This window comes from Staurois parvus, unplaced genomic scaffold (genome assembly GCF_062004578.1).
Source record: "Staurois parvus isolate SC_StPar_1 unplaced genomic scaffold, SC_StPar_1.0 ptg001717l, whole genome shotgun sequence".
Taxonomy (NCBI): Eukaryota; Metazoa; Chordata; class Amphibia; order Anura; family Ranidae; genus Staurois; species Staurois parvus.
Genome location: NW_028319513.1, coordinates 11,230 through 128,023, shown reverse-complemented (window position 1 = coordinate 128,023; position 116,794 = coordinate 11,230). Strand labels below are relative to the sequence as shown.

Genomic DNA, 116,794 nt, shown 5'->3' with positions numbered 1-116,794 from the left:
CCTGGAGTCACATCCACCATCGCCCTACCCCGGGGTCACCATCCCCATCCACCCCCCGGGGTCACCATCCCTCATCCACCCCCCGGCATCACCATATACCCCCCATGGTCACCATCCCCCTCCCCCGGGGTCACCATCCCCCCTCCCCTGGAGTCACATCCACCATCGCCCTACCCCGGGGTCACCATCCCCATCCACCCCCCGGCATCACCATATACCCCCCATGGTCACCATCCCTCTCCCCCAGGGTCACCATCACCCTTCCACCCCCCTGGGGTTACCATCCACCCCTCGGGATCACCATCCAGCCCCTGTGGTCACCATCCCCCTCCCACGGGGTCCCCATCCCCCCTCCCCTGGGGTCACATCCACCATCGCCCTCCCTCGGGGTCACCATCCCCCATCCACCCCCCCAGGTCACAATCACCCCTGCCTTGGGGTCACATCCACCATCGCCCTCCCTCGGGGTCACAATCATCCCTCCCCTGGGGTCACATCCACCATCGCCCTCCCCCAGGGTTACCATCCTCCATCCACCCCCCTGGAGTCACCATCCCCCTCCCCCGGGGTCACCATCCCCCCTCCCTTGGAGTCACATCCACCATCGCCCTCCCCCCGGGGTCACCATCCACCCCTCCCCCGGGGTCACCATTCCCCTCCCCCTGTGTCACAATCCTCCCCCCCTCCACTGGGGTCACCATTCCCCTCCCCTGGGGTCACTAACCCCCATCTCCTCCCCTGGGGTCACCATCCCTAATCCCCCTCCCCTAGGGTCACCATTTCCGCCCAGGGTCACCATCCCCCCCAGAGTCACCATCCCCCTTGGGGTCACTGTCCCCCCATCCCCCCTCCTCAAAGTCACTATCCCCCTCCCCCAGGGTCCCCATCCCCCCCCCAAGTCATTGTCCACCTCACCTGGGGTCACCATCCCCCATCTCCTCCCCTGGGGTCACCATCCCCCCCTGGGGTCACCATCCCTTATCCTCCTCACCTGGGGTCACCATCCCCCCCAGAGTCACCATCCCCCCCTGGGGTCACCATCCCTTATCCTCCTCACCTGAGGTCACCATTTCTGCCCAGGGTCACCATCCCCCCCAGAGTCACCATCCCCCCCTGGGGTCACCATCCCCCTTGGGGTCACTGTCCCCCCATCCCCCCTCCTCAAAGTCACCATCCCCCTCCCCCAGGGTCCCCATCCCCCCCCAAGTCATTGTCCACCTCACCCTGGGTCACCATTCCTCATATCCTCCCCCGAGGTCACAATCCCCCCCCTCCCCTGGGGTCACCATCCCCCATCTCCTCCCCTGGGGTCACCATCCCCCATCTCCTCCCCTGGGGTCATCATCCCTCCCTCCCCCCCCCAGGGTCACCATCCCTCTCCCCCGGGGTCACCATCCCTTATCCCCCTTCCCTGAGGTCACCCTCCCGGGGTCACCATTTCCCCCCCAGAGTCACTGTACCCCATCCCCCTGGGTCACCATCCCCCTCCCCTGGGGTCTCCGTTGCCCCCCACCCCCGGAGTCACCATCCCCCTCCTTCTGGGGTCAACAACCCCCATGCTACCCCCCTGGACCCCTACTCCACCAGGTTACTAAACCCTTCATCCTCCCTCCCAGGTCACCAGACCCCTTCTTGTGGGTCAAAGGACCCCTACTCCACCAGGTTACTAAACCCTTCATCCTCCCTCCCGGGTCACCAGACCCCCTTCTCTTGGGTCACAGGACCCCTACTCCACCAAGTTACTAAACCCTTCATCCTCCCTCCCGGGTCACCAGACCCCCTTCTCGTGGGTCACAGGACCCCTACTCCACCAGGTTACTAAACCCTTCATCCTCCCTCCCAGGTCACCAGACCCCTTCTTGTGGGTCACAGGACCCCTACTCCACCAGGTTACTAAACCCTTCATCCTCCCTCCCGGGTCACCAGACCCCCTTCTTTTGGGTCACAGGACCCCTACTCCACCAGGTTACTAAACCCTTCATCTTCCCTCCCGGGTCACCAGACCCCCTTCTCTTGGGTCACAGGACCCCTACTCCACCAAGTTACTAAACCCTTCATCCTCCCTCCCGGGTCACCAGACCCCCTTCTCGTGGGTCACAGGACCCCTACTCCACCAGGTTACTAAACCCTTCATCCTCCCTCCCAGGTCACCAGACCCCTTCTTGTGGGTCACAGGACCCCTACTCCACCAGGTTACTAAACCCTTCATCCTCCCTCCCGGGTCACCAGACCCCCTTCTCTTGGGTCACAGGACCCCTACTCCACCAAGTTACTAAACCCTTCATCCTCCCTCTCGGGTCACCAGACCCCCTTCTCGTGGGTCACAGGACCCCTACTCCACCAGGTTACTAAACCCTTCATCCTCCCTCCCAGGTCACCAGACCCCCTTCTCTTGGGTCACAGGACCCCTACTCCACCAGGTTACTAAACCCTTCATCCTCCCTCCCGGGTCACCAGACCCCCTTCTCTTGGGTCACAGGACCCCTACTCCACCAAGTTACTAAACCCTTCATCCTCCCTCCCGGGTCACCAGACCCCCTTCTCTTGGGTCACAGGACCCCTACTCCACCAGGTTACTAAACCCTTCATCCTCCCTCCCGGGTCACCAGACCCCCTTCTTGTGGGTCACAGGACCCCTACTCCACCAGGTTACTAAACCCTTTATCCTCCCTCCCAGGTCACCAGACCCCCTTCTCTTGGGTCACAGGACCCCTACTCCACCAGGTTACTAAACCCTTCATCTTCCCTCCCGGGTCACCAGACCCCCTTCTCTTTGGTCACAGGACCCCTACTCCACCAGGTTACTAAACCCTTCATCCTCCCTCCTGGGTCACCAGACCCCTTCTCGTGGGTCACAGGACCCCTACTCCACCAGGTTACTAATCCCTTCATCCTCCCTCCTGGGTCACCAGACCCCTTCTCGTGGGTCACAGGACCCCTACTCCACCAGGTTACTAAACCCTTCATCCTCCCTCCCGGGTCACCAGACCCCCTTCTCTTGGGTCACAGGACCCCTACTCCACCAAGTTACTAAACCCTTCATCCTCCCTTCCGGGTCACCAGACCCCCTTCTCTTGGGTCACAGGACCCCTACTCCACCAAGTTACTAAACCCTTCATCCTCCCTTCCGGGTCACCAGACCCCCTTCTCTTGGGTCACAGGACCCCTACTCCACCAAGTTACTAAACCCTTCATCCTCCCTTCCGGGTCACCAGACCCCCTTCTCTTGGGTCACAGGACCCCTACTCCACCAGGTTACTAAACCCTTCATCTTCCCTCCCGGGTCACCAGACCCCCTTTTCTTTGGTCACAGGACCCCTACTCCACCAGGTTACTAAACCCTTCATCCTCCCTCCCGGGTCACCAGACCCCCTTCTCTTGGGTCACAGGACCCCTACTCCACCAGGTTACTAAACCCTTCATCCTCCCTCCTGGGTCACCAGACCCCCTTCTCTTTGGTCACAGGACCCCTACTCCACCAGGTTACTAAACCCTTCATCCTCCCTCCCGGGTCACAGGACCCCCTTCTCTTGGGTCACAGGACCCCTACTCCACCAGGTTACTAAACCCTTCATCTTCCCTCCCGGGTCACCAGACCCCCTTCTCTTTGGTCACAGGACCCCTACTCCACCAGGTTACTAAACCCTTCATCCTCCCTCCCGGGTCACAGGACCCCTACTCCACCAGGATACTAAACCCTTCATCCTCCCTCCTGGGTCACCAGACCCCCTTCTCTTTGGTCACAGGACCCCTACTCCACCAGGTTACTAAACCCTTCATCCTCCCTCCAGGGTCACAGGACCCCCTTCTCTTGGGTCACAGGACCCCTACTCCACCAGGTTACTAAACCCTTCATCTTCCCTCCCGGGTCACCAGACCCCCTTCTCTTTGGTCACAGGACCCCTACTCCACCAGGTTACTAAACCCTTCATCCTCCCTCCCGGGTCACCAGACCCCCTTCTCTTGGGTCACAGGACCCCTACTCCACCAGGTTACTAAACCCTTCATCCTCCCTCCTGGGTCACCAGACCCCCTTCTCTTTGGTCACAGGACCCCTACTCCACCAGGTTACTAAACCCTTCATCCTCCCTCCTGGGTCACAGGACCCCCTTCTCTTGGGTCACAGGACCCCTACTCCACCAGGTTACTAAACCCTTCATCTTCCCTCCCGGGTCACCAGACCCCCTTCTCTTTGGTCACAGGACCCCTACTCCACCAGGTTACTAAACCCTTCATCTTCCCTCCCGGGTCACCAGACCCCCTTCTCTTGGGTCACAGGACCCCTACTCCACCAGGTTACTAAACCCTTCATCCTCCCTCCTGGGTCACCAGACCCCCTTCTCTTTGGTCACAGGACCCCTACTCCACCAGGTTACTAAACCCTTCATCCTCTCTCCCGGGTCACAGGACCCCTACTCCACCAGGATACTAAACCCTTCATCCTCCCTCCCGGGTCACCAGACCCCCTTCTCATTGGTAACAGGACCCCTACTTCCCATAATCCCAATAGGCCTATCATGGAGAGATTACAGGAAGGTATATAATATGATGTGTGATTCCTCTTCTCTCTTGTAGTGATCACAGGATGGATCCCGACCTAGGAACTAGGAATCCTCATCATCCCCAACTGAGAGCAGATCCTGATCCCCAACTGAGAACAGGTCATCCTCATCCCAAACTGAGAAAAGATGATCCTCATCCCCACCTGAGAACAGGTAATCCTCATCCCCAACTGAAAACAGATCCTCATCCTCATCCCCACCTGAGAACAGGTAATCCTCATCCCCAACTGAGAACAGGTCATCCTCATCCCTACCTGAGAACAGGTAATGCTCATCCCCAACTGAGAACAGTTACTCATCCCCACCTGAGAACAGGTCATCCTCATCCTCATCCCCACCTGAGAACAGGTCATCCTCACCCCTATCAGACAAAGCTGATATAGAGAGTCCATGTGTATTGCAGTCACCAGCGCTCACCCCCGGGGATTGGGAATGTTTGGTATGAAATGCCCAAATGGCGGCCATAGAAGGATATGGGAATTGGGAAATGATGGATAATTGTGGGAAACCCAAAACTTTCTCGGCTTTTCATGAGCCGCACAGAATGGGCTTCCCACCGTCTATATACTGTGTATTGGGCTTCCCGCCATCTATATACTGTATATTGGGCTTCCCACCATCTATATACCGTATATTGGGCTTCCCCCCATCTATATACCGTATATTGGGCTTCCCACCGTCTATATACTGTGTATTGGGCTTCCCGCCATCTATATACTGTATATTGGGCTTCCCACCGTCTATATACTGTGTATTGGGCTTCCCGCCATCTATATACTGTATATTGGGCTTCCCACCATCTATATACCGTATATTGGGCTTCCCCCCATCTATATACCGTATATTGGGCTTCCCACCGTCTATATACTGTGTATTGGGCTTCCCGCCATCTATATACTGTATATTGGGCTTCCCACCATCTATATACTGTATATTGGGCTTCCCACCATCTATATACTGTATATTGGGCTTCCCACCATCTATATACTGTATATTGGGCTTCCCACCATCTATATACTGTATATTGGGCTTCCCACCGTCTATATACTGTATATTGGGCTTCCCACCATCTATATACTGTATATTGGGCTTCCCACCATCTATATACTGTATATTGGGCTTCCCACCATCTATATACCGTATATTGGGCTTCCCACCATCTATATACTGTATATTGGGCTTCCCACCATCTATATACTGTGTATTGGGCTTCCCACCATCTATATACTGTATATTGGGCTTCCCACCGTCTATATACTGTATATTGGGCTTCCCACCATCTATATACTGTATATTGGGCTTCCCGCCATCTATATACTGTATATTGGGCTTCCCACCATCTATATACTGTGTATTGGGCTTCCCACCATCTATATACTGTATATTGGGCTTCCCACCGTCTATATACTGTATATTGGGCTTCCCACCATCTATATACTGTATATTGGGCTTCCCGCCATCTATATACTGTATATTGGGCTTCCCGCCATCTATATACTGTGTATTGGGCTTCCCACCATCTATATACCGTATATTGGGCTTCCCACCATCTATATACCGTATATTGGGCTTCCCACCATCTATATACTGTGTATTGGGCTTCCCACCGTCTATATACTGTATATTGGGCTTCCCACCATCTATATACTGTATATTGGGCTTCCCACCATCTATATACTGTATATTGGGCTTCCCGCCGTCTATATACTGTATATTGGGCTTCCCACCATCTATATACTGTGTATTGGGCTTCCCACCATCTATATACTGTATATTGGGCTTCCCACCATCTATATACTGTGTATTGGGCTTCCCACCATCTATATACTGTATATTGGGCTTCCCACCATCTATATACTGTATATTGGGCTTCCCACCATCTATATACTGTATATTGGGCTTCCCACCATCTATATACTGTATATTGGGCTTCCCACCATCTATATACTGTATATTGGGCTTCCCCCCGTCTATATACTGTATATTGGGCTTCCCACCATCTATATACTGTATATTGGGCTTCCCACCGTCTATATACCGTATATTGGGCTTCCCACCGTCTATATACTGTATATTGGGCTTCCCACCGTCTATATACCGTATATTGGGCTTCCCGCCATCTATATACTGTATATTGGGCTTCCCACCATCTATATACCGTATATTGCCATATATTGGGAACATGGAAGTGGTGGGGGGGAGGAAATGGCTGACAAAGGAAATGACATGAATGAGAAGCTTATCTGCACTCCAGACAAACAAGCAACCCTTACTGGGGTATAACCCCCTAACCCTAACATATTGGGGTACAACCCCCTAACCCTAACATATTGGAGTATAACCCCCACCCCTAACATATTGGAGTATAACCCCTAACCCTAACATATTGGGGTACAACCCCCTAACCCTAACATATTGGAGTATAACCCCCTAACCCTAACATATTGGAGTATAACCCCCTAACCCTAACATATTGGAGTATAACCCCCTAACCCTAACATATTGGGGTATAACCCCCTAACCCTAACATATTGGAGTATAACCCCCTAACCCTAACATATTGGAGTATAACCCCCAACCCTAACATATTGGGGTATAACCCCCTAACCCTAACATATTGGAGTATAACCCCCCAACCCTAACATATTGGAGTATAACCCCCTAACCCTAACATATTGGAGTATAACCCCCTAACCCTAACATATTGGAGTATAACCCCCTAACCCTAACATATTGGGGTATAACCCCCTAACCCTAACATATTGGAGTATAACCCCCTAACCCTAACATATTGGAGTATAACCCCCTAACCCTAACATATTGGAGTATAACCCCCAACCCTAACATATTGGAGTATAACCCCCTAACCCTAACATATTGGAGTATAACCCCCTAACCCTAACATATTGGAGTATAACCCCTAACCCTAACATATTGGAGTATAACCCCCCAACCCTAACATATTGGAGTATAACCCCCACCCCTAACATATTGGAGTATAACCCCCTAACCCTAACATATTGGGGTATAACCCCTAACCCTAACATATTGGGGTATAACCCCCTAACCCTAACATATTGGAGTATAACCCCCTAACCCTAACATATTGGGGTATAACCCCTAACCCTAACATATTGGAGTATAACCCCTAACCCTAACATATTGGAGTATAACCCCCTAACATATTGGAGTATAACCCCCTAACATATTGGAGTATAACCCCCTAACATATTGGGGTATAACCCCTAACCCTAACATATTGGAGTATAACCCCTAACCCTAACATATTGGGGTATAACCCCCTAACCCTAACATATTGGGGTATAACCCCCTAACCCTAACATATTGGAGTATAACCCCTAACCCTAACATATTGGGGTATAACCCCCTAACCCTAACATATTGGGGTATAACCCCCTAACCCTAACATATTGGAGTATAACCCCCACCCCTAACATATTGGAGTATAACCTCCTAACCCTAACATATTGGAGTATAACCCCCTAACATATTGGAGTATAACCCCCTAACATATTGGAGTATAACCCCCTAACATATTGGAGTATAACCCCCTAACATATTGGGGTATAACCCCTAACCCTAACATATTGGAGTATAACCCCCTAACCCTAACATATTGGAGTATAACCCCCTAACCCTAACATATTGGAGTATAACCCCCTAACATATTGGAGTATAACCCCCCAACCCTAACATATTGGAGTATAACCCCTAACCCTAACATATTGGGGTATAACCCCCTAACCCTAACATATTGGAGTATAACCCCCTAACATATTGGAGTATAACCCCCCAACCCTAACATATTGGAGTATAACCCCTAACCCTAACATATTGGGGTATAACCCCCTAACCCTAACATATTGGAGTATAACCCCCCAACCCTAACATATTGGAGTATAACCCCCTAACCCTAACATATTGGAGTATAACCCCTAACCCTAACATATTGGAGTATAACCCCCCAACCCTAACATATTGGAGTATAACCCCCTAACCCTAACATATTGGAGTATAACCCCCTAACATATTGGAGTATAACCCCTAACCCTAACATATTGGAGTATAACCCCTAACCCTAACATATTGGGGTATAACCCCTAACCCTAACATATTGGAGTATAACCCCTAACCCTAACATATTGGGGTATAACCCCCTAACCCTAACATATTGGAGTATAACCCCCTAACCCTAACATATTGGAGTATAACCCCCAACCCTAACATATTGGAGTATAACCCCCCAACCCTAACATATTGGAGTATAACCCCCTAACCCTAACATATTGGAGTATAACCCCCTAACCCTAACATATTGGGGTATAACCACTAACCCTAACATATTGGGGTATAACCCCCTAACCCTAACATATTGGAGTATAACCCCCTAACCCTAACATATTGGGGTATAACCCCCTAACCCTAACATATTGGAGTATAACCCCTAACCCTAACATATTGGGGTATAACCCCCTAACCCTAACATATTGGGGTATAACCCCCTAACCCTAACATATTGGAGTATAACCCCCTAACCCTAACATATTTGAGTATAACCCCTAACCCTAACATATTGGAGTATAACCCCCTAACATATTGGAGTATAACCCCCTAACATATTGGAGTATAACCCCCTAACATATTGGGGTATAACCCCTAACCCTAACATATTGGAGTATAACCCCTAACCCTAACATATTGGAGTATAACCCCTAACCCTAACATATTGGGGTATAACCCCCTAACCCTAACATATTGGAGTATAACCCCCTAACATATTGGAGTATAACCCCCACCCCTAACATATTGGAGTATAACCTCCTAACCCTAACATATTGGAGTATAACCCCCTAACATATTGGAGTATAACCCCCTAACCCTAACATATTGGAGTATAACCCCCTAACATATTGGAGTATAACCCCCTAACCCTAACATATTGGAGTATAACCCCCTAACCCTAACATATTGGAGTATAACCCCCTAACATATTGGAGTATAACCCCCTAACCCTAACATATTGGAGTATAACCCCCTAACATATTGGAGTATAACCCCCTAACCCTAACATATTGGAGTATAACCCCCTAACCCTAACATATTGGAGTATAACCCCCTAACATATTGGAGTATAACCTCCTAACCCTAACATATTGGAGTATAACCCCCTAACCCTAACATATTGGAGTATAACCCCCTAACCCTAACATATTGGAGTATAACCCCTAACCCTAACATATTGGAGTATAACCCCCTAACCCTAACATATTGGAGTATAACCCCCTAACCCTAACATATTGGAGTATAACCCCCTAACCCTAACATATTGGAGTATAACCCCCTAACCCTAACATATTGGAGTATAACCCCTAACCCTAACATATTGGAGTATAACCCCCTAACCCTAACATATTGGAGTATAACCCCCACCCCTAACATATTGGAGTATAACCCCCACCCCTAACATATTGGAGTATAACCCCCTAACCCTAACATATTGGAGTATAACCCCCACCCCTAACATATTGGAGTATAACCCCCACCCCTAACATATTGGAGTATAACCCCCTAACATATTGGAGTATAACCCCCAACCCTAACATATTGGAGTATAACCCCCTAACATATTGGAGTATAACCCCCAACCCTAACAGATTGGAGTATAACCCCCTAACCCTAACATATTGGAGTATAACCCCTAACCCTAACATATTGGAGTATAACCCCCTAACCCTAACATATTGGAGTATAACCCCCTAACCCTAACATATTGGAGTATAACCCCCTAACCCTAACATATTGGAGTATAACCCCCTAACCCTAACATATTGGAGTATAACCCCCAACCCTAACATATTGGAGTATAACCCCCTAACATATTGGAGTATAACCCCCTAACATATTGGAGTATAACCCCCTAACATATTGGAGTATAACCCCCTAACATATTGGAGTATAACCCCTAACCCTAACATATTGGAGTATAACCCCCTAACCCTAACATATTGGAGTATAACCCCCTAACCCTAACATATTGGAGTATAACCCCCTAACCCTAACATATTGGAGTATAACCCCCTAACCCTAACATATTGGAGTATAACCCCCTAACCCTAACATATTGGGGTATAACCCCCTAACCCTAACATATTGGAGTATAACCCCCTAACCCTAACATATTGGAGTATAACCCCCAACCCTAACATATTGGAGTATAACCCCCTAACCCTAACATATTGGAGTATAACCCCCAACCCTAACATATTGGAGTATAACCCCCTAACCCTAACATATTGGAGTATAACCCCCTAACCCTAACATATTGGAGTATAACCCCCTAACCCTAACATATTGGAGTATAACCCCTAACCCTAACATATTGGAGTATAACCCCCCAACCCTAACATATTGGAGTATAACCCCCTAACCCTAACATATTGGGGTATAACCCCTAACCCTAACATATTGGGGTATAACCCCCTAACCCTAACATATTGGAGTATAACCCCCTAACCCTAACATATTGGGGTATAACCCCTAACCCTAACATATTGGAGTATAACCCCTAACCCTAACATATTGGAGTATAACCCCCTAACATATTGGAGTATAACCCCCTAACATATTGGGGTATAACCCCTAACCCTAACATATTGGAGTATAACCCCTAACCCTAACATATTGGGGTATAACCCCCTAACCCTAACATATTGGGGTATAACCCCCTAACCCTAACATATTGGAGTATAACCCCTAACCCTAACATATTGGGGTATAACCCCCTAACCCTAACATATTGGGGTATAACCCCCTAACCCTAACATATTGGAGTATAACCCCCACCCCTAACATATTGGAGTATAACCTCCTAACCCTAACATATTGGAGTATAACCCCCTAACATATTGGAGTATAACCCCCTAACATATTGGAGTATAACCCCCTAACATATTGGAGTATAACCCCCTAACATATTGGGGTATAACCCCTAACCCTAACATATTGGAGTATAACCCCCTAACCCTAACATATTGGAGTATAACCCCCTAACCCTAACATATTGGAGTATAACCCCCTAACATATTGGAGTATAACCCCCCAACCCTAACATATTGGAGTATAACCCCTAACCCTAACATATTGGGGTATAACCCCCTAACCCTAACATATTGGAGTATAACCCCCTAACATATTGGAGTATAACCCCCCAACCCTAACATATTGGAGTATAACCCCTAACCCTAACATATTGGGGTATAACCCCCTAACCCTAACATATTGGAGTATAACCCCCCAACCCTAACATATTGGAGTATAACCCCCTAACCCTAACATATTGGAGTATAACCCCTAACCCTAACATATTGGAGTATAACCCCCCAACCCTAACATATTGGAGTATAACCCCCTAACCCTAACATATTGGAGTATAACCCCCTAACATATTGGAGTATAACCCCTAACCCTAACATATTGGAGTATAACCCCTAACCCTAACATATTGGGGTATAACCCCTAACCCTAACATATTGGAGTATAACCCCTAACCCTAACATATTGGGGTATAACCCCCTAACCCTAACATATTGGAGTATAACCCCCTAACCCTAACATATTGGAGTATAACCCCCAACCCTAACATATTGGAGTATAACCCCCCAACCCTAACATATTGGAGTATAACCCCCTAACCCTAACATATTGGAGTATAACCCCCTAACCCTAACATATTGGGGTATAACCACTAACCCTAACATATTGGGGTATAACCCCCTAACCCTAACATATTGGAGTATAACCCCCTAACCCTAACATATTGGGGTATAACCCCCTAACCCTAACATATTGGAGTATAACCCCTAACCCTAACATATTGGGGTATAACCCCCTAACCCTAACATATTGGAGTATAACCCCCTAACCCTAACATATTTGAGTATAACCCCTAACCCTAACATATTGGTGTATAACCCCTAACCCTAACATATTGGAGTATAACCCCCTAACATATTGGAGTATAACCCCCTAACATATTGGAGTATAACCCCCTAACATATTGGGGTATAACCCCTAACCCTAACATATTGGAGTATAACCCCTAACCCTAACATATTGGAGTATAACCCCTAACCCTAACATATTGGGGTATAACCCCCTAACCCTAACATATTGGAGTATAACCCCCTAACATATTGGAGTATAACCCCCACCCCTAACATATTGGAGTATAACCTCCTAACCCTAACATATTGGAGTATAACCCCCTAACATATTGGAGTATAACCCCCTAACCCTAACATATTGGAGTATAACCCCCTAACATATTGGAGTATAACCCCCTAACCCTAACATATTGGAGTATAACCCCCTAACCCTAACATATTGGAGTATAACCCCCTAACATATTGGAGTATAACCCCCTAACCCTAACATATTGGAGTATAACCCCCTAACATATTGGAGTATAACCCCCTAACCCTAACATATTGGAGTATAACCCCCTAACCCTAACATATTGGAGTATAACCCCCTAACATATTGGAGTATAACCTCCTAACCCTAACATATTGGAGTATAACCCCCTAACCCTAACATATTGGAGTATAACCCCCTAACCCTAACATATTGGAGTATAACCCCTAACCCTAACATATTGGAGTATAACCCCCTAACCCTAACATATTGGAGTATAACCCCCTAACCCTAACATATTGGAGTATAACCCCCTAACCCTAACATATTGGAGTATAACCCCCTAACCCTAACATATTGGAGTATAACCCCTAACCCTAACATATTGGAGTATAACCCCCTAACCCTAACATATTGGAGTATAACCCCCACCCCTAACATATTGGAGTATAACCCCCACCCCTAACATATTGGAGTATAACCCCCTAACCCTAACATATTGGAGTATAACCCCCACCCCTAACATATTGGAGTATAACCCCCACCCCTAACATATTGGAGTATAACCCCCTAACATATTGGAGTATAACCCCCAACCCTAACATATTGGAGTATAACCCCCTAACATATTGGAGTATAACCCCCAACCCTAACAGATTGGAGTATAACCCCCTAACCCTAACATATTGGAGTATAACCCCTAACCCTAACATATTGGAGTATAACCCCCTAACCCTAACATATTGGAGTATAACCCCCTAACCCTAACATATTGGAGTATAACCCCCTAACCCTAACATATTGGAGTATAACCCCCTAACCCTAACATATTGGAGTATAACCCCCAACCCTAACATATTGGAGTATAACCCCCTAACATATTGGAGTATAACCCCCTAACATATTGGAGTATAACCCCCTAACATATTGGAGTATAACCCCTAACCCTAACATATTGGGGTATAACCCTAACCCTAACATATTGGAGTATAACCCCCTAACATATTGGAGTATAACCCCCTAACATATTGGAGTATAACCCCCTAACATATTGGGGTATAACCCCTAACCCTAACATATTGGAGTATAACCCCTAACCCTAACATATTGGAGTATAACCCCCTAACCCTAACATATTGGAGTATAACCCCCTAACCCTAACATATTGGAGTATAACCCCCTAACATATTGGAGTATAACCCCCTAACCCTAACATATTGGAGTATAACCCCCTAACATATTGGAGTATAACCCCCTAACCCTAACATATTGGAGTATAACCCCCAACCCTAACATATTGGAGTATAACCCCCTAACATATTGGAGTATAACCCCCTAACATATTGGAGTATAACCCCCTAACATATTGGAGTATAACCCCCTAACATATTGGAGTATAACCCCTAACCCTAACATATTGGGGTATAACCCTAACCCTAACATATTGGAGTATAACCCCCTAACATATTGGAGTATAACCCCCTAACATATTGGAGTATAACCCCCTAACATATTGGGGTATAACCCCTAACCCTAACATATTGGAGTATAACCCCTAACCCTAACATATTGGAGTATAACCCCCTAACCCTAACATATTGGAGTATAACCCCCTAACCCTAACATATTGGAGTATAACCCCCTAACATATTGGAGTATAACCCCCTAACCCTAACATATTGGAGTATAACCCCCTAACATATTGGAGTATAACCCCCTAACCCTAACATATTGGAGTATAACCCCCTAACCCTAACATATTGGGGTATAACCCCCTAACCCTAACATATTGGAGTATAACCCCCTAACCCTAACATATTGGAGTATAACCCCCTAACCCTAACATATTGGAGTATAACCCCCAACCCTAACATATTGGAGTATAACCCCCTAACATATTGGAGTATAACCCCCTAACCCTAACATATTGGAGTATAACCCCCTAACCCTAACATATTGGAGTATAACCCCCAACCCTAACATATTGGGGTATAACCCCCTAACATATTGGAGTATAACCCCCTAACCCTAACATATTGGAGTATAACCCCCTAACCCTAACATATTGGGGTATAACCCCTAACCCTAACATATTGGAGTATAACCCCTAACCCTAACATATTGGAGTATAACCCCCTAACCCTAACATATTGGAGTATAACCCCTAACCCTAACATATTGGGGTATAACCCCTAACCCTAACATATTGGAGTATAACCCCCTAACCCTAACATATTGGAGTATAACCCCTAACCCTAACATATTGGAGTATAACCCCTAACCCTAACATATTGGAGTATAACCCCCTAACCCTAACATATTGGAGTATAACCCCCTAACCCTAACATATTGGGGTATAACCCCTAACCCTAACATATTGGAGTATAACCCCTAACCCTAACATATTGGAGTATAACCCCCTAACCCTAACATATTGGAGTATAACCCCCTAACCCTAACATATTGGAGTATAACCCCTAACCCTAACATATTGGAGTATAACCCCCTAACATATTGGAGTATAACCCCTAACCCTAACATATTGGAGTATAACCCCCTAACATATTGGAGTATAACCCCCTAACCCTAACATATTGGAGTATAACCCCCTAACATATTGGAGTATAACCCCCTAACATATTGGAGTATAACCCCCTAACATATTGGAGTATAACCCCCTAACATATTGGAGTATAACCCCCAACCCTAACATTGTTCAGGGAGAGATAATTACAAACCTTTTGGCCGGCATTAGCAGACACACCAACAAGTTTAATAACTCGGGAACCCCAAATTCTATGCATCTCCATATCTCTGCCCATCAAGAAACAAAACGTTTTTTATGCTCTTAATAATTTCAGCTGCTCTTCCATTGTCTTAGTCTGTAGAACAAACTGAGTTTATGTCCCACTAATTATTACACTTCTCTGTAACTTCTTTGCAAATGGAAATATTCAGAGAGGTCCAATTAGGGTGAACAGATTGTATGCCATCAATCTGATTGAACGATTTCAGAAAAAAACAGCAGAGACCTCCGGGACCCCACTGGAATCGTGAAAAATTGTGTTCAAACACTTCCTTACTGACTCATCTAGTGAATCATTCCGTATAAAGGACTGAATGGTGATGAGACTCATTCCATATAAAGGACTGAATGGTGATGAGACTCATTCCGTATAAAGGACTGAATGGTGATGAGACTCATTCCATATAAAGGACTGAATGGTGATGAGACTCATTCCATATAAAGGACTGAATGGTGATGAGACTCATTCCATATAAAGGACTGAATGGTGATGAGAATCATTCCATATAAAGGACTGAATGGTGATGAGACTCATTCCATATAAAGGACTGAATGGTGATGGGACTCATTCCATATAAAGGACTGAATGGTGATGAGACTCATTCCATATAAAGGACTGTAATTGTGATGAGACTCATTCCATATAAAGGACTGAATGGTGATGAGACTCATTCCATATAAAGGACTGTAATTGTGATGAGACTCATTCCATATAAATATGTATTCCTGTAACACCAGAACTGGGAAGCTATTATGACTTCATGAAATGACCGATTCAGGGATGAGAGGGAAAATGATGATATAATACGTATCCAGATGTCCTTTGAGGGTCAGTAATTATTACCTCAAAATTGATATGTTGATCAGTTACGAATCATTTGTAAATATTCCATGATTAATATGAGAGAACATTAGAGATATAAGACCACAAGTAATAATATTTACACCAGGGACCTCATCCATACTATAATGAGGGGATTATATCCGGAATTAACTCCTGGAGAAGAATATTCTGTTCCAGAGAAGGTTCAATGACCCTCAGGAGTAAATCCAAATGTATTTCCAGAGACCCAAAATAAGAATTTCTGGTCCTGGAGTGCCATCTGGTGGCCAGGCATGATCACCACCTAAATAAATATTAGGGTAAGCAATAGAAATGTCTTCTAATCAGATGTGGGTAAATATTCCAAATGACTCCTTGGGGACATAAGAGGGGGAAGTGTAGAGAGAAGAGGGGGTCAGACTCTTGACATGGACTATCACACAGACACTTATGTGATCATCATCTTTGTTCTCCGTCACAGACCCAGGTTCTCTATACCAGATCACATTCTGTTGTTGGAGCGGCCATTGTGAATCCTTGGGGGGGGGGGGGGGGTCCTATAATCCACCACAGCTATCTGTGTGCTAAATCATAAATGAATCTCTTCACTGTGAAATTTCATCTCACTTATGGATAAATAGTACTCTATGCTATACAAATGTACTTTGATATATCAAATTTCTCTTTTGCAGATGAGAGATTCCGGAGTAAAGCCCATCGTTTGTGGAGAGTTCTGCGGGAGGATTACAGAAGAGTTGTTATCAGGGTAACCCCCAATAACTGATCCTGTAAAGCATATGAATCCTCTGTAATTCTGGCATGATGATAACAAGTTAGAGTTTAATATTTCCACTGTTCAGCATTTCATACTTTGGTAACAATTTTACCTGTAGTACTTCATGAGGTGTTCAGTCACCTGTCCTCTAGGAGTAAGGTATGAGGTGTTCGGTCACCTGTCCTCTAGGAGTAAGGTATGAGGTGTTCGGTCTCCTGTCCTCTAGGAGTAAGGTATGGGGTGTTCAGTGTCCTGTCCTCTAGGAGTAAGGTATGAGGTGTACGGTCACCTGTCCTCTAGGAGTAAGGTATGAGGTGTACAGTCTCCTGTCCTCTAGGAGTAAGGTATGGGGTGTTCAGTCTCCTGTCCTCTAGGAGTAAGGTATGAGGTGTACAGTCTCCTGTCCTCTAGGAGTAAGGTATGAGGTGTACAGTCACCTGTCCTCTAGGAGTAAGGTATGAGGTGTACAGTCTCCTGTCCTCTAGGAGTAAGGTATGAGGTGTACAGTCTCCTGTCCTCTAGGAGTAAGGTATGAGGTGTACAGTCTCCTGTCCTCTAGGAGTAAGGTATGAGGTGTACGGTCACCTTTCCTCTAGGAGTAAGGTATGAGGTGTACGGTCACCTGTCCTCTAGGAGTAAGGTATGGGGTGTTCGGTCTCCTGTCCTCTAGGAGTAAGGTATGAGGTGTACAGTCACCTGTCCTCTAGGAGTAAGGTATGAGGTGTACAGTCACCTGTCCTCTAGGAGTAAGGTATGAGGTGTACAGTCACCTGTCCTCTAGGAGTAAGGTATGGGGTGTTTGGTCACCTGTCCTCTAGGAGTAAGGTATGAGGTGTTCGGTCACCTGTCCTCTAGGAGTAAGGTATGAGGTGTACAGTCACCTGTCCTCTAGGAGTAAGGTATGAGGTGTTCGGTCTCCTGTCCTCTAGGAGTAAGGTATGAGGTGTACAGTCACCTGTCCTCTAGGAGTAAGGTATGAGGTGTTCGGTCACCTGTCCTCTAGGAGTAAGGTATGAGGTGTACAGTCACCTGTCCTCTAGGAGTAAGGTATGAGGTGTACAGTCACCTGTCCTCTAGGAGTAAGGTATGAGGTGTACAGTCACCTGTCCTCTAGGAGTAAGGTATGAGGTGTACAGTCACCTGTCCTCTAGGAGTAAGGTATGAGGTGTTCGGTCACCTGTCCTCTAGGAGTAAGGTATGAGGTGTTCGGTCACCTGTCCTCTAGGAGTAAGGTATGAGGTGTTCGGTCACCTGTCCTCTAGGAGTAAGGTATGAGGTGTACAGTCACCTGTCCTCTAGGAGTAAGGTATGAGGTGTTCGGTCTCCTGTCCTCTAGGAGTAAGGTATGAGGTGTACAGTCACCTGTCCTCTAGGAGTAAGGTATGAGGTGTTCGGTCACCTGTCCTCTAGGAGTAAGGTATGAGGTGTACAGTCACCTGTCCTCTAGGAGTAAGGTATGAGGTGTACAGTCACCTGTCCTCTAGGAGTAAGGTATGAGGTGTACAGTCACCTGTCCTCTAGGAGTAAGGTATGAGGTGTACAGTCACCTGTCCTCTAGGAGTAAGGTATGAGGTGTTCGGTCACCTGTCCTCTAGGAGTAAGGTATGAGGTGTACAGTCACCTGTCCTCTAGGAGTAAGGTATGAGGTGTACAGTCACCTGTCCTCTAGGAGTAAGGTATGAGGTGTACAGTCACCTGTCCTCTAGGAATAAGGTATGAGGTGTACGGTCACCTGTCCTCTAGGAGTAAGGTATGAGGTGTTCGGTCACCTGTCCTCTAGGAGTAAGGTATGAGGTGTACAGTCACCTGTCCTCTAGGAGTAAGGTATGAGGTGTACAGTCTCCTGTCCTCTAGGAGTAAGGTATGGGGTGTTCAGTCTCCTGTCCTCTAGGAGTAAGGTATGAGGTGTACAGTCTCCTGTCCTCTAGGAGTAAGGTATGAGGTGTACAGTCACCTGTCCTCTAGGAGTAAGGTATGAGGTGTACAGTCTCCTGTCCTCTAGGAGTAAGGTATGAGGTGTACAGTCTCCTGTCCTCTAGGAGTAAGGTATGAGGTGTACAGTCTCCTGTCCTCTAGGAGTAAGGTATGAGGTGTACGGTCACCTTTCCTCTAGGAGTAAGGTATGAGGTGTACGGTCACCTGTCCTCTAGGAGTAAGGTATGGGGTGTTCGGTCTCCTGTCCTCTAGGAGTAAGGTATGAGGTGTACAGTCACCTGTCCTCTAGGAGTAAGGTATGAGGTGTACAGTCACCTGTCCTCTAGGAGTAAGGTATGAGGTGTTCGGTCTCCTGTCCTCTAGGAGTAAGGTATGAGGTGTACAGTCACCTGTCCTCTAGGAGTAAGGTATGAGGTGTTCGGTCACCTGTCCTCTAGGAGTAAGGTATGAGGTGTACAGTCACCTGTCCTCTAGGAGTAAGGTATGAGGTGTACAGTCACCTGTCCTCTAGGAGTAAGGTATGAGGTGTACAGTCACCTGTCCTCTAGGAGTAAGGTATGAGGTGTACAGTCACCTGTCCTCTAGGAGTAAGGTATGAGGTGTTCGGTCACCTGTCCTCTAGGAGTAAGGTATGAGGTGTACAGTCACCTGTCCTCTAGGAGTAAGGTATGAGGTGTACAGTCACCTGTCCTCTAGGAGTAAGGTATGAGGTGTACAGTCACCTGTCCTCTAGGAATAAGGTATGAGGTGTACAGTCACCTGTCCTCTAGGAGTAAGGTATGAGGTGTTCGGTCACCTGTCCTCTAGGAGTAAGGTATGAGGTGTACAGTCACCTGTCCTCTAGGAGTAAGGTATGAGGTGTACAGTCACCTGTCCTCTAGGAGTAAGGTATGAGGTGTACAGTCTCCTGTCCTCTAGGAGTAAGGTATGGGGTGTACAGTCACCTGTCCTCTAGGAGTAAGGTATGAGGTGTTCGGTCTCCTGTCCTCTAGGAGTAAGGTATGAGGTGTTCGGTCTCCTGTCCTCTAGGAGTAAGGTATGGGGTGTTCAGTCACCTGTCCTCTAGGAGTAAGGTATGGGGTGTTCAGTGTCCTGTCCTCTAGGAGTAAGGTATGGGGTGTACAGTCACCTGTCCTCTAGGAGTAAGGTATGAGGTGTACAGTCACCTGTCCTCTAGGAGTAAGGTGTGAGGTGTTCAGTCACCTGTCCTCTAGGAGTAAGGTATGAGGTGTTCAGTCACCTGTCCTCTAGGAGTAAGGTATGAGGTGTTCAGTCACCTGTCCTCTAGGAGTAAGGTATGGGGTGTTCAGTGTCCTGTCCTCTAGGAGTAAGGTATGAGGTGTACAGTCACCTGTCCTCTAGGAGTAAGGTATGGGGTGTACGGTCACCTGTCCTCTAGGAGTAAGGTATGAGGTGTTCGGTCACCTGTCCTCTAGGAGTAAGGTATGAGGTGTTCAGTCACCTGTCCTCTAGGAGTAAGGTATGGGGTGTACAGTCACCTGTCCTCTAGGAGTAAGGTATGAGGTGTTCGGTCTCCTGTCCTCTAGGAGTAAGGTATGAGGTGTTCGGTCTCCTGTCCTCTAGGAGTAAGGTATGGGGTGTTCAGTCACCTGTCCTCTAGGAGTAAGGTATGGGGTGTTCAGTGTCCTGTCCTCTAGGAGTAAGGTATGGGGTGTACGGTCACCTGTCCTCTAGGAGTAAGGTATGAGGTGTACGGTCACCTGTCCTCTAGGAGTAAGGTATGAGGTGTACGGTCACCTGTCCTCTAGGAGTAAGGTATGAGGTGTACAGTCACCTGTCCTCTAGGAGTAAGGTATGAGGTGTTCGGTCTCCTGTCCTCTAGGAGTAAGGTATGGGGTGTTCGGTCACCTGTCCTCTAGGAGTAAGGTATGAGGTGTACGGTCACCTGTCCTCTAGGAGTAAGGTATGAGGTGTTCGGTCACCTGTCCTCTAGGAGTAAGGTATGAGGTGTTCGGTCACCTGTCCTCTAGGAGTAAGGTATGAGGTGTTCGGTCACCTGTCCTCTAGGAGTAAGGTATGAGGTGTTCGGTCTCCTGTCCTCTAGGAGTAAGGTATGAGGTGTACAGTCTCCTGTCCTCTAGGAGTAAGGTATGGGGTGTTCAGTCACCTGTCCTCTAGGAGTAAGGTATGAGGTGTTCAGTCACCTGTCCTCTAGGAGTAAGGTATGGGGTGTTCAGTGTCCTGTCCTCTAGGAGTAAGGTATGAGGTGTACAGTCACCTGTCCTCTAGGAGTAAGGTATGAGGTGTTCAGTGTCCTGTCCTCTAGGAGTAAGGTATGAGGTGTTCAGTCACCTGTCCTCTAGGAGTAAGGTATGAGGTGTTCAGTCACCTGTCCTCTAGGAGTAAGGTATGGGGTGTTCAGTGTCCTGTCCTCTAGGAGTAAGGTATGAGGTGTACAGTCACCTGTCCTCTAGGAGTAAGGTATGGGGTGTTCAGTGTCCTGTCCTCTAGGAGTAAGGTATGAGGTGTTCAGTCACCTGTCCTCTAGGAGTAAGGTATGGGGTGTTCAGTGTCCTGTCCTCTAGGAGTAAGGTATGAGGTGTACAGTCACCTGTCCTCTAGGAGTAAGGTATGGGGTGTTCAGTGTCCTGTCCTCTAGGAGTAAGGTATGAGGTGTACAGTCACCTGTCCTCTAGGAGTAAGGTATGAGGTGTACAGTCTCCTGTCCTCTAGGAGTAAGGTATGGGGTGTTCAGTCACCTGTCCTCTAGGAGTAAGGTATGAGGTGTACAGTCACCTGTCCTCTAGGAGTAAGGTATGGGGTGTTCAGTCACCTGTCCTCTAGGAGTAAGGTATGAGGTGTACGGTCTCCTGTCCTCTAGGAGTAAGGTATGAGGTGTTCGGTCACCTGTCCTCTAGGAGTAAGGTATGTGGTGTTCGGTCACCTGTCCTCTAGGAGTAAGGTATGGGGTGTTCGGTCACCTGTCCTCTAGGAGTAAGGTATGTGGTGTTCGGTCACCTGTCCTCTAGGAGTAAGGTATGAGGTGTTCGGTCACCTGTCCTCTAGGAGTAAGGTATGAGGTGTTCGGTCACCTGTCCTCTAGGAGTAAGGTATGAGGTGTACAGTCACCTGTCCTCTAGGAGTAAGGTATGAGGTGTTCAGTGTCCTGTCCTCTGGGAGTAAGGTATGAGGTGTTCAGTGTCCTGTCCTCTAGGAGTAAGGTATGAGGTGTTCAGTCACCTGTCCTCTAGGAGTAAGGTATGGGGTGTTCAGTGTCCTGTCCTCTAGGAGTAAGGTATGAGGTGTTCGGTCACCTGTCCTCTAGGAGTAAGGTATGAGGTGTTCAGTGTCCTGTCCTCTAGGAGTCAGGTATGAGGTGTTCAGTGTCCTGTCCTCTAGGAGTCAGGTATGAGGTGTACAGTCACCTGTCCTCTAGGAGTAAGGTATGAGGTGTACGGTCACCTGTCCTCTAGGAGTAAGGTATGAGGTGTACGGTCACCTGTCCTCTAGGAGTAAGGTATGAGGTGTTCAGTCACCTGTCCTCTAGGAGTCAGGTATGAGGTGTACAGTCACCTGTCCTCTAGGAGTCAGGTATGAGGTGTTCAGTGTCCTGTCCTCTAGGAGTAAGGTATGAGGTGTTCGGTCACCTGTCCTCTAGGAGTCAGGTATGAGGTGTTCAGTCACCTGTCCTCTAGGAGTAAGGTATGAGGTGTTCAGTCACCTGTCCTCTAGGAGTCAGGTATGAGGTGTACTGTCACCTGTCCTCTAGGAGTAAGGTATGAGGTGTTCAGTGTCCTGTCCTCTAGGAGTAAGGTATGAGGTGTTCGGTCACCTGTCCTCTAGGAGTAAGGTATGAGGTGTTCGGTCACCTGTCCTCTAGGAGTAAGGTATGAGGTGTACGGTCACCTGTCCTCTAGGAGTAAGGTATGAGGTGTTCGGTCACCTGTCCTCTAGGAGTAAGGTATGAGGTGTTCGGTCACCTGTCCTCTAGGAGTCAGGTATGAGGTGTTCAGTGTCCTGTCCTCTAGGAGTAAGGTATGAGGTGTACGGTCACCTGTCCTCTAGGAGTAAGGTATGAGGTGTTCGGTCACCTGTCCTCTAGGAGTAAGGTATGAGGTGTTCAGTCACCTGTCCTCTAGGAGTAAGGTATGAGGTGTTCGGTCACCTGTCCTCTAGGAGTAAGGTATGAGGTGTTCAGTCACCTGTCCTCTAGGAGTAAGGTATGAGGTGTACAGTCACCTGTCCCCTAGGAGTAAGGTATGAGGTGTACAGTCACCTGTCCCCTAGGAGTAAGGTATGAGGTGTACAGTCACCTGTCCTCTAGGAGTAAGGTATGAGGTGTACGGTCACCTGTCCTCTAGGAGTAAGGTATGAGGTGTTCAGTCACCTGTCCTCTAGGAGTAAGGTATGGGGTGTTCGGTCACCTGTCCTCTAGGAGTAAGGTATGGGGTGTTCGGTCACCTGTCCTCTAGGAGTAAGGTATGAGGTGTTCGGTCACCTTTCCTCTAGGAGTAAGGTATGAGGTGTTCGGTCACCTGTCCTCTAGGAGTCAGGTATGAGGTGTACAGTCACCTGTCCTCTAGGAGTAAGGTATGGGGTGTTCAGTGTCCTGTCCTCTAGGAGTAAGGTATGGGGTGTTCGGTCACCTGTCCTCTAGGAGTAAGGTATGAGGTGTTCAGTGTCCTGTCCTCTAGGAGTAAGGTATGGGGTGTTCGGTCACCTGTCCTCTAGGAGTAAGGTATGAGGTGTACGGTCACCTTTCCTCTAGGAGTAAGGTATGAGGTGTTCGGTCACCTGTCCTCTAGGAGTCAGGTATGAGGTGTACTGTCACCTGTCCTCTAGGAGTAAGGTATGAGGTGTTCAGTGTCCTGTCCTCTAGGAGTAAGGTATGGGGTGTTCGGTCACCTGTCCTCTAGGAGTCAGGTATGAGGTGTACAGTCACCTGTCCTCTAGGAGTCAGGTATGAGGTGTACGGTCACCTGTCCTCTAGGAGTAAGGTATGAGGTGTACGGTCACCTGTCCTCTAGGAGTAAGGTATGAGGTGTACGGTCACCTGTCCTCTAGGAGTAAGGTATGAGGTGTACGGTCACCTGTCCTATAGGAGTAAGGTATGAGGTGTACGGTCACCTGTCCTCTAGGAGTAAGGTATGGGGTGTTCGGTCACCTGTCCTCTATTAGTAAGGTATGAGATGTACAGTCACCTGTCCTCTAGGAGTAAGGTATGAGGTGTACAGTCACCTGTCCTCTAGGAGTAAGGTATGGGGTGTTCAGTGTCCTGTCCTCTAGGAGTAAGGTATGAGGTGTTCAGTCACCTGTCCTCTAGGAGTAAGGTATGGGGTGTTCAGTGTCCTGTCCTCTAGGAGTAAGGTATGAGGTGTTCAGTGTCCTGTCCTCTAGGAGTAAGGTATGAGGTGTTCAGTGTCCTGTCCTCTAGGAGTAAGGTATGAGGTGTTCAGTGTCCTGTCCTCTAGGAGTAAGGTATGAGGTGTTCAGTGTCCTGTCCTCTAGGAGTAAGGTATGAGGTGTTCAGTCACCTGTCCTCTAGGAGTAAGGTATGAGGTGTTCAGTGTCCTGTCCTCTAGGAAAGGGGAAGGGGTGTACAGTCACCTGTCCTCTAGGAGTAAGGTATGAGGTGTTCAGTCACCTTTCCTCTAGGAGTAAGGTATGAAGTGTACAGTCACCTGTCCTCTAGGAGTAAGGTATGAGGTGTACAGTCACCTGTCCTCTAGGAGTAAGGTATGAGGTGTTCAGTCACCTGTCCTCTAGGAGTAAGGTATGGGGTGTTCGGTCTCCTGTCCTCTAGGAGTAAGGTATGGGGTGTTCGGTCACCTGTCCTCTAGGAGTAAGGTATGGGGTGTTCGGTCACCTGTCCTCTAGGAGTAAGGTATGGGGTGTTCGGTCACCTGTCCTCTAGGAGTAAGGTATGAGGTGTACAGTCACCTGTCCTCTAGGAGTAAGGTATGAGGTGTTCGGTCACCTGTCCTCTAGGAGTAAGGTATGAGGTGTTCGGTCACCTGTCCTCTAGGAGTAAGGTATGAGGCGTTCGGTCTCCTGTCCTCTAGGAGTAAGGTATGAGGCGTTCGGTCACCTGTCCTCTAGGAGTAAGGTATGAGGTGTAGAGTCACCTGTCCTCTAGGAGTAAGGTATGAGGTGTACAGTCACCTGTCCTCTAGGAGTAAGGTATGAGGTGTTCGGTCACCTGTCCTCTAGGAGTAAGGTATGAGATGTACAGTCACCTGTCCTCTAGGAGTAAGGTATGAGGTGTTCGGTCTCCTGTCCTCTAGGAGTAAGGTATGAGGTGTTCAGTGTCCTGTCCTCTAGGAGTAAGGTATGAGGTGTTCAGTCACCTGTCCTCTAGGAGTAAGGTATGAGGTGTTCGGTCACCTGTCCTCTAGGAGTAAGGTATGAGGTGTTCGGTCACCTGTCCTCTAGGAGTCAGGTATGAGGTGTACGGTCACCTGTCCTCTAGGAGTCAGGTATGAGGTGTACGGTCACCTGTCCTCTAGGAGTAAGGTATGAGGTGTACGGTCACCTGTCCTCTAGGAGTAAGGTATGAGGTGTACGGTCACCTGTCCTCTAGGAGTAAGGTATGAGGTGTACGGTCACCTGTCCTATAGGAGTAAGGTATGAGGTGTACGGTCACCTGTCCTCTAGGAGTAAGGTATGGGGTGTTCGGTCACCTGTCCTCTATTAGTAAGGTATGAGATGTACAGTCACCTGTCCTCTAGGAGTAAGGTATGAGGTGTACAGTCACCTGTCCTCTAGGAGTAAGGTATGGGGTGTTCAGTGTCCTGTCCTCTAGGAGTAAGGTATGAGGTGTTCAGTCACCTGTCCTCTAGGAGTAAGGTATGGGGTGTTCAGTGTCCTGTCCTCTAGGAGTAAGGTATGAGGTGTTCAGTGTCCTGTCCTCTAGGAGTAAGGTATGAGGTGTTCAGTGTCCTGTCCTCTAGGAGTAAGGTATGAGGTGTTCAGTGTCCTGTCCTCTAGGAGTAAGGTATGAGGTGTTCAGTGTCCTGTCCTCTAGGAGTAAGGTATGAGGTGTTCAGTCACCTGTCCTCTAGGAGTAAGGTATGAGGTGTTCAGTGTCCTGTCCTCTAGGAAAGGGGAAGGGGTGTACAGTCACCTGTCCTCTAGGAGTAAGGTATGAGGTGTTCAGTCACCTTTCCTCTAGGAGTAAGGTATGAAGTGTACAGTCACCTGTCCTCTAGGAGTAAGGTATGAGGTGTACAGTCACCTGTCCTCTAGGAGTCAGGTATGAGGTGTTCAGTGTCCTGTCCTCTAGGAGTAAGGTATGAGGTGCACGGTCACCTGTCCTCTAGGAGTAAGGTATGAGGTGCACGGTCACCTGTCCTCTAGGAGTAAGGTATGAGGTGTACGGTCACCTGTCCTCTAGGAGTAAGGTATGAGGTGTACAGTCTCCTGTCCTCTAGGAGTAAGGTATGAGGTGTACAGTCACCTGTCCTCTAGGAGTCAGGTATGAGGTGTTCAGTGTCCTGTCCTCTAGGAGTAAGGTATGAGGTGTTCGGTCACCTGTCCTCTAGGAGTAAGGTATGAGGTGTACGGTCACCTGTCCTCTAGGAGTAAGGTATGAGGTGTTCGGTCACCTGTCCTCTAGGAGTAAGGTATGAGGTGTACAGTCACCTGTCCCCTAGGAGTAAGGTATGAGGGGTACAGTCACCTGTCCCCTAGGAGTAAGGTATGAGGTGTACAGTCACCTGTCCCCTAGGAGTAAGGTATGAGGTGTACAGTCACCTGTCCTCTAGGAGTAAGGTATGTGGTGTTCGGTCACCTGTCCTCTAGGAGTAAGGTATGAGGTGTTCGGTCTCCTGTCCTCTAGGAGTAAGGTATGAGGTGTAGAGTCACCTGTCCTCTAGGAGTAAGGTATGGGGTGTTCTGTCACCTGTCCTCTAGGAGTAAGGTATGAGGTGTTCGGTCTCCTGTCCTCTGGGAGTAAGGTATGGGGCGTTCGGTCACCTGTCCTCTGGGAGTAAGGTATGGGGCGTTCGGTCACCTGTCCTCTGGGAGTAAGGTATGAGGCGTACGGTCACCTGTCCTCTAGGAGTAAGGTATGAGGCGTTCGGTCTCCTGTCCTCTAGGAGTAAGGTATGAGGTGTACGGTCACCTGTCCTCTAGGAGTAAGGTATGAGGTGTACGGTCACCTGTCCTCTAGGAGTAAGGTATGAGGTGTACGGTCACCTGTCCTCTAGGAGTAAGGTATGAGGTGTTCAGTGTCCTGTCCTCTAGGAGTAAGGTATGGGGTGTTCGGTCTCCTGTCCTCTAGGAGTAAGGTATGAGGTGTACGGTCTCCTGTCCTCTAGGAGTAAGGTATGAGGTGTACGGTCACCTGTCCTCTAGGAGTAAGGTATGAGGTGTTCAGTGTCCTGTCCTCTAGGAGTAAGGTATGGGGTGTTCGGTCTCCTGTCCTCTAGGAGTAAGGTATGGGGTGTACGGTCACCTGTCCTCTAGGAGTAAGGTATGAGGTGTTCGGTCTCCTGTCCTCTAGGAGTAAGGTATGGGGTGTACGGTCACCTGTCCTCTGGGAGTAAGGTATGAGGTGTTCGGTCACCTGTCCTCTGGGAGTAAGGTATGAGGTGTACAGTCACCTGTCCTCTAGGAGTAAGGTATGGGGTGTTCGGTCTCCTGTCCTCTAGGAGTAAGGTATGGGGTGTACGGTCACCTGTCCTCTAGGAGTAAGGTATGGGGTTTACGGTCACCTGTCCTCTAGGAGTAAGGTATGGGGTGTTCGGTCACCTGTCCTCTAGGAGTAAGGTATGGGGTGTTCGGTCACCTGTCCTCTAGGAGTAAGGTATGGGGTGTTCGGTCACCTGTCCTCTAGGAGTAAGGTATGGGGTGTTCGGTCACCTGTCCTCTAGGAGTAAGGTATGGGGTGTTCGGTCACCTGTCCTCTAGGAGTAAGGTATGGGGTGTTCGGTCACCTGTCCTCTAGGAGTAAGGTATGGGGTGTTCGGTCACCTGTCCTCTAGGAGTAAGGTATGAGGTGTTCGGTCACCTGTCCTCTAGGAGTAAGGTATGAGGTGTTCGGTCACCTGTCCTCTAGGAGTAAGGTATGAGGTGTTCGGTCACCTGTCCTCTAGGAGTAAGGTATGAGGTGTTCGGTCACCTGTCCTCTAGGAGTAAGGTATGAAGTGTTCAGTCACCTGTCCTGTGGGAGTCAGGTATGGGGTGTTCAGTCACCTGTCCTCTAGGGGTCATGTATGGGGTAAGTAGCCTTTCCTCTTGCAGTAAGGGTTGAGGTATTCACACTTAGCCATCCTTCAGCAGTGTTGTATAAAGCAACCATTCTCAACTAGAGTTCCTCCACAGGTTTCTGGGGGTTTGTCTGAGCTGTGGCTGATTGACCTCCCATGTGATGGTATCTGCATAGGGATCAAAGCCATTTGAATGCACCAGTGGCAGCAACAATGATATTTTTAGCTCCAGAATCCTGATGGGTTCTTAAGAATGATTTTGTGTCTTGGAAGGACCAAGGAGCCTTGTTCAGAACTCCTCTCTAAGGCTGATTGCCCTCTCATTGGTCGGTGCCTTCATACAGTAGTTGAGATTTGGAAGGAATCTCTCCAGCAACTCTACATACCCTGGATATATTTATAGTGGATATATAAAATCCCGGGAGTCTCTCTGGTCATTCTGCATACACTGGTAGATTCATACTGGATATATAAAATCCCGGGAGTCTCTCCGGTCACTCTACATATACCGGTAGATTCATACTGGATATAAAATCCCGGGAGTCTCTCCGGTCACTCTACATACACTGGTAGATTCATACTGATATATAAAATCCCGGGAGTCTCTCCGGTCACTCTACATATACCGGTAGATTCATACAGGATATATAAAATCCCAGGAGTCTCTCCGGTCACTCTACATACACTGGTAGATTCATACTGGATATAAAATCCCGGGAGTATCTCCGGTCACTCTACATATACCGGTAGATTCATACTGGATATAAAATCCCGGGAGTCTCTCCGGTCACTCTGCATACACTGGTAGATTCATACTGGATATAAAATCCCGGGAGTCTCTCCGGTCACTCTACATACACTGGTAGATTCATACTGATATATAAAATCCCGGGAGTCTCTCCGGTCACTCTACATATACCGGTAGATTCATACAGGATATATAAAATCCCAGGAGTCTCTCCGGTCACTCTACATACACTGGTAGATTCATACTGGATATAAAATCCCGGGAGTATCTCCGGTCACTCTACATATACCGGTAGATTCATACAGGATATATAAAATCCCAGGAGTCTCTCCGGTCACTCTACATACACTGGTAGATTCATACTGATATATAAAATCCCAGGAGTCTCTCCGGTCACTCTGCATACACTGGTAGATTCATACTGGATATAAAATCCCGGGAGTCTCTCCGGTCACTCTACATACACTGGTAGATTCATACTGATACATAAAATCCCGGGAGTATCTCCGGTCACTCTACATATACCGGTAGATTCATACAGGATATATAAAATCCCGGGAGGCTCTCCGGTCACTCTACATATACCGGTAGATTCATACTGGATATATAAAATCCCGGGAGGCTCTCCGGTCACTCTACATATACCGGTAGATTCATACTGGATATATAAAATCCCGGGAGACTCTCCGGTCACTCTACATATACTGGTAGATTCATACTGGATATATAAAATCCCGGGAGTCTCTCCGGTCACTCTACATATACCGGTAGATTCATACAGGATATATAAAATCCCAGGAGTCTCTCCGGTCACTCTACATATACCGGTAGATTCCTACTGGATATATAAAATCCCGGTAGTCTCTCTGGTCATTCTACATATACCGGTAGATTCCTACTGGATATAAAAAATCCCGGGAGTCTCTCTGGTCACTCTACATATACCGGTAGATTCATACAGGATATATAAAATCCCGGGAGTCTCTCCGGTCACTCTACATATACCAGTAGATTCATACAGGATATATAAAATCCCAGGAGTCTCTCTGGTCACTCTACATATACCGGTAGATTCATACCGGATATATAAAATCCCGGGAGTCTCTCTGGTCATTCTGCATACACTGGTAGATTCATACTGGATATATAAAATCCCAGGAGTCTCTCTGGTCACTCTGCATACACTGGTAGATTCATACCGGATATATAAAATCCCGGGAGTCTCTCCGGTCACTCTACATATACCGGTAGATTCATACTGGATATAAAAAATCCCAGGAGTCTCTCTGGTCACTCTGCATACACTGGTAGATTCATACCGGATATATAAAATCCCAGGAGTCTCTCCGGTCACTCTACATATACTGGTAGATTCATACTGATATATAAAATCCCGGGAGTCTCTCCGGTCACTCTACATATACCAGTAGATTCATACAGGATATATAAAATCCCGGGAGTCTCTCCGGTCACTCTGCATACACTGGTAGATTTATACCGGATATATAAAATCCTGGGAGTCTCTCCGGTCACTCTACATATACCGGTAGATTCATACTGGATATATAAAATCCCGGGAGGCTCTCCGGTCACTCTACATATACCGGTAGATTCATACTGGATATAAATAATCCCAGGAGTCTCTCTGGTCACTCTACATATACCGGTAGATTCATACCGGATATATAAAATCCCGGGAGTCTCTCTGGTCATTCTGCATACACTGGTAGATTCATACCGGATATATAAAATCCCGGGAGTCTCTCTGGTCACTCTACATACACTGGTAGATTCATACTGGATATAAAAAATCCTGGGAGTCTCTCCGGTCACTCTACATATACTGGTAGATTCATACTGATATATAAAATCCCGGGAGTCTCTCCGGTCACTCTACATATACCGGTAGATTCATACCGGATATATAAAATCCCGGGAGTCTCTCCGGTCACTCTACATATACCGGTAGATTCATACAGGATATATAAAATCCCGGGAGGCTCTCCGGTCACTCTACATATACCAGTAGATTCATACTGGATATATAAAATCCCGGGAGTCTCTCCGGTCACTCTGCATACACTGGTAGATTTATACCGGATATATAAAATCCCGGGAGTCTCTCCGGTCACTCTACATATACCGGTAGATTCATACTGGATATATAAAATCCTGGGAGGCTCTCCGGTCACTCTACATATACCAGTAGATTCATACTGATATATAAAATCCCAGGAGTCTCTCCGGTCACTCTGCATACACTGGTAGATTCATACTGATATATAAAATCCCAGGAGTCTCTCCGGTCACTCTGCATACACTGGTAGATTCATACTGATATATAAAATCCCGGGAGTCTCTCTGGTCACTCTACATATACTGGTAGATTCATACAGGATATATAAAATCCCGGGAGTTTATCCGGTCACTCTACATACACTGATAGATTCATACTGGATATAAAATCCCGGGAGTCTCTCCGGTCACTCTACATATACCGGTAGATTCATACTGGATATAAAAAATCCCGGGAGTCTCTCCGGTCACTCTACATATACCGGTAGTTTCATACTGGATATAAAAAATCCTGGGAGTCTCTCCGGTCACTCTACATATACTGGTAGATTCATACTGATATATAAAATCCCGGGAGTCTCTCCGGTCACTCTGCATACACTGGTAGATTTATACCGGATATATAAAATCCCGGGAGTCTCTCCGGTCACTCTACATACACTGGTAGATTCATACTGGATATATAAAATCCCGGGAGTCTCTCCGGTCACTCTACATATACCGGTAGATTCATACTGGATATATAAAATCCCTGGAGGCTCTCCGGTCACTCTACATATACCGGTAGATTCATACTGGATATAAAAAATCCCAGGAGTCTCTCTGGTCATTCTGCATACACTGGTAGATTCATACTGGATATATAAAATCCCAGGAGTCTCTCTGGTCACTCTGCATACACTGGTAGATTCATACCGGATATATAAAATCCCGGGAGTCTCTCCGGTCACTCTACATATACTGGTAGATTCATACCGGATATATAAAATCCCGGGAGTCTCTCCGGTCACTCTACATATACTGGTAGATTCATACCGGATATATAAAATCCCGGGAGTCTCTCTGGTCATTCTGCATACACTGGTAGATTCATACTGGATATATAAAATCCCAGGAGTCTCTCTGGTCACTCTGCATACACTGGTAGATTCATACCGGATATATAAAATCCCGGGAGTCTCTCCGGTCACTCTACATATACCGGTAGATTCATACTGGATATAAAAAATCCTGGGAGTCTCTCCGGTCACTCTACATATACTGGTAGATTCATACTGATATATAAAATCCCGGGAGTCTCTCCGGTCACTCTACATATACCGGTAGATTCATACAGGATATATAAAATCCCGGGAGGCTCTCCGGTCACTCTACATATACCAGTAGATTCATACTGGATATATAAAATCCCGGGAGTCTCTCCGGTCACTCTACATATACCGGTAGATTCATACTGGATATATAAAATCCCGGGAGGCTCTCCGGTCACTCTACATATACCGGTAGATTCATACTGGATATAAAAAATCCCGGGAGTCTCTCCAGTCACTCTACATATACCGGTAGATTCATACAGGATATATAAAATCCCAGGAGTCTCTCTGGTCACTCTACATATACCGGTAGATTCATACCGGATATATAAAATCCCGGGTGTCTCTCTGGTCATTCTGCATACACTGGTAGATTCATACTGGATATATAAAATCCCAGGAGTCTCTCTGGTCACTCTGCATACACTGGTAGATTCATACCGGATATATAAAATCCCGGGAGTCTCTCCGGTCACTCTACATATACTGGTAGATTCATACTGATATATAAAATCCCGGGAGTCTCTCCGGTCACTCTACATATACCGGTAGATTCATACCGGATATATAAAATCCCGGGAGTCTCTCCGGTCACTCTACATATACCAGTAGATTCATACTGGATATATAAAATCCCGGGAGGCTCTCCGGTCACTCTACATATACTGGTAGATTCATACTGGATATATAAAATCCCGGGAGTCTCTCTGGTCATTCTGCATACACTGGTAGATTCATACTGGATATATAAAATCCCGGGAGGCTCTCCGGTCACTCTACATATACCGGTAGATTCATACAGGATATATAAAATCCCGGGAGTCTCTCCGGTCACTCTACATATACCGGTAGATTCATACCGGATATATAAAATCCCGGGAGTCTCTCTGGTCACTCTGCATACACTGGTAGATTCATACCGGATATATAAAATCCCGGGAGTCTCTCTGGTCACTCTACATATAGCGGTAGATTAATACCGGATATATAAAATCCTTGGAGTCTCTCCGGTCACTCTACATACACTGGAAGATTTATACCGTATATATAAAATCCCGGGAGTTTCCCAGGTCACTCTAAATATACCAGTAGATTCATACCGGATATATAAAATCCCGGGAGTCTCTCTGGTCATTCTGCATACACTGGTAGATTCATACTGGATATATAAAATCCCAGGAGTCTCTCTGGTCACTCTGCATACACTGGTAGATTCATACCAGATATATAAAATCCCGGGAGTCTCTCCGGTCACTCTAAATATACCAGTAGATTCATACCAGATATATAAAATCCCGGGAGTCTCTCCGGTCACTCTAAATATACCAGTAGATTCATACCAGATATATAAAATCCCGGGAGTCTCTCTGGTCACTCTACATACGCTGGAAGATTTATACCGGATATATAAAATCCCGGGAGTCTCTCTGGTCACTCTGCATACACTGGTAGATTCCTACTAGATATATAAAATCCCGGGAGTCTCTCTGGTCACTCTACATATACCGGTAGATTCATACCGGATATATAAAATCCTTGGAGTCTCTCCGGTCACTCTACATACACTGGAAGATTTATACCGGATATATAAAATCCTTGGAGTCTCTCCGGTCACTCTACATACACTGGAAGATTTATACCGGATATATAAAATCCCGGGAGTCTCTCTGGTCACTCTGCATACACTGGTAGATTCCTACTGGATATATAAAATCCCGGGAGTCTCTCTGGTCACTCTACATATACCGGTAGATTCATACCGGATATATAAAATCCCGGGAGTCTCTCCGGTCACTCTACATACACTGGAAGATTTATACCGTATATATAAAATCCCGGGAGTCTCTCCGGTCACTCTACATATATCGGTAGATTCATACCAGATATATAAAATCCCGGGAGTCTCTCTGGTCACTCTACATATACCGGTAGATTCATACCGGATATATAAAATCCTTGGAGTCTCTCCGGTCACTCTACATACACTGGAAGATTTATACCGTATATATAAAATCCCGGGAGTTTCCCCGGTCACTCTAAATATACCAGTAGATTCATACCAGATATATAAAATCCCGGGAGTCTCTCCGGTCACTCTACATATGCTGGAAGATTTATACCGGATATATAAAATCCCGGGAGTCTCTCTGGTCACTCTACATATGCTGGAAGATTTATACCGGATATATAAAATCCCGGGAGTCTCTCCGGTCACTCTGCATACACTGGTAGATTCCTACTGGATATATAAAATCCCGGGAGTCTCTCCGGTCACTCTACATATACCGGTAGATTCATACAGGATATATAAAATCCTTGGAGTCTCTCCGGTCACTCTACATATACCGGTAGATTCATACAGGATATATAAAATCCTTGGAGTCTCTCCGATCACTCTACATACACTGGAAGATTTATACCGGATATATAAAATCCTTGGAGTCTCTCCGGTCACTCTACATACACTGGAAGATTTATACCGGATATATAAAATCCCGGGAGTCTCTCTGGTCACTCTGCATACACTGGTAGATTCCTACTGGATATATAAAATCCCGGGAGTCTCTCTGGTCACTCTACATATACCGGTAGATTCATACCGGATATATAAAATCCCGGGAGTCTCTCCGGTCACTCTACATACACTGGAAGATTTATATCGTATATATAAAATCCCGGGAGTCTCTCCGGTCACTCTAAATATACCAGTAGATTCATACCAGATATATAAAATCCCGGGAGTCTCTCCGGTCACTCTACATACACTGGTAGATTCATACCGGATATATAAAATCCCAGGAGTCTCTCTGGTCACTCTGCATACACTGGTAGATTCCTACTGGATATATAAAATCCCGGGAGTCTCTTTGGTCACTCTACATACACTGGAAGATTTATACCGGATATATAAAATCCCGGGAGTCTCTCTGGTCACTCTGCATACACTGGTAGATTCCTACTGGATATATAAAATCCCGGGAGTCTCTCCGGTCACTCTACATACACTGGTAGATTCATACCGGATATATAAAATCCCGGGAGTCTCTCTGGTCACTCTGCATACACTGGTAGATTCCTACTGGATATATAAAATCCCGGGAGTCTCTTTGGTCACTACAAACGCTGGTAGATTCCTACTGAATATATATAATCCCGGGAGTCTCTCCGGTCACTCTACATACACTGGTAGATTCATACCGGATATATAAAATCCCGGGAGTCTATCTGGTCACTCTACATATACTGGAAGATTTATACTGGATATATAAAATCCTAGGAGTCTCTCTGGTCACTCAACGTACACAGCGTATGGTGAGATGGTGCAGGCGCAGCATGTGGTTGGATGGTGCAAGCACAGTGTATGGTTGGATGGCTCAGGAATGGCATATAGTTGCTGCTGCAGGCACAGTAGATGGTTGGATGGCGCAGTGTATGGTTGGATGGTGCAGTGTATGGTTGGATGGCGCAGGCACAGTGTATGTTTGGCTGATGCAGGCGCAGTGTATGGTTGGATGGCACAGGCGCAGTGTATGGTTGGCTGGTGCAGGTGCAGTGTATAGTTGGATGGCGCAGTGTATGGTTGGATGGCGCAGTGTATGGTTGGATGGCGCAGTGTATGGTTGGATGGCGCAGGCACAGTGTATGTTTTGCTGATGCAGGCGCAGTGTATGGTTGGATGGCGCAGGCACAGTGTATGTTTGGCTGATGCAGGCGCAGTGTATGGTTGGATGGCGCAGGCACAGTGTATGGTTGGCTAATGCAGGCACAGTGTATGTTTGGATGGCGCAGGCACAGTGTATGTTTGGCTGATGCAGGCGCAGTGTATGGTTGGATGGCGCAGGCACAGTGTATGGTTGGCTGGTGCAGGTGCAGTGCATAGTTGGATGGTGCAGTGTATGGTTGGCTGGTGCAGGTGCAGTGTATGGTTGGCTGGTGCAGGCGCAGTGTATGGTTGGATGGCTCAGGAACTGCATATAGTTGCTGCTGCAGGCACAGTAGATGGTTGGATGGCGCAGTGTATGGTTGGATGGCGCAGTGCATGGTTGGATGGTGCAGGCACAGTGTATGGTTGGCTGGTGCAGGTGCAGTGTATAGTTGGATGGCACAGTGTATGGTTGGCTGGTGCAGGCGCAGTGTATGGTTGGCTGGTGCAGTGTATGGTTGGATGATGCAGTGCATGGTTGGATGGCGCAGGCACAGTGTATGGTTGGCTGGTGCAGGTGCAGTGTATGGTTGGATGGCGCAGTGTATGGTTGGCTGGTGCAGGTGCAGTGTATGGTTGGCTGGTGCAGGCGCAGTGTATGGTTGGTTGGTGCAGGTGCAGTGTATGGTTGGATGATGCAGTGCATGGTTGGATGGCGCAGGCACAGTGTATGGTCGGCTGGTGCAGGTGCAGTGTATGGTTGGATGGCGCAGTGTATGGTTGGTTGGTGCAGGTGCAGCGTATGGTTGGATGGCGTAGGTGCAGTGTATGGTTGGATGGCGCAGTGTATGGTTGGCTGGTGCAGGCACAGTGCATGGTTTTCTGGTGCAGGCGCAGTGTATGGTTGGCTGGTGCAGGTGCAGCGTATGGTTGGATGGCGTAGGTGCAGTGTATGGTTGGATGGCGCAGTGTATGGTTGGCTGGTGCAGGTGCAGTGTATGGTTGGCTGGTGCAGGCGCAGTGTATGGTTGGCTGGTGCAGGTGCAGTGTATGGTTGGTTGGTGCAGGTGCAGCGTATGGTTGGATGGCGCAGTGTATGGTTGGCTGGTGCAGTGTATGGTTGGCTGGTGTGGGCGCAGTGTATGGTTGTCTGGTGCAGTGTATGGTTGGATGGTGCAGTGTATGGTTGGATGGTGCAGAACAGTGAAGATCCTCAATTGGCTGTTACACAAACACTGTCTGTGGGGAGGGTGGTGATAGAAATGCTCTATACAGGTGACAACTGTGCAATAAGAAGTGAGTATACAATCCAAACTCCTTTTCTTCTCTGTCTATAGATGAGGAAAGAGGATGCGAAACCCTTGGTGCTCACACATGGTCTGCAGTCTGTACATCATCTAACCTTTCCTGCCAAACTGAAATGTGTTACATATGTGGTGGAGCAGCACCGTCTAGTGTCCCTGGACGTTGATGGAAATGTCTGTCTGTACCATGAAGATGGCCGAGTCCAGAGCCAGAGACAGCTGTCATGGACAATCTCTGGGCTGTTGTATGCAGCTGGTGTCCAACTCTACGTGGCCTGGAACCTGCAGGGACTTTTACTGCTAGACAAGACTTTCACTCTGGTGTCAGAAATCCCTGTGAAGGAAGAGGTCCTCTGCTGTGTCTATGTTCTGGGGAAGAACCTGGTGCTGACCGGAGGAACTGGTGGAGTCTCCATTTGGAGGTTTGGTCACAGTGGACACAAATTGGTCTGGCAACAGTTGCTGAGTCAGTCAATGAAGAATCAGGACAAAGTTGAAGTTCTTGCTCTAGATCCAGAATCACAGAATCCACATATATGTTTTGCTGCATGTGGGACCAGCGTGTGGGAATTCAGTCTGATGGATGGAACTCTGGTGAGACGGAGGAAGAATCTACATTTCAGGTGCACAACATCGCCTGCAGTATATCATTGTATACTCTCCTGTGTCTGGGTCTGAGGTGCTTCTAGGAAATCAATGAGTAGCAGGCCCAGTGCTTTGTGTTACATCAGACAGATTTTATATCAGTTGTGACAGATCACTAGTTTTATTCCATTCCTACATTTATTCACATATCGTTTACATACACAGAAAACACAGAACTGATCTGATCGCCAGAGGAGCTTACATTCTAGTGATCAGCACAATAAAATGTAACTAATGGCCGACACTTATAAAGTCAGTCCTTGAGAAAAAACTTTATTCCAGGTCTGTGATCTGACGTTCCCCACCCCTTGCTCCATTCTTTTCACGCATTTGCCCTAATTGGGCTTAATCCTAGAGATGGGAGTGGCTAGAAAAGGGACATTTATACCACGGAATACAAATAAAAACCGCAATCAAGAACATCTGTTGGTTTTAGTCAATTGGCAGAAGCATAGTCTATATACAGATATACACTGGAAGACACACTTTTTGTAAGTCATGATAAAATGAAACCTTGAAAATACAACCAGCCCATCCAGATACAAAAGATGTCAGAATGTGTGAAAATGACAAGATGGTAAATATTTCTCTAAATATCCCGAGCCCTGTATATGTAACTATTAGGGTGCGCCCATTATTATCTGGGGGCGGTAAACATTCCTATATAATGTGGAAGATATGTTCTACCAATGAACTCAAGAATGTTCAAAAAACAATACCACCCCCAGATATCATTCTCTTCTTCCATCCATGATCACCTACGTCCTGCCTTCTCTCTTCCCAGTACATGATCCACCTGAGTTCTTTGTCCTCTCTTCTCCATCCACAATCATCTACTTCCTGCCTTCTGTAATCCCAGTACATGGTCTACTCATGTTCTTTGTCCTCTCTTCTCCATCCACAATCATCTATTTCCTGCCTTCTGTAATCCCAGTACATGGTCTACTCATGTTCTTTGTCCTCTCTTCTTCATCCACAATCATCTACTTCCTGCCTTCTGTAATCCCAGTACATGGTCTACTCATGTTCTTTGTCCTCTCTTCTCCATCCACAATCATCTACTTCCTGCCTTCTGTAATCCCAGTACATGGTCTACTCATGTTCTTTGTCCTCTCTTCTCCATCCACAATCATCTACTTCCTGCCTTCTGTAATCCCAGTACATGGTCTACTCATGTTCTTTGTCCTCTCTTCTCCATCCACAATCATCTACTTCCTGCCTTCTGTAATCCCAGTACATGGTCTACTCATGTTCTTTGTCCTCTCTTCTCCATCCACAATCATCTACTTCCTGCCTTCTGTAATCCCAGTACATGGTTTACTCGTGTTCTTTGTCCTCTCTTCTCCATCCACAGTCATCTACTTCCTGCTTTCTGTCTTCCCAACACATGGTCCACCTGAGTTCTTTGTCCTCTCTTCTCCATCCACAATCATCTACTTCCTGCCTTCTGTAATCCCAGTACATGGTCTACTCATGTTCTTTGTCCTCTCTTCTCCATCCACAATCATCTACTTCCTGCCTTCTGTAATCCCAGTACATGGTCTACTCATGTTCTTTGTCCTCTCTTCTCCATCCACAATCATCTACTTCCTGCCTTCTGTAATCCCAGTACATGGTCTACTCATGTTCTTTGTCCTCTCTTCTCCATCCACAATCATCTACTTCCTGCCTTCTGTAATCCCAGTACATGGTTTACTCGTGTTCTTTGTCCTCTCTTCTCCATCCACAGTCATCTACTTCCTGCTTTCTGTCTTCCCAACACATGGTCCACCTGAGTTCTTTGTCCTCTCTTCTCCATCCACAATCATCTACTTCCTGCCTTCTGTAATCCCAGTACATGGTCTACTCATGTTCTTTGTCCTCTCTTCTCCATCCACAATCATCTACTTCCTGCCTTCTGTAATCCCAGTACATGGTCTACTCATGTTCTTTGTCCTCTCTTCTCCATCCACAATCATCTACTTCCTGCCTTCTGTAATCCCAGTACATGGTTTACTCGTGTTCTTTGTCCTCTCTTCTCCATCCACAGTCATCTACTTCCTGCTTTCTGTCTTCCCAACACATGGTCCACCTGAGTTCTTTGTCCTCTCTTCTCCATCCACAATCATCTACTTCCTGCCTTCTTTCTTCCCAATACATGGTCCACCTAAGTTCTTTATCTTCTCTTCTCCATTGACAATCATCTACTTCCTGCCCTCTATGTTGCCAGCACATGGTCTACTCATGTTCTTTGTCCTCTCTTCTCCATCCACAATCATCTACTTCCTGCCTTCTTTCTTCCCAGTACATGATCTACTTGAGATCTTTGTCCTCTCTTCTCCATCCACAATCATCTCCTTCCTGCCCTCTGTCTTCCAGTACATAATCTACTCATGTTCTTTGTCCTCTCTTCTCTATCCACAATCATCTACTCCTTGCCTTCTGTCTTCCCAGTACATGGTCTACTCATGTTTTGTCCTCTCTTCTCCATCCACAATCATCTACTTCCTGCCTTCTTTCTTCCCAATACATGGTCCACCTAAGTTCTTTATCTTCTCTTCTCCATTGACAATCATCTACTTCCTGCCCTCTATGTTCCCAGCACATGGTCTACTCATGTTCTTTGTCCTCTCTTCTTCATCCACAATCATCTACTTCCTGCCTTCTTTCTTCCCAATACATGGTCCACCTAAGTTCTTTATCTTCTCTTCTCCATTGACAATCATCTACTTCATGCCTTCTTTCTTCCCAGTACATGATCTACTTGAGATCTTTGTCCTCTCTTCTCCATCCACAATCATCTACTTCATGCCTTCTTTCTTCCCAGTACATGATCTACTTGAGATCTTTGTCCTCTCTTCTCCATCCACAATCATCTACTTCCTGCCTTCTTTCTTCCCAGTACATGATCTACTTGAGATCTTTGTCCTCTCTTCTCCATCCACAATCATCTCCTTCCTGCCCTCTGTCTTCCAGTACATAATCTACTCATGTTCTTTGTCCTCTCTTCTCTATCCACAATCATCTACTCCTTGCCTTCTGTCTTCCCAGTACATGGTCTACTCATGTTTTGTCCTCTCTTCTCCATCCACAGTTATCTACTTCCTGCTTTCTGTCTTCCCAGTACATGGTCAACTCATGTCTTCTCCCATCCATGATCATCCATGTTCTGCCTTCCCTTTTCCTTAGTGCATGGTCTACTCATGTTCTTTTTCCTCTCTTATCCATCCACAGTCATCTACTTTCTGCCTTTTTGTCTTCCCAGCACTTGGTTTGCTCATGTCTTCCATCATTCCATGATCATCTACTTCCTGCCTTCTGCTTCTCTGAGCTGTGGCTTCTGTCGGAAAGCATAGCTGTACACACAGGCTGAGAGTCAGACGGTTTCTGTTGAACCGGCAGATATTCGGCCCATGTGTACCAGGCTTAACTTCAGCTTCTTCAATTAAGCTCTGCCAATAAAATCTGGAAGCTGATTGGTTTCTATGCAGAGTTGCTCCAGATTTTTCCTCTCCAGTTTTAGTAAATAACTCCCAATGCACCTTTGTGGGAATGGTGTGAAAGCTGCAGATGATGTTCAGTAGTCTCCATTTCTAGAACTCCCTGATTTCCTGTCCTGTATAGACACACACCGTAAATAGAGTGTTGGAAGAGAGTTCAGACAGGAACCAGACCCATCCTACATTATAGAGACTGAAGTAATGTCACTTCCCCCATTTATAGCCAATTTATACATTCTGGATCACATTCACATCACAAAATTAACATATAAAACTTTAAGAAAATTGGAGTAAAAAAAGAATTTCCTGGCCACACATTTTTGTAATCTGATTGTACAATCTTACTATGTCGCCTAAAGACCTACATAAACCATCCATGCAGATGGACTGATTGTTAAAAAATAGATCAGACCTTAACATGCTACACAAATTATTTGAAGGAAACTGCCATCTCTTTAGAAGGTGTAAGTGCTGACTTGATTTAGAGGACCCCACCTCAGGAAATGCAGAACTTTTTCATGTCACAGCCCTAAAGTCTGTTTTTTTATTTGAAGTTTGAAAGTCCAGCAACCGTTTTTTTTTTTTTTTTTTTTTTTTTTTTTAAGTTTCAGTTGGAATGGGTAAGGATTAGAACTAATTTCAGGTTTTTACTGCTATCTGTGACCCAGCTCAAGAGATTTCCCATCACTTCCTGTCACAATGAGTACGGTTTGACCAGACAGGAAGTGAGTGAACTCAGATTTGCATTTCTGTCTGTGTCCTTGTACGCAGTTCTAGTCTTCCTCTATGTAACGGAACCGGTACCCGACCGCACTTGGGTATATTCCGTTATACTGCAGCTTCCCCTGTCCGTACACCATCCACGGACCACACCCTGAAATCCCTCAGGAAGAAGACAGCACCCAGCTCTTAAAACAGAAAAGCCAACAACTCTTTATTTTACGCAAACAACATGTTTTATACAGAGGGCGGGGAAACACAACCAGGAACAGGAAATACATCATCAGCCCACCCTATCAGTGGGAAGGGCTACAGGGAACCACCCCAACCAACCCAAGACACAGAACAATGGGATGCAGCCATGTGGCAAAGGATATTGACCAACCCCCACACCAATACACAAACAGTACATCCCATAATAGTTGGCTGGACAGGAAGACACAGCACAATGGGGGGTAGCACATGGCAAACAGACAATGAACAGCCATGTGGCCTAGACAAAGGAAAACACACAAATGCACAAGACTGGGACATTCACATGTACACCCTGTACCTCTTAACAGGCACAGGGTGGTTTAAACATAATGAGGGGGACATGAGCTGACCAAGCGGTCCCCCCACCCCCAAAAGTCACTCCCGTCACACTCTACTCTACCAAATAAAAGCATTTTTCTTTCTGTCTGTGTCACGGCGAAGAGCTCCCCAAACTTCCTGTCTAGTGAAAGTGTTGATGGAGGCTGCCATCTTGGTAGAGGCAGAGCTGCCCCTCGATGACTGCAGGAGTAACGATACTGATTAAATACCAGCCTGGTATACTCTGAGAATCTCCATCTGTAGGAATGTTGGCCAACTAGTCTTTGGGTGCCGTGTGTAATATCTATTTTCCTGACACAGCTCAATTACCAGCCCTGTATGCTCTTAGAACCTCCATCTTTAGGGTTGTTGGGTTGGGTCGCTAGTCGTTAGATGCCGTGTGTAATATCTATTTTCCTGACACAGATTAATTACCAGCCTGGTATACTCTGAGAACCTCCATCTGTAGGGTTGTTGGGTTGGGTCGCTAGTCGTTAGATGCCGTGTATAATATCTATTTTCCTGACACAGATTAATTACTAGCCTGGTATATTCTGAGAACCTCCATCTGTAGGGTTGTTGGGTTGGGTCGCTAGTCGTTAGATGCCGTGTATAATATCTATTTTCATGACACAGATTAATTACCAGCCTGGTATGCTCTGAGAACCTCCATCTGTAGGGTTGTTGGGTTTCTGGTCTTTGGATGCCGTGTATTATATCTATTTTCCTGACACCGATTAATTACCAGCCTGGTATACTCTGAGAACCTCCATCTGTAGGGTTGTTGGGTTGGGTCGCTAGTCGTTAGATGCCGTGTATAATACCTATTTTCCTGACACAGCTCAATTACCAACCTGGTATGCTCTGAGAACCTCCATCTGTAGGGTTGTTGGGTTGAGTCGCTAGTCGTTAGATGCCGTGTATAATATCTATTTTCCTGACACCGATTAATTACCAGCCTGGTATACTCTGAGAACCTCCATCTGTAGGGTTGTTGGGCTGGGTCGTTAGACTTTAGATGCCGTGTATAATATCTATTTTCCTGACACAGCTCAATTACCAGCCTGGTATACTCTGAGAACCTCCATATGTAGGGTTGTTGAGTTGGGTCGCTAGTCGTTAGATGCCGTGTATAATATCTATTTTCCTGACACAGATTAATTACCAGCCTGGTATACTCTGAGAACCTCCATATGTAGGGTTGTTGGGTTGGGTCGCTAGTCTTTAGATGCCGTGTATAATATCTATTTTCCTGACACAGATTAATTACCAGCCTGGTATACTCTGAGAACCTCCATCTGTAGGGTTGTTGGGTTGGGTCGCTAGTCATTAGATGCCGTGTATAATATCTATTTTACTGACACAGATTAATTACCAACCTGTTATGCGCTTAGAACCTCCATCTGTAGGGTTTTTGGGTTTGGTCGCTAATCGTTCGATGCCGTGTATAATATCTATTTTCCTGACACAGCTCAATTACCAGCCTGGTATACTCTGAGAACCTCCATCTGTAGGGTTGTTGGGTTGGGTCGCTAATCTTTAGATGCCGTGTATAATATCTCTGTTTTCCTGACACAGATTAATTACCAGCCTGGTATACTCTGAGAACCTCCAGCTGCTGATTTCAGGATCCAGAGACTGCACTGTCAAAGTGTGGGATGGAGCAGGGCAGCTCATCGCTGTATTTCTTGGACATACAGGTAATGAGCAGATCTGACAGATCATTGTATGAAATGCTTGACCCGAGGAATAGAGAGTAGTGCACTGACCCTTTAGACCAGCTTTACTCCCCCATGAAATTTATGAAATTATTTGTCTAATGAAATTATTATTTGACTATTATGAAAATAATAGCCCCCCCAGATGATCATTGGAGAAGGACCCCCTTACATTACTGTGAAGGTGAGTAGAGGGTTGCAAGGTGGCAGCTGTATAGAAAGAAGGAAGATTGAGATCTTAATGGAACGTACAGTAGCAATGAGATATAATTATATCAGTATTTAGATGTCTTGTAGTGTGAAGGCGGCACTGGGAAGTGAAGTAGATTAGAAGTGGGGTGAGGACAGTATGGAGAGTGCAGTAAAGTGTAGTAAAGTGAGGGCAGTATGGCAAGTACAGTAGAAGTGGGGTGAGGGTAGTATAGAGTACAGTAGAAATAGTGTGAGGGCCGCACTGGGAAGTTATATACAGTAGAAGTGGAATGATGGCAGTATAGAGAGTACAGTAGAAGTAGTGTGAGGGCAGCACTGGCACGTTATGTACAGTAGAAGTAGTGTGAGGGCAGTATGGAGAGTGCAGTAGAAGTAGTGTGAGGGCAGTATGGAGAGTGCAGTAGAAGTAGTGTGAGGGCAGTATGGAGAGTACAGTAGAAGTAGAGAGAGGGCAGCACTGGGACGTTATTTACAGTAGAAGTAGAGTGAGGGCGGCACTGGGATGAGATGTAGAGGAGAAGTGTGATGAGGGCATTATGGAGAGTACAGTAGAAGTAGAGGGAGGGCAGCACGGGGATGAGATGTAGAGTAGAAGTGCGATGAGGGCATTATGGAGAGTACAGTAGAAGTAGAGTGAGGGCATTATGGAGAGTACAGTAGAAGTAGAGTAAAGGTGGCACTGAGATGAGATGTAGAAGTGTGATGAGGGCATTATGGAGAGTACAGTAGAAGCAGAGTGAGGGCAGCATGGGGATGAGATGTAGAGGAGAAGTGGGATGAGGGCATTATGGAGAGTACAGTAGAAGTAGAGTGAGGGCAGCACGGGGATGAGATGTAGAGGAGAAGTGTGATGAGGGCATTATGGAGAGTACAGTAGAAGTAGAGTGAGGGCAGCACTGGGATGAGATGTAGAGGAGAAGTGTGATGAGGGCATTATGGAGAGTACAGTAGAAGTAGAGTGAGGGCAGCACGGGGATGAGATGTGGAGGAGAAGTGTGATGAGGGCATTATGGAGAGTAGAGTAGAAGTAGAGTGAGGGCAGCACGGGGATGAGATGTAGAGGAGAAGTGTGATGAGGGCATTATGGAGAGTACAGTAGAAGTAGCGTGAGGGTAACACGGGGATGAGATGTAGAGGAGAAGTGTGATGAGGGCATTATGGAGAGTACAGTAGAAGTAGAGTGAAGGCAGCACTGGGATGAGATGTAGAGGAGAAGTGTGATGAGGGCATTATGGAGAGCACAGTAGAAGTAGAGTGAAGGCAGCACTGGGATGAGATGTAGAGGAGAAGTGGGATGAGGGCATTATGGAGAGTACAGTAGAAGCAGAGTGAGGGCAGCATGGGGATGAAATGTAGAGGAGAAGTGTGATGAGGGCATTATGGAGAGTACAGTAGAAGTAGAGTGAGGGCAGCACTGGGATGAGATGTAGAGGAGAAGTGTGATGAGGGCATTATGGAGAGTACAGTAGAAGTAGAGTGAGGGCAGCATGGGGATGAAATGTAGAGGAGAAGTGTGATGAGGGCATTATGGAGAGTACAGTAGAAGTAGAGTGAGGGCAGCACTGGGATGAGATGTAGAGGAGAAGTGTGATGAGGGCATTATGGAGAGTACAGTAGACGTAGAGTGAGGGCAGCACTGGGATGAGATGTAGAGTAGAAGTGTGATGAGGGCATTATGGAGAGTACAGTAGAAGTAGAGTGAGGGCAGCACGGGGATGAGATGTAGAGTAGAAGTGTGATGAGGGCATTATGGAGAGTACAGTAGAAGTAGAGTGAGGGCAGCACTGGGATGAGATGTAGAGGAGAAGTGTGATGAGGGCATTATGGAGAGTACAGTAGAAGTAGAGTGAGGGCAGCACGGGGATGAGATGTGGAGGAGAAGAGGGATGAGGGCATTATGGAGAGTACAGCAGAAGTGGGATGAGGGCATTATGGAGAGTACAGTAGACGTAGAGTGAGGGCAGCACTGGGATGAGATGTAGAGGAGAAGTGTGATGAGGGCATTATGGAGAGTACAGTAGAAGCAGAGTGAGGGCAGCACGGGGATGAGATGTAGAGGAGAAGTGGGATGAGGGCATTATGGAGAGTACAGTAGAAGTAGAGTGAGGGCAGCACGGGGATGAGATGTAGAGTAGAAGTGTGATGAGGGCATTATGGAGAGTACAGTAGAAGTAGAGTGAGGGCAGCACTGGGATGAGATGTAGAGGAGAAGTGTGATGAGGGCATTATGGAGAGTACAGTAGAAGTAGAGTGAGGGCAGCACGGGGATGAGATGTAGAGGAGAAGTGGGATGAGGGCATTATGGAGAGTACAGTAGAAGTAGAGTGAGGGCAGCACGGGGATGAAATGTGGAGGAGAAGTGGGATGAGGGCATTATGGAGAGTACAGTAGAAGTAGAGTGAGGGCAGCACTGGGATGAGATGAGATGTAGAAGTGTGATGAGGGCATTATGGAGAGTACAGTAGAAGTAGAGTGAGGGCAGCACTGGGATGAGATGTAGAGGAGAAGTGGGATGAGGGCATTATGGAGAGTAGAGTAGAAGTAGAGTGAGGGTGGCACTGGGATGAGATGTAGAGTAGAAGTGTGATGAGGGCATTGTGGAGAGTACAGTAGAAGTAGAGTGAGGGTGGCACTGGGATGAGATGTAGAGGAGAAGTGTGATGAGGGCATTGTGGAGAGTACAGTAGAAGTAGAGTGAGGGTGGCATTGGGATGAGATGTAGAGGAGAAGTGTGATGAGGGCATTATGAAGAGTACAGCAGAAGCAGAGTGAGGGCAGCACGGGGATGAGATGTAGAGGAGAAGTGTGATGAGGGCATTATGGAGAGTACAGTAGAAGTAGAGTGAGGGCGGCACTGGAATGAGATGTAGGGTAGAAGTGTGATGAGGGCATTATGGAGAGTACAGCAGAAGCAGAGTGAGGGCAGCACGGGGATGAGATGTAGAGGAGAAGTGGGATGAGGGCATTATGGAGAGTACAGTAGAAGTAGAGTGAGGGCGGCACTGGAATGAGATGTAGAGGAGAAGTGTGATGAGGGCATTATGGAGAGTACAGTAGAAGTAGAGTGAGGGAGGAATGAAGAGTACAGTAGAAGTAGAGTAAAGGTGGCACTGAGATGTAGAGGAGAAGTGTGATGAGGGCATTATGGAGAGTACAGTAGAAGTAGCGTGAGGGCAGCACAGGGATGAAATGTAGAGTAGAAGTGTGATGAGGGCATTATGGAGAGTACAGTAGAAGTAGAGGGAGGGCAGCACTGGGATGAGATGTAGAGGAGAAGTGTGATGAGGGCATTGTGGAGAGCACAGTAGAAGTAGAGTGAGGGCAGCACGGGGATGAAATGTAGAGTAGAAGTGTGATGAGGGCATTATGGAGAGTACAGTAGAAGTAGAGGGAGGGCAGCACTGGGATGAGATGTAGAGGAGAAGTGTGATGAGGGCATTGTGGAGAGTACAGTAGAAGTAGAGTGAGGGCAGAATGAAGAGTACAGTAGAAGTAGAGTAAAGGTGGCACTGAGATGAGATGTAGAAGTGTGATGAGGGCATTATGGAGAGTACAGTAGAAGTAGAGTGAGGGCAGAATGAAGAGTACAGTAGAAGTAGAGTAAAGGTGGCACTGAGATGAGATGTAGAAGTGTGATGAGGGCATTATGGAGAGTACAGTAGAAGTAGAGGGAGGGCAGCACGGGGAGGAGATGTAGAGGAGAAGTGTGATGAGGGCATTATGGAGAGTACAGTAGAAGTAGAGTGAGGGCAGCACGGGGATGAGATGTAGAGGAGAAGTGTGATGAGGGAATTATGGAGAGTACAGTAGAAGTAGCGTGAGGGTAACACGGGGATGAGATGTAGAGGAGAAGTGTGATGAGGGCATTATGGAGAGCACAGTAGAAGTAGAGTGAAGGCAGCACTGGGATGAGATGTAGAGGAGAAGTGGGATGAGGGCATTATGGAGAGTACAGTAGAAGCAGAGTGAGGGCAGCATGGGGATGAAATGTAGAGGAGAAGTGTGATGAGGGCATTATGGAGAGTAGAGTAGAAGTAGAGTGAGGGCAGCACTGGGATGAGATGTAGAGTAGAAGTGTGATGAGGGCATTATGGAGAGTACAGTAGACGTAGAGTGAGGGCAGCACTGGGATGAGATGTAGAGTAGAAGTGTGATGAGGGCATTATGGAGAGTAGAGTAGAAGTAGAGTGAGGGCAGCACTGGGATGGGATGTAGAGGAGAAGTGTGATGAGGGCATTATGGAGAGTACAGTAGACGTAGAGTGAGGGCAGCACTGGGATGAGATGTAGAGTAGAAGTGTGATGAGGGCATTATGGAGAGTACAGTAGAAGTAGAGTGAGGGCAGCACGGGGATGAGATGTAGAGGAGAAGTGTGATGAGGGCATTATGGAGAGTACAGTAGAAGTAGAGTGAGGGCAGCACTGGGATGAGATGTAGAGGAGAAGTGTGATGAGGGCATTATGGAGAGTACAGTAGAAGTAGAGTGAGGGCAGCACGGGGATGAGATGTGGAGGAGAAGAGGGATGAGGGCATTATGGAGAGTACAGTAGAAGTAGAGTGAGGGCAGCACTGGGATGAGATGTAGAGGAGAAGTGTGATGAGGGCATTATGTAGAGTACAGTAGAAGTAGAGTGAGGGCAGCACTGGGATGAGATGTAGAGGAGAAGTGTGATGAGGGCATTATGGAGAGTACAGTAGAAGTAGAGTGAGGGCAGCACTGGGATGAGATGTAGAGAAGTGTGATGAGGGCATTATGGAGAGTACAGTAGAAGTAGAGTGAGGGCAGCACGGGCATGAGATGTAGAGGAGAAGTGTGACGAGGGCATTATGGAGAGTACAGTAGAAGTAGAGGGAGGGCAGCACAGGGATGAGATGTAGAGGAGAAGTGTGATGAGGGCATTATGGAGAGTACAGTAGAAGTAGAGTGAGGGTGGCACTGGGATGAGATGTAGAGGAGAAGTGGGATGAGGGCATTATGGAGAGTACAGTAGAAGCAGAGTGAGGGCAGCACGGGGATGAGATGTAGAGGAGAAGTGGGATGAGCGCATTATGGAGAGTACAGTAGAAGTAGAGTGAGGGTGGCACTGGGATGAGATGTAGAGGAGAAGTGTGATGAGGGCATTATGGAGAGTACAGTAGAAGTAGAGTGAGGGCAGCACTGGGATGAGATGTAGAGAAGTGTGATGAGGGCATTATGGAGAGTACAGTAGAAGTAGAGTGAGGGCAGCACGGGCATGAGATGTAGAGGAGAAGTGTGACGAGGGCATTATGGAGAGTACAGTAGAAGTAGAGGGAGGGCAGCACAGGGATGAGATGTAGAGGAGAAGTGTGATGAGGGCATTATGGAGAGTACAGTAGAAGTAGAGTGAGGGTGGCACTGGGATGAGATGTAGAGGAGAAGTGGGATGAGGGCATTATGGAGAGTACAGTAGAAGCAGAGTGAGGGCAGCATGGGGATGAAATGTAGAGGAGAAGTGGGATGAGCGCATTATGGAGAGTACAGTAGAAGTAGAGTGAGGGTGGCACTGGGATGAGATGTAGAGGAGAAGTGTGATGAGGGCATTATGGAGAGTAGAGTAGAAGTAGAGTGAGGGTGGCACTGGGATGAGATGTAGAGTAGAAGTGTGATGAGGGCATTGTGGAGAGTACAGTAGAAGTAGAGTGAGGGCGGCACTGGAATGAGATGTAGGGTAGAAGTGTGATGAGGGCATTATGGAGAGTACAGTAGAAGTAGAGTGAGGGAGGAATGAAGAGTACAGTAGAAGTAGAGTAAAGGTGGCACTGAGATGTAGAGGAGAAGTGTGATGAGGGCATTATGGAGAGCACAGTAGAAGTAGAGTGAGGGCTGCACGAGGATGAGATGTGGAGGAGAAGTGGGATGAGGACATTATGGAGAACACAGTAGAAGTAGAGTGAGGGCAGCACGGGGATGAGATGTAGAGGAGAAGTGTGATGAGGGCATTATGGAGAGTACAGTAGAAGTAGAGTGAGGGCAGCACTGGGATGAGATGAGATGTAGAAGTGTGATGAGGGCATTATGGAGAGTACAGTAGAAGTAGAGTGAGGGCGGCACTGGAATGAGATGTAGGGTAGAAGTGTGATGAGGGCATTATGGAGAGTACAGCAGAAGCAAAGTGAGGGCAGCACGGGGATGAGATGTAGAGGAGAAGTGTGATGAGGGCATTATGGAGAGTAGAGTAGAAGTAGAGTGAGGGCAGCACTGGGATGAAATGTAGAGGAGAAGTGTGATGAGGGCATTATGGAGAGTACAGTAGACGTAGAGTGAGGGCAGCACTGGGATGAGATGTAGAGTAGAAGTGTGATGAGGGCATTATGGAGAGTACAGTAGAAGTAGAGTGAGGGCAGCACTGGGATGAGATGTAGAGGAGAAGTGTGATGAGGGCATTATGGAGAGTACAGTAGAAGTTGTCTTGGAAATTCGCTTTAACGAATTTCTCCTTACCGTGAGTACTCGCAGTTGGATGCGCAGAAATCCCCCATAAAGCTGTGCGAATCTCGCTTACCACGACTGCAGCCAAACTACACGATTCCTGCCCATCCAAATACTTTGGTTCTGTTGAATTTGTGGGTGATGGAGCTCCGTTACCCTGGAATGATCACACGACACTCTAAGGCTGGTTGCAACTCACATAAGGGCTGATTTTAGGCTCAGCTCTCTGTTTTATTAAGAATACACACATGCCCCCCACATGAATAAAGTCAATCCCTCCCACCGAACAATACAATGGGGATTGCTTATACAGAGGATGTACATTCCAATTGGAGCATAGCCTTTGCTATTATCTATCACTGGTCCTCCCCCATGAACCTTCTGAGGTCAGCAGACTTCCTCCCCTTCCCCCCTATGAGCCATCTGAGGTCATATTTCCTGTCCTACTATCTTCTATTGGTATGTACATTCTCTGTACAAGCACTCTCTAAAAATATCAGTCTGTACCTGGATGGGCCCGATACGATCTTTATTAAAACACATCCATCCCAGATACAGTTTCAAGTTGGTAATGGGTTGTAAGATATGCATAAGCCTACACGTGGAGTTCACACCGCTTGCGCATTGCGTTATGAAGCCCACGTGGTACCATGCTGCTGATATGTGGATACAGGCCCACGGTCTACTGACAGCGGCATTCGCATGGAATGCCGTGGTGGTATACACGCCGGTCTATAAGCGCAGATCTGCCATCTCATCCATTACCAAGCCGAGTACTGTAATACATACATTGTACATGCGCATGGCCCAATTGCAGCCTTCAGAGCTTTAATTAAGCCACACGAGAGACATATGAATAACACGAATACATGACACATTTAAAGTTCGACCAACAATACAAAATTTCCATGACATTCCCTCCTGTTTTATCATATTCTCCTCGTGTCCCTTCTTGATCTTCTTCAGCTTGATGGGTGTAGTCTCAAACTTCAAAGAGTTCCTGTAGTTGTCCCTGAGAATAAAGCTCCACGGGGTACCTGAAACAACAAGACCCGACGCAGACTCGACGCAAACAGGCTTGATTGAAGCGATGATCCTCAAGAGCGTTGGAACCTTCACTACAGGAAGGCTCTTGCAAAAACCACAAACAGACTTGTGGTATGAATAAAGCTTGTGATCCCACGGTGGTCTGGGGAGATCCAGCAATAGATTCTCAAATTGCCCCTGCAGACGGGGCCACACAAGGCTGGTCTCGACCCAGACAGTTTTCCAAATCGCAGACACAAACAATGATGAGGCTTGAAGCTTGCTTGAAGGTCTTGGAGAATGTGGTCTTCAGAGAGATAAATTAGAGGGAAGCCAGGACGTAATCTGTAGAGAAGGTGGATGGTTGGTGAGGTCTTCCTCCGATCAGTGGTTGGAGTGGGATCCCAGGAGCGGGCATGGAGATGTGGTCGTCTGCCCGAGCTTGGTTTACACGGTCGATGAGGCAACAGGAACATCTCACCGCGGCATATAAAAGGCAGATGAAAAAGAGAAGCATCAGGATATACACTCCCACTTCCTTCAACCAAGATCCGATGGAGAACAGGAAATCTCCCAATCCTCCCAAACCCTTGAACGGATTCCAACCCTCACTAGCTATAGCTCTAGCTTTTCCCTGTAGTTCACTAACTTTGTCCATATGGGCCTGGACCTTGTCATCGGTGTCTTCTATCCAAGTACAACAATCCTCTCCGATGAACTCACAGAACCCCCCTTTGGCGGCTAAAGATAATCAAGGGCCATCTTCTCCTGAAGCACTAAAATTCCCATCTGCCGTTGTTCTTGGGCAATTTCTCTGACAGCCTCTACGGTCTCGTTAAACATACTATCCACGATGACAGAAAAATTGTTCAGGCGCTTCATAAGTTCTATTCCCCATCCTGTCCATGAGGGGAACCAAGCCCATGCCTGGTCGCCCTCAGAGAACAGCTCCCTGCGAACTCTCCCTGCCATCCTTACCTTCTTGTGGACCATCAACTCTTCATGGTCCATCACTACATAGGATGCGGGGACTAGCTTTATGAGGGCACACGAACCTTTCGCGTTCTGGGGAAATGTTCTATAGGCTGCCGAACCACACAGAAAATAGTATGGACCTGTCAGAGCAGAACAGGAGGAGTTCCTCGTTCGGCCTCTGGTACTGAGCAACAGTTGCACAGACTGGGGGATTGCTCCCTCAGTCTGCACATCACATCCGTCCTTCCAACACACGTGGTCTGGTCGGTCAGTGTGGTTACTCAGAAAGGAAGTCTGGTTAGTCAGATTGACAGTTATACCTCCCTCGCAGGTGGTAGTCCCAACAAACTTGTTACCTGTGCCAAAGCTGATGTTAAAGCACACCTGAGGGCTGCCTAGCTGCCCAGTTACCCATAATGGACTGGTGAGGGCCCTACAGGAGCTAGAGCTAATATTGGTGCTGAAACTGATGTTACCTGCTAAAAATGTGTCATTAAGTTCTACCGACAAATGTCTACGTGGGGGCTGACCAGGGGTCCCTTGCTTTTTCATGCCGACGCGGATGTCATATAGGGCATGAACAGCGGCCATTGCGGACATGTGATGACTGGGTGGGGGCTTAGAGCATACCCAACAGTTGGTTTTGTTGGCGGTTCTGGCTAAACGCAGGTGCATTTTAAATAAAAGGTTGGGGTATCTGCCGTCTTTTCCTCCGTTCACACACATGTATGACATACAAACAAAAAGAAAAAGGAAAATGACACCCCTCATTCTCTGGTGTAGCTGAAAAGCTTCTTGCAGTGGCTTGCGTGCACCCAGTTGTCTCGTCCCTCGAGTTTGAGTGAGGTAGGTGTCGTCAGCTGGACTTGGTATGGTCCGGTGAACCGTGGCTCGAGTCCGGTTCTTTGATGTTTCTTTAGGACGACCCAATCACCTGGCTCAATAGAAAGAACACCTGTTATTGTATTTGGATCGGGGAGCGATTCGCGAACCCGATGGTGTATCTTCTGCAGCTCCCGTTGCAGAGATTGCACATAACCTGTAAGCTGTGAATGCAAAGACGACAACTGTTGAGGAAAGTACAACCCTGTTTTGGGAGGTCCCCCAAACAACACCTCGTAGGGTGACAGCCCATGTGGTTGCCGAGGGGCATTCCGGATGGAATAGAGGGCAATGGGGAGACACTCAGGCCAAGGTTTTTTGGTATCGGCCATGATTTTGGAGATCCTGTTTTTAAGGATTCCGTTGAGACGTTCAACCTTACCGCTACTCTCGGGGTGATACGGGGTGTGTAGCCCTTGGTTGATGTGAAGGGCTTTACATACCTCTGCAAAGATCTGTCCAGTGAAGTGTGACCCCCTATCGGACTCGATGGTTTCAGGTAGACCCCAGCGGCACACAACCTCAGACAGGATTTTCTTCGCCGTGGTACTAGCGTTGGCACATGTGACGGGCCACGCTTCAGGCCAGCCTGAAAACATATCTACACAGACCAAGGCGTATTCGTACGGCCCACTCTTTGGTAACGAGATGTAATCGATCTGGATGCGTTGGAAGGGGCGTTCAGGTTTTGGTGAGTGCCTTTGGGGTATTACTACCGTTCTGCCAGGGTTGTGTAGGGCACAGACTAGGCAAGAAGCTGCAAAGGTAGCTGCAGCAGTACTGAACCCAGGTGCAATCCAATGCTCGTCTACCAACGCACACATAGCCGTCTTAGATTGGTGCCCAGGGTAGTGAGCCAAGTGGGCCATCATGGGGAAAAGGGACTTTGGCAAACACCATCTTTTGTTCAGGCACCAAATGTCATTCGACCCTTGGGAGGCTCCTGCTGCTGTCCATCTAGCCTTCTCCTGCAAACCCGCCTGTGATTGCAGTTTTTTAAACTCGTCTAATGAAACCTCTGAAGGGATGGCCAGCATCAGAACCCCCGTTTCCTGAACCAGTGCACCGGCCTTTGCGGACCGATCTGCCAAAGCGTTTCCACATGCCTCCACACTAGTCTCAGTGGTATGAGCTTTCACCTTAAGAACAGCAATCTCCCGTGGCAGGCCGAAGGCAATGAACAACCTGTCAATCAGTTCTGCATGCTTCACCGGTTTACCTGAACTTGTGAGAAATCCCCTCGCTTTCCAGATGGGACCAAAGTCATGTGCAATACCAAACGCGTACCTCGAATCCGTATAAACATTAATCCTCTGACCTTCATGTAACTCACATGCCCTGGCCAGTGCCCACAGCTCAGCTTCCTGAGCTGACATATGTGCGTTCAGAGAGCCCTTTTCCACAACGTCACTTTCCGTCGTGACCGCGTAACCAGTGTGTGGCTTACCGTCTTGGGTGTAGTACCTGGACCCATCGACAAAAAGATTTTTCGCTTCCGATATTGGCGTTTCCTTCACTGGGCTGATCGCCGCTGACTCTAGTTCCATCAAAGAAATGCAGTTGTGTCCTTTGGAAGAGAGGTTAGTAGTGGACAAAGAAGACATGTTAGTAGAAGAGGTGTTAGTATTGTTAGTCGGGTTGCAAAATTCAGCACCGTCGTTGTTGTCCTCCCCCCCTTTCTCGTCTTCCAACACAGGAAGAAGAGAAGCTGGGTTAAGAATAGTGCATCGTTTGATAGAGAGGTTAGTAGGAGTTAGGAGGGCTACCTCGTATTTGGTCAATCTTGCTGCAGAGAGATGTTTAGTTTGGACCTGGTTTAGGATCTCTTGCACCGAGTGCGGAGTGTAGAGTGTGAGGGGTGAATCCAAAACGATGTCACCCACTTTTTGGACAAGGACAGCACAAGCAGCCACTGCCCTCACACAACCCGGGGACCCTTTGATGACTGGGTCCAGAGCGGTGGATAGGTACATGATGGGGCGGTATTTGGTTCCGTGAAGTTGGGTTAGTACTCCGGTTGCATGGCCCTGACTTTCATGACAGAAAAGGTAGAAAGGTAGGTCATAGTTGGGTAGACCTAGGGCTGGTGCTATTGAGAGTTCCTGAGTCAAATCTTGAAGAGTTGACCAGTCGTCATCTGACATTTGAAATGGTGTTTTGGATGTCAGCTCATACAGGGGACCAAGTTTGTCCGAGATGTTGGGGACCCAATCTCTGCAGTAGTTGATAAGGCCGAGGACGGCTCTCAGCTGACGGTGGTTTTTGGGTCTCTTTAGGTCTTGCAATGTCTGCACTCTTTGGGTTGTTAGGTGCCTGGTGCCCTGAGAAATACAATGCCCCAAGAAGATGACTTTTTCCTGGCAGAGTTGTAATTTCTCCTTGCTGGCCTTGTTGCCCGTTGACGCCAGATGGTTGAGTAATGAAACAGTATGTTGATAACAATCCTTTTTAGTGGGACAGCAGAGGAGCAAGTCATCAACATACTGTAACAACACCACCTCTGGATTCATTGGGGTCCACTGATCTAACACGATTTTCAGCTTGCAGCTGTATTCCGAGGGACTGGTTACTGCTCCCTGGGGGAGACGGGTCCAGGTAAGTTGTCGGCCCTGGAAGGAGAAGGCAAAAAGGTACTGACACTGGGGATCCAGGGGTACCGAGAAAAACGCGTTTGACAGATCAATGACGGTAAAAAATTTTGCATTGGGTGGTACGGTTGCCAGCAGGGTGTGTGGATTGGGCACCAAAGGGGCATCACTGATGATGATTTTGTTTACCGCTCTCAGGTCATGTACCAGCCGGTAGGTGGTCGGTTGACCAGGTGCTGTCTTTTTTGCTACTGGGAATAATGGTGTGTTACATGGCGACTGGGTTGGGGTGAGGACCTTTATCTGTAGATAATGGTCGATCTGGGTTTTTAGGCTGTCCATTTGAGCTACACTTAAAGGATATTGTGGTAGTTGTGGTAACACGCTTCCTGGTCTGATGTTGACTGTAGTTGGAGGTACCGGCAAGAGACCCACATCATATTTATCTGCTGCCCAAACTTTGGGGTCAACTTCAGCCAATACGTCCAACTCCAGACAATATGTAGCCTCGGTGAGATAAGGTAGGGCCAACAATGTGCACAGTCTTTCTTCCGACAGGGCACTACTCACCACAACACCCGATGGGGTGAACTCAATGACAGCTTGAATGTCTGACAAGATGTCCGCTCCCAAAAGATTGATGGGGACGTCATCTGAGACCAGCACTGACCTGACAGCCTCAGTGTGCAGACCTAACCTGAAATGGAGTGGTTTGGTGGACTGTAGAGACACTGTTTGACCTGTGAGACCTACCGTCGGTGTGTTTGCCCCTGAGAGGGGTACCTTGCCTTGGATGTCCTGTTTTCGCAAGACTGTTCTGGCTGCACCGGTGTCGATGAGGCAAGGGAGGGGATATTTTAATTCCTCGAGAAAAAGATGGATCTGGGCCGACACCGATTTGCCAACTTCCTATGAGGATTCATAGGAGTTACTTACCATGGTGGTCATAGGGGCGGGGGACTCATCAGGAATGAACTGCCACCGACCTTTAGGTAATTGGGGACAGCTCCTCCTCATGTGCCCCGTTTGGTGGCACTGGAAGCACCTGGGTGGGGGCCTATCCTTCCTGTGACCCAGATCCCTTGGTTTTTCGTGTGGGGTCTGGGACATAAGAACTTTGGCCTTGTCTTGTTTTCTTCTATCCATTTCCCTCTCTATTGCCGCAAGAGTGGAAAGGATAGCAGGGATAGACATCTCATTATATTCGGGTCGGGCCAGAACCAGCCTTTCCCGAATTTTAATATTGATGCCTTCCAAAAATTTGGCCCGCAACAGAATGTGCGTCGCGGTCACCTTTACCCCTTCAGTTGGAGCATCAGGTCCAACTTCCAGATCCGCATCCAGTGCCGCCTGCTTGAGACGGCGCCAGAAGCAGGCGCTTTCCTCATTAGGACCCTGGGTGAGCTTCATCATGTCCGTAGTAGAGGTAGCACCATACATTTCTGGAAGCTTTGCCTTTAGCTGTGTACAGAACTCTTTGCCCCCTGAAGTCATCTCCTCATGCGTGGTTATAGAGCACCCTGCAATCACTGTACTGGCCACTTCCATGCCCACCTTTGCCCGTAGGATCTGTGCACAATCTGACCCGCTCATACCATAGCTGAACTGGTTTTGTCCAAACATTCGAGCAAATCCTCTCGGATTGACTCGATAGTCCGGGAGCTCAGCCAGAATAGTGCGGATCTCTGCCGGGGTGAAGGGGACATGCCAAACTACCCGTTCCCCTAAAGTCCGTTCCCCCCGTGCATTGGGAGGACCTTCAAATTGCTGCACCCTGACTGGATAGGCCTCGGTCCGGGAAGAGTGCAAGGGCTGACCCAGCATCATCGGTGGGCTTAGATTAACCACCTCGCTTACTGCACCTTCAGGTTTGAGGTCCCTCAGATCAGGGTATAGCTGGGGGGCAGGGGTCTGATCAGTGGTTCGTAGCGCTTTGATGCAATCCGCCCTGTTTTTTAACCGGGTGTCTATTCCCCTTGATTCACAGATAGTCTGCAAATCGGTTGTTGAGTAGGCTTCATAGTTGGAAACAGAAGGAGCTGGGGTGAAGCAGGGAGAAGGGAGAAGTAGAGGCAGAGGCTGAGGCATAGAGACAGAAGACACAGAAGGTATGTCAAGAGTGACGTCACTAACAGAAGAGACAGGTGCAGTTATACTTATCTCAGCCACTGTTGGTTGTTGGGGAACCCCAGTAGACCCTGATCCTGCCTGCCTTAGTAGAGTCAGCCCTGAAAGAGCTTCCTCCACCTCTGACACTGGATCCTCCTGTTTTATTCCCTCTGGAGGCCAGGTATACATCACCTGGTTCTTCCGGACAGACACCAGTTTATGTATGCCCTGCTTCCCTAATCGGATTGACCTGTGAAGCCATAGCTGTGCGATCTCTAGTTCTGACGCCTGCATCCGTGGTTCAAATTCAGAGATGAATTTTTCCCACCTCCATGCGTCAAATGTACCTTCCCGGGGAATTTCCCATCTGGTACCCTTCGACCATTTATTCCACCTTTTGAGGGGTTCTGTAGACTTCCCCCCCAAACTCACCTTCATCAGTTGTGCAGCTGTCCTTACCCTGAAGAGGGCTGCTTCCCCCTCTCTCTTCATGGACTGACTACTGCCCATCGTGACTAGTCACTGGTATATATCCCGCGTCCGGGTACCTGTTTACCCCCTGGAGCACTCGGTGGGATCCTACCGAGAGGCCTGATTCCACCACTTTCCCAGCACAGCGTAATTTATGTGATACTTATCGATCACCCGAAGCGCATCAAGTGGCGGTCAGACTGAGAGCACACCTCCCACTCCCACAGCGCAATTTGTGTGATCCTGACCACCCGAAGTGTTTGTGGTGACCAGGACTTCCCTGGACCGCCCACTCCCACAGCGTAATTTATGTGGTTCTCATCACCCACTGTGTTTGGCAGGCCACACCGCACAATGATGAAAGTGGCTTTTCTCTCCCTGCACACAGTAGCTAACACAAGTCAAAACAAAAAGAGGGGTTCTTGGATGTTACTTAGGGGTCACTGGTTGGGCAGAAACCTGCTAACTGACCTTTAGGAAATTTGTGTAAAAAGAAAAAAAACTTTCCTAATACACACAGAAAAACCCTTTTTCAACCTGAAAAACTGTTAAAAAGGACAAAGTGGATCCTTATGAAAAACACGGGACGTTTCACAGTAAAACAATTACACCGAGGTAAACCGAAAAACTGCGCCAAAAGTAACCTTGTTGCTGACTCAAAAATCACTCCTATCAGCACCGCTAAACGATCCACGTTATACACGCAATCTTTACTGCAACCACCTAGAACCGTTTACACAAAAAGTCTGCTGGACGTGAAACACGCGACACAGCAGCTTAAAACAAACCCGCTTTACAATAAGGAACTACTTTTAACAGGAAAAACACAAGAAAAACATAATCACTATACAAGAAATCTATGTGCAAAAACCCAGACTTCACCGCGCTCATTAAATGTGGAACACGTGAAGGGAAAACTCGCTTAATACACTTTAAATTGGCTGGCAATACGCAAATTTAAAGCTAAAAGCAAACAAATGAAACTGTAAAAAATTTGGATTAAAAACACAATATGGGTCAAATGCATATAGGAAACTTCATGCACATTGCATAGAGATTACTGCACATTTGGTAGCCAACAAAATGGCCACCAAACAAAAGGAGTCCATGTGGTTTAGTCAAGAAAATGACCCCCCACAGGGAAGCACATGGTAACACTAGAATGACCCCCCACAGGGAAGCACATGGTAACACTAGAATGACCCCCCACAGGGAAACACACGGCAGACTCTAGCCTCAAAATTGCCTCTTACATAAAACAGACTTTTAGACAGAACATACACTGGACAATTACACAACAATATGAAGCACACATACAACACAATTTGGGCACAATCACAGAACGGACATAAAACACCAACATATCACACTAACATGCACATGTAACAGAAAGGACCCCCTGCTGCATGCTTGCTGGGAGCAGTAGTACACATTGTACAGATCACATACACACAGAGATCTTACAACAGTTAACAATTAACCTAAGCCTTTCAGCACTGTAATAATTACCTCACGTGGAGGGGGGTAGAGCAATCACCACAGTACCTACAGCCCACAAATACTTACCTAACACTATGCAACAACTTTTACCCACTAAAACATATACCCGTTTAATTTTTGGTTGGAAGATTTTTTAAACTTGACCAAATCCAGCCAACCAAAACCCCCCCCTCTGCTGCGTTCCGCAGAGACAAACCCTCGTCTTTCACCCACAAATCAAGAGTTTAGGACAAAAAACGAGGTCCTTGTTAAGCGGTATTTCTTGTTAGCTAACAGAGAGCGAAATCAGCCACACGAACACGCAAAAAGCGATCCTCTTAATGGCAGAGAGACCTGAAATGTGCCGGCATACTTTTTGCTAGTTCATGATGGCCATTCCCCCCTCGTTCTAGGTTAGCTACGCAAGAATACGCGTTAGTATCCACCAGGCTCGCCAAACTGTCTTGGAAATTCGCTTTAACGAATTTCTCCTTACCGTGAGTACTCGCAGTTGGATGCGCAGAAATCCCCCATAAAGCTGTGCGAATCTCGCTTACCACGACTGCAGCCAAACTACACGATTCCTGCCCATCCAAATACTTTGGTTCTGTTGAATTTGTGGGTGATGGAGCTCCGTTACCCTGGAATGATCACACGACACTCTAAGGCTGGTTGCAACTCACATAAGGGCTGATTTTAGGCTCAGCTCTCTGTTTTATTAAGAATACACACATGCCCCCCACATGAATAAAGTCAATCCCTCCCACCGAACAATACAATGGGGATTGCTTATACAGAGGATGTACATTCCAATTGGAGCATAGCCTTTGCTATTATCTATCACTGGTCCTCCCCCATGAACCTTCTGAGGTCAGCAGACTTCCTCCCCTTCCCCCCTATGAGCCATCTGAGGTCATATTTCCTGTCCTACTATCTTCTATTGGTATGTACATTCTCTGTACAAGCACTCTCTAAAAATATCAGTCTGTACCTGGATGGGCCCGATACGATCTTTATTAAAACACATCCATCCCAGATACAGTTTCAAGTTGGTAATGGGTTGTAAGATATGCATAAGCCTACACGTGGAGTTCACACCGCTTGCGCATTGCGTTATGAAGCCCACGTGGTACCATGCTGCTGATATGTGGATACAGGCCCACGGTCTACTGACAGCGGCATTCGCATGGAATGCCGTGGTGGTATACACGCCGGTCTATAAGCGCAGATCTGCCATCTCATCCATTACCAAGCCGAGTACTGTAATACATACATTGTACATGCGCATGGCCCAATTGCAGCCTTCAGAGCTTTAATTAAGCCACACGAGAGACATATGAATAACACGAATACATGACACATTTAAAGTTCGACCAACAATACAAAATTTCCATGACAAAGTAGAGTGAGGGCAGCACGGGGATGAGATGTAGAGGAGAAGTGTGATGACGGCATTATGGAGAGTACAGTAGAAGTAGAGTGAGGGCAGCACGGGGATGAGATGAGATGTAGAAGTGTGATGAGGGCATTATGGAGAGTACAGTAGAAGTAGAGGGAGGGCAGCACAGGGATGAGATGTAGAGGAGAAGTGTGATGACGGCATTATGGAGAGTACAGTAGAAGTAGAGTGAGGGCAGCACGGGGATGAGATGAGATGTAGAAGTGTGATGAAGGCATTATGGAGAGTAGAGTAGAAGTAGAGTGAGGGCAGCACTGGGATGAGATGTAGAGGAGAAGTGGGATGAGGGCATTATGGAGAGTACAGTAGAAGCAGAGTGAGGGCAGCATGGGGATGAAATGTAGAGGAGAAGTGGGATGAGCGCATTATGGAGAGTACACTAGAAGTAGAGTGAGGGCAGCACTGGGATGAGATGTAGAGGAGAGGTGTGATGAGGGCATTATGGAGAGTAGAGTAGAAGTAGAGTGAGGGTGGCACTGGGATGAGATGTAGAGTAGAAGTGTGATGAGGGCATTATGGAGAGTACAGCAGAAGCAGAGTGAGGGCAGCACGGGGATGAGATGTAGAGGAGAAGTGTGATGAGGGCATTATGGAGAGTACAGTAGAAGTAGAGTGAGGGCAGCACGGGGATGAGATGTAGAGGAGAAGTGGGATGAGGGCATTATGGAGAGTAGAGTAGAAGTAGAGTGAGGGCAGCACGGGGATGAGATGTAGAGTAGAAGTGTGATGAGGGCATTATGGAGAGTACAGTAGAAGTAGCGTGAGGGTAACACGGGGATGAGATGTAGAGGAGAAGTGTGATGAGGGCATTATGGAGAGTACAGTAGAAGTAGAGTGAAGGCAGCACTGGGATGAGATGTAGAGGAGAAGTGTGATGATGGCATTATGGAGAGCATAGTAGAAGTAGAGTGAAGGCAGCACTGGGATGAGATGTAGAGGAGAAGTGGGATGAGGGCATTATGGAGAGTACAGTAGAAGCAGAGTGAGGGCAGCATGGGGATGAAATGTAGAGGAGAAGTGTGATGAGGGCATTATGGAGAGTACAGTAGAAGTAGAGTGAGGGCAGCACGGGGATGAGATGTAGAGTAGAAGTGTGATGAGGGCATTATGGAGAGTACAGTAGAAGTAGAGTGAGGGCAGCACTGGGATGAGATGTAGAGGAGAAGTGTGATGAGGGCATTATGGAGAGTACAGTAGAAGTAGAGTGAGGGCAGCACGGGGATGAGATGTAGAGGAGAAGTGGGATGAGGGCATTATGGAGAGTACAGTAGAAGTAGAGTGAGGGCAGCACGGGGATGAAATGTGGAGGAGAAGTGGGATGAGGGCATTATGGAGAGTACAGTAGAAGTAGAGTGAGGGCAGCACTGGGATGAGATGTAGAGGAGAAGTGTGATGAGGGCATTATGGAGAGTACAGTAGAAGTAGAGTGAGGGCAGCACGGGGATGAGATGTAGAGGAGAAGTGGGATGAGGGCATTATGGAGAGTACAGTAGAAGTAGAGTGAGGGCAGCACGGGGATGAAATGTGGAGGAGAAGTGGGATGAGGGCATTATGGAGAGTACAGTAGAAGTAGAGTGAGGGCAGCACTGGGATGAGATGAGATGTAGAAGTGTGATGAGGGCATTATGGAGAGTACAGTAGAAGTAGAGTGAGGGCAGCACTGGGATGAGATGTAGAGGAGAAGTGGGATGAGGGCATTATGGAGAGTAGAGTAGAAGTAGAGTGAGGGTGGCACTGGGATGAGATGTAGAGGAGAGGTGTGATGAGGGCATTATGGAGAGTAGAGTAGAAGTAGAGTGAGGGTGGCACTGGGATGAGATGTAGAGTAGAAGTGTGATGAGGGCATTATGGAGAGTACAGCAGAAGCAGAGTGAGGGCAGCACGGGGATGAGATGTAGAGGAGAAGTGTGATGAGGGCATTATGGAGAGTACAGTAGAAGTAGAGTGAGGGCAGCACGGGGATGAGATGTAGAGGAGAAGTGGGATGAGGGCATTATGGAGAGTAGAGTAGAAGTAGAGTGAGGGCAGCACGGGGATGAGATGTAGAGTAGAAGTGTGATGAGGGCATTATGGAGAGTACAGTAGAAGTAGCGTGAGGGTAACACGGGGATGAGATGTAGAGGAGAAGTGTGATGAGGGCATTATGGAGAGTACAGTAGAAGTAGAGTGAAGGCAGCACTGGGATGAGATGTAGAGGAGAAGTGTGATGATGGCATTATGGAGAGCATAGTAGAAGTAGAGTGAAGGCAGCACTGGGATGAGATGTAGAGGAGAAGTGGGATGAGGGCATTATGGAGAGTACAGTAGAAGCAGAGTGAGGGCAGCATGGGGATGAAATGTAGAGGAGAAGTGTGATGAGGGCATTATGGAGAGTACAGTAGAAGTAGAGTGAGGGCAGCACGGGGATGAGATGTAGAGTAGAAGTGTGATGAGGGCATTATGGAGAGTACAGTAGAAGTAGAGTGAGGGCAGCACTGGGATGAGATGTAGAGGAGAAGTGTGATGAGGGCATTATGGAGAGTACAGTAGAAGTAGAGTGAGGGCAGCACGGGGATGAGATGTAGAGGAGAAGTGGGATGAGGGCATTATGGAGAGTACAGTAGAAGTAGAGTGAGGGCAGCACGGGGATGAAATGTGGAGGAGAAGTGGGATGAGGGCATTATGGAGAGTACAGTAGAAGTAGAGTGAGGGCAGCACTGGGATGAGATGTAGAGGAGAAGTGTGATGAGGGCATTATGGAGAGTACAGTAGAAGTAGAGTGAGGGCAGCACGGGGATGAGATGTAGAGGAGAAGTGGGATGAGGGCATTATGGAGAGTACAGTAGAAGTAGAGTGAGGGCAGCACGGGGATGAAATGTGGAGGAGAAGTGGGATGAGGGCATTATGGAGAGTACAGTAGAAGTAGAGTGAGGGCAGCACTGGGATGAGATGAGATGTAGAAGTGTGATGAGGGCATTATGGAGAGTACAGTAGAAGTAGAGTGAGGGCAGCACTGGGATGAGATGTAGAGGAGAAGTGGGATGAGGGCATTATGGAGAGTAGAGTAGAAGTAGAGTGAGGGTGGCACTGGGATGAGATGTAGAGTAGAAGTGTGATGAGGGCATTGTGGAGAGTACAGTAGAAGTAGAGTGAGGGTGGCACTGGGATGAGATGTAGAGGAGAAGTGTGATGAGGGCATTGTGGAGAGTACAGTAGAAGTAGAGTGAGGGTGGCACTGGGATGAGATGTAGAGGAGAAGTGTGATGAGGGCATTATGAAGAGTACAGCAGAAGCAGAGTGAGGGCAGCACGGGGATGAGATGTAGAGGAGAAGTGTGATGAGGGCATTATGGAGAGTACAGTAGAAGTAGAGTGAGGGCGGCACTGGAATGAGATGTAGAATAGAAGTGTGATGAGGGCATTATGGAGAGTACAGCAGAAGCAGAGTGAGGGCAGCACGGGGATGAGATGTAGAGGAGAAGTGGGATGAGGGCATTATGGAGAGTACAGTAGAAGTAGAGTGAGGGCGGCACTGGAATGAGATGTAGAGGAGAAGTGTGATGAGGGCATTATGGAGAGTACAGTAGAAGTAGAGTGAGGGAGGAATGAAGAGTACAGTAGAAGTAGAGTAAAGGTGGCACTGAGATGTAGAGGAGAAGTGTGATGAGAGCATTATGGAGAGTACAGTAGAAGTAGCGTGAGGGCAGCACAGGGATGAAATGTAGAGTAGAAGTGTGATGAGGGCATTATGGAGAGTACAGTAGAAGTAGAGGGAGGGCAGCACTGGGATGAGATGTAGAGGAGAAGTGTGATGAGGGCATTGTGGAGAGCACAGTAGAAGTAGAGTGAGGGCAGCACGGGGATGAAATGTAGAGTAGAAGTGTGATGAGGGCATTATGGAGAGTACAGTAGAAGTAGAGGGAGGGCAGCACTGGGATGAGATGTAGAGGAGAAGTGTTATGAGGGCATTGTGGAGAGTACAGTAGAAGTAGAGTGAGGGCAGAATGAAGAGTACAGTAGAAATAGAGTAAAGGTGGCACTGAGATGAGATGTAGAAGTGTGATGAGGGCATTATGGAGAGTACAGTAGAAGTAGAGTGAGGGCAGAATGAAGAGTACAGTAGAAGTAGAGTAAAGGTGGCACTGAGATGAGATGTAGAAGTGTGATGAGGGCATTATGGAGAGTACAGTAGAAGTAGAGGGAGGGCAGCACGGGGAGGAGATGTAGAGGAGAAGTGTGATGAGGGCATTATGGAGAGTACAGTAGAAGTAGAGTGAGGGCAGCACGGGGATGAGATGTAGAGGAGAAGTGTGATGAGGGCATTATGGAGAGTACAGTAGAAGTTGCGTGAGGGTAACACGGGGATGAGATGTAGAGTAGAAGTGGGATGAGGGCATTATGGAGAGTACAGTAGAAGTAGAGTGAAGGCAGCACTGGGATGAGATGTAGAGGAGAAGTGGGATGAGGGCATTATGGAGAGTACAGTAGAAGCAGAGTGAGGGCAGCATGGGGATGAAATGTAGAGGAGAAGTGTGATGAGGGCATTATGGAGAGTAGAGTAGAAGTAGAGTGAGGGCAGCACTGGGATGAAATGTAGAGTAGAAGTGTGATGAGGGCATTATGGAGAGTACAGTAGACGTAGAGTGAGGGCAGCACTGGGATGAGATGTAGAGTAGAAGTGTGATGAGGGCATTATGGAGAGTACAGTAGAAGTAGAGTAAAGGTGGCACTGGGATGAGATGTAGAGTAGAAGTGTGATGAGGGCATTATGGAGAGTAGAGTAGAAGTAGAGTGAGGGCAGCACTGGGATGGGATGTAGAGGAGAAGTGTGATGAGGGCATTATGGAGAGTACAGTAGACGTAGAGTGAGGGCAGCACTGGGATGAGATGTAGAGTAGAAGTGTGATGAGGGCATTATGGAGAGTACAGTAGAAGTAGAGTGAGGGCAGCACGGGGATGAGATGTAGAGGAGAAGTGTGATGAGGGCATTATGGAGAGTACAGTAGAAGTAGAGTGAGGGCAGCACTGGGATGAGATGTAGAGGAGAAGTGTGATGAGGGCATTATGGAGAGTACAGTAGAAGTAGAGTGAGGGCAGCACGGGGATGAGATGTGGAGGAGAAGAGGGATGAGGGCATTATGGAGAGTACAGCAGAAGTGTGATGAGGGCATTATGGAGAGTACAGTAGAAGGAGAGTGAGGGCAGCACTGGGATGAGATGTAGAGGAGAAGTGTGATGAGGGCATTATGGAGAGTACAGTAGAAGTAGAGTGAGGGCAGCACTGGGATGAGATGTAGAGGAGAAGTGTGATGAGGGCATTATGGAGAGTACAGTAGAAGTAGAGTGAGGGCAGCACTGGGATGAGATGTAGAGAAGTGTGATGAGGGCATTATGGAGAGTACAGTAGAAGTAGAGTGAGGGCAGCACTGGGATGAGATGTAGAGGAGAAGTGTGATGAGGGCATTATGGAGAGTACAGTAGAAGTAGAGTGAGGGCAGCACTGGGATGAGATGTAGAAGTGTGATGAGGGCATTATGGAGAGTAGAGTAGAAGTAGAGTGAGGGTGGCACTGGGATGAGATGTAGAGGAGAAGTGGGATGAGGGCATTATGGAGAGTACAGTAGAAGCAGAGTGAGGGCAGCATGGGGATGAAATGTAGAGGAGAAGTGGGATGAGCGCATTATGGAGAGTAGAGTAGAAGTAGAGTGAGGGTGGCACTGGGATGAGATGTAGAGGAGAAGTGTGATGAGGGCATTATGGAGAGTAGAGTAGAAGTAGAGTGAGGGTGGCACTGGGATGAGATGTAGAGTAGAAGTGTGATGAGGGCATTGTGGAGAGTACAGTAGAAGTAGAGTGAGGGCGGCACTGGAATGAGATGTAGGGTAGAAGTGTGATGAGGGCATTATGGAGAGTACAGTAGAAGTAGAGTGAGGGAGGAATGAAGAGTACAGTAGAAGTAGAGTAAAGGTGGCACTGAGATGTAGAGGAGAAGTGTGATGAGGGCATTATGGAGAGCACAGTAGAAGTAGAGTGAGGGCTGCACGAGGATGAGATGTGGAGGAGAAGTGGGATGAGGACATTATGGAGAACACAGTAGAAGTAGAGTGAGGGCAGCACGGGGATGAGATGTAGAGGAGAAGTGTGATGAGGGCATTATGGAGAGTACAGTAGAAGTAGAGTGAGGGCAGCACGGGGATGAGATGTAGAGGAGAAGTGTGATGAGGGCATTATGGAGAGTACAGTAGAAGTAGAGTGAGGGCAGCACGGGGATGAGATGTAGAGGAGAAGTGTGATGAGGGCATTATGGAGAGTACAGTAGAAGTAGAGTGAGGGCAGCACGGGGATGAGATGTGGAGGAGAAGAGGGATGAGGGCATTATGGAGAGTACAGCAGAAGTGGGATGAGGGCATTATGGAGAGTACAGTAGAAGTAGAGGGAGGGCAGCACAGGGATGAGATGTAGAGGAGAAGTGTGATGAGGGCATTATGGAGAGTACAGTAGAAGTAGAGTGAAGGCAGCACAGGGATGAGATGTAGAGTAGAAGTGTGATGAGGGCATTATGGAGAGTACAGTAGAAGTAGAGTGAGGGCAGCACTGGGATGAGATGTAGAGGAGAAGTGTGATGAGGGCATTATGGAGAGTACAGTAGAAGTAGAGTGAGGGCAGCACGGGGATGAGATGTGGAGGAGAAGAGGGATGAGGGCATTATGGAGAGTACAGCAGAAGTGGGATGAGGGCATTATGGAGAGTACAGTAGAAGTAGAGTGAGGGCAGCACGGGGATGAGATGTAGAGGAGAAGTGTGATGAGGGCATTATGGAGAGTACAGTAGAAGTAGAGTGAGGGCAGCACGGGGATGAGATGTAGAGGAGAAGTGTGATGAGGGCATTATGGAGAGTACAGTAGAAGTAGAGTGAGGGCAGCACGGGGATGAGATGTGGAGGAGAAGAGGGATGAGGGCATTATGGAGAGTACAGCAGAAGTGGGATGAGGGCATTATGGAGAGTACAGTAGAAGTAGAGGGAGGGCAGCACAGGGATGAGATGTAGAGGAGAAGTGTGATGAGGGCATTATGGAGAGTACAGTAGAAGTAGAGTGAAGGCAGCACAGGGATGAGATGTAGAGTAGAAGTGTGATGAGGGCATTATGGAGAGTACAGTAGAAGTAGAGTGAGGGCAGCACTGGGATGAGATGTAGAGGAGAAGTGTGATGAGGGCATTATGGAGAGTACAGTAGAAGTAGAGTGAGGGCAGCACGGGGATGAGATGTGGAGGAGAAGAGGGATGAGGGCATTATGGAGAGTACAGCAGAAGTGGGATGAGGGCATTATGGAGAGTACAGTAGAAGTAGAGGGAGGGCAGCACAGGGATGAGATGTAGAGGAGAAGTGTGATGACGGCATTATGGAGAGTACAGTAGAAGTAGAGTGAGGGCAGCACGGGGATGAGATGAGATGTAGAAGTGTGATGAAGGCATTATGGAGAGTAGAGTAGAAGTAGAGTGAGGGCAGCACTGGGATGAGATGTAGAGTAGAAGTGTGATGAGGGCATTATGGAGAGTACAGTAGAAGCAGAGTGAGGGCAGCATGGGGATGAAATGTAGAGGAGAAGTGGGATGAGCGCATTATGGAGAGTACACTAGAAGTAGAGTGAGGGCAGCACTGGGATGAGATGTAGAGGAGAAGTGTGATGAGGGCATTATGGAGAGTAGAGTAGAAGTAGAGTGAGGGTGGCACTGGGATGAGATGTAGAGTAGAAGTGTGATGAGGGCATTGTGGAGAGTACAGTAGAAGTAGAGTGAGGGTGGCACTGGGATGAGATGTAGAGGAGAAGTGTGATGAGGGCATTGTGGAGAGTACAGTAGAAGTAGAGTGAGGGTGGCACTGGGATGAGATGTAGAGGAGAAGTGTGATGAGGGCATTATGGAGAGTACAGCAGAAGCAGAGTGAGGGCAGCACGGGGATGAGATGTAGAGGAGAAGTGTGATGAGGGCATTATGGAGAGTACAGTAGAAGTAGAGTGAGGGCAGCACGGGGATGAGATGTAGAGGAGAAGTGGGATGAGGGCATTATGGAGAGTAGAGTAGAAGTAGAGTGAGGGCAGCACGGGGATGAGATGTAGAGTAGAAGTGTGATGAGGGCATTATGGAGAGTACAGTAGAAGTAGCGTGAGGGTAACACGGGGATGAGATGTAGAGGAGAAGTGTGATGAGGGCATTATGGAGAGTACAGTAGAAGTAGAGTGAAGGCAGCACTGGGATGAGATGTAGAGGAGAAGTGTGATGATGGCATTATGGAGAGCACAGTAGAAGTAGAGTGAAGGCAGCACTGGGATGAGATGTAGAGGAGAAGTGGGATGAGGGCATTATGGAGAGTACAGTAGACGTAGAGTGAGGGCAGCACTGGGATGAGATGTAGAGTAGAAGTGTGATGAGGGCATTATGGAGAGTACAGTAGAAGTAGAGTGAGGGCAGCACGGGGATGAGATGTAGAGTAGAAGTGTGATGAGGGCATTATGGAGAGTACAGTAGAAGTAGAGTGAGGGCAGCACTGGGATGAGATGTAGAGGAGAAGTGTGATGAGGGCATTATGGAGAGTACAGTAGAAGTAGAGTGAGGGCAGCACGGGGATGAGATGTGGAGGAGAAGAGGGATGAGGGCATTATGGAGAGTACAGCAGAAGTGGGATGAGGGCATTATGGAGAGTACAGTAGAAGTAGAGGGAGGGCAGCACAGGGATGAGATGTAGAGGAGAAGTGTGATGACGGCATTATGGAGAGTACAGTAGAAGTAGAGTGAGGGCAGCACGGGGATGAGATGAGATGTAGAAGTGTGATGAGGGCATTATGGAGAGTAGAGTAGAAGTAGAGTGAGGGCAGCACTGGGATGAGATGTAGAGGAGAAGTGGGATGAGGGCATTATGGAGAGTACAGTAGAAGTAGATTGAGGGTGGCACTGGGATGAGATGTAGAGGAGAAGTGGGATGAGGGCATTATGGAGAGTACAGTAGAAGCAGAGTGAGGGCAGCATGGGGATGAAATGTAGAGGAGAAGTGGGATGAGCGCATTATGGAGAGTACACTAGAAGTAGAGTGAGGGCAGCACTGGGATGAGATGTAGAGGAGAAGTGTGATGAGGGCATTATGGAGAGTAGAGTAGAAGTAGAGTGAGGGTGGCACTGGGATGAGATGTAGAGTAGAAGTGTGATGAGGGCATTGTGGAGAGTACAGTAGAAGTAGAGTGAGGGCAGCACTGGGATGAGATGTAGAGGAGAAGTGTGATGAGGGCATTATGGAGAGTACAGCAGAAGCAGAGTGAGGGCAGCACGGGGATGAGATGTAGAGGAGAAGTGTGATGAGGGCATTATGGAGAGTACAGTAGAAGTAGAGTGAGGGCAGCACTGGGATGAGATGTAGAGGAGAAGTGTGATGAGGGCATTATGGAGAGTACAGTAGAAGTAGAGTGAGGGTGGCACTGGGATGAGATGTAGAGTAGAAGTGTGATGAGGGCATTATGGAGAGTACAGTAGAAGCAGAGTGAGGGCAGCACAGGGATGAGATGTAGAGGAGAAGTGTGATGAGGGCATTATGGAGAACACAGTAGAAGTAGAGTGAGGGCAGCACGGGGATGAGATGTAGAGGAGAAGTGTGATGAGGGCATTATGGAGAGTACAGTAGAAGTAGCGTGAGGGCAGCACGGGGATGAAATGTAGAGTAGAAGTGTGATGAGGGCATTATGGAGAGTACAGTAGAAGTAGAGTGAGGGCAGCACGGGGATGAGATGTAGAGGAGAAGTGTGATGAGGGCATTATGGAGAGTACAGTAGAAGTAGAGGGAGGGCAGCACTGGGATGAGATGTAGAGGAGAAGTGTGATGAGGGCATTGTGGAGAGCACAGTAGAAGTAGAGTGAGGGCAGCACGGGGATGAGATGTAGAGTAGAAGTGTGATGAGGGCATTATGGAGAGTACAGTAGAAGTAGAGGGAGGGCAGCACTGGGATGAGATGTAGAGGAGAAGTGTGATGAGGGCATTGTGGAGAGTACAGTAGAAGTAGAGTGAGGGCATTATGAAGAGTACAGTAGAAGTAGAGTAAAGGTGGCACTGAGATGAGATGTAGAAGTGTGATGAGGGCATTATGGAGAGTACAGTAGAAGTAGAGTGAGGGCAGCACGGGGATGAGATGTAGAGGAGAAGTGTGATGAGGGCATTATGGAGAGTACAGTAGAAGTGTGATGAGGGCATTATGGAGAGTACAGTAGAAGTAGAGTGAGGGTGGCACTGGGATGAGATGTAGAGTAGAAGTGTGATGAGGGCATTATGGAGAGTACAGTAGAATCAGAGTGAGGGCAGCACGGGGATGAGATGTAGAGGAGAAGTGTGATGAGGGCATTATGGAGAGTACAGTAGAAGTAGAGTGAGGGCAGCACGGGGATGAGATGTAGAGTAGAAGTGTGATGAGGGCATTATGGAGAGTACAGTAGAAGTAGAGTGAGGGCAGCACTGGGATGAGATGTGGAGTAGAAGTGTGATGAGGGCATTATGGAGAGTACAGTAGAAGTAGAGTGAGGGCAGCACTGGGATGAGATGTAGAGTAGAAGTGTGATGAGGGCATTATGGAGAGTACAGTAGAAGTAGAGTGAGGGCAGCACTGGGATGAGATGTAGAGGAGAAGTGGGATGAGGGCATTATGGAGAGCACAGTAGAAGTAGAGTGAGGGCAGCACTGGGATGAGATGTAGAGGAGAAGTGTGATGACGGCATTATGGAGAGTACAGTAGAAGTAGAGGGAGGGCAGCACGGGGATGAGATGTAGAGTAGAAGTGTGATGAGGACATTATGGAGAGTAGAGTAGAAGTAGAGTGAGGGTGGCACTGGGATGAGATGTAGAGTAGAAGTGTGATGAGGGCATTGTGGAGAGTACAGTAGAAGTAGAGTGAGGGTGGCACTGGGATGAGATGTAGAGGAGAAGTGTGATGAGGGCATTGTGGAGAGTACAGTAGAAGTAGAGTGAGGGTGACACTGGGATGAGATGTGGAGGAGAAGTGTGATGAGGGCATTATGGAGAGTACAGCAGAAGCAGAGTGAGGGCAGCACGGGGATGAGATGTAGAGGAGAAGTGGGATGAGGGCATTATGGAGAGTACAGTAGAAGCAGAGTGAGGGCAGCACTGGGATGAGATGTAGAGTGGAAGTGTGATGAGGGTATTATGGAGAGTACAGCAGAAGCAGAGTGAGGGCAGCACGGGGATGAGATGTAGAGGAGAAGTGGGATGAGGGCAGTATGGAGAGTACAGTAGAAGTAGAGTGAGGGCGGCACTGGAATGAGATGTAGAGGAGTAGTGTGATGAGGGCATTATGGAGAGTACAGTAGAAGTAGAGTGAGGGCAGCACGGGGATGAGATGTGGAGGAGAAGAGGGATGGGGGCATTATGGAGAGTACAGCAGAAGTGGGATAAGGGCATTATGGAGAGCACAGTAAAAGTAGAGGGAGGGCAGCACTGGGATGAGATGTGGAGGAGAAGTGTGATGAGGGCATTATGGAGAGTACAGTAGAAGTGTGATGAGGGCATTATGGAGAGTACAGTAGAAGTAGAGTGAGGGTGGCACTGGGATGAGATGTAGAGTAGAAGTGTGATGAGGGCATTATGGAGAGTACAGTAGAATCAGAGTGAGGGCAGCACGGGGATGAGATGTAGAGGAGAAGTGTGATGAGGGCATTATGGAGAGTACAGTAGAAGTAGAGTGAGGGCAACACGGGGATGAGATGTAGAGTAGAAGTGTGATGAGGGCATTATGGAGAGTACAGTAGAAGTAGAGTGAGGGCAGCACTGGGATGAGATGTGGAGTAGAAGTGTGATGAGGGCATTATGGAGAGTACAGTAGAAGTAGAGTGAGGGCAGCACGGGGATGAAATGTAGAGTAGAAGTGGGATGAGGGCATTATGGAGAGTACAGTAGAAGTAGAGTGAGGGCAGCACGGGGATGAGATGTAGAGTAGAAGTGGGATGAGGGCATTATGGAGAGTACAGTAGAAGTAGAGTGAGGGCAGCACGGGGATGAGATGTAGAGTAGAAGTGGGATGAGGGCATTGTTCAGAGTACAAGAGTAGTATAGGACAGCGAAGGAAGTACGGATTTGACTTGAGAGCAGAGTAAAGGTTAAGTAGAGTCAAACCATTTTGAAGCATGGGTGAGGGAAGTGATGATTCAGTTTAGAATAAGGGAAGGAAGGAACATGCACCACTTTAGTCACTCTGTGAATGTTGGTTTATTGTTCTCCAGTCTTCTTTTTGCCAAGCATGAAAAGTTTTGTCAGATACTGTAAATACCGTCTGTCTGTGGTGCCTCTTCTCTGTGCATGTACTTTGTAAGAACGTGTAATGGTTGTGTCCACCACCCATAGGTGCCTCACTCTGTGGTGCCTCTTCTCTGTGCATGTACTTTGTAAGAACATGTAATGGTTGTGTCCACCACCCACAGGTGCCTCACTCTGTGGTGCCTCTCCTCTGTGCATGTACTTTGTAAGAACATGTAATGGTTGTGTCCACCACCCACAGGTTCCATCACTGCTCTGTCCCTGAGCCCCTCCAGAATGACCCTAATCTCAGGCTCTGAAGATAAAACTATTCGTATGTGGGACCTGAACACTCAGGAGCAATCTGAAGAACTGGAGATCTCTGGGTCTCCGATTGGAATAGAAACGTTTGGTGATAATGCAGAACAAGTTCTCTGTTACAGCAGCTTTGACATCCACATCTGGCAGATACAACAATTATACACACTTCACTGTCTTCTGGGAACAAATGTGAAGGACATTAAAGTGGTTGGAGGACACTTACCTGCCCGGGGCCTGTGTGTGTGTACAGATGGCACGGTGAGGTTAATATCGGCAGTTACTGGAGATCTTATATCAACACTCTCCCTACAGAGATACGAAAGCCTGCTGGTGGCAGATTACTGCATACACAGAGAGACTGTTTGTCTTCTGCTGGAGGATGGGCAGCTCCTTAAAGCCAATGCCTTGGTCAATCCTATGAGTGTCCTGAGTAAGGTGAAAGTTAGCAGTGACCAATCCCTTCCTCGGTGCTTCACTCTCTACTCAAACATTATGGATGAGGAGGTGGCAATTGCAGAGTGGAAGCAAGTGGTGAAGCAGCAGGGAGACAAAGGACACCCTGGCCTAGACAGAGAAATGAAAAACAGGTAATGTCTTCATCTTCTAGATCTGGCTGAGGGTGGGCAATATGTGGGATCTTCCAATGGGGGAACATTGGGGAATAATGGTGGGATCTCCTACTGGGGGAATATTGGGTAATAATGGTGGGATCTCCTACTGGGGAAATATTGGGGAATAATGGCGGGCTATTCCACTGGGAGGATATTTGGGAAAAATGGTGGGCTCTTACACTGGGAGGATTTTGGAGAATCATGGTGGGATCTCCCACTGGGAGGATATTGGGAATTGAGGGTGGGATCCTCCACTGGGGGGATATTGGGGAATGATGATGCGCTCTTCCGCTGGGAGGATATTGGATAATGATGGTGGGATCTCCAATGGGAGGATATTGGGAAAGAGAGGGTGGGCTCTTCCGCTGGGGAGAGATGAGGAAATGAGGCTGGGACCCTCCTCTGGAGGGGATATTGGGGAACAATGGTGGACTCTTCCACTGGGAGGATAGTGGAGAATCATGGTGGGATCTCCCACTGGGAGGGTATTGGGAAATGAGGGTGGGATCCTCCACTGGAGGGAATATTGGGGAATGATGGTGGGAACTCCCACTGGGGGGATATTGAGAAATGATGGTGGGATCCTTTACTGGGAGGATATTGGGAAATAATAGTGGACTCTTCCACTGGGAGGATAGTGGAGAATCATGGTGGGATCCCCCACTGGGAGGATATTGGCAAATGAGGGTAGGATCCTTCACTGGGGGGATATTTGGAGATAAGGGTGGAATCCTCCACTGGGGGGGGGGGTATTGGAGAATGATGGTGGGATCTTCCATCCACAACAATGACACCCTGACACTTCGGGGTCCCAGAACAATGACACACTGACACTTGGAGGTCCCAAAGCAAATAACAAAATGAGACAATTGGAGGTTCAAAAGTAATGACATCCCAGAAGTAGTAGTCCCAGAACAATGACACACTGACACTTGGGGTCCAGAACAATGACACCCTGACACTTGGGGTCCAGAACAATGACATCCTGACACTTGGTCCCAGAACAATGACACATGGACACTTGGGGGTCCCAGAACAATGACACACTGACACTTGGGGGTCCTAGAACAATGACACACTGACACTTGGGGGTCCCAAAACAATGACACCCAGACACTTGGAGGTTCTAAAGCGGTGACACACTGACACTTTGGGGGTCCCATGAACAATGACACCCTGACACTTGGGGGTCCCAGAACAATGACACCCTGACACGTGGGGGTCCCAGGACAATTACACCCTGACACTTGGGGGTCCCAGAACAATGACACCCTGACACTTGGGGGTCCCAGAACAATGACACACTGACACTTGGGGGTCCCAAAGCAATGACACCCTGACACTTGGGGGTCCCAGGACAATGACACCCTGACACTTGGGGGTCCCAGAACAATGACACCCTGACACTTGGGGGTCCCAGAACAATGACACCCTGACACTTGGGGGTCCCAAAGCAATGACACCCTGACACTTGGGGGTCCCAGAACAAAGACACCCTGACACTTGGGGGTCCCAGGGCAATGACACCCTGACACTTGGGGGTCCCAGAACAATGACACCCTGACACTTGGGGGTCCCGAAGCAATGACACCCTGACACTTGGGGGTCCCAGAAAAATGACACACTGACACTTGGGGGTCCCAGGACAATGACACACTGACACTTGGGGGTCCCAGGACAATGACACCCTGACACTTGGGCGTCCCAGGACAATGACACCTTGACACTTGGGGGTCCCAGAACAATGACACCCTGACACTTGGGGGTCCCAGGACAATGACACCCTGACACTTTGTATAGTAATAAGGTTTTCTTTATCATCATTCATACTTTGTGGTCTTGGTTTGGTTTCTGATTATAAAGATGTACAATGTAACATTTGGATTTGTAGGTTTTTCCCAATAATTGGGAGTGATGATGGAAGTCTGCGTGTCTGTGATTGGGATTCCTGCAAACTCCTCTACCAGACCGAAGCCCACAGCCCCAGCCAGGTGACGTCTCTGACGTGTGACCCAAAGAACAACTACATCATTTCTGCAGGTGAGTTCCCCTGCATGCTCCTCCTACACCACCATCACCTACAGCCAGGTCTACATGGAAGGAATTGGGTCCCTTGACTCCCAATGATTGGCTTCTCCTTTCCCTGCTCTTTGTCATCTCTATGGTAATGATTGGCTCCTCCTTTCCTCACTCTCTGTCATCTCTATGGTAATGATTGGGTCCTCCTATTCCCGCTCTGTCATCTCTATGGTAATGATTGACTCCTCCTTTCCCTGCTCTCTGTCATCTCTATGGTAATGATTGGCTCCTCCTTTCCTCACTCTCTGTCATCTCTATGGTAATGATTGGCTCCTCCTATTCCCGCTCTGTCATCTCTATGGTAATGATTGACTCCTCCTTTCCCTGCTCTCTGTCATCTCTATGGTAATGATTGGCTCCTCCTTTTCCCGCTCTCTGTCATCTCTATGGTAATGATTGGCTCCTCCTATTCCCGCTCTGTCATCTCTATGGTAATGATTGACTCCTCCTTTCCCTGCTCTCTGTCATCTCTATGGTAATGATTGGCTCCTCCTTTTCCCGCTCTCTGTCATCTCTATGGTAATGATTGGCTCTTCCTTTTTTTTCTTTCTGTAATGATTAATTTAAGTTAAATGGTATTGATTGGCTCCTCCTTTCCTCACTCTCTGTCATCTCTATGGTAACGATTGGCTCCTCCTTCCCCTACTCTCTGTCATCTCTATGGTAATGATTGGCTCTTGCTTTCCTCGCTCTGTCATCTCTATGGTAATGATTGGCTCCTCCTTTTCCCGCTCTCTGTCATCTCTATGGTAATGATTGGCTCCTCCTTTCCTCGCTCTCTGTCATCTCTATGGTAATGATTGGCTCCTCCTTTCCTCGCTCTCTGTCATCTCTATGGTAATGATTGGCTCTTGCTTTCCTCACTCTGTCATCTCTATGGTAATGATTGGCTCCTCCTTTCCTCGCTCTCTGGCATCTCTATATGGCAGATATCCAGGATTAGAGTGTTAAGGCCTGGGGTTTTGGTCAGGATGTTGGGTCTTTGGAACTGACGCCAGTTCTTGTGGCCTCCGCACGTTCTATATTCTCTGCCTTCTCACATTTTACTTTAGTTTTGTAAATCTTTATTTCTCAATGAGCTTTCAGAACCTTCATTGTGAGCAGAATTTGTTGATTTCCTTCCCAACTCTTCCTCAGGATCAGATCTGACGGTGAAGGTCTGGAGGTTTTTCCCCCATGCTGAGGAAAGTCTCAGTCTTTGTATGAGCTTCTTCTGCTGCCAAGCAGTGGGAAGAATGTGCAGCTTCAAGTCCCAGCTCTTTGTGGCCTTCCATGACACATCCAATGCCTCATACAGCTTGGTACAGTATTGTCTGAGGACAGAGTCTAGGAAGGACCATCCACCAAGTGAGGACCATCAGGACCAAATAACAGGTAACATTGTGCCGTAGGGAGTAACGCGCCCCTTGCTGGAATCTTGGTTTCAGTTTCCACCACGTTCTCTGTGCATTGTTTGTACTCAATGTTCTCTTTGTGTTTCCATATTGCTAAATAAACCCCAGGTGCCAGTGTTCTCTGTACTACACCCCAGAATATGTCAGAGCTATAGAAATGTAGAATTATAACAGCATGGAACGTTAGAGTGTAAATATTTGATTTTTTATATATATATATATATATATATATATATATATATATATATATATATATATATATATATATATATATATACAGTGGGGCAAAAAAGTATTTAGTCACCACCAATGGTGCATGTTCTCCCACTTACAAAGATGAGAGAGGCCTGTAATTGGCATCATAGGGAGACCTCAACTATGAGAGACAAAATGAGAAAACAAATCCAGACAATCACATTGGCTGATCTGGAAAGAATTTATTTGCAAATTATGGTGGAAAATAAGTATTTGGTGAATATGAAAAGTTCATGTCAACACTTTGTTATATATCCTTTGTTGGCAATGACAGAGGTCAGACATTTCCTGGAAGTCTTCACAAGGTTGGCACACACTGTTGCTGGTATGTTGGCCCATCCTCCATGCAGATCTCCTCTAGAGCAGTGATGTTTTGGGGCTGTCGCTGGGCAACACGGACTTTCAACTCCCTCCAAAGGTTTTCTATGGGGTTGAGATCTGGAGACTGGCTAGGCCACTCCAGGACCTTGAAATGCTTCTTACGAAGCCCCTCCTTCGTTGCCCGGGCGGTATGTTTGGGATCATTGTCATGTTGGAAGACCCAGCCACGTTTCATCTTCAATGCCCTTGCTGATGGAAGGAGGTTTGCACACAAAATCTCACGATACATGGCCCCATTCATTCTGTCCTGTACATGGATCAGTCGTCCTGGTCCCTTTGCGGAGAAACAGCCCCAAAGCATGATGTTGCCACCCCCATGCTTCACAGTAGGTATGGTGTTCTTTGGATGCAACTCAGAATTCTCTCTCCTCCAAACAGGACGAGTTGTGTTTCTACCAAACCGTTCTATTTTGGTTTCATCTGACCATATGACATTCTCCCAATCCTCTTCTGGATAATCCAAATGCTCTCTAGCAAACTTCAGACGGGCCCCGACATGCACTGGCTTAAGCAGGGGGACACGTCTGGCACTGCAGGATCTGAGTCCCTGGCGGCGTAGTGTGTTACTGATGGTAGCCTTTGTTACGTTGGTCCCAGCTCTCTGCAGGTCATTCACTAGGTCCCCCCGTGTTGTCCTGGGATTTTTGCTCACCGTTCTTGTGATCATTTTGACCCCACGGGGTGAGATCTTGCGTGGAGCCCCAGATGGAGGGAGATTATCAGTGGTCTTGTATGTCTTCCATTTTCTAATTATTGCTCCCACAGTTGATTTGTTCACACCAAGCTGCTTGCCTATTGCAGATTCAGTCTTCCCAGCCTGGTGCAGGTCTACAATTTTGTTTCTGGTGTCCTTCGACAGCTCTTTGGTCTTCACCATAGTGGAGTTTGGAGTGTGACTGTTTGAGGTTGTGGACAGGTGTCTTTTATACTGATAACAAGTTCAAACAGGTGCCATTGATACAGGTAATGAGTGCAGGACAGAGGAGCCTCTTAAAGAAGAAGGTCCAGGTCTGTGAGAGCCAGAAATCTCGCTTGTTTGTAGGTGACCAAATACTTATTTTCCACCATAATTTGCAAATAAATTCTTTCCAGATCAGCCAATGTGATTGTCTGGATTTGTTTCCTCATTTTGTCTCTCATAGTTGAGGTCTCCCTATGATGCCAATTACAGGCCTCTCTCATCTCTGTAAGTGGGAGAACTTGTACCATTGGTGAGGACTAAAGACTTTTTAGCCCCACTGTGTATATGTATGTGTGTGTATGTGTGTCTGTGTGTGTGTATATATATATATATATATATATATGTGTGTGTATATATATATATATATATATATATATATATATATATATATATATATATATATATATATATATATATATATATATATATATATATATATATACACACACACATACAGTGCATCCAGAAAGTATTCCCGGCGCTTAACTTTTGCCACATTTTGTTATGTTACAGCCTTATTCCAAAATGGATTCAATTAATTTCTTTTTCTCAACATTCTACAAAAAATATCCCATAATGACAACACAAAAGAAGTTTGTTTTGAAATATTTGCAATTTATAATATATATACATACACAGTATATATGTGTGTACGTGAGTGACCTTTTATCTGTATAAACTGTTTGAACCGATATCCAATGTTTACCTGGACATTGTTACCTGTTGAAAAAGTCAGCATTTTTATGGGGTGTACTTACTTTTTCACACAACTGTACATGAACCCATTTCCTCCTCTTCTTGGGTTTATTTGAACCCAGCCCCTCCCCTTACCAGATTCTTTGGTGACATTTGGGTCAGAGTTCATACTGCGGTTCACACCTAAGACGACTTGTCTGAGATCTCAGGATGGGCCGAGTGGGATGTTGTATGAGACGTATATGTAGTTTTCTGTCTCCTCAGGTCTGTGCTCCTCTCCCGCACTGCATCTGCTGGCCACGTCTGGAAGAGATGGACGGATCCGGGTGTGGAATTACCAGAACCAACTCATCAGGTTTGTTTTCACCTTCTATAGAGAAGGTGGTGAATTTCAGAGGCATTGCCAGAATTTTCTGACTTGTCCATAATGTCCAAATCCACAAATGCCTCTTTACAGTATAACTAATGTGCTTGGAGATGGGAAAAAACATTTTTGAGACCAGGATTTGATCTGTAAAGGTTTGGTGTTCTATACTGAAAGGATTTTGATTTCCTGGTGACCCCATCTGGGCCCTCACTTCCTGTTGCACATTCCTGCCTATCATCCCCTGGACCTGCTCCCACGTTTTCTCAGCCAGTCAGACGCTACCCCAGTATAAGCATGCATGGTGGACTCTTCTTCTCATTACTTCTCTGTGCCGCTATCAATCACAAGGCCTTTCACCAGTAACTGGCAGTGATCGTCATTTGTAGCCACAGATCACCGACAGTAGACATGGCTGAACCTTCCCTTCTTGGGTGGTCATCATTCTCCCCCTGAGATAGCTTGTCTGTAGAGTGCTCCCCTCTTCTCTAGTCCCACACATGTGCAGTCCGGTGTAAATGCTTGTAGAACAATCTTTCATAATATCATTCAGAAGCTACATGGTGGAAGCATGGCTGGCCCATCTGAGGACAGCGTCAGTGATCTTCCATAACCTACTCCTATCAGTCCAGAGAATAGAAGCCCAAGGTGTTATATCTACACCAACTAAGTTCTAGAATCAGTGGCTGCATGGTGGAAGCATGACTGGTCCATCTGAGGACAGCTTCAAAGTAATCTGCTAATCTCCCCTCCTGGCAGTCCAGAGAATAGAAGCCCAAGGTGTCACATCTACACCAACCGAGACCTAGAATCAGTGGCTGCATGGTGGAAGCATGACTGGACCATCTGAGGGCAGTATTACATTACATTACATTACATGGAGTTTATATAGCACCAAAGGGTTTGCTCAGCTCTGTACAATAGAGGGGGGGACAATACATGAAACATTACAGCAACTACAAACAGCACACGAGGGGTTAGAGGGCCCTACTCTTTCGAGCTTACAATCTAGGAGGAAGTGGCTGTGGGGGATGGAGTAATAGGAGGAATGAAGGAGAGCAGCAGTTAGGTGAGGGTGGGGTAGGCTTCCCTGAAGAGGTGGGTTTTCAGGGAGCGCCTGAAGGTGAGGAGGGAAGGTGACAGTCTGATGGATTGGGGTAGTGAGTTCCAGAGGATGGGGGAGGACCTGGAGAAGTCTTGCAGACGTGCGTGTGAGGAGGAGACCAGGGAGCAAGATAGAAGGAGGTCCTGTGAAGAGCGAAGGGTAGGGGTAGGGTGGTACTTGGTGATCAGGTAGGTGAGGTAGTTAGGGGCAGTGTTATGAATGGCTTTGTAGGTCAGAGTGAGTAGTTTGAATTTGATGCGTTGGGCGATAGGGAGCCAGTGGAGGGAGAGGCAGAGGGGGGTGGAGCCAGTGGAGGGAGAGGCAGAGGGGGGTGGCAGAGGTATAGCGGTTGGTGAGGTGGATGAGTCTGGCAGCTGAGTTCAGGATGGTCTGAAGCGGGGAGAGCCTGCACTGGGGTAGGCCGGTGAGGAGGGAGTTGCAGTAGTCAAGGCGTGAGATGATGAGGGAGTGCACAAGTAGTTTAGTGGTGTCTGGGGTAAGGAAGGTGTGTATTTTGGCGATATTGCGGAGGTGGAGCCTGCATGTGTTTGTAAGTGATTTGACATGAGGTTGGAAGGAGAGGTTTGAGTCCAGAATGACGCCAAGGACCTTGGCTTGCTGGGCGGGATTGATGGTGGTGTTGTTGGTAGTGATGGATAGGATGGGGGGGGGGACGCGGGCTGGGGGGAAGACGAGAAGCTCGGTTTTGGAGAGTTTAAGCTTGAGGAAATGGAGCGACATCCAGTCAGAGATGTCGTTTAGGAGGTGAGTGATGCGGGCGGAGAAAGTGGAGGTGAGGTGGGGGGTGGAGAGGTAAATTTGAGTGTCATCGGCATAGAGGTGGTAGTTGAAGCCGTGGGAGTGTATGAGTTTGCCAAGGGAGGAGGTGTAGATGGAGAAGAGAAGGGGTCCAAGGACAAGTATGAAAGTAATCTGCTAATCTCCCCTCCTGGCCATCCATATAATAGAAGCCGAAGGTCTCACATCTACACCAACAGAGACCTAGAATCAGTGGCTGCATGGTGGAAACATGGCTGGTCCATCTGAGGGCAGCATGAAAGTAATCTGCTAATCTCCCTTCCTGGCAGTCAAGAGAATGGAAGAACAAGGTGTCACATCTCCACAACCCAAGGCCTGAAATCTGTCTTCTCATTCTTCTGTCTTCTTCCAGGACCTTGTGTCTGAATTCTACACCTGAAAGTTTGGCCTTCATTGGAGACTCTGGAGATCTGCTAGTGGGAATGCACAGCCACCTGTATCGAATCAGCCTCGCCAAGCTGCTGCCCAAATCCTATCAAGTGAAGGTAACTAAAAATGGAGGTGATGGGTCATAAGCTTGGTATTGGACTGGGCTATACAGCGATCACCAGTGAGTCCATTCATTAACTGCAATCGGGGCAATTTTACATGTTAATATCAGCATTATTTTATTTTATTGCTACTTAGAGCCCCCCAGACATTATATATTTCCTTAAAAAAGAGGCCCAGGTAATGGCATATGACCCTACCCCCCTCTCCCACCAAGTAATGACAGATACCCCCCCCTCCCCACCAGATAATGACAGATGACCCCCACCTTCAGGTGCCCTCCTCCTAGTAACAAAACATGGCCCCCTCAGGGAAGTACTGATTCCCTCCCCACCACCACCAACTTACATACGTTTTTTTAATTTTTTGTATCATTTTTATTTATTTACTTTTTTTTTTCATTTAACTAATTGCTATCACATAGCTTGTGGCATTGACAGGTACTCTGCATTGAGACATCAGGGGTCTATTATACCCTCAATATTTCCCCTCCTTTTGAGGATCAAATAATCATTGTGTTTACTCAGATGTTTCCCTGGATGTACCAGACAGGGAAAGACCGCACTGAAACCGTAAGGGATGAAATCCTTATCACTTCCAGCTTTATTCGTCAACAGCTGCCGATTAGGCATGCGTTTGCAATTCACACTGGAAGAACCCTGATTAAGGGGCTCTTAGACCCCCAAAGTGCATTGGATACTGTTTGATTGTATCCTTGACTTTTAATGGAATAAAGGAGTATCTGGACCTCTCAGCAGTGGTGTGGCACTCCAATTTCAATGCTGTCTTCTCTTATAATTCTTCTTTCATCTATACCCACCTAACTCTGGGAATTGTTCTTCTCTCCATCCATGCCTGTTCTCTGGTTATTCTTCTCCTTTTCATTCTTGTCTGCTGTCCTCTCTGGTTGTTCTTTTCCTCTTCATACCTGAAGTATCCTTGCCTGCTCTCCTCTCGGCTAATCCTACTTCTCTCCATCCATGCCAACTATGTTCTCTGGTCATTCTTGTCTTCCATCTATGCCCGTCTATCACTCTGGTCATTCTTTTACTTTCCAACTATGTCTGCTCTCCCCTCCGCTCATTCATTCTTCTTTTCCATCCATGTCTGCTCTCCTCTCTAGTAATTCTCTTCCTCTATCATCCATGCCCTCTCTCCTCTCTGGTCATTCTCCTCCTCTACTATCCATGCCTGTTTTCCTCCCTAGTCAGTCTCTTCCTTTTCCATCTATGCCTTCTCTCCTCATTCTCTTCCTCTACCATCCATGTCCACTGTCCTTTGTAGTCATTCTCTTCCTCTACCATCCATGTCCGTTCTCCTCTCTACTCATTCTCTTCCTCTACCATCCATGCCTGCTCTCCTCTCTGGTCATTCTCCTCCTCTACTATCCATGCCTGTTTTCCTCCCTAGTCAGTCTCTTCCTTTTCCATCTATGCCTTCTCTCCTCATTCTCTTCCTCTACCATCCATGTCCACTGTCCTTTGTAGTCATTCTCTTCCTCTACCATCCATGTCCGTTCTCCTCTCTACTCATTCTCTTCCTCTACCATCCATGCCATCTCTCCTCTCTGGTCATTCACCTCCTCTACCATCCATGCCTGCTCTCCTCTCTGGTCATTCTCCTCCTCTACTATCCATGCCTGTTTTCCTCCCTAGTCAGTCTCTTCCTTTTCCATCTATGCCTTCTCTCCTCATTCTCTTCCTCTACCATCCATGTCCACTGTCCTTTGTAGTCATTCTCTTCCTCTACCATCCATGTCCGTTCTCCTCTCTACTCATTCTCTTCCTCTACCATCCATGCCATCTCTCCTCTCTGGTCATTCACCTCCTCTACCATCCATGCCTGCTCTCCTCTCTGGTCATTCTCTTCCTCTACCATCCATGTCCACTGTCCTTTGTAGTCATTCTCTTCCTCTACCATCCATGTCCGTTCTCCTCTCTACTCATTCTCTTCCTCTACCATCCATGCCTTCTCTCCTCTCTGGTCATTCACCTCCTCTACCATCCATGCCTGCTCTCCTCTCTGGTCATTCTCTTCCTCTACCATCTGTGCCTGATCTCTTCTCTGGTCATTCACCTCCTCTACCATCCATGTCCGCTCTGCCCTCTTCTCATTCTCTTCCTCTTCCATCCATACTTGTTCTCCTCTCTGGTCATTCTCCTCCTCTACCATCCATGCCTGCTCTGTTCTCTAGTCATTCTCTTCCTCTACCATCCATGCCTGCTCTCCTCTCTGGTCATTCTCTTCCTCTACCATCTGTGCCTGATCTCTTCTCTGGTGATTCTTTTCCTCTACCATCCATATCCTCTCTCCTCTCTGGTCATTCATCTCCTTCACCATCTATACTTGCTCTCCTCTCTGGTGATTATCCTCCTCTACCATCTTTGCCTGATCTCTACTCTAGTCATTCTCCTCCTCTACCATCTTTGCCTGCTTTTCTCTCTAGTCATTTTCCTCCCCCACCATCCATGCCTGCTTTCCTGTCTAGTCATTCTTTATCTATCATCCATGCCTGCTCTCGTCTATCATCCATGCCTTCTCTCCTCTCTGGTCATTCTCCTCCTCTACCATCCATGCCTGCTTTCTTCTCTAGTCATTCTCCTCCCCCACCATCCATTCCTGCTTTCCTCCCTAGTCATTCTCCTCCCCCACCATCCTTGCCTGCTTTCCTGTCTAGTCATTCTTTATCTATCATCCATGCCTGCTCTCCTCTACCATCCATGCCTTCTCTCCTCTCTGGTCATTCTCCTCCTCTACCATCCATGCCTGCTTTCTTCTCTAGTCATTCTCCTCCCCCACCATCCATTCCTGCTTTCCTCCCTAGTCATTCTCCTCCCCCACCATCCATGCCTGCTTTCCTGTCTAGTCATTCTTTATCTATCATCCATGCCTGCTCTCCTCTACCATCCATGCCTTCTCCTCTCTGGTCATTCTCCTCCTCTACCATCCATGCCTGCTTTCTTCTCTAGTCATTCTCCTCCCCCACCATCCATTCCTGCTTTCCTCCCTAGTCATTCTCCTCCCCCACCATCCGTGCCTGCTTTCCTGTCTAGTCATTCTTTATCTATCATCCATGCCTGCTCTCCTCTACCATCCATGCCTTCTCTCCTCTCTGGTCATTCTCCTCCTCTACCATGTATGCCTGCTCTCCTCCATAATCATTCTCCTCCTCTTCCATCCATATCTGCTCTTCTTTCTGGTCATTCTCCTCCTCTCTCTCCATGATGGCTCTCCTTTCCTCTGTGATAAATGAAGAAGAAGAAGATACAAGGATGAAGGAATCTCAGCAGTTTGGTTTAGTTAGATTTTGGGGATGTCCATAAAACATGAGCTGGAAGACCGGTTGGAGAACAAACTAACTTTTAATATACGTGTCCAAGGTTTTTGGTCACATGCAGTAATCCGATATACCTTTGTATAAATATATTCTGAATATTCGTGTCATATTTCTCTTTTGGACTGTCTGTCACTTCAGCTGAACTTATTCCTTTGTCTGTAGATATTGTGTATGGCGGCTTGCTCTACAATCACAGATCCTATTGTCCCTCTGAATGATGGTCATCTGATGTCCCTTCCCTGGGATGATAAGAAGAAGCTCAATCAGACATGGTCTTTACTTCCTAAGTATTAATGGAACACTCTGTGTGTCTGCTTTAAGTATATCTACCTCTCTGTATGTCATTTATTTATTACAGGTACTTATATAGCACTGACAATTTACACAACACTTTACATATATATTGTACATGCAGATCAGTCCCCGCCCCCGAGGAGCATACAAACTAAGGTCTCTAACTCACATTCATACATACTGGGACCAGTGTAGGCAGGATCCAATTATTATTATTATTATACAGTATTTATATAGCGCCAACAGTTCGCTCAGCGCTGTACATTACAATGGGAGACAATACATGCGACAGTACAATAACAATACAGTGCGATACATGAGGGGTCCGAGGGCCCTGCTCCTTGGAACTTACAATCTAGGAGGGAGGGGATAGTGGTGAAAGAGGAAAAGCTGTGGGGGATGGAGTGGTAGGAAGAGTGGAGGAGATCAGCAATTAGCAGGGGGTGGGGTAGGCTTACCTGAAGAGGGGGGTTTTCAGGGTGCACCTAAAGGAGAGGAGAGTAGGTGATAATCTGATGGATTCGGGTAGGGAGTTCCAGAGGATGGGTGACACCCTGGAGAAGTCCTGGAGGCGGGCATGGGAGGAGGAGACCAGGGAACTAGAGAGAAGGAGGTCTTGTGAGGAGCGGAAAGTGCGTTTTGGGTGGTATTTGGATATCAGGTCGGTGATGTAGTTTGGGGCAGAATTATGGACAGCTTTGTACGTCAGTGTTAGGATTTTGAATTTGATCCGTTGGGCAATCGGAAGCCAGTGGAGGAATTGGCAGGGGGGGGTGGCGGAAACGGAGCGGTTGGTAAGGTGATTAGTCTGGCCGCAGAATTCAGGATGGACTGAAGCGGTTATAACCAGCGGCGAGGCAGGCCAGTGAGGAGGGAGTTGCAGTAGTCGAGTCGTGATATGATGAGGGAGTGGATGAGCTGTTTAGTAGTTTCTGGGGTTAGGAACGTGCGGATTTTGGAGATGTTGCGGAGGTGGAGTCTGCATGGGTTTGTTAGCGATTGGACTTGGGGCTGGAAGGATTGGTTGGAGTCCAGAATGACACCAAGTACTCTGGCTTGCGGGGTGGGCCTGATGGTGGCGTTGTTGGACGTGATGGAGAAGTCAATGGGGGGTGGGGTCCAGGCTGGGGGGAAAACTAGGAGCTCGGTTTTGGAGAGGTTCAGTTTGAGGAAGTGGAGCGACATCCAGTCTGATATGTCGTTCAGTAGGTTTGTGATTCGGGCGGAGACCGAGGGGGTGAGGCGAGGGGTGGAGAGATAGATTAACCTACCAGCATGTCTTCTTGAGTGTGGGAGGAAACCGGAATACCCAGAGTAAACCCAAATAGGCACAGACAGAACATGCAAACTCCAGGCAGGTAGTCCCATGGTTGAGATTCAAACCATAGACCCTAGTGCTGCCAGCGGAAGTGCTAACCAGTTATCCACCATGCTGCCCATTGTTTTGTGTTTCTTCCTCCCTGTATGTCATCTCTGTGTATCTCTACCTTCTTCCTCTCTTTCTTTCTGTAATCCTTACCTCCTGGGCCCCCCTCTCTTGGCATTATATATTGAATGTAAGCTATCATCATGTTTATTTGCCAGTAGCAACCAGTCACCTTCCAGTTGTCATTGATCAGTTCCTGCGTTCTTTCTGTTCTAGGAGAGATCTTCACACAGATGAAGGTGGACCATGGAAGAATGCACAGCAAGAACAGGTACAGAGAAGACCAAATAATAAGCTGCATTGTGAATCCAATTTGTGTGCAGTGTGAATAATAATTGACTGTGGTGTGAGTGAACGCCGTGTGAAATCCGTGTGAGTCCAGTGTGAACACGGAGCTGAATTCTCTAAGCTAGGAAAGATATTATTTACAATAACAATTGTTCACTTTTGACTGTAATTTTAGTTCTCATTGGACAGCGGGTGAGTCCAGCATGGCTATAATGTGATTCTAATGTGCATGTGGCATGAATCTAATGTAGACTTACCATAGGCAACATGGACATGGCATGAACCCAGCATAGATACCGTGTGCTGAGTGTGGAAATGGCGTGAGTCCGGTCTAAATCCAGCCTGGAGCTGACATGGTGTTAGACCAGCAGGAACACACAATGAGTTTATTTTCAATCTAAAGAGAACACCCGTAAGTTTCTACTGTGAACACGGCTTCGGTCTTGGTGTTGAAAATTTAGCGATTTAACTGTGTAAATTCTAAGTGAGCATTGGATGTGACCAGTGTGGCCCTTGGGTGTGACCAGTGTGGCCCTTGGGTGTGACCAGTGTGGCCCTTGGGTGTGACCAGTGTGGCCCTTGGGTGTGACTAGTATGGTCAACTGATACACTCCCACGGCTTCAACTACCATCTCTATGCTGATGACACTCAAATCTATCTCTCTACCCCTCGCCTCACCCCTTCAGTCTCCGCACGAATCACTAGCCTTCTGAACGACATATCAGACTGGATGTCACTCCACTTCCTCAAATTAAACCTTTCCAAAACCAAGCTCCTAGATTTCCCCCCAGCCCGTGCCACCCCCACCCCACCGTCTCCATCACGACCAACCACGCCACCATCAGCCCCACCCCACAAGCCAGAGTACTAGGTGTCATTCTAGACTCCAATCTGTCTTTCCAGCCCCACATCCAATTGCTGACAAATTCATGTAGACTCCACCTCCGCAACATCTCCAAGATACGACCGTTCCTAACTCCAGAAACTACAAAGCAACTCATCCACTCCCTTATCATATCACGACTTGACTACTGCAACTCCCTCCTCACCGGCCTACCCCAACACAGGCTATCCCCGCTTCAGTCTATCCTGAATTCTGCGGCCAGACTCATCCACCTTACCAACCGCACCGTATCCGCCACCCCCCTCTGTCATTCCCTCCACTGGCCTCCACTCAGTGTCCTCCACCTCTCTCTGCCAATCCCTCCACTGGCCTCCACTCAGTGTCCTCCACCCCTCTCTGCCAATCCCTCCACTGGCCTCCATTCAGTGTCCTCCACCCCTCTCTGCCAATCCCTCCACTGACCTCCACTCAGTGTCCTCCACCCCTCTCTGCCAATCCCTCCACTGGCCTCCATTCAGTATCCTCCACCCCCCTCTACCAATCCCTCCACTGACCTCCACTCAGTGTCCTCCACCCCTCTCTGCCAATCCCTCCACTGACCTCCACTCAGTGTCCTCCACCCCTCTCTGCCAATCCCTCCACTGACCTCCACTCAGTGTCCTCCACCCCTCTCTGCCAATCCCTCCACTGGCCTCCATTCAGTGTCCTCCACCCCTCTCTGCCAATCCCTCCACTGGTCTCCATTCAGTGTCCTCCACCCCTCTCTGCCAATCCCTCCACTGGCCTCCACTCAGTGTCCTCCACCCCTCTCTGCCAATCCCTCCACTGGCCTCCATTCAGTGTCCTCCACCCCTCTCTGCCAATCCCTCCACTGGTCTCCATTCAGTGTCCTCCACCCCTCTCTGTCATTCCCTCCACTGGCTTCCGATTGCTCAACGCATAAAATTCAAAATATTAACATTGACGTACAAAGCCATCCATAATACTGCCCCAAACTACATCACTGATCTGATATCCATCTACCACCTAAAACGCACTTTCCGCTCCTCACAAGACCTCCTACTCTCTAGTTCCCTGGTCTCCTCCTCCCATGCCCGTCTCCAGGACTTCTCCAGGGCTTCCCCCATCTTCTGGAACTCACTACCCCCAATCCATCAAACTGTCACCTACCCTCCTCACCTTTAGGCGCACCCTGAAAACCCATCTCTTCAGGGAAGCCTACCCTGCCCTCACCTAATTGCCGATCTCCTCCGCTCTTCCCACCACTCCATTCCCCCACAGCTATCTCCTCCTGTACCACTCTCCCCTCCCTCCTAGATTGTAAGCTCCAAGGAGTAGGGCCCTCGAATCCCTCGTGTATTGTATTGTATTGTTATTGTACTGTCGCATGTATTGTATTGTTACTGTACTGTCTCGTGTACTGTCTCCCATTATAATGTACAGCGCTGAGCGAACTGTTGGCTCTATATAAATACTGTATAATAATAATAGTGTATGTCCAATGTGCATCTAGAATAGCTCATTTGATGACAATCATGCCTTGCTCTTCTAGGAATACATAGTGTTGAGCTCTAGAGACCAGGAGCTCCATCTTATCCGAGAAGGAAAGTTAAAGCCACACAGGAAGCTGAAGAGCAACACAAGAACCAGAAGAGAAGCCATGGAGCAATACCTCCATCTTGTCTACAAGCAGAAGCCGCACATTGCAGTAATACACCAGAGAACATCCATAGATTACATAGTGACAGAGGATGGATTATATTGTTCTGGGAGAGAATACTACAGCAGAGGATATATAGATAATGTAGGGTACTTCCTATAGAAGATATGAGAGTCAGGTCGTATAGAGAAGACATTACCTCTAATTTACTAAGAGTAGAACAATTTTTTCTTTCATAGTGAACCTTCACACAGCTATTGAATGAAGATGAATGAGAGTCAGTGGGTCATAGTACCATAGTACCATCTACAGAAGTAGAATGTTAGGTGCTAGAAAAGTAACCAGAGGGACCTCTCCAGCTAGTGGTCTTACCCCGCAACTGCCAGAGAATTGTTTTTTCACTTGGCGTCCAGGAATATGTCCTTGTTTTCTCACAGCTCCTGGATCTGAAGACTCTACTCTTGTGTTCTCCTTCTATCAAGCAGGTGACTGGCAGACAGGTTGGATGTTCAGATCCTTGGAATCTCCCCAGTACAGCTGACAAGTATCTCTTTGATGAAGGGTCTGAGCTCACTGGGAGAATCTTGCTTGTTTGCCGTAGTGCCAGGCTGCTTAAGTGTCCTTGAATGGAGGCACATACTACAGAGAAACACGTAACCTCTATCTCTAGGCCTGCTATGTTAGGCTGCAGGGCCCATTTATTTGTGTCCTGGAGGTTTCCTGCTCTGGTTTGTTGCTAATATGGGATTGTACCCTGCCCCCATCTTTCTCTGGCCCTGCAATTGCAACACAAATGATCCCTTTTTCAACTCTGTAACCTCAGTTCTTCACTGTTGGCCCCTGCTGCCCTATAGTTCAGGCATTTAGGGGGTGGAGAGGCGGTTTCTCCAGGCTGCATACAGCTGTGTTTCCATGACAGTGCAACCCCATCCACCATTTTGCTTAATAGCATTTGCCCTTTCCTCTCTTTGTGCATGCTCCTGGCCTCCCAGAATCATGTGCCCTTGCAAGATGTTGGTGGGGGTCCTGCCTTCAGACAGCCAGTGTCCAAAATTAGGAGTCCGGAATGTGCAAAGTTTCCTGCTTCTTGACTTCCAGTAGACTATCAGCCAGTGAAGTAGACCACAGCCAGGTAATACCAAACAAGACCACGGTCTTAAGGTTGGTCTCTCGGGGTGAGCAGTCCACCACTGCAAGGGAAGGAGTAAAGCTGCAACCAAATAGTACAACTATCAGCTTGAATCTAAGATTGGAGAGTTTGAAATTTCCCTTCTGGCCTGTGCTATGTCCAGGATTAGATCCAGATACTCCAATGGATGAGTTGGTTCCAGCAACTATTTCTGAAGTTTCAGGATCCATCCGATCTGTTGTACTGTCTGGACAGTCAAAGCCATGGTTTTTCAACAGACAAGATGGATCCCTCAACAGGAGCTTGTTCAAGTATCCTACAATGGGAATGCATTGAGAGTACAGTGGGGCTCATACTGGGACCAGCAGCTTTGTGAATAACTAAAGTGCAGACAGGAGGTTAAAAATCAGGGCCATGAACTGGTAGCATAGGGGCCCAACATTAAAGTGTAGAGCGGTGATGCTTTACAAAAATGGTGACAGACTTGTGGTCAGCCAAAGCCAGAAAGACTCCCTGGTGACGAGAGGTGAGGTGATGACAGACCTGGTGGATTCCAAGCAGAATTTCTGCGCTCAAATTAATACATTCAGGGCTTTGAAGTCCAATATGGACCCAAGGTGAATGCCAAGTTTGGTTCTGGGAACTGTGAATAGGCTGTAATAAAATATTTGAAACCTTACTGCCATAGGAACTGTGACACCTTGGTTCAGACAAATCAAAAAGGCTCGATGGGGATCTGCTAAATTTGTGTGGTGGCACAGGAAAGTTGGAGGTGAGAAACCTGAGGACAGGGTAGGGAGCAAAGGTCCAGTTTGTAGCCCTGGGATGCTACCTCCTACACATAAGCTTCTGATAAGCAAGCTAAGTGTTCACAAAGGTTAACAAATGTCCCCCCACTGTTGAAAGTGGGGGCACACCTTCATGCAGAGGAAGGCTTGTCTAAGAATTTGGCAGATTTTGAGACCCAGACCTTACAGGAAGCTGTTGAAAGAGGGGGCACACCTTCATGCAGAGGAAGGCTTGTCTAAGAATTTGGCAGATTTTGAGACCCAGACCTTACAGGAAGCTGTTGAAAGAGGGGGCACACCTTCATGCAGAGGAAGGCTTGTCTAAGAATTTGTCAGACTTTGAGACCCAGACCTTACAGGAAGCTAAGCTGGGGGCATCTTGGCAGGGGTGGAGAAATTCTAGCGAGTTTTCTTAACAGATAAAAAGGGAGCAGACTTTGCAGTCTGTTCCTTAGATGTCTTCTACTGAGAAGGATGGGTGGTTTTTAATGGTAGCATCTTTGATATTGGTATAAAGGGGAGATCTGAAGAGACGTCCCTCAAAGACCATGAAGATTAGATTCTGCTTGGACATTGAGTTGGGTTAGGCAGTCCAGCACTTTAACCAAGGTGTCCATTGTATGTCTACTGATGGGAGACCCATTTCTCCAAGTGAGAGATAAGTTCTATAACCAAGGGGTCAACTGCAGCAGTGGTAAGATCTCTTTTAGGGAATTTTGACCAATCATCCATGGTTTGGCAAAGTAAAGTCACAGCCAAGATAGGGAGAACAGCAGGGCTCACTATGCAGAGCAGGGTTTTAGAGAGGGCCTCCAACTATTCATAAAGAAAGGTGCATTCTCTACCACTATGGTAGTCCCTTTGTTAAAGTGGGATACTGCCTGAACCACAGTGGGGATAGACATTTTTACAAAATCCTTCCTGAATGGGTACAAGGCTAATAGGCACTTAGGGGAGAGTGAAAGAGCTTGTCAGGGTGTTTCCAATCTTCATAGAGAAAGCGTTGGGAGAAGGTGCAATGGGAAAGTCTTAGGGGCTCTAAAGATCCCAAGGCTCGAGACAGTACTCATCCAATAACAGACTAATCCTCGGGTTTCAGAGGAACGGACTGCAAGTCATGTGCTTGAGGTAGCTCATGGTGCTCAGACCGACCAGCGTACTCTCAAAATGAGTCTTCAGAGACAGAACCAATGACTCTGGACCTGACAAGTGCTGCTAGTTTGGAAATCATGTTACCTGGAACCCAGTGCCTGCATGTCATTTCCCTGAGGCTGCACTCCCCATTCCAAGCTGAGGCAGCCTGGATATCTGCGGTCAAAGAGGAAGGAAAGAAAAGTGCTGATTAAAGAAATAAAAAATGTGAAGAATAAGAAAAACGATGCTAACAAAAGTAGGGGAAGTCTTCTCTACAGCACAGCTGAAGAAACGACCTCCAGCCTCCAAACTGAGGCATGCTGGGAGTAGGCGGGGTTATCCTGGGCTAGTTTACAGGTTTTTGGTTTCCAATATCCAATTCTCCAGTAAACTAACCCAGAGGTGAAAGATTTTCTGTGTTCCTCCATGGAGGAGAAGGAAACATTGTACTGCACACGTGCGGTTGGCCTGGCTCCTGCAGGTTTAGCTAGCTCTATCCTGATTGGTCGAGAGTTTTTTTATTAGTGACCTGTTTGGGTGTTTTCTGTGCTGTCTGATTGGAGGGAACCTTCGGCATGGGGTGGAGTTAATAGTTTTTTGTAATGTTTTTGTTGCTCCTTCTTAGATCCCTGAAGATTTTAGAGCCGTAAATGAGCCGCCTCCAGCCAGGACAGCAGAGGATGCGCCGGGTGGTCCAGGGGGAAGCCGTAGAGGATTCTTTGACTCAGCCTTGGGATTCCCCTTTCATTCTTTGCCTAGACACCTCCAGGTATGTATTTGTCAGCTGCCTGTGTCTAACTTGTCGGATGGGCACAGGTACCAGTACCAGGTGTGGGTGGTATTGGAGCTGATGGTAGTGTTAGGGGCAGAGGTACCAGTACCAGGTGTGGGTGGTATTGGGTCTGATGGCAGTGTTAGGGGCAGAGGTACCAGTACCAGGTGTGGGTGGTATTGGGGTTGAAGGTAGTGTTTGGGGCAGAGGTACCAGTACCAGGTGTGAGTGGTATTGGGTCTGATGGCAGTGTTAGGGGCAGAGGTACCAGTACCAGGTGTGGGTGGTATTGGGGTTGAAGGTAGTGTTTGGGGCAGAGGTACCAGTACCAGGTGTGAGTGGTATTGGGTCTGATGGCAGTGTTAGGGGCAGAGGTACCAGTACCAGGTGTGGGTGGTATTGGGGTTGAAGGTAGTGTTTGGGGCAGAGGTACCAGTACCAGGTGTGGGTGGTATTGGGTCTGATGGCAGTGTTAGGGGCAGAGGTACCAGTACCAGGTGTGGGTGGTATTGGGGTTGAAGGTAGTGTTTGGGGCAGAGGTACCAGGTGTGAGTGGTATTGGAGCTGATGGTAGTGTTTGGGGCAGAGGTACCTGTACCAGGTGTGGGTGGTATTGGGGTTGAAGGTAGTGTTTGGGGCAGAGGTACCAGTACCATGTGTGGGTGGTATTGGGAATGAAGGTAATGTTAGGGTCAGATATACCAGTACCAAGTGTGGGTGGTATTGGGTCTGATGGCAGTGTTAGGGGCAGAGGTACCAGTACCGTACCAGCTGTGGGTAGTATTGGGGTTGATGGTTGTGTTTGGGGAAGAGATACCAGTACCAGGAGTGGGTGGTATTGGGGTTCAAGGTAGTGTTTGGGACAGAGATACCAGTACCAGGTGTGGGTGGTATTGGGGCTGAGGCCTCCTTCACACCTTGCCTGTGCCAAATTCTATTCATAATGTTCCCACAAACGTGTTTCTTGTCCTATTGGATTCCATGGATGGCCAGAGACTTCACCCTCTTATGTATGGACAGAACCAGAAACTTCACCCTCCTATGTAGGGACAGAACCAGAGACTTCTCCCTCTTATGTAGGGACAGAACCAGAGACTTCTCCCTCTTATGTAGGGACAGAACCAGAGACTTCTCCCTCTTATGTAGGGACAGAACCAGAGACTTCACCCTCCTATGTAGGGACAGAACCAGAGACTTCTCCCTCTTATGTAGGGACAGAACCAGAGACTTCTCCCTCTTATGTAGGGACAGAACCAGAGACTTCTCCCTCCTATGTAGGGACAGAACCAGAGACTTCACCCTCTTATGTAGGGACAGAACCAGAGACTTCACCCTCTTATGTAGGGACAGAACCAGAGACTTCTTCCTCTTATGTAGGGACAGAACCAGAGACTTCACCCTCTTATGTAGGGACAGAACCAGAGACTTCACCCTCTTATGTAGGGACAGAACCAGAGACTTCCCCCTCTTATGTAGGGACAGAACCAGAGACTTCACCCTCTTATGTAGGGACAGAACCAGAGACTTCACCCTCTTATGTAGGGACAGAACCAGAGACTTCCCCCCTCTTATGTAGGGACAGAACCAGAGACTTGACCTTCCTATGTAGGGACAGAACCAGAGACTTCTCCCTCCTATGTAGGGACAGAACCAGAGACTTCACCCTCCTATGTAGGGACAGATCCAGAGACTTCTCCCTCTTATGTAAGGACAGAACCAGAGACTTCACCCTCCTATGTAGGGACAGAACCAGAGACTTCACCCTCTTATGTAGGGACAGAACCAGAGACTTCCCCCTCTTATGTAGGGACAGAACCAGAGACTTCCCCCCTCTTATGTAGGGACAGATCCAGAGACTTCACCCTCTTATGTAGGGACAGAACCAGAGACTTCACCCTCTTATGTAGGGACAGAACCAGAGACTTCACCCTCCTATGTAGGGACAGAACCAGAGACTTCTCCCTCTTATGTAGGGACAGAACCAGAGACTTCACCCTCCTATGTAGGGACAGAACCAGGGACTTCACCCTCTTATGTAGGGACAGAACCAGAGACTTCTCCCTCTTATGTAGGGACAGAACCAGAGACTTCCCCCCTCTTATGTAGGGACAGAACCAGAGACTTCTCCCTCCTATGTAGGGACAGAACCAGAGCCTTCCCCCCTCTTATGTAGGGACAGATCCAGAGACTTCACCCTCCTATGTAGGGACAGAACCAGAGACTTCACCCTCTTATGTAGGGACAGAACCAGAGACTTCCCCCCTCTTATGTAGGGACAGAACCAGAGACTTCTCCCTCCTATGTAGGGACAGAACCAGAGACTTCACCCTCTTATGTAGGGACAGAACCAGAGACTTCCCCCCTCTTATGTAGGGACAGAACCAGAGACTTCACCCTCTTATGTAGGGACAGAACCAGAGACTTCTCCCTCTTATGTAGGGACAGAACCAGAGACTTGACCCTCTTATGTAGGGACAGAACCAGAGACTTCTCCCTTTTATGTAGGGACAGAACCAGAGACTTCACCCTCTTATGTAGGGACAGAACCAGAGACTTCACCCTCTTATGTAGGGACAGAACCAGAGACTTCACCCTCCTATGTAGGGACAGAACCAGAGACTTCACCCTCTTATGTAGGGACAGAACCAGAGACTTCACCCCCCTATGTAGGGACAGAACCAGAGACTTCACCCTCTTATGTAGGGACAGAACCAGAGACTTCACCCTCCTATGTAGGGACAGAACCAGAGACTTCACCCTCTTATGTAGGGACAGAACCAGAGACTTGACCCTCCTATGTAGGGACAGAACCAGAGACTTCACCCTCTTATGTAGGGACAGAACCAGAGACTTCACCCTCTTATGTAGGGACAGAACCAGAGACTTCACCCTCTTATGTAGGGACAGAACCAGAGACTTCACCCTCTTATGTAGGGACAGAACCAGAGACTTCACCCTCTTATGTAGGGACAGAACCAGAGACATCTCCCTCCTATGTAGGGACAGAACCAGAGACTTCACCCTCCTATGTAGGGACAGAACCAGAGACTTCTTCCTCTTATGTAGGGACAGAACCAGAGACTTCACCCTCTTATGTAGGGACAGAACCAGAGACTTCACCCTCTTATGTAGGGACAGAACCAGAGACTTGACCCTCCTATGTAGGGACAGAACCAGAGACTTCCCCCTCTTATGTAGGGACAGAACCAGAGACTTCACCCTCCTATGTAGGGACAGAACCAGAGACTTCACCCTCTTATGTAGGGACAGAACCAGAGACTTCACCCTCTTATGTAGGGACAGAACCAGAGACTTCTCCCTCCTATGTAGGGACAGAACCAGAGACTTCTTCCTCTTATGTAGGGACAGAACCAGAGACTTCACCCTCCTATGTAGGGACAGAACCAGAGACTTCACCCTCTTATGTAGGGACAGAACCAGAGACTTCACCCTCTTATGTAGGGACAGAACCAGAGACTTCTCCCTCCTATGTAGGGACAGAACCAGAGACTTCACCCTCTTATGTAGGGACAGAACCAGAGACTTCACCCTCTTATGTAGGGACAGAACCAGAGACTTCACCCTCTTATGTAGGGACAGAACCAGAGACTTCACCCTCTTATGTAGGGACAGAACCAGAGACTTCACCCTCCTATGTAGGGACAGAACCAGAGACTTCACCCTCCTATGTAGGGACAGAACCAGAGACTTCTCCCTCTTATGTAGGGACAGAACCAGAGACTTCTTCCTCTTATGTAGGGACAGAACCAGAGACTTCACCCTCCTATGTAGGGACAGAACCAGAGACTTCACCCTCCTATGTAGGGACAGAACCAGAGACTTGACCCTCCTATGTAGGGACAGAACCAGAGACTTCACCCTCTTATGTAGGGACAGAACCAGAGACTTGACCCTCCTATGTAGGGACAGAACCAGAGACTTCTCCCTCTTATGTAGGGACAGAACCAGAGACTTCACCCTCTTATGTAGGGACAGAACCAGAGACTTCTCCCTCCTATGTAGGGACAGAACCAGAGACTTCACCCTCTTATGTAGGGACAGAACCAGAGACTTCACCCTCTTATGTAGGGACAGAACCAGAGACTTCACCCTCTTATGTAGGGACAGAACCAGAGACTTCACCCTCCTATGTAGGGACAGAACCAGAGACTTCACCCTCCTATGTAGGGACAGAACCAGAGACTTCACCCTCCTATGTAGGAACATCCTATGTAGGGACAGAACAAGAGACTTCACCCTCTTATGTAGGGACAGATCCAGAGACTTCACCCTCCTATGTAGGGACAAAACCAGAGACTTGACCCTCTTATGTAGGGACAGAACCAGAGACTTCTCCCTCTTATGTAGGGACAGAACCAGAGACTTCACCCTCTTATGTAGGGACAGAACCAGAGACTTCACCCTCTTATGTAGGGACAGAACCAGAGACTTCTCCCTCCTATGTAGGGACAGAACCAGAGACTTCACCCTCCTATGTAGGGACAGAACCAGAGACTTCACCCTCTTATGTAAGGACAGAACCAGAGACTTCACCCTCCTATGTAGGGACAGAACCAGAGACTTCACCCTCTTATGTAGGGACAGAACCAGAGACTTGACCCTCCTATGTAGGGACAGAACCAGAGACTTCACCCTCTTATGTAGGGACAGAACCAGAGACTTGACCCTCCTATGTAGGGACAGAACCAGAGACTTCTCCCTCTTATGTAGGGACAGAACCAGAGACTTCCCCCTCTTATGTAGGGACAGAACCAGAGACTTCACCCTCCTATGTAGGGACAGAACCAGAGACTTCACCCTCTTATGTAGGGACAGAACCAGAGACTTCACCCTCTTATGTAGGGACAGATCCAGAGACTTCTCCCTCCTATGTAGGGACAGAACCAGAGACTTCTTCCTCTTATGTAGGGACAGAACCAGAGACTTCACCCTCCTATGTAGGGACAGAACCAGAGACTTCACCCTCTTATGTAGGGACAGAACCAGAGACTTCACCCTCTTATGTAGGGACAGAACCAGAGACTTCTCCCTCCTATGTAGGGACAGAACCAGAGACTTCACCCTCTTATGTAGGGACAGAACCAGAGACTTCACCCTCTTATGTAGGGACAGAACCAGAGACTTCACCCTCTTATGTAGGGACAGAACCAGAGACTTCACCCTCTTATGTAGGGACAGAACCAGAGACTTCACCCTCCTATGTAGGGACAGAACCAGAGACTTCACCCTCCTATGTAGGGACAGAACCAGAGACTTCTCCCTCTTATGTAGGGACAGAACCAGAGACTTCTTCCTCTTATGTAGGGACAGAACCAGAGACTTCACCCTCCTATGTAGGGACAGAACCAGAGACTTCACCCTCCTATGTAGGGACAGAACCAGAGACTTGACCCTCCTATGTAGGGACAGAACCAGAGACTTCACCCTCTTATGTAGGGACAGAACCAGAGACTTGACCCTCCTATGTAGGGACAGAACCAGAGACTTCTCCCTCTTATGTAGGGACAGAACCAGAGACTTCCCCCTCTTATGTAGGGACAGAACCAGAGACTTCACCCTCTTATGTAGGGACAGAACCAGAGACTTCTCCCTCTTATGTAGGGACAGAACCAGAGACTTCACCCTCCTATGTAGGGACAGAACCAGAGACTTCACCCTCTTATGTAGGGACAGAACCAGAGACTTCACCCTCTTATGTAGGGACAGAACCAGAGACTTCACCCTCCTATGTAGGGACAGAACAAGAGACTTCTCCCTCTTATGTAGGGACAGAACCAGAGACTTCACCCTCCTATGTAGGGACAGAACCAGAGACTTCACCCTCCTATGTAGGGACAGAACCAGAGACTTCACCCTCCTATGTAGGGACAGAACCAGAGACTTCACCCTCCTATGTAGGGACAGAACAAGAGACTTCTCCCTCTTATGTAGGGACAGAACCAGAGACTTCACCCTCTTATGTAGGGACAGAACCAGAGACTTGACCCTCCTATGTAGGGACAGAACCAGAGACTTGACCCTCCTATGTAGGGACAGAACCAGAGACTTCTCCCTCTTATGTAGGGACAGAACCAGAGACTTCACCCTCTTATGTAGGGACAGAACCAGAGACTTCACCCTCTTATGTAGGGACAGAACCAGAGACTTCACCCTCCTATGTAGGGACAGAACCAGAGACTTCACCCTCTTATGTAGGGACAGATCCAGAGACTTCACCCTCCTATGTAGGGACAGAACCAGAGACTTCTCCCTCCTATGTAGGGACAGAACCAGAGACTTCTCCCTCTTATGTAGGGGCAGATCCAGAGACTTCACCCTCTTATGTAGGGACAGAACCAGAGACTTCACCCTCTTATGTAGGGACAGATCCAGAGACTTCACCCTCCTATGTAGGGACAGATCCAGAGACTTCACCCTCCTATGTAGGGACAGAACCAGAGACTTCTCCCTCTTATGTAGGGACAGAACCAGAGACTTCACCCTCCTATGTAGGGACAGAACCAGAGACTTGACCCTCCTATGTAGGGACAGAACCAGAGACTTCACCCTCTTATGTAGGGACAGAACAAGAGACTTCCCCCCTCTTATGTAGGGACAGAACCAGAGACTTCCCCCTCTTATGTAGGGACAGAACCAGAGACTTCACCCTCTTATGTAGGGACAGAACCAGAGACTTAACCCTCCTATGTAGGGACAGAACCAGAGACTTCTCCCTCTTATGTAGGGACAGATCCAGAGACTTCACCCTCTTATGTAGGAACAGAACCAGAGACTTCACCCTCTTATGTAGGGACAGAACCAGAGACTTCACCCTCTTATGTAGGGACAGAACCAGAGACTTCACCCTCTTATGTAGGGACAGAACCAGAGACTTCACCCTCTTATGTAGGGACAGAACCAGAGACTTCTCCCTCCTATGTAGGGACAGAACCAGAGACTTCACCCTCCTATGTAGGGACAGAACCAGAGACTTCACCCTCTTATGTAAGGACAGAACCAGAGACTTCACCCTCCTATGTAGGGACAGAACCAGAGACTTCACCCTCTTATGTAGGGACAGAACCAGAGACTTGACCCTCCTATGTAGGGACAGAACCAGAGACTTCACCCTCTTATGTAGGGACAGAACCAGAGACTTGACCCTCCTATGTAGGGACAGAACCAGAGACTTCTCCCTCTTATGTAGGGACAGAACCAGAGACTTCCCCCTCTTATGTAGGGACAGAACCAGAGACTTCACCCTCCTATGTAGGGACAGAACCAGAGACTTCACCCTCTTATGTAGGGACAGAACCAGAGACTTCACCCTCTTATGTAGGGACAGATCCAGAGACTTCTCCCTCCTATGTAGGGACAGAACCAGAGACTTCTTCCTCTTATGTAGGGACAGAACCAGAGACTTCACCCTCCTATGTAGGGACAGAACCAGAGACTTCACCCTCTTATGTAGGGACAGAACCAGAGACTTCACCCTCTTATGTAGGGACAGAACCAGAGACTTCTCCCTCCTATGTAGGGACAGAACCAGAGACTTCTTCCTCTTATGTAGGGACAGAACCAGAGACTTCACCCTCCTATGTAGGGACAGAACCAGAGACTTCACCCTCCTATGTAGGGACAGAACCAGAGACTTCACCCTCTTATGTAGGGACAGAACCAGAGACTTCACCCTCCTATGTAGGGACAGAACCAGAGACTTCACCCTCCTATGTAGGGACAGAACCAGAGACTTCTCCCTCTTATGTAGGGACAGAACCAGAGACTTCTTCCTCTTATGTAGGGACAGAACCAGAGACTTCACCCTCCTATGTAGGGACAGAACCAGAGACTTCACCCTCCTATGTAGGGACAGAACCAGAGACTTGACCCTCCTATGTAGGGACAGAACCAGAGACTTCACCCTCTTATGTAGGGACAGAACCAGAGACTTGACCCTCCTATGTAGGGACAGAACCAGAGACTTCTCCCTCTTATGTAGGGACAGAACCAGAGACTTCCCCCTCTTATGTAGGGACAGAACCAGAGACTTCACCCTCTTATGTAGGGACAGAACCAGAGACTTCTCCCTCTTATGTAGGGACAGAACCAGAGACTTCACCCTCCTATGTAGGGACAGAACCAGAGACTTCACCCTCTTATGTAGGGACAGAACCAGAGACTTCACCCTCTTATGTAGGGACAGAACCAGAGACTTCACCCTCCTATGTAGGGACAGAACAAGAGACTTCTCCCTCTTATGTAGGGACAGAACCAGAGACTTCACCCTCCTATGTAGGGACAGAAACAGAGACTTCACCCTCCTATGTAGGGACAGAACCAGAGACTTCACCCTCCTATGTAGGGACAGAACCAGAGACTTCACCCTCCTATGTAGGGACAGAACAAGAGACTTCTCCCTCTTATGTAGGGACAGAACCAGAGACTTCACCCTCTTATGTAGGGACAGAACCAGAGACTTGACCCTCCTATGTAGGGACAGAACCAGAGACTTGACCCTCCTATGTAGGGACAGAACCAGAGACTTCTCCCTCTTATGTAGGGACAGAACAAGAGACTTCACCCTCTTATGTAGGGACAGAACCAGAGACTTCACCCTCTTATGTAGGGACAGAACCAGAGACTTCACCCTCCTATGTAGGGACAGAACCAGAGACTTCACCCTCTTATGTAGGGACAGATCCAGAGACTTCACCCTCCTATGTAGGGACAGAACCAGAGACTTCTCCCTCCTATGTAGGGACAGAACCAGAGACTTCTCCCTCTTATGTAGGGGCAGATCCAGAGACTTCACCCTCTTATGTAGGGACAGAACCAGAGACTTCACCCTCTTATGTAGGGACAGATCCAGAGACTTCACCCTCCTATGTAGGGACAGATCCAGAGACTTCACCCTCCTATGTAGGGACAGAACCAGAGACTTCTCCCTCTTATGTAGGGACAGAACCAGAGACTTCACCCTCCTATGTAGGGACAGAACCAGAGACTTGACCCTCCTATGTAGGGACAGAACCAGAGACTTCACCCTCTTATGTAGGGACAGAACAAGAGACTTCCCCCCTCTTATGTAGGGACAGAACCAGAGACTTCCCCCTCTTATGTAGGGACAGAACCAGAGACTTCACCCTCTTATGTAGGGACAGAACCAGAGACTTAACCCTCCTATGTAGGGACAGAACCAGAGACTTCTCCCTCTTATGTAGGGACAGAACCAGAGACTTCACCCTCTTATGTAGGGACAGAACCAGAGACTTCTCCCTCTTATGTAGGGGCAGATCCAGAGACTTCACCCTCTTATGTAGGGACAGATCCAGAGACTTCACCCTCTTATGTAGGGACAGATCCAGAGACTTCACCCTCTTATGTAGGGACAGAACCAGAGACTTCACCCTCTTATGTAGGGACAGAACCAGAGACTTCTCCCTCCTATGTAGGGACAGAACCAGAGACTTCACCCTCTTATGTAGGGACAGAACCAGAGACTTCACCCTCCTATGTAGGGAGAGAACCAGAGACTTCACCCTCTTATGTAGGGACAGAACAAGAGACTTCCCCCCTCTTATGTAGGGACAGAACCAGAGACTTCCCCCTCTTATGTAGGGACAGAACCAGAGACTTCTCCCTCTTATGTAGGGACAGAACCAGAGACTTCACCCTCTTATGTAGGGACAGAACCAGAGACTTCACCCTCCTATGTAGGGACAGAACCAGAGACTTCTCCCTCTTATGTAGGGACAGAACCAGAGACTTCTCCCTCTTATGTAGGGACAGAACCAGAGACTTCACCCTCTTATGTAGGGGCAGATCCAGAGACTTCACCCTCTTATGTAGGGACAGATCCAGAGACTTCACCCTCTTATGTAGGGACAGATCCAGAGACTTCACCCTCTTATGTAGGGACAGAACCAGAGACTTCACCCTCTTATGTAGGGACAGAACCAGAGACTTCTCCCTCCTATGTAGGGACAGAACCAGAGACTTCACCCTCTTATGTAGGGACAGAACCAGAGACTTCACCCTCCTATGTAGGGACAGAACCAGAGACTTCTCCCTCTTATGTAGGGGCAGATCCAGAGACTTCACCCTCTTATGTAGGGACAGATCCAGAGACTTCACCCTCTTATGTAGGGACAGATCCAGAGACTTCACCCTCTTATGTAGGGACAGAACCAGAGACTTCACCCTCTTATGTAGGGACAGAACCAGAGACTTCTCCCTCCTATGTAGGGACAGAACCAGAGACTTCACCCTCTTATGTAGGGACAGATCCAGAGACTTCTCCCTCCTATGTAGGGACAGAACCAGAGACTTCACCCTCTTATGTAGGGACAGAACCAGAGACTTCTCCCTCTTATGTAGGGACAGAACCAGAGACTTCACCCTCTTATGTAGGGACAGAACCAGAGACTTCACCCTCTTATGTAGGGACAGAACCAGAGACTTCACCCTCCTATGTAGGGACAGAACCAGAGACTTCACCCTCCTATGTAGGGACAGATCCAGAGACTTCACCCTCTTATGTAGGGACAGAACCAGAGACTTGACCCTCCTATGTAGGGACAGAACCAGAGACTTCACCCTCTTATGTAGGGACAGATCCAGAGACTTCACCCTCTTATGTAGGGACAGAACCAGAGACTTCACCCTCCTATGTAGGGACAGATCCAGAGACTTCACCCTCCTATGTAGGGACAGAACCAGAGACTTCACCCTCCTATGTAGGGACAGAACCAGAGACTTCACCCTCTTATGTAGGGACAGAACCAGAGACTTCACCCTCCTATGTAGGGACAGAACCAGAGACTTCACCCTCCTATGTAGGGACAGAACCAGAGACTTCACCCTCTTATGTAGGGACAGAACCAGAGACTTCACCCTCCTATGTAGGGACAGAACCAGAGACTTCACCCTCCTATGTAGGGACAGAACCAGAGACTTCACCCTCCTATGTAGGGACAGAACAAGAGACTTGACCCTCCTATGTAGGGACAGAACCAGAGACTTCACCCTCCTATGTAGGGACAGAACCAGAGACTTCTCCCTCTTATGTAGGGACAGAACCAGAGACTTCACCCTCCTATGTAGGGACAGAACCAGAGACTTCACCCTCCTATGTAGGGACAGAACCAGAGACTTCACCCTCCTATGTAGGGACAGAACCAGAGACTTCACCCTCCTATGTAGGGACAGAACCAGAGACTTCACCCTCCTATGTAGGGACAGAACAAGAGACTTCTCCCTCTTATGTAGGGACAGAACCAGAGACTTCACCCTCTTATGTAGGGACAGAACCAGAGACTTGACCCTCCTATGTAGGGACAGAACCAGAGACTTGACCCTCCTATGTAGGGACAGAACCAGAGACTTCTCCCTCTTATGTAGGGACAGAACCAGAGACTTCACCCTCCTATGTAGGGACAGAACCAGAGACTTCTCCCTCTTATGTAGGGACAGAACCAGAGACTTGACCCTCCTATGTAGGGACAGAACCAGAGACTTGACCCTCCTATGTAGGGACAGAACCAGAGACTTCTCCCTCTTATGTAGGGACAGAACCAGAGACTTCACCCTCCTATGTAGGGACAGAACCAGAGACTTCACCCTCTTATGTAGGGACAGAACCAGAGACTTCACCCTCTTATGTAGGGACAGAACCAGAGACTTCACCCTCTTATGTAGGGACAGAACCAGAGACTTCACCCTCCTATGTAGGGACAGAACCAGAGACTTTACCCTCTTATGTAGGGACAGAACCAGAGACTTCACCCTCTTATGTAGGGACAGAACCAGAGACTTCACCCTCTTATGTAGGGACAGAACCAGAGACTTCACCCTCTTATGTAGGGACAGAACCAGAGACTTGACCCTCCTATGTAGGGACAGAACCAGAGACTTCTCCCTCCTATGTAGGGACAGAACCAGAGACTTCACCCTCTTATGTAGGGACAGATCCAGAGACTTCACCCTCTTATGTAGGGACAGAACCAGAGACTTCTCCCTCTTATGTAGGGACAGATCCAGAGACTTCACCCTCCTATGTAGGGACAGATCCAGAGACTTCACCCTCCTATGTAGGGACAGAACCAGAGACTTCACCCTCTTATGTAGGGACAGAACCAGAGACTTCACCCTCTTATGTAGGGACAGAACCAGAGACTTCACCCTCTTATGTAGGGACAGAACCAGAGACTTCACCCTCTTATGTAGGGACAGAACCAGAGACTTCACCCTCTTATGTAGGGACAGAACCAGAGACTTCACCCTCTTATGTAGGGACAGAACCAGAGACTTGACCCTCCTATGTAGGGACAGAACCAGAGACTTCACCCTCCTATGTAGGGACAGAACCAGAGACTTCACCCTCTTATGTAGGGACAGAACTAGAGACTTCACCCTCTTATGTAGGGACAGAACCAGAGACTTCACCCTCTTATGTAGGGACAGAACCAGAGACTTCTCCCTCCTATGTAGGGACAGAACCAGAGACTTCACCCTCCTATGTAGGGACAGATCCAGAGACTTCTCCCTCTTATGTAGGGACAGAACCAGAGACTTCACCCTCCTATGTAGGGACAGAACCAGAGACTTCACCCTCCTATGTAGGGACAGAACCAGAGACTTCACCCTCTTATGTAGGGACAGAACCAGAGACTTCACCCTCTTATGTAGGGACAGAACCAGAGACTTCACCCTCCTATGTAGGGACAGAACAAGAGACTTCTCCCTCTTATGTAGGGACAGAACCAGAGACTTCACCCTCTTATGTAGGGACAGAACCAGAGACTTGACCCTCCTATGTAGGGACAGAACCAGAGACTTGACCCTCCTATGTAGGGACAGAACCAGAGACTTCTCCCTCTTATGTAGGGACAGAACCAGAGACTTCACCCTCCTATGTAGGGACAGAACCAGAGACTTCACCCTCTTATGTAGGGACAGAACCAGAGACTTCACCCTCTTATGTAGGGACAGAACCAGAGACTTCACCCTCTTATGTAGGGACAGAACCAGAGACTTCACCCTCCTATGTAGGGACAGAACCAGAGACTTCACCCTCCTATGTAGGGACAGAACCAGAGACTTCACCCTCCTATGTAGGGACAGAACCAGAGACTTCACCCTCTTATGTAGGGACAGAACCAGAGACTTGACCCTCCTATGTAGGGACAGAACCAGAGACTTGACCCTCCTATGTAGGGACAGAACCAGAGACTTCTCCCTCTTATGTAGGGACAGAACCAGAGACTTCACCCTCCTATGTAGGGACAGAACCAGAGACTTCACCCTCTTATGTAGGGACAGAACCAGAGACTTCACCCTCTTATGTAGGGACAGAACCAGAGACTTCACCCTCTTATGTAGGGACAGAACCAGAGACTTCACCCTCCTATGTAGGGACAGAACCAGAGACTTCACCCTCTTATGTAGGGACAGAACCAGAGACTTCACCCTCTTATGTAGGGACAGAACCAGAGACTTCACCCTCTTATGTAGGGACAGAACCAGAGACTTCACCCTCCTATGTAGGGACAGAACCAGAGACTTCACCCTCCTATGTAGGGACAGAACCAGAGACTTCACCCTCCTATGTAGGGACAGAACCAGAGACTTCACCCTCTTATGTAGGGACAGAACCAGAGACTTGACCCTCCTATGTAGGGACAGAACCAGAGACTTGACCCTCCTATGTAGGGACAGAACCAGAGACTTCTCCCTCTTATGTAGGGACAGAACCAGAGACTTCACCCTCCTATGTAGGGACAGAACCAGAGACTTCACCCTCTTATGTAGGGACAGAACCAGAGACTTCTCCCTCTTATGTAGGGACAGAACCAGAGACTTCACCCTCTTATGTAGGGACAGAACCAGAGACTTCACCCTCTTATGTAGGGACAGAACCAGAGACTTGACCCTCCTATGTAGGGACAGAACCAGAGACTTCTCCCTCCTATGTAGGGACAGAACCAGAGACTTCACCCTCTTATGTAGGGACAGATCCAGAGACTTCACCCTCTTATGTAGGGACAGAACCAGAGACTTCACCCTCTTATGTAGGGACAGAACCAGAGACTTCTCCCTCTTATGTAGGGACAGATCCAGAGACTTCACCCTCCTATGTAGGGACAGATCCAGAGACTTCACCCTCCTATGTAGGGACAGAACCAGAGACTTCACCCTCTTATGTAGGGACAGAACCAGAGACTTCACCCTCTTATGTAGGGACAGAACCAGAGACTTCACCCTCTTATGTAGGGACAGAACCAGAGACTTCACCCTCTTATGTAGGGACAGAACCAGAGACTTCACCCTCTTATGTAGGGACAGAACCAGAGACTTCACCCTCTTATGTAGGGACAGAACCAGAGACTTGACCCTCCTATGTAGGGACAGAACCAGAGACTTCACCCTCCTATGTAGGGACAGAACCAGAGACTTCACCCTCTTATGTAGGGACAGAACTAGAGACTTCACCCTCTTATGTAGGGACAGAACCAGAGACTTCACCCTCTTATGTAGGGACAGAACCAGAGACTTCTCCCTCCTATGTAGGGACAGAACCAGAGACTTCACCCTCCTATGTAGGGACAGATCCAGAGACTTCTCCCTCTTATGTAGGGACAGAACCAGAGACTTCACCCTCCTATGTAGGGACAGAACCAGAGACTTCACCCTCCTATGTAGGGACAGAACCAGAGACTTCACCCTCTTATGTAGGGACAGAACCAGAGACTTCACCCTCTTATGTAGGGACAGAACCAGAGACTTCACCCTCCTATGTAGGGACAGAACAAGAGACTTCTCCCTCTTATGTAGGGACAGAACCAGAGACTTCACCCTCTTATGTAGGGACAGAACCAGAGACTTGACCCTCCTATGTAGGGACAGAACCAGGGACTTGACCCTCCTATGTAGGGACAGAACCAGAGACTTCTCCCTCTTATGTAGGGACAGAACCAGAGACTTCACCCTCCTATGTAGGGACAGAACCAGAGACTTCACCCTCTTATGTAGGGACAGAACCAGAGACTTCACCCTCTTATGTAGGGACAGAACCAGAGACTTCACCCTCTTATGTAGGGACAGAACCAGAGACTTCACCCTCCTATGTAGGGACAGAACCAGAGACTTCACCCTCCTATGTAGGGACAGAACCAGAGACTTCACCCTCCTATGTAGGGACAGAACCAGAGACTTCACCCTCTTATGTAGGGACAGAACCAGAGACTTGACCCTCCTATGTAGGGACAGAACCAGAGACTTGACCCTCCTATGTAGGGACAGAACCAGAGACTTCTCCCTGTTATGTAGGGACAGAACCAGAGACTTCACCCTCCTATGTAGGGACAGAACCAGAGACTTCACCCTCTTATGTAGGGACAGAACCAGAGACTTCACCCTCTTATGTAGGGACAGAACCAGAGACTTCACCCTCTTATGTAGGGACAGAACCAGAGACTTCACCCTCTTATGTAGGGACAGAACCAGAGACTTCACCCTCTTATGTAGGGACAGAACCAGAGACTTCACCCTCTTATGTAGGGACAGAACCAGAGACTTCACCCTCTTATGTAGGGACAGAACCAGAGACTTGACCCTCCTATGTAGGGACAGAACCAGAGACTTCTCCCTCCTATGTAGGGACAGAACCAGAGACTTCACCCTCTTATGTAGGGACAGATCCAGAGACTTCACCCTCTTATGTAGGGACAGAACCAGAGACTTCACCCTCTTATGTAGGGACAGAACCAGAGACTTCTCCCTCTTATGTAGGGACAGATCCAGAGACTTCACCCTCCTATGTAGGGACAGATCCAGAGACTTCACCCTCCTATGTAGGGACAGAACCAGAGACTTCACCCTCTTATGTAGGGACAGAACCAGAGACTTCACCCTCTTATGTAGGGACAGAACCAGAGACTTCACCCTCTTATGTAGGGACAGAACCAGAGACTTCACCCTCTTATGTAGGGACAGAACCAGAGACTTCACCCTCTTATGTAGGGACAGAACCAGAGACTTCACCCTCTTATGTAGGGACAGAACCAGAGACTTGACCCTCCTATGTAGGGACAGAACCAGAGACTTCACCCTCCTATGTAGGGACAGAACCAGAGACTTCACCCTCTTATGTAGGGACAGAACTAGAGACTTCACCCTCTTATGTAGGGACAGAACCAGAGACTTCACCCTCTTATGTAGGGACAGAACCAGAGACTTCTCCCTCCTATGTAGGGACAGAACCAGAGACTTCACCCTCCTATGTAGGGACAGATCCAGAGACTTCTCCCTCTTATGTAGGGACAGAACCAGAGACTTCACCCTCCTATGTAGGGACAGAACCAGAGACTTCACCCTCCTATGTAGGGACAGAACCAGAGACTTCACCCTCTTATGTAGGGACAGAACCAGAGACTTCACCCTCTTATGTAGGGACAGAACCAGAGACTTCACCCTCCTATGTAGGGACAGAACAAGAGACTTCTCCCTCTTATGTAGGGACAGAACCAGAGACTTCACCCTCTTATGTAGGGACAGAACCAGAGACTTGACCCTCCTATGTAGGGACAGAACCAGAGACTTGACCCTCCTATGTAGGGACAGAACCAGAGACTTCTCCCTCTTATGTAGGGACAGAACCAGAGACTTCACCCTCCTATGTAGGGACAGAACCAGAGACTTCACCCTCTTATGTAGGGACAGAACCAGAGACTTCACCCTCTTATGTAGGGACAGAACCAGAGACTTCACCCTCTTATGTAGGGACAGAACCAGAGACTTCACCCTCCTATGTAGGGACAGAACCAGAGACTTCACCCTCCTATGTAGGGACAGAACCAGAGACTTCACCCTCCTATGTAGGGACAGAACCAGAGACTTCACCCTCTTATGTAGGGACAGAACCAGAGACTTGACCCTCCTATGTAGGGACAGAACCAGAGACTTGACCCTCCTATGTAGGGACAGAACCAGAGACTTCTCCCTCTTATGTAGGGACAGAACCAGAGACTTCACCCTCCTATGTAGGGACAGAACCAGAGACTTCACCCTCTTATGTAGGGACAGAACCAGAGACTTCACCCTCTTATGTAGGGACAGAACCAGAGACTTCACCCTCTTATGTAGGGACAGAACCAGAGACTTCACCCTCTTATGTAGGGACAGAACCAGAGACTTCACCCTCTTATGTAGGGACAGAACCAGAGACTTCACCCTCTTATGTAGGGACAGAACCAGAGACTTCACCCTCTTATGTAGGGACAGAACCAGAGACTTCACCCTCTTATGTAGGGACAGAACCAGAGACTTCACCCTCTTATGTAGGGACAGATCCAGAGACTTGACCCTCCTATGTAGGGACAGAACCAGAGACTTCACCCTCCTATGTAGGGACAGAACCAGAGACTTCACCCTCCTATGTAGGGACAGAACCAGAGACTTCACCCTCTTATGTAGGGACAGAACCAGAGACTTCACCCTCTTATGTAGGGACAGAACCAGAGACTTCACCCTCTTATGTAGGGACAGAACCAGAGACTTCTCCCTCCTATGTAGGGACAGAACCAGAGACTTCTTCCTCTTATGTAGGGACAGAACCAGAGACTTCACCCTCTTATGTAGGGACAGAACCAGAGACTTCACCCTCTTATGTAGGGACAGAACCAGAGACTTCACCCTCTTATGTAGGGACAGAACCAGAGACTTCACCCTCTTATGTAGGGACAGAACCAGAGACTTGACCCTCCTATGTAGGGACAGAACCAGAGACTTCACCCTCCTATGTAGGGACAGAACCAGAGACTTCACCCTCTTATGTAGGGACAGAACTAGAGACTTCACCCTCTTATGTAGGGACAGAACCAGAGACTTCACCCTCTTATGTAGGGACAGAACCAGAGACTTCTCCCTCCTATGTAGGGACAGAACCAGAGACTTCACCCTCCTATGTAGGGACAGATCCAGAGACTTCTCCCTCTTATGTAGGGACAGAACCAGAGACTTCACCCTCCTATGTAGGGACAGAACCAGAGACTTCACCCTCCTATGTAGGGACAGAACCAGAGACTTCACCCTCTTATGTAGGGACAGAACCAGAGACTTCACCCTCTTATGTAGGGACAGAACCAGAGACTTCACCCTCCTATGTAGGGACAGAACAAGAGACTTCTCCCTCTTATGTAGGGACAGAACCAGAGACTTCACCCTCTTATGTAGGGACAGAACCAGAGACTTGACCCTCCTATGTAGGGACAGAACCAGAGACTTGACCCTCCTATGTAGGGACAGAACCAGAGACTTCTCCCTCTTATGTAGGGACAGAACCAGAGACTTCACCCTCCTATGTAGGGACAGAACCAGAGACTTCACCCTCTTATGTAGGGACAGAACCAGAGACTTCACCCTCTTATGTAGGGACAGAACCAGAGACTTCACCCTCTTATGTAGGGACAGAACCAGAGACTTCACCCTCCTATGTAGGGACAGAACCAGAGACTTCACCCTCCTATGTAGGGACAGAACCAGAGACTTCACCCTCCTATGTAGGGACAGAACCAGAGACTTCACCCTCTTATGTAGGGACAGAACCAGAGACTTGACCCTCCTATGTAGGGACAGAACCAGAGACTTGACCCTCCTATGTAGGGACAGAACCAGAGACTTCTCCCTCTTATGTAGGGACAGAACCAGAGACTTCACCCTCCTATGTAGGGACAGAACCAGAGACTTCACCCTCTTATGTAGGGACAGAACCAGAGACTTCACCCTCTTATGTAGGGACAGAACCAGAGACTTCACCCTCTTATGTAGGGACAGAACCAGAGACTTCACCCTCCTATGTAGGGACAGAACCAGAGACTTCACCCTCTTATGTAGGGACAGAACCAGAGACTTCACCCTCTTATGTAGGGACAGAACCAGAGACTTCACCCTCTTATGTAGGGACAGAACCAGAGACTTCACCCTCCTATGTAGGGACAGAACCAGAGACTTCACCCTCCTATGTAGGGACAGAACCAGAGACTTCACCCTCCTATGTAGGGACAGAACCAGAGACTTCACCCTCTTATGTAGGGACAGAACCAGAGACTTGACCCTCCTATGTAGGGACAGAACCAGAGACTTGACCCTCCTATGTAGGGACAGAACCAGAGACTTCTCCCTCTTATGTAGGGACAGAACCAGAGACTTCACCCTCCTATGTAGGGACAGAACCAGAGACTTCACCCTCTTATGTAGGGACAGAACCAGAGACTTCTCCCTCTTATGTAGGGACAGAACCAGAGACTTCACCCTCTTATGTAGGGACAGAACCAGAGACTTCACCCTCTTATGTAGGGACAGAACCAGAGACTTGACCCTCCTATGTAGGGACAGAACCAGAGACTTCTCCCTCCTATGTAGGGACAGAACCAGAGACTTCACCCTCTTATGTAGGGACAGATCCAGAGACTTCACCCTCTTATGTAGGGACAGAACCAGAGACTTCACCCTCTTATGTAGGGACAGAACCAGAGACTTCTCCCTCTTATGTAGGGACAGATCCAGAGACTTCACCCTCCTATGTAGGGACAGATCCAGAGACTTCACCCTCCTATGTAGGGACAGAACCAGAGACTTCACCCTCTTATGTAGGGACAGAACCAGAGACTTCACCCTCTTATGTAGGGACAGAACCAGAGACTTCACCCTCTTATGTAGGGACAGAACCAGAGACTTCACCCTCTTATGTAGGGACAGAACCAGAGACTTCACCCTCTTATGTAGGGACAGAACCAGAGACTTCACCCTCTTATGTAGGGACAGAACCAGAGACTTGACCCTCCTATGTAGGGACAGAACCAGAGACTTCACCCTCCTATGTAGGGACAGAACCAGAGACTTCACCCTCTTATGTAGGGACAGAACTAGAGACTTCACCCTCTTATGTAGGGACAGAACCAGAGACTTCACCCTCTTATGTAGGGACAGAACCAGAGACTTCTCCCTCCTATGTAGGGACAGAACCAGAGACTTCACCCTCCTATGTAGGGACAGATCCAGAGACTTCTCCCTCTTATGTAGGGACAGAACCAGAGACTTCACCCTCCTATGTAGGGACAGAACCAGAGACTTCACCCTCCTATGTAGGGACAGAACCAGAGACTTCACCCTCTTATGTAGGGACAGAACCAGAGACTTCACCCTCTTATGTAGGGACAGAACCAGAGACTTCACCCTCCTATGTAGGGACAGAACAAGAGACTTCTCCCTCTTATGTAGGGACAGAACCAGAGACTTCACCCTCTTATGTAGGGACAGAACCAGAGACTTGACCCTCCTATGTAGGGACAGAACCAGGGACTTGACCCTCCTATGTAGGGACAGAACCAGAGACTTCTCCCTCTTATGTAGGGACAGAACCAGAGACTTCACCCTCCTATGTAGGGACAGAACCAGAGACTTCACCCTCTTATGTAGGGACAGAACCAGAGACTTCACCCTCTTATGTAGGGACAGAACCAGAGACTTCACCCTCTTATGTAGGGACAGAACCAGAGACTTCACCCTCCTATGTAGGGACAGAACCAGAGACTTCACCCTCCTATGTAGGGACAGAACCAGAGACTTCACCCTCCTATGTAGGGACAGAACCAGAGACTTCACCCTCTTATGTAGGGACAGAACCAGAGACTTGACCCTCCTATGTAGGGACAGAACCAGAGACTTGACCCTCCTATGTAGGGACAGAACCAGAGACTTCTCCCTGTTATGTAGGGACAGAACCAGAGACTTCACCCTCCTATGTAGGGACAGAACCAGAGACTTCACCCTCTTATGTAGGGACAGAACCAGAGACTTCACCCTCTTATGTAGGGACAGAACCAGAGACTTCACCCTCTTATGTAGGGACAGAACCAGAGACTTCACCCTCTTATGTAGGGACAGAACCAGAGACTTCACCCTCTTATGTAGGGACAGAACCAGAGACTTCACCCTCTTATGTAGGGACA

The 116,794-nt window shown here is 47.9% G+C and overlaps 1 protein-coding gene across 1 annotated transcript; it reads left to right on the top strand.

Annotated features, from left to right (window-relative positions):
• Positions 1-4,585: 4,585 nt before the first annotated feature.
• Positions 4,586-95,783, top strand: LOC149434661 (WD repeat-containing protein 97-like; the record flags this gene model as incomplete). The annotated part of the gene is made up of 16 exons (XM_089663544.1): positions 4,586-4,715; positions 17,317-17,390; positions 37,622-38,211; positions 44,584-44,705; positions 74,901-75,546; positions 77,462-77,610; positions 78,787-79,023; positions 81,601-81,691; positions 83,977-84,109; positions 87,613-87,722; positions 89,387-89,441; positions 89,634-89,650; positions 89,964-89,997; positions 91,856-92,011; positions 92,401-92,463; positions 95,640-95,783. Coding segments are annotated over exons 1-16 (2,751 nt in total), but the record flags the coding sequence as incomplete, so codon positions are not given.
• Positions 95,784-116,794: the final 21,011 nt, after the last annotated feature.